This window comes from Falco rusticolus, chromosome 3 (genome assembly GCF_015220075.1).
Source record: "Falco rusticolus isolate bFalRus1 chromosome 3, bFalRus1.pri, whole genome shotgun sequence".
Taxonomy (NCBI): domain Eukaryota; kingdom Metazoa; phylum Chordata; class Aves; order Falconiformes; family Falconidae; genus Falco; species Falco rusticolus.
The window spans coordinates 589,506-733,684 of record NC_051189.1 but is presented as its reverse complement, the minus strand read 5'-3'; the positions used below and the strand labels follow the sequence as shown (position 1 = coordinate 733,684).

Sequence of the window (144,179 nt, the reverse complement as noted above, 5' to 3'; positions counted from 1 at the left end):
GCACCTCAAATAGTCTATGAATTAAACAAACTCATCTTATTAGAAGAGTCTCCAGGGTGCCCTCAGTACTTGAGCTTCTAACTTCAGACCCTGGACACAATCAATGAATGAATCAATAATAATCGATGTACAGAGCATTTCAGCAGAATTAATGGCTGGCTGGGAGGCGCTGATGGGCAGAAATTAAGTCAAGGACCATTAATCCCAGCTGGTCATTTGTCTCTAGGCAGTGCTTTGTGCCAAGGTCATTACTGCTATTCTAAGAAAAAAATAAAAGAAAGCTGACGTCGGCACATGGATATTTTTAACCTGGCTGGTGCGGTCAGTTGTTTTGTATGACTCTTTCTATGAAATGTGAGCCACCTTCCATCAGGCACTTCCGTTCCACAAAGTGTCATGGCACCGTTTTCTCCATCTAATGAATCAATAGGTGTTTTCAACCGCCTACAGGTTACTTGGGGTTGTTCTAGGATTCATGGAGCCTGGCAGACCATGGTCTTCTGCAGTGAGGATTTACTTACACCCTCTCCCCACAGACACTCAGTTGTGGCTGGGATGATGAAGGGGAAATGTGCATTTCTACCAAGGTGCAATGAATTGTGGCAGCCACATCTTGTGTCTACTGGGTCCTCAGAAAATCCTAGCAGTTAAGGCGGAAAGGGATCACAGAAGTGAAAGGACTTATAAAAATCTTCTTGGATAAGGTCCAGCATGTTCATCTAACCACACACCTACACACACACAGAGCTGGGTTCACATTAGAATTATAAACTTTCTCAAAGCATCCTACAAATTACTAACCCATAAGCTATGGCAACTGTTCTGCATCTTCAAAGTATTTTAAGAGCCAACACTGAGGTGGAGCCAGGTCCATATTGGTTGATCAGCTGTGTTAGCTACTAGAAAGCTCTCAGAGCCAGCTTGGTAAACCCAACTGCTGCACCCCAGAACACGTTGTTCTTCCAAGCACAGAGTATTCCTGTGTACCTGATGTATCCTGATATTCTGAGCCTGTTCCTTCTCCCTCTGTGCTTGCAGATTGTGTCAACGGTGATAAAACATCACCAACAATGAACGGACAATCCAAGTAAGGTTCCTTCACATCAGGATCCAGCTGATTCTTTTTTTGCAAGACACATATAGTATGGATGGTAATACACTGCTTTTGGTAGTCTGCTATGAAGAAGGAGCTAGACAGTCCTAATAGTGCTGGAGAAAATATAATGTAGCAGAGGCCTGGAGGGTGCCTTGTGTTACTATAAATGCACTTAAGTGCAACTCACAACTCGGCTTGAAATTTCTCCCCATTTTCAGTGATTTTGGGGATTTTATATAATTCAAACAGGAAACATCAAATTGGAGTGCCTCTCCATTCTATGCAAAAAACATTCAGCTAATAATGATGAAGTCTGAGCCTCCTCATGTGCAGCATAATGCCCTAATTGGACTAATTTTCCTGTCTAAATGCAAACATGAAAGCTCTAAAAATGTTTTGAGTGGAGATGGAGTTTTGAAGAGGAAGATACCAGAAGAAAATAGTGAGATTCTTCTGAGACAGCAGGTGAAAAGAGCTTCAGTTCTGCTTTCTGAAAATTGGGTAAAAGTTTACCAGATGTGTTACTGGTTTTCTGGAGATTTTGGAAAACTTGTATCCCAGGGGACACAGTCCAGGCTTGTAACAAAAGGAAGAGCAGACGGCATTTGGATCAAGAGACAATATGAACATTCCCATAAGGGGGAGGAATTTCCCTTGGTCTCATTTGGCCAGAAGAAGAAAAAAGCACATGAAGCTTGCATTCAGCGCAAACATAATGTCAATAACAAGACAGATTCTTTTGAGTGCAAACACTACAACAATAATTGCCTGGGTTGTGTCAGTCACAAAATTCATCTACAGAATGGAGCTCCTCAGCATAGATGTATGCTGTGTGAAGTAGTGGTCACTTTTTTGCATGCTTTTACTCTGCCTCTCTATGGTGTTATCGGATGTAATCCAGTTTTTGCTTAAAAAAAACCCCAACAACACAAACAACACCATCTGAACAAACCAGTTCCTGTTCCCTTTCTGCAGGTCTTTTATGATTTATAGATATTGCCTATATCCCTCTTCGGGACTGTCGTAGGACAGGTGGGAGACTATATACATGGATATTTTTGCACGTATCATCTCAAACAATTTTTTTGTTGAAACATTAACAAGGCAAGTTAACTGTGTGTTGCAAGAGAAACTGATCAGGTGCTATTTTAATGCTTGAAAGAATTAATGGTTAGCAAATGAAGCGGTTTTCTGTGCACAGTTTGTGTCATATTGTTTAATGAAACTAAGGGAAAAAATGAATGACTTAATGACTCAAAATCCTGAAGAAATCATGCAGAAGTAGTTGGAAATCTCCTGGAGACTATGGGCTGGAAAATGTAGCCTCTACCTTGTGCTACAGAAAAGAAGAAAAACTCAAGAAGAGCAATGACAAGCTTGTGCTGTCCTAATTATCTTCACTAATAACGGAATCGTTCTAGCCTACAGCTACAGCCTTGCTATAAGATGCTCCTGGTGTGATTTCAGAGTTGGTGTTGACACCACTGAATGAGCAGATTGCTACCTCACCCAGTACAGGCGCATATTAAAGTACAAAAGTGTGTCTCTGCAATGTTCCCCTGGGTTTTCTCACAGCTTCACTTCTAGTGTTTAAGCCCAAGGTCTATGTATAGACAGGCATATTCAATTAGATGTGGTCTTTTCTGGGGGCTTTCTGGAGTGCAAGCTGCACTGCAGGTCCCTTTCTTGTTAGTCCCATCAGCTCGCACAAACCCAGCAGATATTGCAAGCGGTGTGCTGTTTCAGAGGAAAATCAGCGTGTTTTCCAGAGATACGTATCTGAAGTCAAAGCCGGAGAGTGCGGAGAAGCTAAATGAGAAAGGAGTACCCAAGAAAGAGGCAGGAGGGTGACTCTGCGGCTGCCATTCGAGTCTCAATGGAGAAGACTGTGACAGTGCAGTTATTAACCCCAGGCTGTACCTGCATGGCTGGGCTGTGTGCTGCGACGCAGACTGACTTTTCTTTCATACCAATTAAAATGGCAGGCTGCTCCGCTGCCGTCTCTTGTCACTGTACTTTAACCCAGTGCTCAGATAAGCCTGTGGCCCGTGATGGGAGCAACGCCCATGCCCCAGCCTCCCCCTCACCACTGCGCTGGCTCCTGGGAGCGGGGTGGTCCTCACCAGGCGGTGGAGGGTGGGAGAAGCAGTGGCAAAGGTTCAAGCTAGAGCAGATGAGATGGGAGCAGGGCTTGCTAGCGAGGAACGGAAAGCTGAAACCGCCAGTCCAGTGGTCCAAAACTCATTGAAAACATTACCCCACAACAATCTCTTACCTCACAAATATTTGAGATTGCTTCCCATGCAGGCAGATCAGAGACCTTTCATGTTCTTTCTGATGAGAGAGGAACTCTGTACCTGGTTGAATAAACTGTGTTTGCTCAGAGAGAAAGAAAAGAGACTTTAAAATCCAAAGCAGTAATTAAATATGCAGCTATTCTGAGAATATTCATACTGATAAATTTTATTGACATTTCCTTTCTGCTTTTTCCAGCAGCAACAAATTATTAATATCCTATTGTTTCAATAATGAGCTCTTGACAGACACAGCATATCTCTTTTTCCTGTGCTGGTTTAGCCCTGAATCAGTTTTCACCAGTAACAAACAGATCATTTTGCTTTAGCATCACTGACGATGACAGAAAGAGCAGCACAACACGAGAAGATCATTAAATGCACGGCAAGGCTCTTCTGAAATCAAGAAATAGAAGGCATCAGTGCCCGTTTGCCACCTACAGCCTCAGTCACTGGAAAGTGCTGATCTGGGTAAACTGCAGAAGCAGTAACTGAAATCCTGACCAAAACCACAAATGAGATAAAAAGCAGCTTCCTAAATCCTTCCACTGCTGCTCCAGGTACTTGGGAACATGCAAACAAGAACTTCCTGGGTCTACTGCCTGCACAGAACTTTGGTACTTGAGCTGTTCTGCAAATACCTATTTACCTTGTCTCACGAATAATTACAGGCTTGCTTACTCCTTTGCTTTAGTGGCTTTTGTTGTTTGTTTGTTTGTTTAATTTTTCTAGAAACAGATCCTGTTGAACATTTAGTAAAGGGCTCTAGAAATCTGGACAACTACTATATCATATTGCTCAGCCTCCCTCCAGTTTACCACTGATTCAATGTCCTTAGGATGCACTAGGTCAATTGATGGGGTTTTAGGAAAAACCGAGTAAAAAATACTTTTGTTCTGGAAAATGCCTCATTGCTGAGCTAGAAAATGAAAGGAAATGATTTCATAATGTTTTTTAATACAAAAAGATAGAAAATAAAAACGTTCCAAAGAAAAATACAAAATTCAGTTATTTGGTTTTACAAAAAAGCATAAAAGGGTTGAAATGGCTTTTTTGTTTGTTTGTTTTGAAACATTTCATTTTATAGTGAAGCATGATTTGCAGGGAGAAGTAATATCTTTTATTAGATAGGATGATGGAAAAAATAGAGTGTCATAGGCATGAAGTCCTCCCTTTTCTTTAGAAATGATAATATAAAGTGAAAGAAACATTATGCCAAAATCTGAACACATTGTTTCTATTTTTTGTAAACAAGACGTTCAAATCAACTGAATACTCCTTTTTAACCCCAAATTGTACCTTGCTGGGTCCTTTGGAATGGAAAATAGTTTTACCTGGAAAAAGCATTTCCAATTCAGCCATCCAAGCCCATTAAGGGTGAAAAAATTTCTTTTCTGACGGACACCAGATCTGGATCTCAATGGAGCCCTCTGCCCAACCACCAACCCATCTGCCAGCAGAGCAGCCTCTTTGTGCTTCATTAAGATGTTGGTCTTATCACACTCAAATGATCCAACTGTAGCAGAAAAGTGCAGCCCAATGAGAGTATTAACAGAGTGGCTGTGCCCTTCTGGAGGTGGGTGGCCGGTGTGATATACATATCTTGGCACAACCTGCACAGCAACACCTGATGAGGTTGGCCACATTACTGCTTCCTCCACTCTGCCCTGGGGCAGTGCTCCCCTCAGCTGCTTGGGGATGTTTACACTGTCCTTCAACCAGTCCCTAAATAATTACCTACACAAGTGAAAAAGAAGACAAGCAAATAAAATAGGAGGCTGTGAAGGTTTCCATCTGCCTCTGCCCCAGGCCACCGGGCATGCTGCACACAGGGCAGCTGAGACCTGCTCCTCCTGTTGCTGTCTGCTGGGAACAGCTCGTCTTGCAAGGGCTTGGAGCTATCTGGGAGGTGGCACCCATACCACACAGAAATACAACGTCCTTTGTGCTTAATCCATCATTGTGCCTGGCCTTGAAGAGAAGTGGGATGTTGAGCTGGTTTGCACAAGGCAATACAGTGTTTTCTTGGACAAATGTCTGTATTGTGTGCATTGTTTTGGGGGTTTTTTTTGGACATAAAAATCCCAAGGAGGAACTTATTGCTCATTTGCACTATATCTAAATGACAACCTCCTTCGAGAAAAAAGCAAATAAAGGAAGGCTATCTCTCTGTGTACTGGAGATTTGCAACTAGACATCAGTACTCAGCTACTTCAAAGCTGCGTTCATTGATGCTTATTTCCTCTCTAGTCCAGGTTTTTTAGGGCACCCTGGGAACAGCTGAGGCACTAGAATGTCAGGAGCTACGCTAGTGCTAAGTGGCTTGCTGGCCATGCTGTCCTCCATGCCCACTCTCCAGAGGGGAGACATTTTTGCTCTTCTCTGTATCTTTACTTTGTCCCATGCTCTTCTGGTGCCACGGGAGCCAAAAAGTGTAACAGCACAAACTTGTCCTGACATGAGACCCTGTGGTCTGGAGGCAAATCGAAACTGTCTTTGCTCCATAACTAATTGGGTCCTGTGAATGGTCCATCTCCTACTTACTGTGTTTCTTCCATGTACTTCAAAAGTTTCCCCAGTGTAGGCCAGCATCAAAAGTATGGCAGAAGTAACTACTAGCTTTAAAGTGATGTACATTTTGGATATCAACAATGCAACATTCAAACTATGTGCAGGCTTTGGATGACACCTGCCTGCCCATACCTTTCCTCCCAGAAGCAGATGACAAAATATTGTATGCAAAATGCACAACGAGGGCACTGCCAAGGATCCTGCTCCCATGGGTGTTGTGGGCCTTCTTATTAGCCAAGAAAGAAAATTGCTGAGAACAAGACTTCAGTAGCTAAGCCTGTTGTAGTGCTAATGGATATATCTGTAAACACAACGGTACAGTATACCCTGTCATGCAAAGATGCCATTATGTTTTTATGTAGTCTGTAATGTTACTTCCATGTAAAAACTTGACTGAAAACGATTTCTGGCTGCCCTTTCTGCTCAGAGGAAGCCATGAATACCCTACCTTGCCCCACAGTATGTAACCATAGCCAGAGAGCAGGCAGCTACAAATGTGTTTGCCCTCATTTTGAGGTCTCTGTGGTTCATGCCATGTAAGGCAACATGACAAACCCACCAGCCATGGAGATAAGCAGCATGTGTTGTTTGACCAACCTAGGGGTTTAGGGAAGGAAAGAATCGTTGAATCACAGAATCATTTAGGTTGGAAAAGACCTTGGAGATCATCAAATCCAACCATTAACCCAGGACAGCCCAGTCCATCACTAAACCATGTCCCTAAACACCACACCTACACATTTTTTAAATACCTCCAGGGATGGGAGTAGCAGTGATGAGGACATGGGAAGAGAAGAGACACAGATGAAGCAAAGACTGTTTCTATGGAGAAGAGATAACAAGTGTGCTTGAAAAAGAAGCAGGCACATAGGAGGAAAGGAAATTGTAGCACAGCTTTGATTAATTGAAGCCTTAATAGTCCATTCATTGATTTACACTTGAGACCCTACTCTTGGCTTTGCCATATGGCAATAATATGAAGGAAGACAGATGCTACAACTTTGGGTGCTAATATTCCTACTGCTGCGTGGAGATCTGTAGCTTCTTGTTCTCTGAGACAACTGGTGAGGGTAAGAGTCAGCAGTTTCTTCTGGACCAGACCCAGCCCACTAAAGGGCACAGCCATAAAATGTCTCTATTCCCCTTCCAAGCTCCAAATCAGGAGACACTAGGGACAACACAGGTGCAAGATACCCTCTCATCCATAACACATCAGTCAATAAGTAACCTAAGGTAGCTGTTACATGATGGAGAGCAAAATATTGTAGAATATGCTTTACTGGAGAAGACCACACTTTTAATATGTTGGTTCTGTTTCTGTTTACTTAAAAGAATAAAACCTCAGGATAATGGGGGCTGCTTGCCTGTAGAGAGTATTTTGTGCCTAATTAATTTTATGTACAGACACGAGCTGCTTTATCCAGTAGATTAAGTATCAGTTCCAATGTAACATTTCTTGCTTGTAGTTCGGGGCACAGGGCACTATTTTATTAGCCATTTTAGATTGCTTGTTGGATTTTTTATACTTCAATAGAACTGGCATATTTGCTGTTTTCCTCTTCTCTCATAGCTGAACTTACAACAAAGTTTTCAAACAAAAACCCTGGAAGTGTCACTGTGCTCCCAAAGACATACAAAAGAGATGAACACAGTCAGACCTGCCAGCAGCAGTTGTTGGGTTTTTTTTCAATGGTCAGTCCCCCAGCTAGAATTCTTGCTGCGTGACAAACTCACAAGCGACATCTCTCAGGACCAAGGCGCAGCCCAGAGAAACATTGCTAAGCCACTGATGTAGGTGTCATTTGACTGGTACCCAGAGACTGGCTCATGTCTCCTCCAAGAAGTACCATAGGAGAGGTGGAACAAGAAATGAATGGTTTGCACCTTGCCCTTGAAGGGGGACTGATGGTTACCTGGGTGGGACCGTACAAGACAGCATCAGACAAAAATGTTTTCCTCCTGTGACCATCCTACCGATTCTGTGCCAATACCTTTGTGATAGACCAAACCCTGCCACACGCTAAAAGGAATGAATAGCTTGATGACAGCTTTTTCTTAAACTCCAATCTATAGAGAAAAAATCTGTATAAGGAAAACCTTATGTCCGACATCACACAGAGCAGGAGCAGAAGAGTCCAAAAGGGCTGAGACCCGTGGGAGACCTTGTATTCAAGCTCAGTAACAACCCCCTCAAAGCCACACTCAAACTGCTCTACAAGCTGATCAAGGAAAGAGCTTTGACATGTAGAGCTTAAGGGCTTGGGCTGAAACTGAGCTTCAACCGCTCATCTCTCAATTGTGGGTGACAGGATAGTTTAAGGAGCAATGTAAGCCTGAATATGCAGATACTTTATGATATAGACATAACCTAAGAAAACCAGAAGAGCAGCAGAACTCCCACTGTGAACAAATTGTCGGCTCTGTATATGCCAGAATATGACTTCCAGCTTGGATATAATAACCAGTTTTCATGAGTAGCACTCATTATATTGTGTCCATTACAGAAATGCAGCTACGTGACAGTGTCATAGGCTATAACATTCTCACTCAGAAGAGTTTCCATTTTCTTCTAAGACACATCTCCCTTTTGCAAGCTTATTTTGTGCATTTACTGCTCATTTTTATTTGATGGGGTGGGATGTGGGTTTTTTTTGTTGTTTTGCTCCTAAAGCAAGAAAGGAAATGTGCACAAAAAAATCTGTACTGGTTTGGGAGGCACAGCAGGGCAGGTACTCAGCTAGTGTAAATCAGTATGATAAAAAACAGCTGAGGACTTTTAACCGGAGTTATAAATTTTCTGGGTCAAAGTTTTGTCAATGACCAAAACTATCTCCCAGAAATGGCCTGGCTGGCCCTCTGTTGACACAACGTAAGATATTGTGAGGTCAGCAAGACCATTTGGTTTGTTGTATGATGACTTAAGTAAGGTTTTCTCAGTTATTCACTCAACTCTTCTTCCTCAATACTAAGTGAGAGATAACTCAAGGAGCACAAGTATCTGACTAAGGAGTAGGAGAAACACCGGTGGTTTTGTGTAGTAATTCCTGAACAGCATAGGCAGATCCAGGCAGAGTCTGGCAGTTTATCAGCTGCGATGGCATTTTATCTGGTCCAACATGTCCAGGAAGCCATAAAGCTACCTACACATGTTGCTAGGCCTGTCCTAAGACAACCTACAGATCTCTATCATATAGAAAGCTACTTCTGAAGAAGTCATCCTCAGCACCCTATATTCAATGGGGGGATGTGTAGTTAGTAGAGACAAGGGGAACAGGATGCAACTCATCTAATCTTGCAGCACCCAAAAACCACTGAGAGGAACAGCCTCCCCCCAGTGCCTAGTTCCTTCATATTAGCCATAAAGGAAGTGGAGAGCAACAGACTCCAATAGTTTTGGTGTCCCCACAAAGATCTGAGACCTGACAGACACTTTTCCTAGGGAGATGCTAGCCTGGGTGAGCTCACAGCCTGCGTTTGTTCACAGAGGTGTGGGGAAAGGCACCAAAGCCACACAAGAATCTGCTCCCAGAGAAACAAGAAGAACAGGTTTCCACTCCAGGTGCAGTAGCTGTTGTCTTTCGGATCCTGCAGATCAAAGTATTTTATCAGACAAGGGGAAAAGGACACAAAAGGTGCCAGGAGAAGTTCCTTCTGAGTATGAGGAAGAACTTCTTTATCTTGAGGGTGGCAGAGCCCTGGCACAGGCTGCCCAGAGAGGCTGTGGGGTCTCCTGCTCTGGAGACATTCAAACCCACCTGGATGTGGCTCTGTGCAGCCTGCTCTGGGAGAGCCTGCTCGAGCAGGGGTTGGGCTAGGTGATCTCCAGAGATCCCTTCCAACCCTGACCATTCTGTGATTCTGTGCTTTTGTGATACATCATACACTGAGCACGAAGTGCACTTTTGAGGACTCTGTTTAGAATATCAATGTTTTCCACGCAGCCAGGAAAGTTTGTCTGAGGTCGTCTTGAGCACGCACTTGTGAAATTTAAGGCAGAGTTTACACCAAGCCGTGTCTTGAACATCACTGGAGGGAACTGGTGTTTCTCGCAGCCTTCATAGGGACAGAAACTGGTTTAAATCAGAAAAAGGCTGATTTCCCCAGGCCAGTTCAGTGTGACGTCACCTGCATTCCCTGCTCAACCTATCTTCTCTGTGTGGCTGTACTGGGTCCGGCTGGGGTGGAGTTAAATTTCCCCATAGCTTTCCCCTTCTTGTGTGCTATGCTTTCCATTTGTACGTAGCATGGTGTTGGTAACACACCAGTGTTTTGGCTGGTGCTAAGCAGTGCTCACACAGCATCCAGGCTTTCTTTCAAATCCCCCCCAAAAGGCCAGTAGGTTGGGCAAGAGATTGAGCAGGGACACAGCCAGAACAGCTGACCCAAGCTGACCAAAAGGATATTGCATATGATATGATGTCATGCTCAGCAATAAAGGCTGGTGGAGGGGGGTACACACACATATGTTATTAAGGCATTTGTCTTTTGAAGTAACCACTACACACATTAAGGTCTACTTCCCCAAAAGTGGCTAGACTTTGCCTGGTGATGGGAAGTAGAGAATAATTATTTTTTATTTCTCTTGACCTGTGAGGTTTTCATCTTATTTTCTCTCCTGCTGGAGAAGGGGGAGTGAGAGAGCCGTTGGGTGGCCACCTGGCAGCCAGCCAAGGTCAACCCACCACAGTGGCTGACACAGGAGATGGTGTCAATTACATGTGAACTCTACACAAAAAAAAAGCATGTAAAACCCAGAGTGAGGTGGCCAGTGGCAAATAAACCCAGCAAAGAATCCAAAAATCACTACAAAGGAAGAAGGGAAGACGAGGGAAAGCAGGATCACTTCTAACTCATTGGAGGTAAAGCCGTTAATGGAGACTTCATGGTCAGGCGTAATTGGGGTGCTGCAAACAGGCACGCTAACAGATGCATCACATTGCTGTCTTCTCTTTGCCAGGAGGAGAGCCCTTCTCTGCCTGCTGGGTGGTCTCAGTGGCCTCCCTCTGCCTGGCTTGAAGGAGTTAGTCCCAGATCAGATTTGTCTGCTCTGCCTCTTGCTAATGACCCTTGCCAAAGGATCCCTGCAACAACTGTACAAAATCTGAGGGGTGAGGCAAAGACAATAGAAACTATCTTACACTGCCAGTTCTCTCTTTCAGTCCCAGTTTCCAGATAAACACTTCTTTGCCTGTCTCTCCCTTCATTTAAAGCCTACTTTCACCAATGCAATTGGGTTTGCCTGATTAAGCTCTGTGTGTGTCTGTGTGATCCATATCAATAATCTCTGAACCTGCTGGCCCAAGGTACTGGCAGATGTCAGAGCTTCGAATTTCTACCACTTTATGAAAACAAATTAACCCTGTCAATCCTTCCAGTGAGAAACAATTGGCATGACGCTAACCTCTAGTGTGCAAATGTTTCACAGTGCTTTGCTAGGGTTTTTATTCCCCTGAAGCCATCTCTCTCTGTTTGCAGCTTGATCAGGTAGGTTGGTTGTTTTGTTGGGGTTTTTTTGCTCAACGAGCTAAGGACTTGCTTGTGCAAATAACCCTGTGAAAACATTGAAAAACTTCCACGATGGCAACTTCCTGGAGGAAGGATACACCAAAGATACCCCATGCTCCTTAAAGGTGATGCCAGGGTGGCAGAGGTTCATATTATCATTTTTGGCTGGTCTAGCCATCTTCCTTCAAACAGAAGCATTTTATTTACAGATTAGGTGAGATCACAGACCTTTAGCATATGCCATTAGATTCATAGTTAGTTGATACAGGACGAAGCTAAAAAACATTGTCAAATTTCCTGGGCTGTATTTACCCTGCCTTTCCCACCATGGTTGCTGCAGCAGTACCTGCCCTAGTAAAAGAGCATCAGTAGGAGATTTGCTAATAAGTTCTAGTGCCCAGGAGAGGTGTGGGAGGATGTGCTTGCTGTAGATATCTCCTGTCTCCAGGGGGAAACATACCAAATATATTTCAGAAAAGGTCTTTCCACGCATTAATTAGAGCAACACTGAGTCACCCATCTCACTACACTGGTGACAGAGATCAGCAAACACTTCCTCCACAAGATTTTACATCTTCCAGGGGCTGCAGGTAACAGCACAAAGAGATCTACGTATCACCTCTTTTAACTGAGAGCTTGTGTGGACTGTTTTCTGATGTCTCTAAATGTTTGCAAGCAGCTTGTGCAGGGTTTAGCTGGGAGTCTGGATCCTCTTCCCTACACCAAGAACAGAGCTTTGGGAGGTGGAAGCTTGATATCCTCCCCATCTGGCTTGATGGCACAAGGGTCCCAGTGTGGTGGGTTGGCTGACTGGTGATGCCCAGTACCTGCAGATTATTTCAAGCCAGTGACACAGGCAAGGACTCCTGCTCTGCTCCCTGGCCATCCTCGTCTAGCACCTTTCTTTGTGTTCCATATAGCATAAAGTAGCAGATGAAGGCTGAATACAGCATTTCTGTGCAGTAGAAACTGTTCTGGACAGAAGGAAAAAATGACAAACAAAGCCCACCAACAATAACAGCAACAACAAGCCATCAGCACTGTTTATGGGACAGTGTTTTTCTAGAACCAAATTCTAGGAGAGGTCAAATGGTAGTTCTGTGGGTCTCAGACCTTCCTTGTGAAAATTGAACCCACCAAATCCTCCACGTTGGGCAGAGGGTGAGAGTACTGCTTCCTCATACCTCCTCTTGCTCCTGGAAAGAGAGCAAAGTAAGTAGATTCACCATCCCTTCTTTAATCCTAGTCTGTGTGCAGTTCCCTTAGCTGAAATGTTCATGACAGTTTTGCTGTCCTCTTGTGACAGCTGTGAGACTGTAAAACAGCTTTTCCTGGTGAAACATCAAAATGGCTTGGAAAAACTGATGTTTTTAAATGGAAAAAAAATCATTTGACCATTTGCATCAGAAGTTTCTTGAATAGCTCTAGCAAACAAGAAGCTAGAGTCAGTGATTTCAATTGCAACAAAACCTGTATTTTTTTAAAACAAGATTTCAAGCCTCTTAACTTACAGAATATGTAATGTCCTACTATGCAGAAACTGAGGACCATGTCATAGTTCATTTGAGATTTGGCTTAAGATTTTAGGAATCATGAAGTGGGGCAGTGTAACAAGAGAGTATTTGCATAATGGGCAATACTGTGCACTAGACTCACAGAGAAATGGCTGCACGTGCGTGTCCCTCCTTTTTTTTTTTTTATATCTTTTTATAAGTCAAAGCACAAGCTAGAGAGCCTAACATACATTTCAGAGCATCACAAAACTCCCTTTGGCAGACAACTTCTTCACACTGAAGAAAAAGCACTTTGCCAGGTTCAAAAATTAATTAAAAATGCCTCATGCGACTCTAGAAATCACACACTGAACCCCTGTGATACATTTATAATGAAAAAAACCCTTCTGAAATTCATTAAAATTTACAGATTTATACCTTCCAAATAATTCAAAGCAACAGCTCCAGAACCAGAAATGATCTAATCTCCCAATCTGATAATTATGTGGAACGACATAAATAAGGCATTTGACATGAAGTAAATACTATTATTTTACACCCCACCACCACCCCCCAAAAAAAAAAAAAAAAGCACTAGTAATTAGGAAGATTGAAAGGGAATATGTCATTTGCTATAAATCAAAAATGACAGTTCACAAATAATTCAGTGTTTCCATTATTATACTTCATGGGTTTTGTAGGGCACACAGTATTGCTTGCTACCAAACAGTTCCACCAAAAAGGCAGTTGTTTGGGAGAGCAGGTATGGAGTTTCTATATCTATATGGTACAGCATGACAGCAGCTATTTAAAAACAATGTGATCCAAATTGACTGTATTTTTTGATGGATGTCTTCAGAGACCTTGGAGGGACCTGGTTGTTAAGGATTCACCATGCTCGGCGCTCTCTCAAGTGCTTCTGATACAAGAAGTTTTATACGCAGAATTACTAATGATGCTTTGAAGATGTGGGATAGAAAAGTGCATATTAATGCTTAAAAGGGCTCTGGTTTTGTCTGCCATTGTTGGTTCCTTCTAGAGAAATATCCATTTCTTACCCAGAAAATCATGTCGTGTTTTTGTCATCATTCATGTTCTTTGAAAAAGTTAAGCACTTGGATCTTAACGTCCTTGAGGGTTAGGGCATCCTTTAAAAATTTAGATCCCGTATTAGTCTGTTCAACCATGGGAGTAATGAACATCAACAGGCATGAAAAGCCCCATTGAGCTGCAGAGGGATTCGTTCCATGAAACCCTGCTGCCCAGCACAAGGAAAAGATACACAAACTAGACCACAGGGGAAGACAAATATTTTTAAAACCTGGCCAAGATGTCAAGATTTGAGAGTTACATACTGGCTGTGAGTGACTTACTGGTATCACAGTCAATACAGTAACGGTCTGGCTTGTCAAACAGAGTTTTGCAGCATCTGTCAAGGTTGAACCTACACATTCCTGGGTGAAGCAGGGGAAAAAAATGGGGTTAAATATTTTATTTCCTCTGTCTGGCTGTTCTGCAACAGGCTGTCTCATTCTTGCTGCCCATGCAGTTTTATCCAGCAATCTTACACTTTAGTTAAATACTGGCAATCCAAGTGGAGAATCACGAATTCTTGGGAATACTTGTCTACATGTGTGGGTTTTCTCTTCCTTTCATGTGTATTCTTCTTTTAAAAAATGTTAATAATATCCAGTCAAAGCCATATCTTAAATATAACTTCATACCTGTCATTGTTATTGCTAAGGAAGTCGAGGTTTTGTAGCAATTTTAGATGTCCTGTGTAGAAGGTGACCCATTTGGCATTTAATCTAAAATAAAAATTATTATGAGTTGTGGGGGTGAGATAGTGGGAAACAGATACATATACACACTGTCTTGTAGCATGTCTATGGGTTGCAGTGGAGGAACATCCTGACCTCACTGATGTCATTGGGGCCAGAGAATTGAAAATGTAAGGGAGAAAAAAAAAAAAAGAAAAAGAAAAAAAGAAAGAAAAAAGAAGAATAAAAAGAAGCACTTCCCTTCTCAGAGGTAGGGGAAATGAAGCTTTTAGGTGAAATTCCACCTTTCCCTGTAGCAGATGCAGCCTCACTGAAGATCGTGCGACTGTGCACAGCATGCATTAGGAGCAAAATGTGCCATTGAGTTGGTGCAGTGGAAACCAAGGCAGCAAGGAGAGGTAACAGCAGAGGTGAGAGAAGGAAACACAGAATCCTCTCCTTAAGTAACAACTTCTAAAGATTCTTTAAAATGGTAACGCCACAAAAAACCACCCTAACCGTTCCAAAACAGGGCAAAAAAGCAAGAGTCAGCTTGTTCCACAAGGAGGCTGCAGAACCGTTTCCGAGAAGGCAAAGCTGTTGGCTTTGGCTGGTCCACGAGTGTGAAGCAGCTGCCCAGCACAGGCAGGGCTGCCAGCCCCCGGGCACAAGCAAAGCCCACGCACCCTACCCAGCCTGCGCAGCTGCCCCCACTCCCACCCAGGGTGCTGGCATTAGGAGGGGGGCTGCAGCCTTCCCTCCAGCCTCACAGTAAGCCCCAAGCAGTGTCCAGCCTTCCCCCACGGCAAGCAGCAGGTATATAAATTTCAGAGATCTCAGCTGGATCTGCTTTGTATTTATGCCAGCTGGAGATCATTTCTCCATATCTCATAAAGAAGCTTCCTGATCCAGAAATATCCAAGTATATAACTGCTTGAAATCCAACTCCCCCAGTTGAAATATAGCATTTTAAAAAACATTTCCTTTATCTGGAGACCTCTGTGGGCTTTGAAAACACACCATGGTTTTAAAATATTTCTTTCGATGGTTAGTATTTTTTACTGAAACAAAAGTCGATTTTCACAAAACCACAAGTGTCTGTGGTCGCTCAAGCTTGCTAATACTTTCCACAAACATCTCAGATAGTAGTTAAAGGAAAGGAATTTGTTTTAAATCCTGGAACCTGGAGGAGCTGCTGGGATTTTTTTTACATTTTTCCATTAATCGCTTGGAAAAAGAAAAAGCTCACGCTCTTTTAGTGTATTTCTGAAAGACTGCATCTGCCTACAAAGTGATAACAGAGTCATAGTTGTGGAAAATTCAGGGCAAACTGACACTTAGACAAAATCTAATCAGCTCAAAAGGTCACATCCTGGAGTCAGATAATAGCCAAATATATTGTTTAGTGTCACCTGATCAAGACAATGGATGAATGCTTGTTGCTTTGCTGATAAACAAATGTTATTTCTGGTATGTAATCATGCTATGATAAAGCCAAAATCTCCACGTAGGATGGGGTGGCCAGTGCAACAAGGGATGCTGACACAGCCCAGCCCTGCTGAGCAGGGGCTGAGAAGCTGGCAGGAGAGTGAGCACCTGGCACTGATGGAGTGGTGTCAGAGGAGACTCCCATGGTGGTTTCACCCAAGAGCTTCTCCTTTGCCCTAAGGTGGGAGCTGGGAAATGCACTTCCCCAAGTAGAAGGGCTTACCACAGGTGACTGACTCCGCACTGCAAATCCTGGGAATCCTGTGATGCTCTGTCACTTCAGCTGGAGCATTAGCCTAGAAATTCAAGCAAATTATGGAAGTTTTCTGCACAAGGCAGGGACCAGAGGTCTGAGAGACATTTCCCTGAAAGAAGCTAGGCTATAGCAAAAGCTGCTGGGGCATGCTGGCTTGCTCAGAGCAGATGTTCATAATGCTCACAGCATTACCAGTCTGCAAGCTTTTCTTGAAGCATCATGTGGGCTTTATGACATTTTTACTTTCTGTTCTTCCTTCCTGGAAAACTGAGCTTTAAAAGCCTCTTTTGTTGAAACCAGCTGCCCTGCCTTGTCACTGCAGGCATTTTTGAGATAGACCAGCATGTGATCTCCGGGCAGATGTGAAGGTCCCACATTGATGCTCATTACTACCACGGCTGAGCTGCATCTGCCTGCACCAAAATCCTGCACTCTGTTGTCTCCAGCACACCAAAAGGCCCACCATAGGTGGGGTAGAGAAGGGCCTGATTATACCTTGTAGCAGCATCTCTGGGCTGGTCGAGAGGTTGTTTTACCTCACAGGCATTTGTGATTCCTGTTGTAGAAAGTTGCTACTGTCTTCACTGTGCATGCCATCAATTTTCGTCTTGTTTCTAGCAGGGAGCTTCACACTGTCAGCCCAGCGCTGCTGAGCAGACTGAGCTGGGCACACTGCAGTGACCGCTGCAAACTGGGTGAATCAGCAAAGAAGCCAAGGTCTGAGTGGTCATGGAAACAGAATTGCTCCATCGTCCCTGAAGCACGGAGGTGTCCCTCAAAGGCATGGACATGAGGAAGACAGTCTCTGTCTCTGGGAATCTCAGGCTGTTACCTTTTTAGAAAGGCACTTTTTTTTAAATTTTATTTTATTTTCCTTTAGTAAAAGAAAAACTACAGAGCAGCACATGCATCTCTACAGTCTGAATCACAGAAGCGCAGAATGGTTGAGGTTGCACAGGACTTCAGGGGTTCATCCTTTTCAACCCCCCAGCTCAGAGAGGGCCACCTAGGGCCAGTTGCCCAGGACCATGTCCAGACGGTTTTGGAATATCTCCAAGGAGGGAAACTCCATTACCTCCCTGGGCAACCTGTGCCAGCACTCAGTCAGCCTCACAGTAAAAAAGTGTTTTCTGATGTTCAGAGGGAACCTCCTGTGTTTCAGTTTGTGCCCATCACCTCTGGTCCTGTCACTGGGCACCACTGAGGAGAGCCTGGCTCCATCCTCATTGCACCCTCCCTTCAGGTATTTATATACATTGATAAGATCTCCCTAAGCCTTCCTTTCTCCAGGATGAACAGTCCCAATGCTCTCACCCTTTCCCCATGTGAGAAATACTCCATTGCCTTAATGATCTTCTCCCCAATACCTCCACATCTCTCTTGCACTTGGAGAACACAGCACTGAACACAGCACTCCAGATGTGTCTCAGCAGTGCTGAGTAGAAAAGAAGGATCAACTCCTTCGACCTGCTGGCAGTGCTCTGCTTAATGCAGCCCAGGATACTGTTAACCCTCTGCTGTAAGCGCACATCTGGCTCATGCCAGACTTGGTGCCGACCAGGACCGCCATGTACTGCAAAAGTGTTTTCCAGCTGTGATTTCCATGGTGATTTCCACCATGCACTGGTGCATGGCATTGTTCTTCACCAGATGCAAGAATCTGTGCTTCCTTTTGTAGAACTGGGGCTGTTCAGTCAGGAAAGGAGGATTATCTGGGAGGACCTTATCGCTCTCTACAGCTACCTGACAGGAGGCTGTAGGCAGGTGTGGGTCAGTCTCTTCTCCCAGATAACAAGCAATAGGACAGGAGGAAACAACCTCAAGTTGCGCCAGGGAAGGTTTAATTTGGATAACTACAAAAAATTTCTTCACTGAAATGGTGGTCAAGCATTGGAATAGGCTGCCCAGGGATGTGGTGATATCACCATCCCTGGAGGTGTTTAAAAAAAGTGTAGATGTGATGCATGGGGACATGGTTTAGTGGTGGACTTGGCAGTCCTGGGTTAACAGTTGGACTTGCTGATCTCAATGTCTTTTCCAACCTAAACGATTCTATGATTCTAATAAGTAATCCCATCTTTTAGCACTAAGCACATTTAAATGCTTTTCAAATAGAGAAGAAACTCAACAGGAAACAAAGTGAATTGCCAAAATACAGGGGCAAGTGGGGCATCCATCACGGGGGACATCCCTACTGCAGAACTGCTTAATGGGAAAGCAAGGAGCTAGAGGAAGAGGGAGGACTATTTCCCTGACCCTATGCTGCCTGGGTCCTATCCTGTCTGCTGGGTCATGGCTGCAGCCAGACCACATGCTCATGATAAATGACATGGGGCTTGCCCAGTGCCCAAAGACTCAAACATAATGCAAGCTGTTGAACAGCCTTCCGCTGTGTGCTGGGGTTTGTAGAGGGGCAGCTGCAGCCAGGCACGCAGCCAGAACCGCAGGGGTGCAGAGCATGTGTGCCTCTGTGTGCGGGAGGTGTGAGCAGTTGGAATAAAACAGGGAGAGCCATGACTTCTGTCATGGCTATTTCTGCTCGGGACAGTCCCCCTTGTAGCTGATCCTGGGTGAGTTGCAATAGTACCGCTTTCCTAACAGAAAATGCATTGCCTTTCCAATTAAAAAATTCCAAAAGCGGTCATCAGTTGAATAAATTCCCAATTTTGAAAGCATTTTTAATAGGAGAAAAATTAAAACATATTTCAGTTTTCTAGCCCTTATTAATTTTGTGTTGATGGATTAGATGAATTTGTATATTATTGTGCTGTGTACACGTTACAGCAATATTACAGTAATCTGGGCTACCAGCCCTTTGCTTTATGTTCTTTAAAGTCCTGCATCTTCTGGGAGTAGAGCTGTCATTTTAGTCCAGTCCAGAACATTTCCAGTTTGTCTCCGTACATCCTCTGGGAATGTTAAGTGGGGTCTAGGGAGAGGGAGGAGAAAGAGCACAGAGCCAGGTCTAAATATAAGACGTTCGGTTTTCTTTAACTGTGAACTTTTACACAGTAAATGATGTCTCCTGAGTCTGGTTTGGTTTATATTGGGCACATACATTGTCAGTAAGAGTAACTCTGAGAGAGTTTTCCACAGGGAACTCCTCTGGCTTTATTAAGACTAAAAGAAATTATTTTATATCTATGCTTAATTGGCTGCAGTCTTGGCATAACCTTTTGAGAAGAGCGGGGGTTGCTCCTGCTTTCCAATAGCAGGGCATCCCCAGCGACGCTGCTGCCACATGTCCCCTACCTGTAGATGTGCATTGGAAAATGAGGAAAAGAGTTTTTCAGTGTCAAGTTAGGCTATGAAACAGTTGAAAGCTGAAGACTGAGGAGGCTTTTGGAGAACATCCTATGTCTTGGTCCATAGGTCTGAAGGGCTAAAAAGGTCTAAAACTCTTGCTGAATAGGCAGATGTGGCTCAGCTGGGAAGGCAGAGGGCCCAGGGATGGTCTGAGAGACACGACACAACTGTAATTTCATCAGTTACTCCCCCAGTCGAATAAATGCATCTCCTCATTGACTTTCCATCTTGGTCTCCTTCAAAGACTTTTCCCCAGAGCCCCTTGCTTCTGCATGCCCACCCAGAAAAGGCCTCACTAAGAAAACACCTATTTCCTAGGACACCCACTGCTCAGGAAGGCTCTTTGCTACACCCATGGCCCAAGACTTCTACTGCAATGTGCCCCTTTAAGCTAAGTGTCTTCCCTGAGAGACGGGTGGACTGAAACTCTCTTCAGATGTCCCCTTTTACTCCTGATGATGGAGGGGTGAAAGGAAGTAGGTTGCTCCCACCCACAATTTACAGGGCAATGGTCCAAGAGCCAACAGGCTAAGGAACTCTGAAGCTATAGATCAGACAAGGAGAACTGCAGTAGTTAAATAGATACCTCTGCTGACAGCTTAAATGACCCAGAGAGTCAAGTCTCTAGAGGCAATTGAAGCGTCTGCTGTCACAAGTGAAAGCATCTAAGTCTTAAGATGTCTCTTACATCAAACTCTGATCTCTGGTCCTGCATGGAGAGGTCAGCCGTGCTTCAAGCCACTAGAGAAGCCACATCAGCAGAAAGTGCTCTGCGCCAGGGGAGTCTGGGAACATTAAACAAGAAAAGAAGCAGCGATGGGGATTGTGCAGGAGACAAAGTTGATAAAGAGTGATGGAAAATCAAAGAATAAGTAAGGCGAGGGAGGGAGTAGGACAGCAAACCAGGGCGACAGACAAAAGGCAGACTGAGAGAAAATGAGAGGAGACTGAGAGAAAAGAGAAACTGGGGCAGGAGAGAGGGGTAAGGAAATGAAATGGGAAAAGAGTTTGAAGAAAGCAGCATGAAACAGTGCTGCGTAAAGAAGAGAGGGAGAAAAGAGCAGAACACGGTGGACCAGAGAGGAAAACAAACAGGACTTTCAGAACAGCAAATGTATCCATAGAAATAAGATGTAAGTGGAAGGGGGCATGGACCCTCCCAGCTGACCAAGCTGAATTTGTGTAAAGATATGCCCTTCCCAGGAACAGTCCATCAGCAAGTAGATAGCTGGGACCAAATCATCAAGTGTGCTTCTCTTGTGCTACAGGAGAGACACTGCCTGTCCCAGGAACAAAGAATCACTGCCTGAGAGCACATTGCCCCTCATATTTCTAACGAAAAACAAGGATGTGAGAGGGAAGGAGAGAAAGAAATTAAAGACCCCTTCTCCCTCAGCAGGAACTTACAGACAGCTTTTCCTCGCAGGCTTGGTTTCCTAGAAGGTCTTATACCCAGCTGGGGTTGTAGTGGCAGCAGAATGAACAAAGCTGGTTGACACCCATTGTTATTCTGTGTCAGGAATGGTTTAAGGTCTTGCAATCATCTTAATCAACACAGCTGGGAGGTGAATTACTTCAGGGTGAACTTCCTTGCTACCTTCAGTAGTTTGAGTGTTAGGAAGACCCTGCCTTCCCTATGACTGATGCTATTCCTGTTCCTTCTTCCTGTGCACACACGTTTGTCATCTTCTTGCCCTTCCCCTTTCTTTGCAGTCCAAGTCAGAAAGCTGAAGTAGAGACCTCTCTGCTTTTGGTGGCACTTCTCCCCATCCTGCGATGCCCATGTAAAAATGTCTTCCCCAAGCCTGTTTCACTCTGCACGGACAAATCTCACACGTCAGCCAAGCATGCCACCCATCCATCTCCACTTCCTGGTGGCTTTATGCCTTTATGGTCCTTCTCCCTTTAAATTTTGCGACCAGGTACAGGAACCAAGTCATGACTGGTACCCTTCAGCTTGGAGTCCAAAGCTTGGCAGATTTCTCTGTCCTCTTCCCTGTGCTGCTCAGCACTGTCGCTTGAGGCAGAGCAGATCGCTGAGGCTGAAGTCAAGAAACATCCTCCACTGTTAATTATTTGGTTAGTACCGTCCAATACCAAGACATAAAGCAGTGATGGCTACTCACTGCTTCACTCAGGAAGAGTCTCCATATCAATTCTTTTTGAGGCAATCTAAAAAAACCTAGTCTTTTCCATCCTGAGTTCATTTCCTTCACTCCAAGGCTGCAGTAGCAGCAAGAGACACACGAGCTAAGCACACAACCAGTACTGCATCTTTTTCCCAGCAAAAGTAATCCCTCAGCTCTATTATCCTCTTTCATACTGCATCACTGTAGCCTAGAAATCCACCTGGCTGACTGTCCATCCACAGATACCACCCAACAGAGTATATTCTATAGAAAATATGTCAGCCTGTCATTTTGGTCTAGTTGAGGAAGCAATTAAAAGTTGGATGACAGCTGTAACGAAGAGCACTGCCCGAACCTCTGCCTGCAAACAAGGCTGAGAAGGAACATGCCCTAGGAGGAACAGGGTTTCTCCCAGGCCTGGTACAGTAAATGTAGGATGCATAAACATTGCAGAGCAATATAGCCTTTGGTCCCAAATGCTTTTATCTAGAAAGACGCCAAAGTAATGCTGCTGTGAAGAAGGAGGTAATTAAAGGAAGAAGAGTGGGACAATAGTGAGCTGCTGCTTTCCAAGTCACTGCCCCAGTCAGTTAAAACAGGAAAGCAGAACTTCCTACCTGCACAAACACCTTGCCCGTTAAGTTTCAGCTCTTTGACCCTCCTCTCTTATTTGCTGAATCTAGTTGCAGACATTGACAATTTCTCAGCCTTTTTTTTTTTTTGTCACCATCTGTAATAATTATCCAGGGTACCAGGTCCATCTGGAAAAAACGTATCTAGTGTAATACTTACTATAATAGTTAAACGCAATTATCTTCACTATTGCTATCTTTCTTTCTTTGAAGGGATTGATGTGTAAAACTTTTCGAGATTTAAGTTTACAATCAGCTTAGATTCAGGTGCTTCAATCTAAAAAGTCTTAAAGAACTGGAAAGGTATGTCTGAATTACATTGCAGATGCTGTCCTGCCATCTCTCTGCAAATACAATTATGAGGAAAGTTTACACATGGAGCGGAATCCGTAGCATCCTTGATGTACAATGGCACTAGAAATTAAATTAAATTAAATCTCAAAAGAAGTAACTCAGGAACTAGCCATTATTTTCTTTGGGAAACAAACAAACAGAACAAACAAAACCAAAAACATCCACACCAAAAATTGACACGCACCCCTGCCCCTCCCCCGTTTTATTGAAAAGACTACAGACCCTAAATAGAATTCTTTGTCAAGCTGCAGGTTCAGACTCATTGGGTAGCAGAAACCAGTGAGTCCAGCTTGCTGCAGCCCACACCACTAGACTCATTTTCTAGGTGAGGACACGGGAGTACATGTCAGTTTTGTAGTGCTTTGGGAATGCACACAGGAGACTTTTCATTACCCAAGCCCCAAAAGGAGATATAATTGGTTTCAGAAGTTACATGCAATAAATCCTTCTGCTTGGTTATTAGTTAACCAGCAGTTTTGTTTCTAATACTTTGCAGTGCCACCTCTGTGTGTTTTTGCAATGGAAGTCCAAGTTCTGTGTGTTGGACTGTTGGGGAACTGGTAGCCCTGCAAATACAGGTATAAAAAGTGTAATGTCTCATCCTGAGGCCAGAAGACAGTGGTCAGGGGAGGTCAGAAAAAGCCCTGCACCTTGCTTCTATACTGTGAACTGTATAGATGGCAAGGCAAAGGTGTTTCTTATTTTGGGAAGGCATGTGAGTAGGCAGTGTTAGAAACATCCAGGTATAGGAGGAATGGCTGGTTGTTCTGTTTTGTTAGCATTTCTATTGATTATCAAAATAGGTCTGTAAAACAATTCACATTTGCGTCTCCCATTCTTTTCCTCTGCCATTCGTTTTTAATCATTTCCATACAGAAAATGTCCATGCATTACTGTAGACTGCAAAGGGTCTCAGTCGTGGGACTTTTAATGGCTTAGGCTGTGAACAGGGGGCTTGCCCGTGGATAGCACATTCAGGAGAGCAATCCGTCCCTCATCATATATTGTACAGACACAGTCTTCTAATCAGCTTCAAACTTTAGTTGCATAACTGTTAGGACATTTAACGTGGGCAGCAGATGGTGGTGCTGGGCACCGCAGTTCAGATGAGCTTCTCAGAGACGTTTTGTTAACATGCTGTGAGGATGGTCCATCTCAATAGGAAAATTGTCGTCCTTGTATACATTTTCAGGACCCGAATAAAAGCACCTGGTTTAATCATGTCTCACACTTGACGTCTTCATCTGCATCCCTGCAACTGCCATCCATCGATCCAACAATGCATTAGTTTCAACCTCATCACAGGGTTAATAGATCACATTGTCTGCGTCTGGATAGAGAGTGAAAACCCATGGAGCTGTGTCAAGTTCCATTCCCTTGAATCTGTCCCAAAGGATATGCCTGTCATATGCATGTCAGCACCAGCTGTTGGAGAGCGGCTGGGCAATGGAAGGAAAGAAGGGAGAAAGAGAGGAGAGAAAGAACAAAAGAAATAAATGGAAGGAGGGAGGGAGGGAGGGAGGGGAGGGGAGGGGAGGGGAGGGGAGGGGAGGGGAGGGGAGGGGAGGGGAGGGGAGGGGAGAGGAGAGGAGAGGAGAGGAGAGGAGAGGAGAGGAGAGGAGAGGAGAGGAGAGGAGAGGAGAGGAGAGGAGAGGAGAGGAGAGGAGAGGAGAGGAGAGGAGAGGAGAGGAGAGGAGAGGAGAGGAGAGGAGAGGAGAGGAGAGGAGAGGAGAGGAGAGGAGAGGAGAGGAGAGGAGAGGAGAGGAGAGGAGAGGAGAGGAGAGGAGAGGAGAGGAGAGGAGAGGAGAGGAGAGGAAGGACAGACCTGTCAGATTTCTGTCAGATTTGTGATTTACGCCATGGAGTCCTAGGGCACCCACAGAGCACTGTGCACCACCTTGGACCATAAATACCATAGTGCCTCACAGACACTGGTTGCATCTCCAAGCCCCAGGTTCATATTATCTTGGCAAGGTTGTACTGTAAAGCCTGAAAGCACACCCAGATCCCTCCTGAGGACATGCTGAACCCCAGATGAACGAACAACAACATTATAGGATATCAGGTTTCCCAAATGGGGTGAGTGAAGAACACACCAGTCATGCTTTCCTGCTCTTTTGGTAAGGGGTAGGCAGAGCCACTCCCACAGAACAAAACCATAGACAGCAATCATGGGCAATCTTCAGGTGAAGAAAGCACGGCTTTTCATGGGCTAAGCATAAGCATTTCCCTGTGATGAACAGTTCTCACCATCATCATTACACCAGTAGGGAATCCCCTTGGGGATCAGCTGTGAGCAGCACACAATTAGTCAACAAGGAAATCCTTCACCCCAACAGTGGTTTAGTGAAAGGTTGTTTGTTTGGTTTTTTTTTTTTAAATGCAATGAAACATGAAGGTTACATTCAAGAATGTTTTCCCAAAAGCTGATTCCACAAAGGTTTTGAGTATTCTGTGTAACTAAATCACTTCTTATTTGTAACCTTCTGCTATGCTTATAGCACACACTTGCCAGATTTCGACTAAAAGGTGGCTTATATTTTATTAGAAGTTATGACAGGGCAGGCAAAAATTGGATTTTGAAACTTACAGTGAGTTACAGCCTTGGATGGTTTAAAAAACACTGGAAGACAAATGGATGATACGTGCCTACCACTGCACACCAACCACGGCAACCCAGCTTTGGGAAAGGGTCTCGCTGCCCTCACTTCCTTCCCTGCAGCCCCCCTTCCCCGAGTGCTGCACAGCCCCTGTGTGTGGTAAGAGCCACCCCCAGGGGTAAGGCAGCAAGAATTTTACTTCCCAGAAACCTAATTTATGGCTGCCAGTGGTGCTTTTTCACTAGCGAATCTTCTGCCTAACTTATGTTGGAAAGGAAAGAAACTGGCAGCTTCCTGTGCTGCTAGACACATCTTTGAAAGAGGGAAGGGCAGGGAAGGGCAGGGAAGGGCAGGGAAGGGAAGGGAAGGGAAGGGAAGGGAAGGGAAGGGAAGGGAAGGGAAGGGAAGGGAAGGGCAGGGAAGGGAAGGGAAGGGAAGGGAAGGGAAGGGCAGGGAAGGGAAGGGAAGGGAAGGGAAGGGAAGGGAAGGGAAGGGAAGGGAAGGGAAGGGAAGGGAAGGGCAGGGAAGGGAAGGGAAGGGAAGGGAAGGGAAGGGAAGGGAAGGGAAGGGAAGGGAAGGGCAGGGAAGGGAAGGGAAGGGAAGGGAAGGGCAGGGAAGGGCAGGGCAGGGAAGGGCAGGGCAGGGAAGGGAAGGGAAGGGAAGGGCAGGGAAGGGAAGGGAAGGGCAGGGAAGGGAAGGGCAGGGAAGGGCAGGGAAGGGAAGGGAAGGGAAGGGAAGGGCAGGGAAGGGAAGGGAAGGGAAGGGAAGGGAAGGGAAGGGAAGGGAAGGGAAGGGAAGGGAAGGGAAGGGAAGGGAAGGGAAGGGAAGGGAAGGGAAGGGAAGGGAAGGGAAGGGAAGGGAAGGGAAGGGAAGGGAAGGGAAGGGAAGGGAAGGGAAGGGAAGGGAAGGGAAGGGAAGGGAAGGGAAGAAAACTCTGAGGAAGTTTTGTCTTCAAGGAAGGTATGTTAGGAAAATAGTCTTTCCAAATAAGAAACGAGAGACCTTATTTGCATAAGGTGAGGGACATGTCTTCTTTCATTGCTCATCTGTGTGTGGTCTCAGTCTCATTTGCTGCCCATTGAGCATTGTGTTCAATTTTAGAAGAGCCATACAGCAGCAGTCACATATCAAATGCTGCTTTTCCTTTGGTCCTTGATGCATATAGTTTGGATTTGCTTGCCGTATGTGACTGAAATCACCTAAATGTCATCTGCTGCTTCACAGTGAAGGGGGGTGGAAAGACAGCCTTCAGGCACACTTATGTCAACAAACAGGCGAAGGCAGAAGAACACGCGGCTTCCATGCAGGGTTCTCACACCACTCCTGGTAGTGCAGCTTTACAATACATTTGGAAGCGAGCTGGAGATGAGACAGAATGATCCTGACAGGATCCACCTTCAGCCCAAAGAGGAGACTCCTGCGGAAGGTCTGATAACCTAGTCTCTGAGCTAGTAACGAGACTTGCTGCAGCCTTGCCTGCAGCATACCGAATGCGCGTTAACAACGGCAAAGGCTCACAACGGCCCAAATGAGACCCAGTGGCTATCTTGTTCAGCTATATCAACTGACTTGTTCAGACCAAACTTAAGCCACCTCAAACATCCGGTGGAAAGAGGGGAGGGGAAGAGGCTAAAATGGATCTTCTTTTGGTAATGGAGTTAAAAAACCAGACCCTAAGGGTTGAGTCAAGCCCCAGGCAGAGGAGTTTTCTATGGACAGCTGTCAAATCCCAGTCCTTTTTTCACATCCACAGCAGTGAAGTGCTACCATCTGCACCCTGCACCACACCGGCAGGCATTGCTGGCAGCATATGCCCCCAGCACCTGAACCAAGCAGATCTGCAGGAAGGCGACTTTTAAGCTTCTGTCTAATGAACCGTAACAGCAGAATGCTCCATTTTCTTCAGCCATAATCCAATTTCCACATAGAGAATAATCCACTCTGCCTTCAGACAGGAACTTTATCCATCAAGGAGGAGAGAGAGAAGCAGATTATCGCCTTATTGAATGAAGCAACCTATTGCTCCCTAAAGAAGCCCTCATCCATGTATTTCTCTAGCTGTTGGCTGCAAGCAGAGAACGGCTCTTTGTCACTGCTGCTGTCCTTTAATGCATGTTTATATTCCCCCTCCACTGTGATGCCATGGTCACTTCTTTCCCCGCCACCTTTCTATCTAATCTTACTGTGAGGAAAGGAGCTTGATCAAAAACCCCTGAAATGGATTCTGGCTCCTCACTCAAGAGAATTCAGGAAGTTACTTCAACTAGTTTTGCTCAAGACAATTAGCAGAATTTTGTTTACGTATTGGCTAAGATCCTCTGAAACTCCCTGGCCACCTGAGGTTCAAGATTAAATGAGTCAGAGCTCACAATTTACAAGTTTATTTTATTTTCTAGGATTGTGTTGAACACCTGCTGTTCTTGTGGTGCAGACAGTGAGAACCCCAGATTGCTGTGTGTCCTGGAGGTTATCTACTGATGTTGTATTGAATTTGTACTGGGCACCACTCCATTACTTGTATTATTACACATGCACTCCTATTTATATACCCTTCCTCCGCATAGCAGGATACATCACTAGGATGTGGAGCTTGATCCAGGATTTTCTCCTTCAAGGAATGACAATGGTTTACATCTGCCAAATCGTCTCCAAGAGGCTTTGCTACAACTGCTATAACAATTAAGACAAGGGGCTGCACTGCAGAAAATTGTCTTCTTGGAAACAAATGCAGACACATTTCTAGGGTCTATTTTAAGGTGTCCAGGGAGAACTACACCCAGGCTAGTTCAGGCGTTGTTTCTAGTGACCTGGATTTATACCATGGGTTTAAAACCTATTATGTTCCTTCCCTTTGTATATAGTGTGAATGCAAGAAACAGGTCGCTGAACTTTGATTCAAACAGATCATAAAACAGCTTAAACTCGGTTTGGGGAGCTTCGGTATAAAAGTCTGTCGCACATTTTTTCAGGTTCTTGCACTAATACTCAACTACATCCCTGGGAACAGAAGTCCACTGTATTATTTTCAGCTAATCTATGTCTTTTGAAAAAAGGGAAGTACTCATAGACTTGGTTTGGGTTCTGTTGGTGCCTAGTATGAAATCTACTAATACTGAAATAAGACAAAACTTATAGACAAGACAGCTGGAGACACACTGAATTATGAAAAGATAGAAAGACATGAGCTATGTGTATATATGCATAAATTTATATATATATATACATATTTCTTTTCCACAATAATAATTATTTTAGTATCAAAACATTAATTTGATTAGCATCAATTCCCTTGTATTATAGGGCAGGCTGAGACAAAGATCTGGGGAAGGAAATGGCGAAGGCGATGCACATGGAAAATAAGGAGGTCATTGGTGAATCCAGCACAGTTTCACTAAAGGCAAATTGCACCTGACAAATTTGGTGGCCTTCTATAACAGGATTACAGCATTGACAGATGAGGAAAGAGTGACTGATGTCATCTGCCTGGACCTGTGCAAAGCTTTTAACACTGTTCTGCATGACTTCCTTGTCTCTAAACTGGAGAGATGTGAATTTGACAGATGGACCACTCAGTGGATAAAGAATTGGCTGGATGGTCACACTCAAAGAGTTGTGGTAAACAGCCTGATGTCCACGTGGAGACCAGTGATGCGTTATATTCCTCAGGGGCCCATATGGGAACCAGTGCTGTTCAACATCTTTGCTGGTGACATGGACACTGGGATCAAGTGCAACCTCAACAAGTCTGCAGAGGACACCAAGTTGAGTTGTACGATCAATACCCTGGAGGGAAGGGATGCCATCCAGAGGGATCTTGACAAGTCTGAGAGGTGGAACCGGCTTGAACATCATGAAGCTCAACAAGGCCAAGTGCAAGGTTCTGCATGCTGGTCAGGTCAACCCCCAGTACCAATACAGACTGGGTGGAGAATGGATTGAGAGCAGCTCTGGGAAGAAGAACTTGGGGGTTTTGGTGGACAAAAAGCTCAATATGGCCTGACAATGTCCACTTGCAGCCCAGAAAGCCAACCACATCCTGGGCTGCATCAAAAGTGTGGCCAGGAGGTCAAAGGTGGTCATTCTCCCCCTCTACTCTGCTTTCATGACACCCCACCTAGAGCACTGCATTTAGCTCTGGACTCTCCATCATAATAAGGAGATGAATATGTGGGAATGAGTCCAGAGAAAGACCATGAAGTTGATCAGTGGGCTGGAGCCCCTCTCCTGTGAAGACAGGCTGAGAGAGCTGGGGTTGTTCAGCCTGGAGAAGGGAAGGCTCCGGGGAGACCTTAGAGCAGCTCCCAGTACCTGAAGGGGGCACATAAGAAAGATGGTGACAGACTTTTCAGTAAGGCCTGCAGCAATAGGAAAAGGGGTAATGATTTTAAACTAAAAAAGGATAGACTGAGACTAGATACTGGGAAGAAATTCTTAACTATGAGGATGGCGAGACACTGGACCAGGTTGCCTGGAGAAGCTGTGGATGCCCCATCCCTGGCAGTGTTCAAGGCCAGGCTGGACAGGGCTTGGAGCAACCTGGTCTGGTGGAAGGTGTCCCTGCCCACAGCAGGGGGGGTGGAATTAGGTGATCTTTAAGGTCCCTTCCAACCCATTCTGTGATTCTATGATTCAAAGAGTAGAGATTTAAGTTACGTGCTGGTGGACATGGAAAGAGTCAGTAGCAATCACCTATTTCATCATGCCAACAGAAAGATCATCTTGACCATGAAGCTAATCTAGTGTGCAGTTTATCTTAGTAAAATTACACTATGGTTGTGGTAACCTAACCCTGTCCTGGTCCAGTGCTGCTAAGTACGAGCAGTGTAGCACACCAACCTAAATAATAAGTAAGAAAGCTCCTCCTCAGTCCATATGCTTTTTTTCACATAGGAACCTGGTCCATGAAGAGTCAGCTGGGCCCAAAGCGGCAGTGGAAGCAACCCTCCAAGAGGTGCAAGCAAAAGATTAGATTTAATTGAACATTTTGCTTTGTAAAGATCACACAGATGGAGAAGCCTGATTTTAAAGATAGTTAAAGGTCATGCACTGCTTAGGAAGAAGTGAAATTTGTCCATTCTGCTAACTCTAAAAATAAACTCTTAAGAATGTAATAAAATTGGACTTAGGACTGGAGGCATTTTGATTATTTTGAAATGCTTAAGCATGATCCATGTGGGACACATGTACATAACCAAGGAAACAGAGATTTTATATAGTGATTAAAATATGGGCAATAAGACTGTAAGTCTGCAAGACAGAAACCACATTACTGTCCCAAGTCCCCCTATAAATGAGGACAATGATTTCATTGCCCCTGATGTAGGAGCTCTCAGCACAGAGCAACAGCAGTGGGTGCATATGATCAAATCACTGAAACTGGTAAGGATTAGGGCCTGGTCTATTGACTTCAGAGGTCTTAAGAAAAACACTCATTAGCTTATATATGATATTGTTTTTTCTAATTAAAAACCCTGGTAGATAAGACTTTGGGCAGTGACAGAACTCAGTCTTCCACCTGTAAAGGAATATACCTCCCCATATGTACATCAGTTTCAATCAGTCTTAACTGGGAACGTGAGCCCTTCTAAAAAACTGACTCAGGAGCACTGGTTTCTCTGAAATGGGTAATGACCATGAAAGAATTCAGAGCTCACAAAATTAAAGTAGCTCTTTTTCTGAAAAAAAAAAAAAAAAAAAAAAAAAAAGAGTACTTACAGAGATGCTGCAACTTGCAAGCATCATTTTAGCCATGTGTGCATGGAGTGACCATATGGATTTCTCCATTTCTCATGCCTACTCATCGTGTTTGCTTCTTTCTGAGCCTGAGGACATTTGCCCGAGGCACCAATGACACAGGACTTGGTGGAAGAGTTGCCTGAGCCACCAGCGCAGGTGTCACATGAATGCCACCTACCTCTTGTAGGTGATGGAAGAATGCCACCTACCTCTTGTAGGTGATGGAAGAGTAGATCTTAAAACAACTCTCCTGTCATGATAAAATACCAAGCAGTCATCATGTGAGGAACAATGCTCCCTTGAAGGTTATGAATTTAATGTGATATTTTGAGAAGACCACCTGCTACAGAGAAGTGTTAGATATATCATCAGAACAAACTTACACCCTAAGGGAGACTCATCGATGCCAGTTGTTTGACGAAAGAATAGCTTAATGCAACAATAAATACTTCAAGGCCTTTTAATACACCAGCATGAAATGATGCCTCATCCTGCAATACTCCAAGCAAATGCCAAACCATTCTGATCCCCTGTGGACTCCAGAGCAAGCTGAGAGTCTCAATTGCCTTGAGGAACTTAATGCACATGAGAAAAGTCATCAGTGTGAGGATGGACATGTGCTCATTGCGGGGGCTTTGGTCATCAAATAACCAAATTTTATTTCTCAGATGCAAAAGAACTTTTCCTACATACACAGGATTTATCCTCATCATGATTTGAAACCCAGGAAGCAAATGCCAGTGAGATAAACTGGGAAGTCATGTCTTTCAGTAGGGCTTGCACACATCACTGTAGGGAGAAGGGTGATATTTGGAGTGTTATATAACTGCCTACAGACCTCAAATATACTTCTTTTTCACCGTATTTTATTTTTACTTGAACTATACAATCCAAGGAGTCACTTCACCATGCATGGAAGTAGAGTGGTATAAATCAGCCTGTTTCAGGAGCAAGCCTGATGTGGAACGATGTTTGAGACTTGGGCAATAGAAAAGTTGGCATCCCAAAGCAATTGCAAATACTTACAAACTATCCAAGGAAGAAATTATACATGGGTAAGTCAAACCATCCCCACAGCTTGCCGTATAGCAGCAAAACTTAATTGGAAGTCTTTCTGTGCAGAGGTTCAGTCCAGAGAGCCCAGGCTGCTTCACTGGAAACATCTGGCATTTGAAAAGAAACCTGCAGTAACCCAAGGCAGGGCTCTGAGCCCAGCGGGTCTTCTCTGTGTCCGTGTGATCCTGAACACACAAAGCTCCCTTTCACTGCAGTTGATCTGTGTTGTGAACCTGACAAGAACTTCAGTCTGGTGGAAAACAAAAGATTGGATGGCTTCCAGGTTTAGAAACCATGGTTTTAATCCAGGATGGAGCCAAGCACACTGAAAGAAAACCCTAAAAAATTATAACCAACAGGAAATTCTGATCATCAGTTGGCTGTATGTATCAGCTCCTCAGGATCATAAGCCAGACCCTTGCATGTAATGTAACAATGCTAGTCATCATCTGCGAAATAATTAGCACAGACAGGATTTATGTGTTTTGCTTGTTTATGGGGACTTGTATTTTGTGACAAGGATTAGGTTCTTTTAAGAGCTCTCAGACTTCTAAAGTAGCAAATTCAGAACTGAATGTGATTTTATTCAAGGCTGGAAGTTCTTTACATGATGGAATTGTTTTAGGGTCTGTGTCTGTCTGGTTTAATACAAATGATTCCCTTTGTTTTGTTCCTTTCAATGCAGTTTTTAAGCCCAGAAGTGCAATTGGTTCCAAGGAAATCAGGGGAACTCCTCAGTTTGTTTGTCAGTTGCCAGAACCCCGGCAAACACACAAAAGAAACCTAGAACAGAGAAGTGAGATGCGTTGCCATCTTCACCACTCATTAGTGCTGCTTTGGGGTGGGAATAACATCTCACTTGTTCTGCTGTTCTCGAGCAAAGTGTGAGCTGGAGCAATTAATTACCTGAAGAAAGATCTTCTTGTAAAGTAGGACCACCTCCTTGCTAACAGTTTCCCACAAATATCTTCTCCTGGGCCCATTGTTCTGGAGTGTAAGTTGCATACCAGCACAATGACTGGCAACCTATTTGCACAGGACTGCTTACTTTTCCCTCTATTTTCCCACATGTGTTCCTTCCTAAACTAGTTAGATCCCTCCCTTTCCCTGACTTTGGTTCCTTCCCTAACCTATCCCATATTAGGTCTTCTGCAATCCCCAGATGCTCTTCCCCTGCATCTCTCAATGTGTCCCATACCAGGCAGTGATTCCCCTCTGACCCCTGAGGTGAGCTGGGGAGATGTTCCTCTTTCCCCTGTTTCCCCTGGGGAAGATGCCACCTCCAGCCCACGAGGCTGAGGGTCTCCTGGGATAGTCCCAACCCAGTGCAGGGGCTTGTGTCTCTGACTGGGATAGTGTGGCTCCCCTGCTTGCACTTGTGCCTCTCAGTTCCCTGTGTGTGTGGAGATGAGCCTTTAATCACACAGCCTCGTACAGTTCTTCTGAAATATTTCACATCAGATGAAGGAAGATTCCAAGAACAAGTCCCTGGAGCTGTCCTACTGCTTGTTGGGGTCTGCATTTTGTGTTGTAACCTTGCTGTACAGCTTTGAGTAAGACACTTACTGGGTGTACACCATCATACACTGGGTGAGTAGAGAAGCGTGGTGACGTTGTGCACTTTTCTTATGGTTGTGAGATATTGCCAAAGACTTGGTTGAGAAAAGGCTTAAAGAAGGGAACAGAGAGTTCTGTGTTCTTCCAGGCTGTGTTAGAAATTAAAAGGAAAGAGAGAGGCAGGACTGTCCTGGGAGGATACTGTCTGGGGGCTTGAGTTCAGTTAGAGAGTACTCGGAAATCTTGGTCATATGGAAATGATCTGTGGTGTCTGCATCATGGAATAAGTCTCCAGGGGGGCATGGAACAGAAGACCAGAATCTTGGACTAGCTACCATGTGCTACCACACACCCTTTATCCCATACTGCACAACTTTCAATACCAGCCCTGGTGCCCTGGAGTACTGTAGTGTGTCTGTCTTCCTCATTTGGGGTGTTAAACACAAATATTGATGTTTCTTTCATCTTCTCCCTTGAGGCCAAGGCACTACTACACTTGCTGAATTCATCACTGTGTACAAACTATATTTGTATGACAGCAAATCTATATAATTTTCCTGTGCCCGTTTACTCTGTTGTTCAGCTAGCAAGAAAAGGAAGCCTGTCAGGTTCTTGCCAAAAGGCACAGTAGTTGCCTCTTTCTCACGGTTCAGCACGGATCCTTTGCCCTATATGAAGCCAGACACCAGAGCAAGAGCTTCCTCAGGATTCTTTTCTCCCCCCCAGCCCCGCACCCCCCCCTCCCCCCCCCCCCCCCCCCCCCCCCCCCAAAGATGCAAAAAAAGATCTGGATTCTAACAAGATGTTGGGGTTTTTTTCTCCTCAAGTACTTCATCTCTAATCTCCAATAATCAACCTGGTCCCCCTCTATATTCCATCTTTTCATAATCCATAAGTATATATAAGCCAGGCAAGTTAAAAGAAAGGAAAAGAAAGATAAAGCCCAAGCACAGCTAGTAACTTATACATAGGGGAGGGAGGATCTTGCTCTATCTGTGCCTTGCAGCTATGAGATGATGGTAGAACAGCGCTGTGAAGGCAGACTTTCAGCAGCCTAATGGAGTGTTTGTAGGGGGCCAGAAATAAAGTAGTGACAGAATAGCAATGTGAGATTGATAGCTCTAGATTGAAAACAGGACTAGGGGATCTCAGATTAGAGACTGAACACACTTCTGTTCCTAGGAAATTCATTAATTCCTAGAAGACTTCCTAATTTTCTTAGGTTTTGGTCACATTGGTCTTTGCATACCATGATTGTAGTCATTGGAGGGATAGGGCTTGGTCTTGTAAATTGAGTACAACCAGGAAGGAATAAAGATAATGCAGTCTATAGAACTGAGTTTGCTAGAAAATGGAATATCCATGGAAATGTATTTGTTGCAGCAATCTTTCATGAAACTGTTAACTTGCACAGTACCTTTGAGTTTGGAAACCACAGGAGGTCCCAGGGCTCTCTACTGTACTGGTAGGTACTAAGATCTTTAATCAAGCATCAGTTCCCAAGCAGTCACAAAACTTTGTCTTGAATTTTAGGATCACTATCAAGTCTGTTGTAAAAGTTTGGGAAACTTGAGAGTTCCAAGCTGACATGGGATTTTCATACCTTCTGTGCTCTCTGAGGTGGATGGAGGAATCTGGAGGTTAAGAGACAAGATTCCAATACTAGGAGCCCTGGGAAAAAAACTTACCCAGTAGGTGTCCTTGTATAAGAGACATTACTTCTTCCCGTGTTGCCTGACATCTTGCTGAGCCCTCCAGAAGCTCAGAAGCCCAATGTCCCCAGGCAACCTGGGAGGATGGACTTCCTAAGGGTCACAAACAAACCTGACTGAAACTCACATGCCGATCAGATCTGACCGGCTGACCACTGAAGAGCCCCGCTTTCCAGCCTGTCCCCTGCCAGAGCTTTTGAATGTAAAATTTGGTAATTCAGTTTCAGCCGGCAGTATTTTTGACTGTCCTTACATCCATTTTACTTTTGTTGAGTCATTCCTGATATCGTGATTGGGGAATAATCAACAGCAAAATCTCATTAGGCTGGAGTTGATTAAACTGAGCATTAGCCTGGTAGTATTTATTATGCAGCATAACATTGCTGAACCCTTATACTGGTTTGCTAAAGCCATCCTGTGCATAGATTGGAGATATCTGAAACAGTTTATTTTCATTAAAATTTAGTATTCATACCTTTACTATTTTTCTAGTACCACTTTGTGGTATGCTGGCAGGACAATAAATGTCTGTTTGTGGAGAGAAAAGCAACAGATGTGACCCAGCAGGCTGCTGATCCCTTTTTCTGCTCCTTGTTATCTTCCCTGTGTTCCACAGCTCAGCAAAGGAGTCCCACACAGACAAGATGGAGCAGAATTTTACTGATGGCCAAATCTCTTCTTACACAAAGATGACGAGTCAGAGAGAGCTTTTAAAAGCCATTTTTTTCAGTGTGAGTTTAGTATCTAAGCATCCTGAAAAATTTTGCCCCAAGTATTATTCAAGCTGGTGTGAAAAATGAGTCTCAGTGAACTCAAGCATTAACTTTGGTTTGTTGCAGCATGTAAGGTGATAGTGTAGTCTTTAAATGCCAAAATAATTTTGAAAGAAACAATACCCCAGTCCCCATGCCTCATCTCTGCTCACAGTGTCCTTATTACTTCTGGGTTTCTGATTCTGCTCATTGTCATGACTTATTTTGTCATGACTTTTTTCTCCATTCACCTCACAGCAGCAACACTTGTAAGAAGGATGGCAGGAAGCATGTTTGCAAGAGAAGCAACGTAATTCTGTAAAGCTGCGCTTGAACGCTGTTGTCAGATAAGACCAAATGAAAGTGTGGAGGCTGAATGGATTATCAGGCTCCTCCCTAAAACTGTAATGATTTGTGTAAAAATTAAAAAAGTGTGCAAGTATGTTTTTGGTTTGTTCCCCTCCCCCCCCCCCCCAGTTCAGGATAAAGTACTTCAGCTTGGTTTTACCATTACAGTGACCAAGCTATGCAGAACCACCATGGAAGGTCACCCCATCCACTCCCTCTTCTACCCTCTCCTTATAACTGTTACATGACAAAAAGCTCATCTCCACACACACAAAGGAGCCCAGAGGCAGGTGGGAAGTGGGGGAGCCCCAACACCCCAGCCAGAGACGTGAGCCCCTGCCCCGGCACCTGCCAGGACTGTCCAAGAGGAGTTTTGGGTCCGTGGGCAATTGCCCTGTGGGGCAATGCCAGCAGCTCTCTGGGTCTCCTCAGTGACCGAGGAGGGTCCCTGACTGGAGTACTGGACACTGGGGTATAGGGGAAAAGCAACTTTGAATTGCCCAAGGCTTATTAAGGGATAGTTAGGGGAGTAACCAAAGTCAGGGAAATGAAAGCATTAGCCAGGACTGAGGAGGAACAAGCATGGGAAAACAGAGAGATGAGGGGATAAAGTGGCTGGTCAAGTGTAAATGAGTTGCTGGACAGTACGCTTGCCTGGCCGTGTCTAGTGCCTCATGGATTCTATCTGTTCTGTTTTCTCATCGAACCCCATTTTAAACCTTATTTAAATGCTCTTTTCCTGGATGAGAGGCTCTCTGTGTGCATGAGGGAGCAGGGGGGCTCGGGGTGCGGCAGCTGCGGTGGGACCAGCAGCTGTTGGGTCCATGTGTCTGTGGTGCAGCAGCCAGAGGGGGTGTGGGTGTAGGAGTGAGCCGGTGGTCACTTCTGAAGATTGAGCTGGACCAGCCAGCAAGTAGGTGACGTGGCCTGGGGGAAGGGGGTGAGTGAGTCTCTGGGGATAAGACCAAAGGAGACTTGGAGAGACCAGGGGAGTCCTAGACAGCTTTCTGTGTGGGTGAGATGGTCTGTAATAGCAATCGAACTGGGGTGGTGACCTCGGGCACTTGTACGTCCAAGTGCCAGTAACTGGGGAGACTGGGAGCCAGGGCAGCTACTGGGCAGATGGAGTGCCTGAGCCCAGCTGCTGGGAGGATCCATCTATATATGTGTGTGTATATACATATTCCCACTAATCGATTGTTGTCCTGCTCAGAGAGGAGCAGGATGAAGCCATCAGTGCTTTCTGTGTCTGAGTTCTCTGTGTAACCCGGGTGGCCAGCCGTTTATGTACGTGTACAGGTGGTGTAGGCGCGCTGTGTGTGTGTGCCTGCCGGGAATACACACTCAGCCTGGCTACTGGTGGGACCTGGGGCATGGAGCTGCCCCAGCCTCACGTCTCTTGGGCTGCTGGATCCAGCCTCCCCTAAAGCAACTGTCACCACCGGCATGACACCACCTCTAGGTACAGGTGGGAGCTGCTTGCCATCTCTAGCAGCCCAGCCCCACTGCCCCAGCAGAAAAGGCCAAGGAAATAAGGGAAGGGAAAACACAGCTGTAAAACCCAGGCTGCAGTAGCAGCTGCATCTCTCAGTCATGACTCTGTCTGATCTGTGGGTTTCATAGCCCAGATCTTCCCTTTCTTCCTCCTCCGTCTGCATCCTAGAAAGTTCCTGTCTTCATAAATGGAAACGTGTAATTACTCTTCAAATCTAGCCAAAGCTTTACTCCCTCCCTCCCTCCTGCCTCCTGAAACCTAATCTGTGATCAAATCCACCCACCAAAGTCAGATGTCTTTCCAGGGATGAACTTTCACACAATATTGGAAGCAATTTTCTAGTTCTGTGGTTGGTGAGAATAAAAAATTAATGTGGCTTGTTCCATGTAGAAGCATCAGTCACACATTGTGTGTGCACTAGATTCACAGGGTCATAGAAATTAGAGATGGGAAAGCCCAGGGGAGAGAACTGCTCCGGCTAAGGAGCCGTGCAAAATTGTTCTCTGCATTGCATTAAAGTGAGGAAGAGCTTTGGGCATTCCTGAACTGTCATGTCATCCTTGTTTTCTTGTCACCTTCTTCCTGAAACATAGGTGCAGGCATTGTCTTTCCCAGAGGAAGCAGCTTATTAATTTTAATGAGCAAGCAAGATGTGTGCTGTTGAGGAACAAGCTCAAATCAAAAAATTGTTAATACATAATCGAACACGGGCCTTCCACAGTGACATCTAAAGAGCCATGTCCTTATTTTTGGTTAAAACCTGCACTGAGCTGTCTTAAGATCCATCAGCATTCCTGTCTGAGGATCTGACCCAGGTTAGATATATTTGATTCAATTCTTAAGCTATTATATACTCTTTCATTACAGATCTAGTCTTAATGCCAATCAAATGATATTGGAAAAGCTCCAAATGGCTTCAGCTGAGAAGGACTGGGCCCCATTCAGACCATGTTCGTAAGGTCAGTGTCCGTTCTTAGGTATAAATCTAGCAAAGTGTCACTGAAATCAATTGAGGTATAGCTGATTTATAATGATGACATTAGGAGCAGCAATCAACTCACTGCAATAATCTGCCTGTGGCCTCAAGTCAGCCTAGAGGTCCTGAGATGCTCACACAGGTGTTGAAATCAATGCACAACAAGACCTGTTGTCTAGTTACCTTCTGACTCATTTGAGTTCTTTTTGATTTAATTTTCAAACAAAACAGCATTGGCTGTACTGATCCTGAGGTGGAACAAGATGATGTGATTGAAGTGTCACGTTTGCTGTAAAATAATTGCCGTATGCTTGCCTAGCCCCATACAAATGGCCAGCAGCAGGAAGAAAGTGTCTTCCTTCACTTTGCCTTCCCACCTGAGGGTCAGCCAAAACACCCCCTACTTCTGCACGAAAATGAAGAGTTTCCCTGTGGCATGGCTGTGCTGTTCCCACCGTCCCACACTTGTATTTGGTCCCTGCAGAGATGCTGGCAGCACTCTCAGATGTTCCCTCAGATGATGCCTCTTCCAGGCTTCCCAGCACAAGGTGTGACTTTGCTGCTCACCTTGTTCCTGTGCTGGATTTACCCCCCTCTTTCGTGGAATTAAAAGTTCAGCAAAGGGGCAGCCCCACGTAAGGATTTAGAGGGTTCCTAAGCTGCTGCTGCAACAAATCTTTCACTCCCACTCCAAGTAGTGGAGTGCTGGACATAAGAATAAGTCCATGAGCAGCCAGAAAAAAAACCATATTCATTAGCAGTGACTTGCTGATGATGCGGTTTCTCTGTCAAAACCTGTGACCTGAATTATCACTGCCTGTGCTGCTGGAGGGCTTGTTGGAAAATGTATAGCTTGGCAGGGAAAAGAAATCAGACTGATGGGCAGAGCATTTATTATAATAAAAGAAAAAAAACAACCTCCCCACTTCCTTGTATTGCACATAAGCAAAGAGGACATGATCCTTAATGACGGATCGGGCTGCAGAGTGCAGCTGCTCCATGGGTACCACAGGCCAGGGATGCTGCAAACTGCCTTCATGCCCTCTTCACCTAAAGCCCCCCAAAATGCATTTCCTGACTTGCTGTTATTCGGATCCAGCTCTAGTTTCCAATCAGCTGGAAAAAAACCCAAACAAACAACCGAAGAAGTGTCATGACTGAGAGTTGTCCTCAGACCATCTCCCATTTTTTGCGATCAGCTTCCAATGAAGTTCTGCAGAGGTTTAAGGCTGCCTGGAGTCCTCACCCAGATGATGTTCCTCAGTCACTGCCAAAATATCAGGGGTTGAGGAACTTCTAGAGCAGCTGTGAGCATGACAGCCTGTGTCCTGCCCCACATCTGCAAGTATGCCTTGCCAGGAGGACAGTTAACAGTCTCAGCCACACAATCCCTTGGGTTGTCTGGAGGACAGACTTGGGTGATCTATCAGTCCCATGGTATAAAAGCCATTAAAATCTGAACCAGAGAGCGTCTTCACAATCAACAGCATGTTTATCACTGATGCCAATTCTTCCATTTATCACCTTCTTCTTTCTTGTTAATGCTTTTCTTCCTTCTGACACCAAACTTCCTAGATTAGTCAGACTCTGCTTTTCATAACACTTCTGCAAACCCCTGACTAAAGGGGAAGTCAACATGCTGCCAGACACCGTTGCATTTTGGCTGTTAGAGTGGACAAGCAGCCACATGCTTGCCTGCTCCCCTCCGAGCAGGGCTACCTTAAAGGGTTCTTGGATGAATCAGAATTTTGTACCTGTGTTTGCCCCTGGTGAGGATGTTAATTTTTTTTTTTTTTTAGAAAGGAGTGTCTTTGGCTTTTGGCAACAGCAACAAAATGAGGATCCCAGCCCATCTTAGTTAGCTTCTTGTTTTCCCCATAATGAACAACTCATCTTCTCCTTTTAACTATGTAAGAGCTGCTAAGCAAACCCCACCAATGAGAAGAGGAATACCAAAACCTGCTAAATTCTTCTAGCACAACCACAGTTTCTGAAAATCTCTCCAGTACTGTAGAGGCTTTTTCATGCGTCTGATGGGTCCTATGCACCTCAATGCAGTGCTGTGCAGATATACCCAGGCCATATCTGAACGTGCCAGCTCATATAGTCAAAGCAGACTAACCATGCTGATGAAGTCTTCCAACCAGGCAATTAGCCCTCCTGAAAAGAAGGATAAACCAGACAGGAAAGCCTGCCTGTCTCATTCAGAACCATTACAGTTTCTTTATGTGCTATTGCACTGCTCTGTGTAGATACCCTTTGATTTACAAGCTTCATTTATTTCACTGAAATTAATGCAACAGCATGCAGTTACTATGGTGATGTGGGCTTCCTAACTGTCTTAAGCAATATCCATACTCGTGTGTGAGCTGGTTCTTGCTGTGCCTGAAGTTTCCTGGCTCCTGCCTACAACCAGACTGCAAGCCAACACGTAAGCATGGCTGGATGATCAGGGAATGTGAACGGAGCTTGAACAGAGACATCTGCTCTCCCGTAGCTACGGAATCCTTTGGGTGTCTACAGACCTGTATGCTCCGTGTACATACAGGGGACAAGCACAAATGACCTGTGACCTTCATGAAGAAAGCAGCGACGCAACCCGTGTCTCCCAGCCTCACTGCTTGTGCACCAGTGTACGCTGCTTTTATTTTGCCAGGCTCCTCTCTTAAACACAGGAGACAAGGGTACTTCTGAGGTATTCTCTTGACTGCAAAAGTCAGGGCTTCCAAGTAGGTGGAATTCACTCAGTGACAAGATCCTCAAAGTTTCTGAAATACCTTGGATGCTGGAACATACTATCTCCAGGGCTTCAGGGGATTTAACAAGCACACAATACTCGCATCGGTCTTCTGCATAAAGGGCTCAACTTGTAATTACCATAAGCAAGTAGAGAACTTCCAAGAGCTTTAACGATTTGTCTGTGGCTAGGAAAAGGGTGAAGTTAATCAAAACCATGATTTGCTGTGCGTTACCCACTCAGCTGTTGATGGTGTCTGGCTTTACCTTGCTGCTTGTGCATAATCTCTCAAGCCTCAGATACCTGAACATTGCCATGGCGATTTTATCTCGCTTAGCCTTTTCCTCAGAAATAAATCTTTGTGTTCACTGATGGCTCAGTCAGCAGATTTGCTTGTGTGGTGCAGCTCACTGTGGCATACAAAGTGGTACTGTAGCATATTATGAAAAAGAATAAAGTTGCCTTGATATACTATACCAAGGACAGTGTCCCTGCCAGGGTAGCACAGAAATGTTGACTCTGTTCAGAGATTAGAGACTATCTGTAGAGCTTTCTGCGGACAGGAATGTGTTTCTTCACATCAGGCTGCCTGTAGAAGCACCCTGTCATTACCCAAACGGCTCTGTCTGCAGCAGCATGATGCCCAGAGAAGAGAGGTGGGGGCTATCACATGGTTGCTGATAAGCGTAGCTCTGGGTAATGGCAGTGGTGATGGGGAGATGTTGAGTCTTCCCAGCAGATCTGCTTCTGACTTACCTGCTGCTTGGAGCACTGATCATTGTCAGACCAATAGAGAAAACTTTCAAAAAGTGTTTGTAGATGCAGAAATTTTGCTAAAATTGAGGGAAAGAAAAGAAAAAAAGAGAAAAAAAAAAAGGGAGACTAGAGGCATAATGGAAGATGGATGTCTAAGCAGTTGGGGATCTTAAAAAACCTACTCTCCTTCTGCATTTGTGGGTATTAAGTAACTTTGAAAACCACAGCTGAGATTTATGGATGTATTTGAGGACTTTATCTATGAAGGGTTATATCTTTGAATGTTCTTCCAATTCCCGATGAGTCTGAAGCTTTTCAGGTGCTCCGTGAAACCTGGCACAGAGAGTGGAGGAGGTTGTGAGCTGCAGAGGGAGTTCTTCATGGAGAACCATGAGGGTGACAAAGAGCTCATCCATGGTTATGGGAAGGAAGAGGAATGAGTGGCTCAAGCTGTTTCAAAGGTGTTTGCAGGAGATGGGACAGGAGTAAGAAAGTGGAAAGCCTCTGAAGAGGGGAGGCTTCAGCACATCAAGTTCTCTAGCAACACCAAGCCAACAACTGTTAGACAAATTCACAGAGTGTTTTAACCACTCTAAAGAAGTGCAGTGATCATGCAACAAGAAGCCTGCTGGGACGTGCTCTGATGTTTCTGAGCTTTCAGGTCTGTCACACCTCTGCATTTTGAAGTGAACTGTCTTCCATGGAACCTCCTCTTGCACAGGACAGAACAGACCCAGCTAGCTAACATGCTGTGCTCCCTCACACAGGCTTTCATCTTACTCGTCTTTTTTTTGTTTTTCTTCCAATGAAAGAATTTATTTTAATACTATTTAAGATGACGGAATCTGGTGGCTGTTACTGTGCACTGTAAACCTGCTGCCCTCCCGGCACAGCACAGCCCTCCCAAACTCGTGGCAGTAAAAGAAACTCAGAAGAAGATGGAAATGAGATCTGAGCTACACTAAGAGGCAGTCATTTTAAGAAAGCTCGTTGGGCAGTACAGGTGTCACCTACCATTAAAACAGGAAAGGCATTTGCTCTTTTCTTTAGCACACAGAAGGGATTTTTGTGTCACTGAAATGTAATACAGGTACCTGCCCAGTACAGGACGTACTTACCTGCTCCCAGCACTGCAGATCAGGAGTTACAGCTGTATTTAACTGCTTAGGCAAAGAAAAAGAAAAAAAAAATGTTCCCCAAAATAAATAAGAAGCAGAAGACTGGACCTCCAGGCAAAAAAACCCCACCCTGTGTAACCACACAATGCCTGTATGTCCACATAGTCTCTGTGAGGTGCACAGTCGGCAGTTCACGTCAGTAATACAGCAAACCAGGTACCTGTGACTCTTCACGTACACTGGCCAATCCAAGCCACCCACATCACAGAAGAAACAAAGTGAGGGCTTGGTTATTCAAAACACTTCATAGTCAAGAAAGCCCGAACTTAAATGGACATGCTCATTTTTGAGGTGCAGGAACTAGGCTACAGCTAGAAGGCAAAGTATTTAAAACCCAGTTCCAAGCAGTCCTGAAGCTTTCTCAAGGCTGATAGGACTGTGACACTTGAGAAACCAAGGAAGTCTGAGGAGCCCTGAGTCATCAAAAGCTTAGGTGGTAGCAACAAGCTTTATGTAAGGCAAAAAGAAGAGCAATAGTGGTAGTAAGGCCAGCAGGAGCCATCACGGTCATCTCTGCTGAAGTCCTGCATAACGCACACCAGTATTTCACCTGTGTTCCCCACATCAAGCCATGAGTCTTTAGGATGCCGCAGAACCAGCCTAAACTTTAAGCCATGCGTAAAGATGTCAAGTGGTGGATAACACCCCACTGCCCTTAAGAAGGAGATATAAGACGGTGGACTTGGCTTTGGACTGGAAAACCTCTCAACCCACTGATGTCATGTCCTAACTAGGACTAACCACCTCTTGGCACAAAAACTGGCCTGGTTCCTGTCTCAAAGGGGAGATGGTAGACCTTGTTCAGAATTATGCTGTTAGTTGATGTCTCTTAACCAAGAGAAAAGACTTCTAGTATGCAATGCACCCCAGCCCCATGAAGTTAGTCCTCCTTGAGGAGGATGTTCTATAGCAGAGGAGGGAGCAGTCTCCAATCATCAGCCTTGGGAAGAGGTGGCAGCTAATGGCATCCTACCACAGCTACTAGTTGCTGAGTGTTTGTGTGAGTCGCTGTCCGTATGACAGGTGGAAAAAAAATGTTCTTGGTGACTACTTTGACCTTTTGGTGAGCCTTTGTTCTCCTTTTTCTGAAGAATTTCCAAGTCTCACCAGGGCAAGATGGACTGCTATAACCAACGCTGAAAGACGTTCAAGTGCTGAGCATGGGTTAGGGTCCAGCCTCCACCCCAAAGGTAGGTCTAGCTAGCAGCATACCTCCCTGATTTGTCCTACTTCCTCATTAGCCTTGTTGTGATAAACTTTCACCTTATTTATGTTGTAAATATGTTTAGAAACACTTTCCAACAGTGGCCCTCACTGAGTATGGTGGAGCTGGGGTTGTACATAGGAAGTATAAGGCACGCTGTGCCTCCAAAGCCTACACCCATACGGAGCGGTGTGAGAAGGATGGGGGTTAAGGTGAATTCAAGAGCTCTGAGGCAAAATCTGGTTTGGCTGGCAGGACGTGTGAGGCGCTCAGAGCTCTTCACTTTGTCTGATGTGGTTTCTGCTTCTCAAGCATCTGAAGTCTCTCCTTAGACTCTTGACGTGCTGCGGTCCGCAGGCACAGAGCACTGCCTGCACCACACCAGCTCTCTGCAGCACTGCGCAGGGCTACCAGTCAGCCCATATGGTATCAAACCAGTAGCAGGGGCTGGGGATCAGCCTTCACTGGGGCTTTGGGATGGGGAGGAAGCTTTGCTGTGTGTTGGTTTTTCTCTTGGGTTTAATGTAGCGGAATGCACTCAAGAGATTCTTGCTGGTTTTCACAATAATGCCAAATTCAAAATGTGTGAACAAGGTCATTCCAAAATTTCCAAATCAATGTTAAAATAAGTCTGCATTCAGTACTGTAATAAATGTTGGAAAGTTTTGATTTGTCTTCTGCTTTCTGAACCTCCAGGGCACATTCGATACATGTTCTTATCAAAATTAGAAACAGCATATATGAATAAAAATACAATTAATGAACATTTACATTATATATAAATGTTACTATATAAATACAAAAAATGAAATACATAAATATTAATATAAGCCATCAAAGATAGAAATACGGTTTCTCAAAATTATGATATATTCCCCTGTACCGTTTTTTGCTGGGGTAGTGTTGATGTTCTTCATAGTGGCTCATAGTGTGCTGTGTTTTGGATTTATGACCAAACCAGTGCTGATAACACAGGGATGTTTTTGCTATTGCCACGCAGTGTCATAGAGGCAGGACCTTTTCTGCTCCTCACCAGCGACTAGGCTGGGGGTGCACAAGCAGTTGGGAGGGGGCACAGCCAGGGCAGTTGATCCCAGCTGACCAAAGGGATATTCCATACCATACAGTGTCGTGCTCAGTATATAAAGCTGGAGGAAAAAGGAGGAAGGGCAGGACGTTCAGAGTTACGGCCTTTGTCTTGCCAAGTAAAGAGTGATGGAGTCGTGTCTTCCTGGGGATGGCTGAGCACCTGCCTGCTGATGGAAGTAGTGACTGAGCGCCTTATTTTGCTTTGCTTGTGAGCGCATCTTTTGCTTTACCTATTAAACTGTCTTTACCTCAACCCACGAGTTTTCTCACTTTCACCCTTCTGATTCTCTCCCCGATCCCGCTGTGAGGGGCTGAGCTGCCTACTGAGGTTAAACCACAACACCCCCAAATCAGCTATTTCCAGAAATGGAGGATTTCAGTGAAACATAGATGAGAAGCCCAAGACAGACAGCAGTCCTATGCACCGTTTGCTCAAATAGCGGCAGTGATTTTTCTCCCCTTCCAATTTTGTTATAGCTGAAGAGGTAGCACAGAGCAGTTCTAAAATTGCCACACAAATATTGCATGTTACATCAGTAGTTTCTGTGCTGGTTATTCAGAAACAACAGTTCAGCATCTAGAGCTGAGCATTAAAAAGTAAAAGCTATTTCCACAAGTCCAGGCATACCTTGTGTATGCAATGACATCCGCAAATGCAGTGTCAGAGTTAAAATTTGAACTCCATAGTCTTTAATTTGCAGCATCACACTCAGCCTCTGCATATGCTACCTTGGGAGATGAAGATCCATCTGAAAAAGTCTATAAATTTGAAAAATAACTCTCATAAAAACTAATGTGATTTATGTAAGCACATTAAGGGGAAGATACCCTGAACAGTTGGTTTAAGTGCTTAGACTTCCTAAACTTAATATTTCCATATGGTTACATTGTAATTTTAGATTTTTAGTAGCTTTGTATCCTTCTTTCTTAAATTTGAGAAACAAATCAAGGTATGGGCACAAAGAAATTAAGGAACAAAGATGCCTGCAATGAGTGTTTGATTGTTCCCACATGAAGCAATGACTCTTTCTACATATTCCTCTAATCCTCTAGGAAACATTATTTCAATTGTCACAGGGTTGTTTGTGTGATGTTGTGAACAGATGATTATAAAAATCTTCTGATATAAGTAGCAGAAAAATAAGGGCAGAAATGAACACCCTACATGCTTTGTTTAAAATGCAGGATTATATTAGCTAAGTAAAGATTAGTTTCAAAATACCAGACAGGGTTTGAATTCCTACTGAATTATTTCATGCCTCGAACACTTTCACGTTTATCCCACAAGATTTTTACTTTTTCCTAGTCTTTACTACCCCTGTGACGAACCACTACTAAAAATACTTGTTTTATCTGTGGCTCTCAAACTGGCTTATGTGCCAGTTTTTAACTAAAGGTACCAAACGTTTTCAAAATTATTATTTAAACCAGCACAACCCATTGTGTGAACCTTCTCAAATCAATGGAAGCCCACATCATATTGATTTACCACAAACTGATTCCTACCAACTAAAACTAAATGGATACAAATCACTTCCAGAGCAATGCGGAAGGAGCTGCGGGGTGGGGGGGGTGGGGGGGGTGGGGGTGGGGGTTGTGGTCTCACCTGTATTCTTGGGTCGCTGACCACAACAACATGCAGCAAAATTTAACAAGAAAAATCAATTCTTTGGAGGAATCTCTTTGCCATGATTCATTCTTGCTATCCCAAAAAGAAAGCTATGGTATGAGCACATGAGAAGGCAACGCCATCAACAGCCAGTACAATCTGCCTTCATTATCTCTGTTGGACCAGTTTATAGTTAAACATGAGGTTGATGTGAGATGATACAGCATGCGTAGGCTGACACTTAGCTCTCTAACATGGCTATACCTCTGTGGGAACACAGCCACAGGTAAGAAAAAATGGCAACGCTTGTCCAAGTGCTGTCCATTTTCCTTGAAGTGTCTGCAATCAGGGCAAGTAACCGTGGCCGAGTGAAGAAGACAGGGATGGAGAGAGAGTGGGCAAGACAGAGGGCAGAGAGGGACAGCTGAGGACAGGGCACGCCTGAGCTGTTCCTGCAGTTTGTGGTAGAAGATGCCCAAAGGGAACAGCAGGACTCTGATGGGAAAACCCCTCATTTCTCCCAGTCAGAAAGACATGCAAGTTCCTACTCAGCAACGCCTACCGCCCGGGCGAGTAAGCAATATATAAATATATTATAGTGATCATATTTATAATATAAGAGCATTACAACCATCCATTCTTAAAACAGAGATGAGGTTTTGGGCAAAAGAGAGGATTTTCATTACACCTCTTTCCTTCAGATCTAATAAACCACTCTGGAGTGATGGTTTACACACTTACACTTAAACACGCTTTTGTATAAATTAAAAGGTACCTGCCCAGATACAGGACTCCTTTGTCTTATGTTATAGAGACTGTGTAATTCTTAGCTTCTCTTCTACAAGTGTCAGAGGGGGGAAAAAAAAGAAAAAAAAAAAGCCATCAAGAATGGATTCATTGCTCTCTGCTTTATAACTCAACAGATGTAAGTATTTATTTAAAAATAAAACATCTGGCAGCTGTCCGGCTGGGCTAGTGGCTGAGCCTGGTATGATTAGATACAGCTGAATAGATAAGGCTGGAAACCAAGCTGGGTGGAAGGAGCTGAAGTCTGTGATGCTTCAGGGATTGTTAGTATCAGAAAAATGGAAAACAGATACGTTACAAAAATATCAAGATTAATAGTTACATAGTCTGGTCTTTTTCCAGGGAGATCATAATTATTAAGGTGTTTCTCATCGGTGCCACATGCATCTCATTAAAGTACGTTCAGTAGACATATGGACAACATAAATAACTGAAAGCCAGCTGTATCTCCCTAACCAGTTCTCCAGTGAACTGTCCCACTCTGCACTCCCAGAACTTACCAGTGAGGCCTCCTTGTACGTGGGCACGAATGCCATGCGTCTGCTGGAGATGCTGCAAGGTCCTATCAGTGTGATGCACAGAGGAGAAAGCCAAGAAAATGATTCAAAACTGTGAAAATGACTTAATTGAAGAGTCAGATTCATCTTGCCTAAATACAGAGGTCTATAATACAGGCAGTGACATGAGAGGTAGTCAGCACAGGCTTCCTTGATTGTTGCTAGAGAGAAATAGGAATGCTGTGAGGGACATTTATCTGGTCTGGTTTAAACATCCACTTTAGAATGAAATGAACTTCACCCTGGAAGGGCTCATTTTTCTGTGCTGACTCCAAAGGGATGGTGACTTGTGCTATATAGCCATCTGTAGGGTAGAAGTTCACATCTGGCCAGATATATCCCACGTGAGAGACTGAAAAAGCTCAATCTAGTTAATTCACCAGAAGCAGACCACAAGGCTAACTTGATTGTAGCATGGAGGACCTTCAAATGAAGACAATTCTGTTTCCAGTGGACATTGTTATCCAGCAGAGAGAAACAAGGATTAGCAGCTGTAGACTGAAGCCAGACACATGCAAAGAAAATACAAAGTGAGGTTTTATGTACAATGAGTGAGACAAATCATTGTCAAACAGTAGCAAGAGAAGAGGTGGCTTTTTGGTCTCAAAAAGCCTCTGATGTCTTTCTGAAATACCTGTCCAGACCAACGCTCCTTGTTGCACTTAATAAGGGTTAACAGAATAAACCCCTGTGGACTGTGTTGCTTGAAATCAGATCAGATGACTTGTCCAGAACTTTTGGCTAATCCCTGTCTTAAATTTATTTTAAAGCTTGCATACTTTTCTATACCTAAAATTCCACCGACTCCTCTGTATGTTCTGCAGGGGGAACATTCAGCACGTTATTTTGTTTGCTAAAGAAAAGCTAATTATTTTTTTTTTTAAAATTACTATATTCTACACAGTCATGGAAATGATCAGAAGGATTTGATCTGCAAAGGTAGGAAAAATAGGACAAGTCTTCAGAGCTGCTGCCCCTAGAAGCAACAGTTCTTCAGTCTTGTACCTCTTTCAAGTGGCAAACGGAGATTGGAGGGATTGAGACTGTTCCACCCCTTTCAAGTGGTACCAGTGTCCAAAACCTAGTTTCTGAGATAAAAATAAATATTTTCCCTGAGCCCTGCATTTCAGGCTCAATTCAGATCTTAGAGAATTCACTAGAATATGTTCTACTGCCTCATGGGAACTGCTGCCAACCAGCTCTTCTGACTCCTTTGTGGAGCAGAGTTAATGCATCATGGGGGCAGCTGGAGGTGATGCACACACTGTGCCCTGTCCTCATGTTTTCATATGTATAGTTTCCTGCTTTGCTTATTTCCCTTGGTATAAAACAAGAAATAGTTTTGCAGGAAGCTGCATCTCTCTTCTTAGTGTTCAGAGAGAGAAGAGCATCCCATAAGGATGGTATCTCAGCTCCTGATGCAACTGATTTTCAGGGAGGAGTGGCTGGAGTATAGGCCAGCTGCAGTAGGAAATGTGTGTTTGTACTAAATAGGTCCTTGACTTGATGGCGACTGTGCTAGGAATGATGACAGCGTAAATGATACAGATATCATCCAAGGAAGACAACACATAGGCTTCAATATAGTACAAAGAAGGGAAGTAGAACAACAGAGAAACGGTATATTATGTGCATTAGGATGGGTGTATTTCCAAAGTAAAGAGAGGCAACGTATATCACACAGGGTATACCATGGGAAAAAAGGGAATGTAACAGCCCAGTGTTTTATTTCTTAGACAACTGTATATTTTCAGCTCCTATTCTTCAACCTATGTTCCTATGATGTATACTTTGCATAGGGTTAATACTTGGATAGAACTTTTAATGATGTGAGTGGCAGAAGAAAGGAAAGACATAATGAGTGTCTTACAAAATAAAAGGTGAAGGTAGATCCCTGGATGATACAAATCATCATAGATCTATGGAAGGTACCAAAAAGCTGATTTATACTAGCTGAGGATGGAGCCCTCATGTCTGAAGTTATTGATAGATCAAGTTTCAATGCTCAGGCACACCACGTGGGAGACTTCTTAACCAGAGAAAAATGTCCTCTTGAAGAAACAGTAGAAGACTGGGGTAACTGCAAAGGCATCGCAACCTTGTAAGTATTCATGAAACTTACTTTGAAATGCATTCTATTTAATTAACAGTGATGCAACTAGAATGTCAGCCTGTATCACAGCCATTTTTTTCCCCTCCCGTATCTTGATCAAAACTTATTTTGACTTCTCAAACTGCTCAAAGTACAATGTAAGGAAAAAGATAAAAGTATATTTGATGACACAAACTAGCAGTAACAGAGGAAATAGAACACTAGCTTATGTTACACTGTGGAAACACTACTGTGCTGTACCAGCTAGCTTCTTGGTTTGGGTGGGTTTTTTGGTTTTTTTTGTGGTTTTTTTCCAATGAAAAATCCTTCCTCTGCCCAAAAGTAAACCTTTAGAAACTGCATATTGGAACAATTTATCTGTGGGAAACTTCAACACTGCATAACATGTGACTGTTTGTGTGAACATATTAATAATACCAGATCTCAACAGCACTTCCCATGACAAGCAGGTCCCTATTTTCAGCCTTCTTTGGGCTGATCATAACCTCAGTGCTCTTGCAAGGGCAAACCAGGCATCCCTTTGCCCATCAGAGACGTTAGGAATGGGTCATGGAGGGATGGCCTTTGCTAGAGCCAGCAGAACCTCTGTCAGGCTGTTTAATGTCTTTGTTTCTTACTCCTTTAAGCACAATATGAGCGGTGCCACTTGCCAGTGATGTATAGCTTTGAGCATATGCAACATCAAGATGCATTTCCTTACATAAGGAGGTGTAGGTCTCATTCATTAAGGTAGGTTGTTTTCTCATACAGGAAGCCATATAAAATGTTCCCCGGGAATATATCAAAGCCCATACGTAAACTTCAGAGAATTTGTTATCCCTTCTCCACTGGAGGTTGGTTTTCTTGCATCTCTTTGGGTTTTTGTATGATAGTTAGCAACATTATTTTAATTTACAGCCTGAATACATCCACCTGCAGCTGATACTCATTTCTCCTTTGGCTGCTATACATTCCCCTCTTCCCTTACATTCGCTTCCAAATCAATTGGCAGCAATTGGATTCCCCCTCAGCTTTCATTTTGCAAAGCTGAGCAAATCTTATTTGCCCATTTCATGGCCTCATCCTGCTGGCAGCTGGGAGTCATCTTGTACACCACAGTTGTTCCACCCTTTCATTGGAAGCAAGTAAAAAGCTCTTATCTCAAGGCAGATGGTTTTATTGATTGCTAAGGGTGAGGTTCACCTCACTTACCTTGGTCTAAAACACACCTTGACAATTTCCTCAAATTTGCTGACTGCTTTTGAGCTCTGAAGCAGGTAACGCTGCAGCCCAGGTAACTCTTCCCCTCCTCATCCTCAGTGGTGGGCTTATCTTTTGGCTTGACTTGGATGACAAGATACCCTTCTGCCTGTGTGATAGCACAGATAAAAGCTATGCAGCATTTTAAAATACACTGGATGTGCACCCTGCTCCATGGCTAGGAGAGAAACTCATTTCTGCACCCTGGCTCACGCAGAGACTTACAGATCCATTGAGCAGCTGCAGTGGTGAGGATGAGTACCTCAACACCAGGCAAAACCAGTACGTCCAACAAGATGGCAGGAGATAGGGAAAAGTGCAAGGTTCCCGTATCTTCTTAAGAAGATATTTTGAATCCACACTTGCATAAAGCACCAAAAGCTCTATCTGTAACTCCTAATAGTTCATGCACAGCACACATGGACTTTGGACCACCAGACTTGTTCTACCCTTAGTTTGCCGATTGTCTGTGCAGAATCGTTTCACCTGATTCATCAAAGACCAGGTAAATACAATCTACTACATTAATCTTTTCCTGATAATTACTTCTTGTCTCATATAAACTTACAGAATCACAGAATGGTCAGGACTGGAAGGGACCTCTGGAGATCATCTAGTCCAACCCCTGCTAACCCTCTTAGAACAGGTTGCAAAGAATAACCTCCAGGTGGGTTTAAACGTCTCCAGAGCAGGAGACCCCACAGCCTCTCTGGGCAGCCTGTCCCAGTGCTCTGCCACCCTCAAGATAAAGAAGTTCTTCCTCATAGTCAGATGGAACTTCTTATGTTGCAGCTTGTGCTCACTGCCCTTTGTCCTGTCACTGGGCACCACTGGAAGGATCCTGGCCCCGTCCTCTTCACACTCACCCTCAAGATACTTGTAGACATTGATAAGATCCCCCCTCAGTCTCCTCCAGGCTAAACAGGCCCAGCTCTCTCAGCCTTTCCTCAGAAGGGAGATGCTCCAGCCCCCTCACCATCTTTGCAGCCCACTGCTGGACCCTCCCCAGCAGCTCCCTGTCTCTCTTGAACTGGGGAGCCCAGCACTGGGCACAGCACTCCAGATGCGGCCTCACCAGGGCAGAGCAGAGGGGCAGAATCACCTCCCTCAGCCTGCTGGCCATGTTCATCCCCATGCACCCCAGGGTCCCACTGGCCTTCTTGGCCCCACGGGCACACTGCTGGCCCATGGGCAACCTGCTGCCCCCCAGCACTCCCAGGTCCCTCTCTGCAGAGGTGCCCCCCAGCAGGTCACCCCAGGCTGTACTGGTGCGTGGGGCTGTCCCTCCCCAGGGGCAGGACCCTACACTGGCCTGTGTTGAACTGCACTGGGTTCCTCTCTGCCCAACTGTCCAGCCTGGCCAGGTCTCGCAGAATGGCGGCGCAGCCTCCTGGGGTACCGACCGCTCCTCCCAGTTTTGTATCACCAGCAAACCTGCTGAGGGTGCCTCTGTCCCTTCCTCCAGGTCACTGGTGAGTAAGCTGGGCAGGACTGGAGCCAGCACTGACCCCTGGGGAACGCCGCTGGCTACAGGCCTCTAACTAGACCGCACCGCTGATCACAACCCTCTGAGCTCCCTCATTCAGCCAGTTCTCAACCCACCTCACTGTCCCCTCATCTAGTCCATGCTCCCTGAGCTTACCTGTGAGGATGTTATGGGAGACAGTGTCACAAGCCTTGCTGAGGTCAAACAGACGACACCCATCCCTTTCCCCTCGTCCAGCCAGCCAGTCATTCCATCATAAAAGGCTGTCAGGTTGGTCAGGCATGGTTTCCCCTTGGTGAATCTATGTTGACTACTCCTGATAATCTTTCCCTGCACATGCTTACAGACGACCTCCAGCTGTTCCACCACCTTTCCAGGGATGCAGGTTGTGGCTGACTGGCCTGTACTTTCCTGGGTCCTCCTTCTTGCCCTTTTGAAGACTGGAGTGACAGTGGCTTTCCTCCAGTCCTCAGGCACCTCTCCTGTCCTCCATGAACTTTCAAAGATGATGGAGAATGGCTTAGAAATAACATCTACCAGCTCTTTCAGCAACTGGGGGTGCATCCCATTGGGACCTATGGATTTGTGGGTGTCAAGTCTGTTTAAATGATCTCTAATGAGATCCTCCTCAACAAATTAATCTTGTTTGATCTCTTTCTGGTAAACAGAGGTTTGCCTTTTATTCCATTTTGTATTTATCTCCAGATGTTAAATTAATTTTTCTTTCTACATTTACTCTAAGAAATCACACTGTATAAAGCTTAGATCAATTGTTCTCTGGTTTTCTAAATAATTTTTCCCCAATTTCGTAGATGTAGGTTATGTTCTGAATGTCGCACCTATCTGGTTTACAGAAAGACCATTTTCAAGTCTTTGAAATCTTTTCTCTAGCTCTTGTCTCTAATCGTTAAAGAAACTCAACTTTGCTCTTCTGCAACCAGGTAACCGTATTTGTAGTTCTGCTTTTGTTTAACTTACCATGCAACTTCAGTGGAAAAAAATCATGATCAGTTACTCCAAAGCTATCTTTGATGACAAACTCTAACTACTGATTTGCTAATACCACATCTAAAACAGCGTTACAGCTGCCTTAGTGCTGCTTTAGTGAAGAACTCTGCTAGCTTTTGCACACTGAAATAATGTGATCTAAGTATTTTCCAGTCTACATCTGGGACATTTATTTCTAGACTTTTTTTTTTTTTTTTTTTTTAGTAACATTTCAGATATTCTGTCCTACACAAAGCTCCAAGCTGTGGGCTAACAGCAGATCATCAGCACTACCCCAGCAAACCGCTCAGTGTCCCTCCCTGGAATGGTTTTGCTCACACTATATATCCCTGCCCAGCCCGTCCCACCAGCTTGATGTGACTGCTAAATGTTATTTTAACCTACACGTCCAGCAAGAAAAAAACTTTTCTGCCTTTTCTACCCTGTCTAGCATGTTATGTTATGTTATGTTATGTTATGTTATGTTATGTTATGTTATGTTATGTTATGTTATGTTATGTTATGTTATGTTATGTTATGTTATGTTATGTTATGTTGTGTTATGTTATGTTATGTTATGTTATGTTATGTTATGGAAATGCCTTTCCGTAGTAAATTAAGCTATGTGACTAACAGCTGCCAGGTGTCGGTCATTGTTGTACTCATAATTTTCCCAGGGGATGACTTCCACATGCAATCAGTGTTTGGTTGTGTTAGTGTGTTTGACTTAATGCAGCATGTACAGCCCTTGGTATGTGTGCCTTGTCCTTTGAGAAAAAACATTTATCTTGAAAACTGCACGGTTGCACAGCTTGTGCGCTTCTGTGACATTCAAGAGAGATGAAACGGTTAGCTGGTGCTGATCAGACAAGCACATAAGCCTGACTTTGAAAAGGTTCTTCTGCGTTACTATATTTATTTTGTTTGAGCCACAGAAAAATGCATACTTGTCAAAATGTTTCTTTAGCAGGCTTTACTTGCCATTCTTCTTGTGGGCTAGAAACTCAAACACAAGCCTAGTAGACATTTCAACCTAATCAATGTTTATTTTCTTAGTCTAAGTCTAATTTCACCTTCCAGTTTATTTCTGCCTATCCTGGGCTATAGCTGAAATGAAATAAAATGAAATGATGCTAAAAAATTAATGTTAATACACATGTTTTCAAGCCTTTGGTCCGGAAAAGCTGAGGATTTTCAGCTGAAGCAGCTGGGGATAAATGGAACCTAAGACACCATGGGATCAAAATGCATGAAGGTAAATCAGATTAATTTTTCCACAGTTGATGCCTAAACTGACAAGAAGGGTCGTTTATGTTGGGGAGATTAAACATGCTACATGTGTATGAAACACCTAAAAAGTGCACCAGACCTGTCTCTCTTTACCATATAGTCACTTACCTTTATCCTTTTTTTTTATGTTTTATGTGTTTATGCCATTCACTCGTTCTGCAGTAATTTATTGATGGCCAATGAATGTTCCTACATGAATTTAACTTCCTGAGAGACATACTGTGTTTTTTTCTATTTTAATATCCTCACAGTGTTTTATTCTTATTTAACGTTTATTATTTCTCTCAGGCTTTATATTGTCCTTATAGCAAAACCTGCATTTATCTAAGAGCATAAAAGCAAAGAAGTATTTCATAGCTCGGATTATTTTTTATGTGAGTTTGCTTGAGCTCCAGATTTGCTGAATATATCTGCAAATCAAGGTTTTGGTGTTTACTGTGTGGTTTTATGTGCTGCAATACTGAAAGGTTTTTCTGACTTTCTCAGGTATTTATTGAGAGCAGGTTGTGCCATATCACAACCTTCACCCACAGCTGGTGCTCCCATATACAGCACTAATGAGTTCTAGAAGGTAAAAGCATGTCTCTGTGTAATAATTTGGCCTCAGAAGAAATCCTGCTCTGATGTCAAAGCTCTCTCAGATGCAGTCCTGCACTTAGGTGCTGCAAAGCAGGTGCTGAGAGCACCGGCCATATGGCAGTGCCACTGAGATCTTGCAGCTCTTCATCATTTGAACTCCAAGAGCAAGCAGGGAAGGATGTTGGATGCTTTTTTGTTTCTTTTCTCTTTGCTTTTAAAGCATGTCAATGCTGGAGTCTGATTCTGTGAAGTATGGAGGCTAAGGAAATGATCTAAAAGCCCGTTTTAAAACTGAGCTCTTACCAGTTGCCTTTGGTAGACTTTGGACCAGGGGAGACTATCACAGTTCTGCGACACCTGTCAGCAGTGCAGGGTGTTGTTTGCAAAAAAAAAAAAACAAACAAACCAAAAAAACCCAAAAATACAAACAAAAAAAAGCAAGCCAAGACAACCAAACCAGACAAGAACTATCTATTAATTACAGCAAAGTCCATTACCATCAGATAGAATTATAAAGTTTGTTCTCACTCTGTTTAATGTGCTGCTGCAGCAAGTTATAATATAATAATGGCAGCGCCTCTTACATGTTCAAATAGAGACCTTCTCTTACCTCTTCAGTGGAGACAAAATACATGTAGATGAGCTGTCTCTCTTCTTACCAGTGAGAATAAACAGAGTCCATTTGTGGCCAATGTTCTTAATTTCACCTTTATAAAGTTTCCTTGGAAGTGTCTAATCTCACAACTAACCATGCCAATCAATAGGTGTGTCTCTGTATAACACGTAATAAACAAGAATGTCTAGCTGCAGAAAAATAAATAGGTTTACTGGTAGATCACTTTGCCTGATAAAGGGATCCACCTACATGGAACTTGGTCCTCGACGGGGGACATAGCTGCAAAGGTCAGTAATCACTCCCACTATGTTAATTGGGACAGAAATTATCCAGTGACATTTTGGCTTGTGCAAAAAGCGATCCCCTTTGACAGAACTAGTGGGGGAAGCTGGGGCTGGGGCATTAGCTGGCCACCCTCCTGGATGCTTTCCTCCTTTCTCCCATTGGGAGCACGGTGGGGTGGTAGCACTTAGCACATCTTTTAGAGCAAGACAACCATTTCTCAATGACAATTTATTTACACAGGCAAGGAGAAATAGCTTCTTGGCAACCGTGTACACACCAAATGCTGATTTTCTATTTTAACTTGTTCTTCTTGGCCTTGACACAATGGCAATTGGCTTGTTTGAAAGATGACAGATTACCTACTAAAGGGAGAGCAAATGAGGGGAGAGCAAATGCAAGCTGTAATCTGCACTCTCCCAGTGTGGTGCCTAACCTGACATCTTGCTGAAATACTTGAAATTGGTTTTGGGCCCAAAGAGCTTTTAACATAATCAAAACAATGTATTTTTAATTGCAAATCTGGAATAACTATAAAATAGAAATGAAAAGCTGGACAATCTAGAATAGCAAGGAAGAGTGTGGAAACCAGTCTCTAAGGCTGAAACTCAGGCTGATTTTGAGCCCCTGCAGAGAAGGTGCCTCCTCCCTTTGCTGTCACAAGGACTTAGGAAGGGGCAAGAAATTAAATCCCTGTAAGGTGAATCACTGGGTTTTTACCAGCAGTTAGCATCGCCTATTAAAACTGGCAAGAGTAACTGAGCTGGGCGTTTCTAGCACTACATTGTTCAGGAAGTTAAAAGGAAGTTTGCAAAAAACCACTCCAGTCAACCTTCAAAAAGTAGCCCATAGGCAACATGTCTCACACCTCCTCCAGCCTGGGTACAGCTATTTTGCAGCTTTAGGTTAAACAGATTACAGCCCCTTTCTCTGTACCTTGGGATGAGGCTTTCTGAGATGGCAGAGCCTTAGTTCTGCCCGCATCTGGTTTAGAGGGAGAGGTGGTGAAATTGCTTCATTTCTCCTCTTTTCTGATCAGTTCTGGTGATAATGATTTCCTTGTTATGGCTTGTAGACACCAGCACACCCCTGTGTTGATGCATAAATGGGCTTGAATCTGAGTCTTAAATAAAAAAGTGTTTTGGTTCCAGCACAGCATGTTTGTAATACCTACCGAGAAGATTAAAAAAAAAATAAAAATCACTCTACATGGCCTGTAAAACATATGTTAAAGATTCTGCATCATAGACCAGGTTTAAATTATTAATTTTTAATTCTTTCAGCCTTGAAGGGCCTTTAAACATTGACTACTGAGAAACAATCCTGTCACTGAGGGAACAGCTGTAAAGTAAAACACTGGCTACTTAAAAATATAGAGAAAAATGCTTTATGTAGACATAGTTTCTGAATTGTAAAATACTGATAAAGGGCTGGATCCCCACTTGGTGAAAGCTCATACGGCTCCTTTGATGTCTGCATAGCTAACCGCTATCATCAGTTGAAAGTCCTGGCCCAGAGTTTAGAAAAGATGTCGTTTCTCTACATAAGACAAGTGAGATTTGCATGGTTAGTTCAAACTACTTCATATTTGCTGAGCTGTTGAGGAAATGCCGTCTGTGAAACAAATCCTGGATTCTTTCCCAAAAACAGCTAAATGACACTTGCTAGGGAAATACTACTGTAGAAAGGGGAGGGGATCCACCCCCCAGGTCGGACCCTGCTGTAACTGCTATGGCATTATTGGAGAGCACTTGCTGCCTGCATACTCACTGGGGGGCACTGGTGAAGCTGGGAGCATCCAAAGTAGTTAGCTGAGTGTAGCACTGATATAAAAAAGAGAAATAGCTTCCACACTTGCTGTTTGAGGAGGATTTGGTCTTGTTCTCTGCTGTTGGCTAGCAGACACCTGAGGAACTTCTCCATGCTCTACCCATACCACTGTGTCCTGCCTCCTCGAGGCACCCCAGGGGCAAGCACCCTCCTTGTCTTGTCCTCCTTGCAACTGGTAACCGAGGCTGGTGTGGCACCGTATTTTACCCCTTGTGTACTCCAGAGAAACGGTGCAGAAATAGGACTGAAAATGCAGATAAAACTTCATATTATCCCCTGCTCCCTTTCTTCATTCATAAAATCATAGATTGATTTGGGTTGGAAGGGATCATCCAGTTCCCACCCCCCTGCCATGGGCAGGCACACCTTCCACCAGACCAGGTTGCTCCCAGCCCCGTCCAACCTGGCCTTGAGCACTGCCAGGGATGGGGCACCCACAGCTTCCATGGGCAGCCTGGGCCAGTGTCATTCAATTAACTATCCTTAATACGGACATTCTTGACTGCAGGGTGCTTTCCTTGATACAACCTGTAGCCACACCAGTAAAACTTCATCTACCGTATGATGAGAAATCGCCTGTTTTACTGGAATCATTCTTTTTCTCTGTTAAACTCATGGACAGACCAGGTGTGGTACAGCAGGTAGTGAAATGCAGAGTGCTCAGGCTCTTCCTTCCCCAGACCCTGTTGCTTTCATAGGATATTCTTCAGAGCCCTTATCCCCCTCTCTCTCCCTCCATCACCTCAAAAATGCTTGGGAGAGGTCTCCAAATCTGATGCACAGCCTTTTGGCTGGTGAGCTGCGCCCCAGCGATTTTTTCATAAACAGACCCACTCACCTACCCTCATCAGGAAGAAAATAAAGCAGCAAATTCAACTAATTTGCCTGAAGGTATGAGAGTTACCAAGTCAAGAGGGTTACAGAAAGTGTCACAGGTGAAAAGGTTGGAACTCCTCCAGGGCCCTATCCCACCTGTAGCAAAGTAGCAAGCAGCTCTTGGGGGAAAAAGCAGTGAAGAGCTATTTAATACACTGTTTCCCCCACACAGCAATTCCTTCGTTGATACATTCCTGGTAAAAGAACACTAGTTTTAGTCTTCTGTCATTCCTTTAGATTAAATCCCTTCCAAGCCCTGTTTATGAGGCAGATCATACTATGTTGCTCTGCAGTAACCAGGGCCAGGATTCAGTGGTGGGGTGAGCCCCTGGAAGGTTTTGTACCGCCTTATGCTCCCAAGCAGAAAGCTCAGCCTGTCACAGGTACTCACACCCGACCGCAAATATCTGCGCAGCGCAGTACACGATGTGACACCGGTCTAAATTCACACTTAAGCTTTTACTAATATAACTCTATGGAAACAAGCTCCGTGATGATTGATGACTTGCAGCTCCTACGTAGCATATTACAGCTTCCAGTGGAAGTTATGTTGTGCTGGATGTAATAAAGCAACAACGTGGGCAGTTTCAGTAAGTAGATTAATAACCTATAAACTCATCCTCTTCACAAAGGGAATTATGCACCGGCTATCCAGCACTAAGGAACACTTTTTCAGAGCTCAGGAATACATCCTCCCTGCTGACATGTGCTGCGGTTGTTCGCTGTGCATTTTATGCTGCCTACAAGGGGTGTGTGGGGGTGGGAGGGTGTGGGGTGGAGGGCGTTGGGGTGGCCGGAGAGGAGACCAGAGAGATCATTTGGTTCTTTGGAGGTGCTGTAACCTCCCCACTTGTCTTGGCTCCAGTCTTTACACAGGGACACTAAAAAAGCCAACATTTTGTTGTTAAATAGTTTTAGCAGCCACTTTTTCAGTTGAATGTCTCTGTCTGGGGGATTCTTTAATGATGCTGTATTCTTTTTAATTCTACAGTGTTTTACAGTCACCTTAAAAACGTCTGGTGCTGAACCGAGAGAAGGCATTATTTACTCTGTGCTATTTTATTTTACTGTTATTAATGATACAGCGTGCGTTTTCTCCTCCGAGAAGCACGGGATTCCTTTCCACCTCCCCTGCTGTGACCACCGTCGGGCTCCACGCAGCCCATTTCAGACAGCGGCGTTTCAGGGAGGGGGGACAACACCGGTTCCCGGGGCGGTGGCCCTCCGGGCCGGCCGCGGTGCCCGCAGGGGTTTCCCCCGGGGCCGCTCGGGGGGCAGCCTGCCCCCTGCACCCCCCCCCCGGCCGCGGGCGGCCGCAGCCCCGACGGGCGCAGCCCCGCTCAGTGGCCTAGAGGGGGCGGGGCGGGGGCGCCCCGGTACCGCCCGCCCCGGTACCGCCCGCCCCGGTACCGCCCGCCCCGGTACCGCCCGCCCCGGTACCGCCCGCCCCGGTACCGCCCTGCCCGGCTCCGAGGAGGAGCCGGCGGGAGCCCCCGGCGCCGTCCACGTGGCTGGGGGCGCGCTATATGAGCGGGCAGGAAGCCCTGCCGGGGAGGGAAGGGGAGGGACGGGGCGCCTGGAGAGGCTCCGCGGGCAGCGCCGCCACACAGCGAGGCAGCGGCAGCGGCGGCGGCGGCAGCAGCAGCAGCAGCAGCGATCGCCCTTCCCCGGCCATGGGGCTCGCCGGCCCGCCGGCCCCCCGCGTCCCACCGTGAGTACCGCGCCCCCCCCCCGCCGCCCTCCTCCCCGCTTACCTGCGAGCTCTCCCGCTCCCTCCCGCTGCAAAAGGCGCGGCGGGAGCCTCCCCCTCCCTTCCAGCTCCTCGTTCGTCTCTGAAGTTGTTATTTTTCTAATTAGTCTTGTTTAGAAGCTGGGGGCGGCCCCGGCGGACCTGGCAGCATCCTCCGGCGGATGCCCCGACAGTCTGGCCCGGGGCGGCTTCGCCCCACGCAGCCGGGATTTCCCCGGCGGGGGCGGGCGGCGGAGGGGAGGCTGCGGGTGCCGAGGCGGCTCCGGGGCCAGGCGCACCTCCGGGCGCTGCCCCTGCCGCCTCCCGCTCGGGGGGACCCCCTCGGGCTGCCCCCGGCATCCCCCAGACCTGCCGGCAGGGCCGCTCGGCTACAGGGTGGGCAGCAGCCCGGGGGTCCAGCCTGGCGGAGTCCCGCACCCTGGTGGTTTTTCATTTTTATTTTTATTACCCTCCCACCCCCGGGTAGGCTGTGCGGCGAGAGGGGAGAGCCGGTGTCGCTCCGTTAGAAGAGGGGAAAAAAGGCAAACAGCTGCCTTCGGTATCCACTCACACCTATCTGCTTGCACAATTAATTTCCAGTGGAGTATAAATGACTCATCTGAGGTCAGCAGTTTGGTTGTTAGGTGTGTTTTTATTGCACTTGATATATTCGTCTTCATAGGAAACATACATCCGAGGTCCTTCCTGTAATTGTATTTAGTCTGGCGTAAATGAAAACAAACCCTTAAAAACATGCCTTGATGCCTATCTTTTCCTCTGAAACACACGAGATTTTTGAACTCTTTTTTTTGTAATGGTTGGGCTTGTATGTATCCAATACATTGAAATAGCTCGTTCATGTAATTGTAAGCCTGAATTATATATTTGCCTGCTGGGCACACATGTTAAAGGAAAAACCTCCCTAATTATGGATCTTTCAGAGAGATTGGAAGGGTGACAAAGCCCTTGTAATCTTTTGGGTCAATTTTCATAAGCTCCAAAAGCTCCCTTTGAAAAGGAAATTAAATTTCAGTGTGGAAAAGGGACAGGAAATTCAAGGATATAAGAAAAGAAACTTCCTATTGTAGTTTGAGCCTGTCCTCAGGACTTCATTTAAGTTAAAGTGCGGAGTTGCCTTTAACCGGAGTCTTCCTGCCTCTTGGCCGTTGGGAAGACGTTCAATTAGCAGCACACTCCTGTATATTGTTTAGGGGCTTTAGCTGGAGGGGCGGCTCTGTGTGAAGCATCTGCTTGGAAATATTTGGATTGCTGTGCCCGTCAGTGTCCCGCGACACCCGTGCCAGCCAGTGCCTTCTGCAGCTGCTGTGTTCACCCCTCCTCAATTTTTCCAGCCTGCCCCGGGGCTGGCGGGGCTTTGCCCCCTGGAATGCCTTGGGAGAGCTGCTCCCAGGGTGGAAGCTGCACTTGAGGCCCTTTCTGGGCGTATCTGAGAATTTGACAGTTTTTCATCTGTTTGAACACCTATTCGGGTGGGGATTGGGGTGGGGGTGGGGGTAGGAGGGAAAGGTTGGATGTGAATAAAAAAGCTGGCTTTGTGTATTAGTTAAAGGCACTTGTTTTTCTTTGATTATCTTGGAAATAACAAAACCCCACCGCAGGTCCATGGTGAACTCTGTTTCACTCTGTTCCTCTGCCAGTTTCTCACTTCATTTACTCAATTTTTGTGCTGCTGTAGGGTAACGTTGCAGCAGCAGCAGCAGGTTTAAACCCTTTACCTCAACAAAGTCCCGGTCTATGGTCTTTAAAGCTACCTCTGGATTTTTAAAGTACACTTCTGCCTAAGATAAGTTTATTTTACCTTTCTGCTAGTAGCATGTGAGAGCATAGTCTCTGAATGAGAGAAAGATAACAATCCAATTCGTTATTTTTTGGCTTGCTCACCTGGTGCACAGCCTGATCGTGCAGTGGAGACGGCAAGTTGCCCTGTTTCTACAAATTTTTCACACATCCCAGCCAGAAAGGAACTTGTGGCCTTGTTTGCAGTTTTTCTCCCAAACTTGACAATATTAATAATGGTGATGGCATCTCAGTTGTGGAAGGTAGCTTTTAAAACTAAACATAATTTGATATAAGACTTTGTATCTGCTAATCAATTTGCTTTTCTGTTTATGTAAACGGAGCAATTTGAGGGGAAATTGGGGACGTACAGAAGGCAGTTCCATCTTCTAGGTTATAACAGCATCTTTTATGCCAAGTGCATTGCAAATGCTGTTGTTAAATGAAATTCGTAATATGTTTTTATTAGGAGCTTTTTAGAAGTATTTTCAAAAGCATGGTGAAGCAGAAATGTGCTTTTAAAAGCAAAGGAAGTAAGAGCGAGTCCAGCTCCATAGCGTTTCTAGTTCAGTTAATCCCACCACTTGGTGGAGCTTTTCATGGCACTGGCTGAGGGAACTGAACAACGATGTATTTTTTGTCTTGTTTCAATACTGTCAGACGCTACAAGTAGAGTTTCTTTAACTTTTTTCTTATACCAGGCTTAATTAATTTTCTATATCTTCTATGTATTCTATACTTTGCTGAAGTAGGCATAGGGTTATTGGTGCTTTATCTGAAACAGCGCGCCCCTGTAGCTAGATGGACTTGAACTGGTGAAGTAGGAGAAAAAATTTCTTCCTGTCCTTGTCTTTCCCTTGCAGACCACTTTTTTCTTTTTCTTCCCGCCCTGCCCCCCCCCCCCCCCTCGGCCCCAAAGGCAATGTGATGCTGGCATAGAACATGACTGTAGTCTGGGCACATCCGGAAGCTATTTGATTTCACCTAGGAACGTTTAAGTGGAAGAATTATTTTTAATAGCCAGCCTCTCTTCCAAGATACTCTGATGAAACCTTTCAGTGCTAGCCAGCTTAGCTTTGTACTAATAACTTTGATATAAATATCACTATAGAATATTTGCCAAACAGCCTGTGTACAGTCAGGCTTGCAAGAGGAAGAGAAGCAACTGCATTTTTAACTAATCTGAGATTACTGATATAGGTTAAAACATGACTGTAAATTCCACTGAATAAAGCAAAGTGTGGCAGGGGTTCCTTTTCCCCTCTCAGGTATGTAGTCCTGCCTAACTGCATCAAAGCCTGTCTGTCAAGTTTATGCTATGCCTAAGAATTGCTAAGTGAAAATCTGTGTTATGTCAGAGGTATGCAAGTTAAAAATAACTTAAGGGCTATCTGTCAGCTTACAACTCGTTGTAATTCCACTCCAGCGAGAAAGTTCCTCATCCCATACAGATGTGTTTTCTGAGCACTGCAACTAATGCAACAGTTGCAGACTGGCAAATTGCTTTTGTAAATGTTGATATTACTCTTAATTGCTGTATTGCCTGTGTCTGCAGACAGACAGAGGCTTTGGCCAGCCTAGGAATGTGGTAGTTCCCGTCTGCCTCTTGAGTTCTGGCAGGTATGGTGCACCTGGTCCCACTGGTGAGATGGATAAATGCCTTTGTGGCCCATCCAGAGCATGTCTGCATCCCCCTCTGGGCTAGCATGGTGTTTGAAGGTTCATTCAGCTCATCGCCCAGTAGGTATCTGCTCTGTATCGCCCAACAGGTACCTGCTCCAGGGAGCTGTGAATCACGCACCAGGCTTCAGGCATCTTTGCTTCTTAGCCATAGTCACTTAGTGCCATTTGAATTGCTCTGAACTATCTGTCCTGGCCTTCTGGAGCTGTTCCAGAAAGATGTGACTCTTGGATGGTTTGTGTCATATTTGAGACCTCAGGAAGGTGGCTTTGATGTCCAGTGCATCTCCAGTAACATCTGAAACCTGTTTGGCAACTGAATTGATCCTGTGGGAGCTGGATTTGGTTTCTGGGCATTAACCTTTAAGTTATGAAATAGATGTTCAATGTAAGTGGCCTCTATTTAGGAATTAAGTTTGCCAGAGAAGAGTTGTCTCCTACCTCACATCACTTCTTGTTCTGGTAAGGGCTCTGGCCCACCCTAGCACTCATTAACAGCAATCACAGAAGAATTACCATCACCCTCCTGGTGGCGTTTCCCACTCTTACCCCAGCCTCCTCTTTCCACTGGTGCCGGGTGTCCCATGCTCTATTTTGTAAGTAGCAAACTCAAGTCACTTTGTGGAAAATGTCCTATAAGGCTTTGAAAAGCCCCTGTTAAGCTGGGCTGCGCAACACCCACAGCTGTGGAATGGCTGTGGATTGTGGCAGATGGGGGGGTCTGGGGTGACAGGGAGCTCTTTTAAAAATAAAACTCCCAATAACACTGGTAGAAGCTTGCTCTGAAGTGTGAGTTAAGATTAGGGATGTCATCAGTTGTAAAGGCTGTAGCAATTGTTAAAGTGCAATTCTGGGAGGGGAAGGAGGGTAGGTAGCAATTCGTTCCTGGCTCTGCTGTGCTTTGAAGTGCTCTTGATTAAGTTGCTTCATCTGGACTGCCGTGTGCATCCTTCCTCCGGGAGAAGACGACTTGTGTCCTGCATATGAGACACCAAAGCCTTTGGGCAGAGAAGGGGTGTACAATTTCAGGAAAGCTGTAAACCTCATAAAACCACAGCTGTTTGTCGGACAATGGCGAGGTATCACGGAGTGCAAAAGAGGCACAGCGTAAATGGTTGTGCCCTGTGTCTGTGTTGCTTGCTCTGAGGACATCATTTCCATAGAGCCTTTGGGTTTTGTACTAGCTTTTCCATTTCTTTGGAAGTCCTTTCTCCCAGCAGGAGTTTCTGATGCAGGCTCAGCCCTCTGTAGCTTTCTGCCCCCAAGGGTTTCAGTGAAGGAGGACTGAGTGGCTGTGGTCGGAGCCCCAGGGTCCAAACATGACCTTCCCCACCTTGCTGGTGCCTGACACGGGACTGCTGCTGGCATGGAGGTGACCACGCATACTCTGGGAATGCCCAAACTCTGAGCCAGATCAGTCCTTGTTCGACCCTTTGGAAGATCATTCTGCAGAGCAAAAACTGGCACAGTGAAGCTGAGGTACTAAATTGATGCAGTTTTAAAATGTCTCTGGACTAGATAATTGCTGCTGACATTTTCCAAGGATCGGTGGACTTCTTTTTTTTTTTTTGGCTGTGGTACACCAACACAAAACAAAGGTTGTTCCTTTTAAAGGACACTACAATATTTCTGGAGGCTGGATCTTCAATCAATGACTTAATCTTACTTATCTGAAATGCTGTGTGTGCTGACACATCACAGTGCTGTACCAGCTCGACAAAGAAATCTAATTCTATCAAATCTGCCAGCTCAGTTAATATGACCCTGCCGGGGAAGCATAAGGCATCACTTCCATTTTTTTTTTTGTTAGGTAGGAATTGGGTTCCCTATCTCCAGCTGAAATCCAGTGTACCTACATGTGGACAGATTTGGATATATTTTATTTTTTTTATTAAGGTACCTGCTTACACCCTGGCACGCAAAACTGTAGATTAAATCAGAAGATATCATCTGAATATTTGGGTTGAAACATACCAGTTTGAGTCCTACAAGCAGTCCTTTGGGATTAATCTTGAAGCAGAGACCTGTGTTACTTCCTCCTGAGACTTCTACAAAGTCATATGTAAAGAATATGATATATGGCTACCTGCAATTTGAATCGGAGCTGACCTTACAATATTTGTCTCTTTTATGACATCTTACAGTGCATACGAAGCTTTCAGGGTGTGATAAGGGCATCCATGCATAGATCTTAAATTCCTTCAGTCTGATGGGATATAGCGATGCCTTTTACATGACCTGCCCTTGGGTAGGTATACAGGCTGCAGCCTGCATTAGTGCAAGACTTTAGCGGCTAACACTATTGCTTCATGCATCTAATGCTTTCTCTTACTAGAACTTGATTTAAATCAGTTTGTGCAGATGATCTGACTTAGATTTTCCAGTGACAAAACTCAGAAAAATATTGGTTTACATTGAGTCAAAGCAAGCCTCAAATAAACAAGGCAGGTCAAGATAACTATGGTTTTGATCAAGTGAAACATTCTTGCTTTTTACTTTACTTAATCTTAATTCCAGGTCCATTTCAAATTCTCAGGTAGCCAAAGTTAATCATTTTGAAAGGGCCAAGAAGAAAGATTGCCTTCAGAAATGTCAGAATGATTCCTCTGAATTTGATGTGACCTGCAGCGACACAGTGCTGGCCAATAGCAATACTGATATTACACCTGAATTTGGTTTTTGTTTCTTGCTTCTTTGAAACTATTTTTGCATAAATGCAAAATGACTTAAAAGTCATTATTCTTCAGAAGGTTCACCCAGCTTTTCAAGGGCAATTCTGTGCATTTCAAGTAAAGAAAGGATCTCTCCTGCTTCTTGGTCTAGCGCTTATTGGAAGAACTAGGAATCTTCCTTCTTGATCCCTCTCTTCTCATCCCCCACTCCCACATCCTCTGCTTTTCCCCTTCAGTTAAAATTTGTTCTTGTTGAGAAGTGATGACTGTACGATCAGGTCTCCTGTGGCTTCACTGCATCTTACAAACAGATCTGCTGCTCTTCTCAAACAGCTGCCTTAATTTTTACATTTCAGGGTGAATTTTTAGGCTAGAATTAACTTTTGCTTGCCCTGTATCCCTTTAACAAAAGTTCAGCATCAAACTTCAAATGCTAATGCTGAGGGCTACCTAATATCTTGAGGCGTTCGAGCAATAGCAGTGGTGGAAACACAAAGCAGGTAGATCCTAAGTTTGCAGACAGGACATGGAGGCACAGCTGCCGAACTGTATGAGAATGCCATAACCTTTGCAATGAAGTTATGCAAGTTATGATGAAGTTACCTCTCATGATCTGGAGATTGTGCTCTAATGGCAACACAGAAATGCAAGGAAAAATTGCATTGGTCTTTCTAAAAGGTCAGTAGTTAAGCAGACTCTTGCAAAAACTTCTCTTGTCTAGGAAGGCAATATTCAAATGTAAACTGGCTCTTATAAAATATCATATGGAAATCAAAGTCCTCTTTTATGGCACTAAGAGGAGGAAAACAGTTTGGAAGGGTAGAGTGGAGATGCTTTATAAATTTGGCGAAGGGCAGCTCCTTTCTTTTGGGCTGCCAGAAATGCCTAGGGTGTGGCTTACCCACCTAATGGGGACTCTAATGGATCCATGGGGAGGAGGTGCAGCTGTGGGGCCAGAGGATGCAGCTTTGCTTCAGGATCTCACTGCCAGGTGAAAAACTTCCCTCTGCTGACGTTATTCTGATGGCTGCAGCATGGCGATGTGAGGTGCTCATAGAAATACAAACTGTGTGTGAGACACTGAGAGTTTCTTCAGAGCTTCAGGATGAGTTTTCCAAGTTGCATCTTCATTTCTGACCTTCCTGAGTAGACACCAAAATGTCCTTCAGTCCTGCTGTTCTGGTACCCTTCTGTGGGTTTTGTCCCTCCTTTGCATGTGTTTTTCCTCTCATTAGTCTGTTTCCACATCTGCTCCTGGGTACAGAACAGACTATTTCCACAGCTCCCACCACCCCCATTCCTCTGCTGTGCTTCATCATCTGTGTGCCAAGGTTGGAGTGAACCAAGGCTGGAGAGCTGGTGAGATGCAAACTTTACATCTGAGGACAAGCACAGTGGTGGTGGGAGGACAGACTTGTGGCTAAGAACCTGCGGTGGTCTTGGAGGGCTAAGCCCCCTCCCATCTCAGCTCCTCTGCTCCAGTCTCACCAGCTGTAAATGGCAGTGTTTCAGTTTCCTGGAGGTGTTCAGCCTGGAAAATGCATAGAGACTCCAGTAAAGGTATATAAACATTATCCTTTTGATCAACAGCTTGATTTTGAGTTGGGACTCTAACAGGAAATCTTCAACCACATAAACAGAAGAGCTTTAGAGATGGGATGCTGGCTTTAGCAATTTACTGTCTGCCACTCCGAGTAGTGCAGTCATCAGAGATGTGCAAAAGCACTGCCAATGCGACAAAAATCACCTAAACTTCTTCTTTGTCTGCTACAACGAGGTTATCACCATAGTGCTGAAAGATCATGCAGTTTGGTCCTTTTTCCATGTGGCTGTTGGTGTGCTGCTTTTGCTTGCCTGGTTCCTGAGACCTTATAGAGGAACATAAAGTGTCATTGACTCACTGTGGCTGTCAGAGCAGATTTTCTGTGAATATCGCAAAAATATGCAAAAATAGATATGCAGAATTAAAAACTGCTTCAGACCAGAAATGATAGAGCAAAAGCCTGTATCATGGCAGCAGAATGTGTGAAACGGCAGCAGCTACCCAGCTCTGTGATAAAACTGGGAATGATGGAGCATTGCCATCCTGCCATCTCAAATGGCCACTGCATTAGCCTGCTAGGGCAGCAAGATGTATGTGCAGTCTGGGAGACAACCTAATAAAGAAAACGCATTAAAAAGCATACTGATTACAGAAAAGCTTTGCTCTAGACCACCAGGTTGGGTTTGACAGGACCTGTTTAACTATACGCATAGTTGTGCGCAATATTCAGGTGTTTCTTGGCCACTTTTGAGAAACTGGAAATGTTTCATTCACCTGTACAATACGTGCACTGTACAGTACTTGAGGATGTTGGAGAACTGTGATGCATATTCCAGACTAAGGAAAAATAGTGACTTAGGTCACTTACAAGTGGGAATTTCACTCAAATTACAGGAAATAACTGAGACACCTACTTCTATTTTTCCCAATGGTCCTTTAAAATCATGGAAATTTTCAGAAAAACCCCACTATATGTATGCATATATATATAGGTCCTTGAACAGTTGCTGTGATTTCACAGAATCATAGAATGGTTTGGGTTGGAAAAGGGACCTTAAAGACCATCTAGTTCCAACCCCCTGCCATGGGCAGGGACACCTTCCACCAGCCCAGGCTGCTCCAAGCCCCGTCCAGCCTGGCCTTGAACACTGCCAGGGATGGGGCACCCACAGCTGCTCTGGGCAGCCTGGTGCAGTGTCTTACCACCTTCACAGTAAAGAATTTCTTGCTAATATCTAATCTAAATCTACCTTCTTTCAGTTTAAAACCATTTCCCTTGTCCTATCACTACAGGCCTTATTAAAAAGTCTGTCCCCATCTTTCTTATAAGACCTCTTTAAGTACTGAAAGGCAATATGTTCTCCCCAGAGCCTTCTATTCTCCAGGCTGAACAACCCCAACTCTCTCAGCCTAGGAGAGGTGCTCCAGCCCTCTTGATCATCTTTGTGGCCCTCCTGTGGACTCATTCCCACAGATTAATTTCCTTTTTATGCTGGGGGCTCCAGAGCTGAACGCAGTGCTCCAGGTGGGGTCTCATGAGAGCAGAAGAGAGGGGGAGTATCGCCTCCCTTCTTCTGATGCAGCCTAGGATACAGTTGGCTTTCTGGGCTGCACATACACATTGCCAGGTCATGTTGAGCTTCTCGTCAACCAACACCTCCAAGTCCTGCTTAGGGCTGCTCTCAATCCCTTCTCTGTGCAGCCTGTTTGGGATTCTGCTTGAGATTGCCCTGACCAAGGTGTGGTACTTTGCACTTGGCCTTGTTGAACTTCAGGAGGTTCACGTGGGTTCTACCTCTCAGACCTGTCAAAGTTCCTCTGGATGGCATCACTTCCTTCCAGGGTGTCAACTGCACCATACAGCTTGGTGTCCTCTGTGAACTTGCAGAGGGTGCACTCGATCCCATCTTGCCAACACTGACGTTAAACAGCACCAGTCCCAACAGCAGCCCCTGGGGAGTGCCCCTCAGCACCGGTCTCCACTTGGACATCAAGCTGCTGGCTGCAACTCCTTGAGTGCAACCATATAGCCAATTCCTTATCCACCGAGTGGTCAGTCTGTCAAATCCATGCCTCTCCAGTTTAGAGCCAAGGCTGTCACTTGAGGCAGTGCCAAATGCGTTGCACAACTCCAGGCAGATGATGTCAGTTGCCCTTCCCTCACCCATCAGCGCCGTAATCCTGTTGTAGAAGGCCATCGGATTTGTTAGGTGTTGTTTGACATAAGGCTCACAATTCATACAGTTAAATTACACCAAAAAGATTTGGGTGTAAACGCCCAGTTAAGACACTGATTTTGTGTTCTACCTGGGCTTCTCCAAAAGCACTGTAACTCTGCTGCGTAAAACGGCCAATGCTTCAAACAGAAATAAGCCTCAAGCAGCTGCGTAAGTGGTTGTAAGGCCAAAGAGCAAGGAGGCAGGAGATGGATGCTGGCTGTTAAAAAAATACAAGATTGTTGAAAAACACAAGGTGATACAGTAACTGCTGCAGTGGCTACAACGTTTGGGAGTAGTAATGAAACAGAAGAGTTTAGATTAAGTTGCCTCCCTGCAAGGCGGGACTCTCGTGTCAATACTAACTTGAGTGTAAGCATTGGCAGAGGATGTTGCTGTGTAATTGCAATTAATTTGGGGATTTTTTACAGTAGGGGAAAAACTGGAGGTTTGGATGGAGAAGAATTGATAGGTTAGAATGAGCATCCCTGCTTATTCAGAGGGGGATGTCTCTGTTTCACAGAGCATGAGGGAAGGGGCTGTTTGTTTCTCCCTCTGCTGCATTCTGACCCACTGCGGGCATAGGAGAGGGGCTCAGTTGTTGTGCTTCATTTCTGCTGGCTTAAAAGGAGGACACATTTTCTTTACCTGTAAAAGCTCTGGACAAAGAATGCTAGATAAAGCTAAAATTTTACCAGATTAAGCCAGAAGCGCTCAGGTCGGTTGCTGCTTCTATTGTTTCTTGGAGAAGAGCTTTCCCCACCCCAGTTTAGACAGTAGCCCTTTTCCCCTGTGACTTAAACTACCCAAGTTCTGTCTGTGGGGACTGTCACCGCAGTAACTGACAAATAATCCTAAGATATCCTCCCCATTTAAAGTTATTCTTTTTGAAAAAGGTCAGTTGTCCTATGGGAACAAGTCTGGCCAAGAGTTAGATGTTAGCGCAGCAGAAAGCGATCCTTAGATCCTCCTCAGGCAAGCTGTCGGGGACCCACACATCCAACTTCTCCTCTTTTGTGCGTGTGTGAATTCTTAAAGAAGCTTTGCTGAAGATGTCATTTCCCTGATTTATTTTACCACATAGGAACTTAGAGGCTCTTTGTATTTTATGGAAAACAAACAAACAAACAACCCAGCACAGCTTCATTTTGGAAAATGGTATTTCGTCAAAGTGTAACACTCCTCTGAGGTTGTTCTCAGAGCTGCTAACCATACTTTTCAGTTTGGAAAATAATGAGTCTGCCTGTTGTCTGCCAGTAAAAATTGTACACTTTCACTGTCTTGCTTGGAAATTTACTGGCTGTGATGCACAGATGCAGAAGATATTGGGGTGCGTCCTCGGTGAGGAGCTTCTCATGGAACAGACTGGAGGTAGAACAAGAAGACCCCAAGGCAACCTGCTGCACTTCCTATGGGACTTTCAGGCTTGCTTGGCAGAGGTGCACACACTGAGGGTGGGATTACTAGGGTGGTGTGTAACCTTTCCCACTCTTGGAAGAAATTGACTGACTTTGCAAGATAGCTTTTCCACAGGGTGAAACTGGGTGCCATTGAAACAGGTGCCGCCTGCTCCTGCACTGCTGGCATCCTCCTCACTTAAATAGTGAAACGTGGCATTCTGCCATCGTGCCTGAGGGTCAAGCTGAGGGTAAAACCAGGCAATACTTGCTCATTTTGAAGAGTATCTCCTTCACAGATCCCTCACCTCTACAAAGGGAACTGTTTCAAATTTGTTAAAGCCTGGGTGCCTTTTTTACTTTTGTATCTAATCAGGTTTCATTTGATAAGTGTAGCTTGTAGAGATGGAAATTCTGTTATTAGGGCACTGACACTTTTCTGAATATTAAAAGCCTTCTTGCTTTTATAGCTGTCAAAATCAATCTTTCAGCTCTCCCCTTCCAGCTGCCATGCTCTCTTGGGAGCTGATTGCTGCTCCTGAGCAGGTATGTGGCAGCCTCACTTCGGCTGGCACGAACACTGTTGACTTTCAAGCACGTTAAGGTGTTTCCATATCTCAGACCAAGTGCTGTGTTTTCTTTTTAATCCTGTATTCCATCAGCAACAAATGCTGCACGACGGTTTCACCTTTCTCCGAAAGAGAATACAGTTGTGCGCAGTAACCTTGAGTATAGACTTATCATATCTAATGAGCTCATTAGGGCTTCATCTGCTCATTACCTGGGGACCGTTGAAGGCAAGACCAAAATATCTTACAGAGACAGAGTGGGTAGCATGCTTCCTTTTGAGTCAGCACAGGGATGTTGCTCAGCATGTGTGTGTGAATTGATTGCTGAAGGTGTCATCTGCTTAATGAGACTTACAAAGCTTGTGACTTCCCATAATCTTTAAAGCACTTGTACGAACCGGCTTGTCAGTGGTAGTTTCCTTACCCAAAGCCAACAGGACTCTTCACTCTGGATCTCAGAGTACTTAGAGCCATCAGTCATTACTGCCCAAGGGTGCAGCTGAAGGTAAAGAAAGTTTTCTTTCTTACCAAGTTACCCTCCGCTTCTCAAAGGACATAGGTGTGGCAACCCCATTTATAGCTCCTATTGAATTTCAACGTCCTGTCCAAATTCACTGGGCTGTGAGATTGTCCCAAGACTTGTTTTCTTCCTCAAAGGCCATGAGATAAGGGATCATGGTCAACAGTACATGGTAAAACATTTCAAAGCTGATGAGTGTTCTCTAAGGCATGCAGCAGGAACCTGCACAGTGACTTGAGTGCGGGGAGAGTTAAATTTTTAATTTTTTTCAGGAGGTGCGAACAAAGCAACACAACTGGCATCTAGAATTAAAGGTGGCTTTCAGGCTGCTTGGTAGGGTGTTTTGGGAGACATAAATGATACAAACATCATGACAGAGAGACTGAACTACTCCGCATCAATGAGAATAGTATTTATGCAGGCTTATGCTATCCTTCTCAGTGGGTAGCTTCCTGGTTCCCCATCACTTTTGAAATTTGTATCTTAATCTAAATAGGATGGAGACTTACACCTTAGCCTCTTTCACTAGGATTCTCTACATGCACACTCAGTGTGGTATGTGAACAGGGATGTACCACAAGGACGATGAATGGCAGAAGTTATATCTTTTTGATATAGTTGTACGGTGATGCACAGTTTCATCAAGGTGGTGACTTGGCTTTTGATCTTATCTAAAAATAAGCAAGGTACTCACTGCCATGTTTGACTTTTTGCTGCTTGACCTTTCAAAGGAGATGGTGGCAGGGGAAGGACACAAATGACTTTCAGATGATGTTGCATTTGTTCATAACAATGCTGGAATTCTTGTTAAGATGCTTCCTAAGGATGTTACATGCATCTGGCAAAAGCTCTGTGTATGTTTTCCTTTGATATAGACCCAGAACCAGATGCTGGAAATCAAAGTAATGAAATGTGCTAGTTACTTGTAAAAGATGGTTATTGTGGTTCATTTCATGGTTCGGGGGTCAGGAGGGCTCTTTATACACAACTTTGCTCTGCCTGTGTAATTTGAAGTTTTGGGGGTTTTATTGTTTGGTTTTTTAAATTTTTTAATTGCAAGGCCTATTTAATAACTCCGTAGGCAAAACTCTTTTGCAATGACAAATGTCTTCTGTTGGGTGTTATCAGCAGCACTTGCTTTGCTCCTCAGCTCAGAGTGCTTTAGATAGAATGGGAGAGGGGCAGACTGAAGGAGAACCGCTTTGTACTTAGCAGAATTAGAATAAGCCCAGCAAGCACATGGTTTGTGCTTAATTCCAAAAGCCTGAATCTGATCTTGCTCCTATAATCTCTAAAGGGATTATTCCTGATTTACATCATGCTGAATGAAATCAGAATCTGGCCCAGAAAGCCTATTTGTACTTCAGACATTGTCTCAAGGCAGCTGACCTGCAAATATGAAAAAGCAGCTTGGCTTCCCGCAAGTTAATTGTTTAAATTTGTCAAGCTAAGTGGACTATAGGTTGTTTAGCAGGGTTTATTTTAAACTAAAGACTCTTTATCCAGGAAACTGTATTGCAAAATCTCAGGCTAGAATCCGTTTACCTCTATTGGACTAATAAGAGATGGTAATCAGAGAACCCTCTTTGGTACAACACAGTACTCTATATTTGCATAGTACCTTTAGTCTGGGGATATTAAATAACTTCTTCATTGCGATTCTGGAAGTTATTCAGCCAGACAAGTCTCTTTAATGACTTACAGTGTCTCTGGTTGCTAGCCATGAAGTAAAAATAAGCTACTACACTAGGTCTCTGGTCATGAATGGCATGAAGAGGTCTGCAACCTAGAATGGGGTGAAGCTGTTAACTGAAAAAATTGGGTTTCTGGAATAAAGGCTATGGAATACTTATCTGCTGTGAAGAAAATTGATCTTTATTTTAGTACAAGTTCAGTTGGTGTTTGCTGAGACAAGTACCAAAGAAGGCAAATGTATGGTTTTGGGGTGGGCAAGCAAAGGTTGTCTTTAGATCATCATGGCAAACTCCTTTACAGCCCCAAACCGATACACTTTTTGTTTACATTTTGGTTGTCTACATGCTCATTTTTAAAGCTGTGTTTATTGTTGTTGTCTGTACTGTGATAAAAGAAAAGCTGAATACACCTTTTCATAGGGCTGCTCTAAAGGAAACTGTTACATTATTATACACCCATGCATATTCTTAAATGAACAAGTCACATTTGTCATTGCTGCAAAACACAGTTCTGGTGTAGTGACACACTTGCACAGTGTTTGAATTACCTGAATGCAGCCGTATGTCAGGGAGCGAGATGGGTGGCCTCACATGATGGCCTGCCTTATTCTCTTTGAAAATTTTATCCTTGAATTCTGTCATCAGCTTTGATTTCCCAGTAACTGCCTCTTTGCCATGACTATTTGAGATGCTCCAAGCTTTAAACTACAGTAGTGCTATATAGCAATCGGGGTTGTTAATATTTATAAATGCTAAAAGCGTGGGGGACGTGAGTGACTGAATCAAATGTTTTAATTGCTTTTTTGGGGAAGAGATGGTAAATGGCTGGCTCAGCAGACTAGCAAGGTGTATTCACAAAGGGAAATGACAAGGCACGTACAACAAATGATGAACATACGAGGGAGGTTATTTAGATGACTGTGGAGGGTCCTGTTTTTCTGGACCATAGGATACCTACAGCCCATAATTCACCCAGTGTAGTGAAAAATCACTGAATTCTGGGACACTTGTCAAAAAGGAAGATTTTGCTCACACTGGTTCAGTTATCTCATACGAACATCTGCTCCTGCCACCTTTTCCTGGCTGAAAGTATGGCTATGACGTTAAATATATTGAATGAAATTTGAGATGCACAGCTGTTTGAATGGAGAATACCTTTATTTTTCTTTACAATGAGTAAGGAAGTCTGCTGCTTCATCGAAGGCATACTTTAGCTTTATTGCTAGTTGCTCCAAGTTGTTAGCCATGACTAATGTGGGCCCTGCCTGTCTATCAGCAGAGACTGGAGGAGCGAATGACTGTATTCCTGGAGAAAAGACTTCATTGATTTAAACTGAAATAGCTGGAGAGTGATGCTCTGAGGAGTCTGCATTAAAAACAAAAAACCCACTTGGCTTGGTGTCTATAGTTTGTATAAAGAAGCCAGAAAACTGTGTAGCGAGCTCTCTGTATTTTTCTGTTTTCCACAAAAATACATCATCATCATCATCTTCGCAGGTCTTCACCTCTCTGCTTTTCCACATTCACCTGACATAAACCAGCAGTAGAGCCACCTAAGTAAATGTGCGATTTAGTGGGGGTATGAAACATCCTGGTTAACCCTGCACCACTCAGCAAAGCTCTCCCCTCCGGTGTCCTCTCCCCTGCAGCAATATGTGCATCAACCTGGGTTCGCTTCAGCAAAAAGGAGTGATGCTGGAGCTTCCTTTGCAGCTTTTGCCGTTTGATTGAATCAAACTGCTCTAAAAATTCTCTCCATCTGTATCCCCAGTGTAGGGTGAGCGTATTTTTTCCCCTATTCATCTCTGTTCTCATCTGGTCCCACTAAGGCGATTGCCACAGCAGATGTAGAGGTAGAGAAATGTCCAAATACACCACATGCCAGATATAAACTATCCTGCCTTACGGAACTGGTTAATGCTGTTTAGCTGACATTTCTGTTATGCAGGAAAAAAGCTGCATATTATTGGCCAAGCACTTCATAATCTTCTGGTATTTCTAAAATGGATGCCAGCACTTGGAAATATTGAGTAATTTTTAATTGAAGGGATATGATCAGTAGGTGATTAGTTTATGAAGTGCCTTGAATGTATGCTGTGTTGTAGAGACAAGCCATCTGGAGCAAGCCTGTGGTTTAGCTTCTGTAATGAGTACCCACGGACTGCAATGCCAGAATGACCAGCTTTATTACGTCAATGAAGATCTTGAGTAATTCAGTTCATTTTCACAGACCTAAATGAACTAACACGGCAACACAATTTGGCCCAAACTTTTAGTTTAATGCACTTAATTATTATACCAGGATCATCAATGCATTTTCTGGTATCCTTAATATAACCAGCCACTGCAAATCAAACTATTGCCTTCCTTCCTATGCAGCTTTTACCAAATTTGCCAGGTTTTTACCCCATTCTGCCTGGATGAGCAGTGTTGTTTCCTTACGTGTTTCTTGTATTTGCTGCTCCTCTAATCTGCAAGCATAGTCCTTTGCCTCTGATCGTGGGTGGGCTGGCAGGATCGAAGAATCAGAATCATAGAATGGTCTGCCATAGAAGGGACCTTTAAAGGTCCATAGAATGGTCTGCCATAGAAGGGACCTTTAAAGGTCATCTGGTCCAAGCCCCCTGCAGTTAGCAGGGACATCTTCAACTAGATCAGCTTGCTCAAAGCCCCATCCAGCCTGATCCTGGATGTTTTAAGAGGTGGGGAATCTATCACCTCTCTGGGCAATCTGTTGAAGTAATACTGTCTCACTGCTGGGGGTTACTGGGCAGAAGAGTCACATCATAAATCTGTCTCGGTTACAAAGCCCATAGCTTGCATTGCTGCAGGGTACCTGGGTGGCACTTTCACTGGGTACCTGCAGCAGTGGTGTCTGTGTTGCCAGTCTTGTAGCTGCTGGAATTAATTACTCTAAAATGAAGATTGATTTGCAGTATCAGACCAAAATTAATCCTCCCTCTTCCTGAAATTATCATTACACAGTCTTTTTGCTGAAGTCCAATCCATCATGGTGATGTACAGTGTTAAAACTTGAATCCAAAGTGCTGCCTTGTATCCGGTGTATCGAGGGGTGTAGGCAGGAGTGAGGAAGTGACTAAAAGTGGCTGAAAGATTAAAAAAAAATCCTTGAGAATGCTTTGATCTGAAGTTGAATATCTGTGCTTTTAGGAGGGCACAGTCTCTGCATGTTACTAGATGTATTCTATTTGATGTGCTAAGATCAAGGTGTCCCAGCCTTTAACTGCTCATCGGGGCATCTTATCTATATTTTCCCTCTTAATTTTTCCCTTGTGCTTAAGAATTGTTTTTCCCTCTTGTTCTGGGAAACATTCTTATGCAAAGCCAAATCTCCTGCAACTCAAGCAAGCTGTTTGTAGTACAACAAGAGCAAAGAGGTGCAGGAGTTTTGGCTTTGCATAAAAACACATCAGCTATTTTCTTTTCCTTCCCCCCCCCCCCCCCCTTCTCCAAACTTGTTATAAAGCGAGTGGTACTTCAATGAAGCATTTCATGGAGGGGAAAAAAAATGGCAACTGCTATGTCCTGTAGATTGTTCCCAGAGCCCTGTCAGAAAGATTATTTACAGATTAAAACCCTTACTGTTTCCTGTGTCATTGCAAAGCAAATAATGAGCAGGACTTGAAAAACTGGTATCTCCCAGTTTGGAGTACCAGCGCCTCTCAGAACATCAAGCAACTGTGCCAGCACTTTTTCATGGTACCAGATGACTAAATTTCATAGCAGATTCTCCCCCAATTTAATGCTGCTAATGACTTGTATGTGAACAAGGCAAAATGGAAGCAGAAGTTTAAAATCTCAGCTTTCGTATTTGAACTTAAACAAGTCTGTACAGGAAGAGTCTGTTGGGAAGGGAAGCATCAATTTAAAATTGCCAAGTTTTTCAGGTTTTATTGTGATTTCCCCAAAGCCATGCAATCCACGGCAGACCCAGGAATAAATTGCAGGAATCAGGTTCTTGCTGTAAGCACGGACAGACAGCACGCTCTGAACGCTGGCACGTGAAGAGCAAGCTAGCAGTATGTCTCTTGCAGCAATAGGTGAGTCACTTGGGTAATTCTTTTTTAAACAGCAGAATTGGATTCATGCTTTGAGCAGCCTCACACAGTCAGAGAGGAATAAACGTCTGGTTAAAACCTTGTGTTTCATGTCATTACCACCTTCTTCCTTCTTCCCCTGCAGTAACAATGTGTCAGTCGATAACAATGGGAAGGGGAGCTGTGCTACATGGAGGAATAATAAACGCTAGCAAGGTCTACATTGCGAAGTCCCAAACTACAACAAGAAAAATGGGAGTACCTCTCTTGCCTTCTGATACACAAGAAAGAAAAATAGAGGCAGGTTTAGATGAAGCATTCGGGCAAGCTGAGCACAGCTTGTCCCTACACAAGGTACCTCTTGGAGCAGGTGAGGAGAGAGAGAGAGAGAGAGATACACAACTATCTATCAACCCATCCGTGATCAAGGGAAAACACTCCTGGCTGACTGAAATCTGTATTTTTGAAATGTCCAGAACATGTCTGTAACACATCCTTCTGACAGAAGTCTGAATCACCAGCCCCCAACTGCACTTTCCAACAACAGCTGGTAACACTTGTCCCCTCTACCTGCAGCACTGCTATAGCCACTACTTTGAAAAGATGGCTTTCAGTGACAATACTGATCTGAGATTATTCTTAACTAGTGTATAATCACAGGCTGAGCACTGGTCACTTAGAGTTTCAGGGAAACAAGATAAACATTTATCTTTGTTCCAACAAAAGTCCATGATACGGTCTGTGATTCCAGCCTTTGAAAGGGTCCTGTTCATAGAGATTAGGTAAACAGAGAGACTGCTCATTTTTATCATGAGCAAAAGGGGATAGACTTTGTATAGAACAGTGCATTGAAGGCAGGATTTCATTTCCATCTCTGCTGTAGAAGAGCTGGGAACTCTACTTCGGTGTGGTTTTGCCGGCTATAAACCATAGCTGATACTTTGCACCTCCTTCACATCTTGTCTAGTTTTAATTAATATTTCTTCTCTCCTTTTTTAAAAAGTGCTGTCACACTAAACGTTTTTGGAACGCAGCTGGATGGGTCTGCACAGTATACTGGAGTACTGGCATTCCTTAGGCATCTGCCCTTGGAGAGCTGAAATGCAGATGGCTTATTCCATGGGGATGTCACAGATGCTCTAAGTAATGAAGATTTACATGAAACCTTTGAATGTTTGGTATAAGGAGACTCTGGTAGGATAAATAACATTATGGGCTCTTTTTTCTCTCTCTTTAAGCATTCTCTGTGTCCCATGTTGTACAAATATGGTTGTTGAGATCTTAAAATGTGCCAAAGTAATATTCCTAGAGTACTGGTTTGGATGGGGAAAGGGTAGTTTGATGCTTACTTGATCCTAAATATACTTATAAAATAAAGGTATCTTCCTTTTGCTGGACAGGTCGTTTATGATGCCTGAGCTCTCAGTATATGAGAATCTTAACTAAACGGTTTTGGTTTTGTAAGCTACAACCTCGTAACCCTTACTATACTAGACGAGAAGATTGACTGTGCCTCATTTTCTGTGAGGCTGCCCAGAGCAGCTGTGGGTGCCCCATCCCTGGCAGGGCTGAAGGCCAGGCTGGACGGGGCTGGGAGCAGCCTGGGCTGGTGGAAGGTGTCCCTGCCCATGGCAGCGGGGTGGGAACTAGATGGTCTTTAAGGTCCCTTCCAACGCAAACCATTCTGTGATTCTGTGATTAATAGCTCTTGATAGGTAGTAGACATGGTTGCAAATGACGGGATGTGGTTGGCAGTGTGTTGAGAGTAGGTGTCCCCCAGCAGGATTTGGTGGCCTTGCTTGTCAAAGAGGTGTAATATCCTTGCAGTAGGTATCAAAGTGGGATTCTGCTGGCTGCCTGCCTGTAAAAGCAGAGGTGAAATCCAGCCATGATGACCCTTGAGTGGTGAAGGGTGCATGGGTACGGGAATGAATCCGTTCAGATGCACATTAGCGCCCCACAGACCACATTTTGGAGGGCTGCCAGGCACAGAGCAGCTGCAAAGGTGTCAGCCTTTCAAACAGAAAACTTTGGTGGGTGGAGGAATTACTGCTGCCCAGGCAACTCTGTAGTCTCAGGTGCTGTACGGACTGCAACTACTCTGGTACCTACTCAGAGATGTTATACTCTCATGCTTCACTTGACATGCAGTGGTGGAGAGTGGAGGGAGACGCTACTACAACAGCTGTATCTTCTTCTCTAGCAAGATGAAATGTGGAACAGTGTTACTTCTGTCTCCTCTTGGTCACAGCACTGGGAAGGCAGATGGAGATGTGGCAATTGTACCCGTGCTGGGGAGGGTGGGTTCAGGTTTGCAGGGCTTCCCAGTGGTGGTCGCTCCAGTACCTTTTGTTCTGAGGCACGTCTGTATTCTTCACTTCTGTGGCTTTTCAAGCAAGGAAGCGCTGAGAGTGCTGACCTTCTGGGTGTCCTGGGCTGGCGGTGAGGGCAGAAAGGCTAAGGGAAAGCCATCGGAGTCAGTGCTCAGAGCAGCCAAGAAAACAGCAAAAAAGCCTGGCTTTTGGGGTTCATTTCTTTAGGAAGTACACTGCGAAGCAAAACCATGTGGGATGGCTAAGATATGAAAAAAAAAACATGCTGGTGTTTGGTGACAAGCCCTGCCTGTCAGTGCTGGGGGTAGGGCTTGGTTTCTACATCTCTCTCCAGGACTTGCACACATGTGGCTTTCATAGGCAAGACTCCCACTCCCTCTGTCCCCTCTCACTGCTGCTGGCTGCCAGAGCAGAATTGATACTGGGAATAACATGCTGCTGCGACTCCATAATTTAAAAATGACCTTGTAAAGGGGAGTATGTTCTCCAGCATTGCCAAGGGAATTGGAGCTTCATTTTCTTCTAAGAATACTCCAGTTTCTTTTAATTGGAAGAAAACTGTTCCCCTTGTGAAATGAAAGGGAATACATGGAGGACAGGCATGGGGAGGCGGGAGTGTTTTTCTGTGCTGGGAATTTGCTTAGGGTGCAGGAGATCACTGTGGGATGCATCCAGCCGAGTGCAAGCATCTACAAGGCATGCACTGCTGTCAGAGCTGGTTATCTATTCTCCTTGTATAGGCTGGTAAGAGAAATAGGTACTTTAGCATGTGATAAGTCTCATTTTAGAAAAAGCATTAGAAAAAATAGGCTCTGGAGGTCGGACTTCATCCTTGTTGACAATTAAAGAAGCCCTGATGGCTTTCTCAGGTCTTGAGGTGTAATGTTAGATCAGATGGGTCCTGTCCCAGCATGGCTAGGAGTGAGATCCCATTAATCTCCGGGGAGGTTACCTTTACTAGGGATGCAAGTGCCAGAGAGCAGAGGCTGGGACGTCTAAACCAAGGCAGCTAATACTGGCTTTGTGATTTTTCTTCCGCTGTGGAGAGTTGAAACCCTAAGGCTGTGTCCATCAGGTAAAGCTGGTGGGAGGCTTTCAGAGGCCAAACACTACTGAGTTGTCTGCATCCTACTGAATGTAAGTGAGAGCTGTTCCCATGTGCTTCTTTTATACCATTAAAAATAATATTTGTTTCATTTGTTTCTATTGAAAAAACATGCAGCACATAAGTGTTGTCCATTGTAGATGAGTGTGAAAGAAATTAAGAAGCTTATTTATGGTCCAAAATTGACAGGATCTGTTCCTCTTTCTGTAGGAAGGAAAAAAAATATTACTGGTCTGATTGACTCGGAGCTGCCCTGCAGACCCCTGGACCCAGGTTCTTTTTCATAAAAGCTTACTACATATAAACAAAGAGTCAAAACCCAAATAATCAACCATTCTAAGATGCACGGCTTAGCTGAAAACTAACCCAGCTGGTGTCTTCCCTTTGCATATACCCCCTGTACCTTCTCGTAGATGAGAGGTCCAGACTGACCTGATCCCAGGCACCTGCACGTGCAGTAAGTGGATCCCTTTCACAAAGTGTCTGTTTTCCACATGAGAAAACAACTTCCTCAAGTATTCAGTACTTGGCCTTGTCCCCCTTGAAAGGATGCTGTGAGCCCTCTGCCACAGGGCAAATGTTAGATTTTTTTTTTTTTCTGAAATAAAAGAATAGCAACATTTAAGTTCCAGTGAGGCACTGCTGCTTTGTCAAAGTCTAGTTGACCCTGAAACGCCACTGTGCTACAGTTTTGAGTAAGCCAGAAAAGCAGGATTTCTGGTACGCCAGATGTTGTATCTTGTGCTTTGAGCTGTGTGGCTATCTCCAAAAGGCTGAGGAGGAAGTGGCTTTTGCTGTCTTAAAGAGCCTTTCACGACTTTCTGGTGGTCTTTTGAAGCACCAATTGCTGGCGATAACCTGGGGATTGGAGTTTCTCCTGCACAAATCTCCTGCAACTAATCAGTTGTCATTTCTGTGGCAATTTCCCTTTGTCCACACTGTTTAGATGCTTCTGTCAGATGTAGGAAAGGATTCATGAGTTCTTTTTTTCAGTAGGATAGCTGTGCTGTGTATGCAAGACACAGCTGATACTGTAACACATTTGCCTTTAATTTGATAGCCCATTGCTCTTACATGTGTCCACTGTCATTGCAAAAAAAAGTGCTTTTGTTGGTTTTTCCCAGGAAGGCATGAGGGCACACAGAAGTGAAATTTCTTTAGTACAGAAACTTAATTTCTTTCCTCTGCTAATAACTAAATAAGTAAAAGAATAAAGCTAAAAATATTGGTCATTCTCTAGAGAAGTAAAAGGACTACTGCCTTGCAAATGCCACTGTGGGATGTGAAAATATGATTCTCGTTCAGAAGATTTTGGATTGTAATTCTGCATCGCACCTCTGCTGCTCGGTGCACCGCTCTGTGTCTCTCTGTGTGTTCAACTCATAATGTTTTGGGTGTTTGTGACTAGTTGGACGGCTATAGCCTTAGATGTGATCTAAAATCCTCTGAGACAGTGACATACTTGGAGGCAAGGAAAGATGTTGCTAAAGAGCACATGATGTAACTGGAAAGACTGACCACAGAAAGCCCAATTGTCTGTTAGAGGCACTATTTTCTTAATTACCCAATTTTGGACATTCACGGAACTATGTAAAAAAACCTAAACAAATAGCTACTAAGTTGCAGACAGTTCTTTTGAGGTCTAAAATGACTTTCAAAATACAGATGCTTCCAGAAAAGCAAACCAACCAACATTTACTATATGACATTTTAGCAGGCTGGGTTGTTTTGTTGTTTGGTTTGTTTGTTTGGGTTTTTTAATTTTAATTTTGATAGCTTTTAAATCAAATATTGCCTTTCAGGTTACTGTGAATGCTAAGTCTACTTCACAGTGATGCTTTGCTTATTTGCAAGGTTTGTGCTGAACCGCTCATGAATATCTGGTGTCGTACAGTCCCCCAAATTGCTATCTGCCTGCGTGCAGCTTTGCATTGGGGTGCCTCTCTGGTGCTCTGGCTGCTGCTGTTTCTCAATGCCAGACCTCAGGGAGTGACAACCTCTCAGCACAAAGCTGCTGCCCTGTAGTTCTGCTTTTGCATTGTCATATTCCACATTTTCTTAACCTTTTTTTTCCCTTTTGACTGGCTGCTGCTGGCCATGCTGAACCTGTGTTCCTGATACGTATCTTTCACTACCCTGAAATGTCATGCACAGGAAGCATCTGGCTGTTCCCCTGCTGCACGGGGCATTCTTTCAGTGGATTATCTCGGTTACGTTCTGCTTCATTCTGGCACAAAGCCCTGAAAAAGTCATTTGACTAACTCAAGCTCTCTGCAGATACAGATCACCCATCTCTTGCTGCTTTTGAGCCGCAAGTGATTCCTGCTGTGTCCACTTGCTCGGAGCTGTCTGTCTTGGTGACGTGGGCATTTGTCAGGTTTGCTTTTCCCCCTTGTCATAGCTTTATCATGCATATCCCCTAGAAAAGGAACCACAGGTTGCTACGAGAAGGTGAATCAAGAAATGCTCAACTTCAGAAGGTGAAGTATGGGATGGGATTTTTTTTTAATATCTACTGTAAGTATTCATGGGGTGTGTGTGGCTCTGTGTGTGTGGCTCTCAAGGCTCTGCATTTGCAGGTTTTCCACTGAGAGAAAAGGGAAGTTAGCTTTGGGTTTGCAGGTGTGAGATAGAACAAGTGTCTGTGGCTTCCTTCCTATTTTACACTGCCGTTTTGGTTTGGGTTTTTTTTTTCTCCGTTTGATGCAACTGCTCTGCACAGGCTTGGCAGGTGCTCAGCACTCTGCACTTTCTTTTGTTGAGTCAACAATAAATCCAGCCAGAGGACAACAGCTTGATGGTCTATAGTAATCATCTAGCCAAGCTCCTGCTAAAATATCCTAATTCCTCCAACCTGTGTAGCTCCTGGGTTTGCCTCCTTTCATCCCAAATGTGACATTTGTGTGTGTGTGGTGGGCTGTTGGAGGGTCCTTGTTATGTGTTCAGGGCCAGGTTGGACGGGGTTTTGATCAACCTGGTCTAGTGGAAGGTGTCCCTGCCCATGGCAGGTGGGTTGGAACTAGATGATCTGTAAGGTCCCTTCCAACCCAAACTGTTCTGGAATTCTATGATTCTATGCCATGAGTAGGACAGGTGATGTTGGTGCAGCAAGAAGTGGCTGGGACCCCTGGGATTCCCACATCCCTGGTAAAGTGCCTATCTAACATGGCCCCTTCAGGAAAATCAGGAGAACCTTCAACTGGAATGTAGTACCTTTTCCCAGGGTGAAAAATAATCTAATCAGTTCCAGACAAATGGGTTTCACTTCCACATTTGAGCTGCAGGTTTTACGCTTGTGGATTATTGCTGTGTTGATAAGATTAATGATGTGTCATGGTTATTGTAATGGTGTTTCACCAAAACACCTCCTTTTCAGGTTGGGTTGAAATGTGGGAATGTCTCACTTCACATTTTGAATTGTTTTCTAATTTTCCTATTAGCAGGAGAGCTTTGAGGTGTGATTCCCAGTGCTAAGACCAGAAGGTCTATTCAAAGAATTCAAATCTTCATGATTTCTGAGGCCCAGCCGGAGTGTATTTAATGGTTGGGACTGCTGATGTGCGCCAAACCCCTCACAGTATGCCTCCAAGGAACAAAAGCCTGAGAGACATACTCATTCTTTACTCTGTACGCTCATACATTATAAAGCTTAATGCTTGGTTGAAGCCTGGGTGATAGGGACTCCATTAATGCTGTGTTTGGCTCTTAATCATTATGATAATTTATTATCTATAATCTCTAAAAGGTAGATTAAGTCCAAGCATGACAAAACCTCCTACTGGGTTGCTGCTGAGATCTTCCCAATAAAACCAGTGTTGGGTTTATTTATTTTTTTTTTAAGCAAAGCTCTTATTTACCTATTACCAAACCATGCAATTACTTAAGGACATTATTTTTCTGTTCAGTGATTAAATAACCTCGAAGTCGTATCGGTGAGGTCACCTGGATACCCGCAAATGAGGTCTCCTAGCTTAGCAGAGTTTACTAATTACTGCTGATGTGGTGCCCTGTGAGCAGCAATCATTAGCAAGATGCTGTTTGGCTGCTGGCAGGTTCCAGCCCGGATGCACAGCACGCTGGTGGCTGTGCTGTTCTCAGCATCACAGAAATTCTGAAGTGATAACCCTGCCATCAGCACGGGTGAGCATAAGCAGAGCGGACATTCTGACGGAGGCCAGGCAGTGCTGTTTAGTTCACGGCACGGTCTTTTCAAACTGCAAGAATTTTATTTTCCCATTTGGGGCCCCTAGGCTTGACTTTCAAAATGAGAACCATATTCTCCGCTTTTTGGTCCAGCAGAAAACCAGCTTGTTTTTTCCTGCTGAAGCTCTCCTAGTGCTGCAAAGGTGTAAAAAAGAAATCTGGTTCTGGCTCAAGCCTGAAATTTAATGTTTTGCATTTGCCAGATCGGCTCTTTTGGTCACAGGCTGTGGCTCTACTGGGAAGATGCCACTGTATTAGCACGTGCTGCCAAATGCAGATCTGCTCCTCGTGTGCGGCTGCTCTTGCTGCCTACAACTGTTTCAACTCCCTTTGTGTGAGATGTCTGTCTTCCAAGTGAGTAAACCACAGATGTGACTTCCCGCATGATTACCAACTTTTATGGAAAGCTTATGGCTCCCTGCGAGGGCTCCTCCTCTGCTCCCACTGTGCTGCTGCTTTTCTGAAGGCAAATTGAACAGACCTATTCCTATCTGACTGAAGCAACTGAGTTACTTAAACAGATTCACCTGACTTAGGCTTATCAATTTCTTTAACGAGGTATCCTCTGCAACTTCTGCTTGGCTTTCCGCCATCCTTCTCATTAAAAAAGTTATTCTGGAATCTCTTTGTTCCAGATGGAGTCATTGCCAGCTAGTTGGCTGGGTATATGCCTGACCCTTAGCCCCTAATAATGCTTTAATTTTCATTTTTAAATCTAGCAAAAGCACTGAGAAATTACCTTGCTTATAAACGTATCATTTGGAGAGCATTTTAACTCTACCCGAGGAGCAGCAGTGGAGAGGGTGCTTCTTACCTCTGGCTCCATGGAAATAATCTTGCAGAAAAGACTTTCAAGATTAAGATGCTGCTTCTTGCAGCCTGGGTGAGATGCCTTCTCATGATCACGTCTTAAAATGACAACAGTGACAGATTCTGCCCAGGCTGGATTATAACCACCTCCCACTGCAACTTCTTTATGAAGTCAAACTTTCAGGATCAAACAGTGGGTGTCTGTGAAGGGCTTACCCAAAGTGTAGGGAAAAAATCATTACAGATGCATAGAGAAACTGGTGGGTTTCTCTGGGATGAATATGCACCAAAAACGGCTGAATTAATCCAGATTTACTGGGATAGAACTGCACTTTGCCCTGGAGCATCTCTTCATGGCCCTGTCTTTCTTGATGCTGATGTCCATCGCCTAAAGTTACATTGGCTAATGTTAGAGGGTTGGTTTGTTGTTTTTTTTCCTTCAGCCACTAAGTATCATTTATATATCGTACGTCAGTCACAGCCAGGTCCTCCACAGGACTTTCTGTGCATGAAGTCATGTCTTTTTGAAGGCCTTATTTAAGGTCACAAGAACTTTCACCCCAAAGTATCTCCCAAGCTCTCGCTCCCCCTGCAATAAAAGAAACCCAACAAGCATACTAGCTATCTTCCTTCAGGGCAGAGATTATTAATCCTGCAGGTGAGATCCTGAGCAGAGCACTCAGCAGGGGGAATGGAGGATGTCCCTCAGTCTCCTTCTCAACAAAACTGATGCTTGTGGGTGACTTTTCTGCAAAAACCTGTCTTGTTCATGTGTCTTAGGCACACTACATACGATGTGGAAATCCCAAGAAAGCGCAGGCCTGATGTTTGGGTGCCTGTTGTGCACAGACAAGAGATGGATGGCAAATACTCCTGCCAAGATGCAAGGTGCAGGGACATCACCCCAGGTGTACCTGTGGGCACATTACTACTACTAATACTACTACTAGGTACCTCTGGCCACATTACTACTACTACTACTGCTATTTTTTAAGACCCTACAGAGTTTAGATGCCAGTGTGGGAAGCGGGCTGCTAACCAGAAGGGGTTAGATGTGCAAGTTTGCACTTTGGCATCCTTTTTAGTCTCTTGTTGTCTTTCTGACCCTTTCCTGGAGCAGAGTCTTATCAGAGCTGACCAGGTTTAGCAGGGACTGATCTCCCCTTTGGCTTGGGGGTGCTTCTCACATACCATTAGTGGGGTCAGGTTCCCAACTCCAGTGAGGTGTTGGTTTGCTCTTTTATCCTGGCTGAAATAAAAACAATTTAATACAAAGTTGCTGCAGAAGAAAAACCTTCTGCTCGGGCAAATAAAGCACCTCTGCTTCTGCCCCTCCTGCTTCACACATCCAGCCCAGGCGCTGACAGTATTTTCATCTCAAATGCATGGTTAGAAGAGCAGGGCAGGGAAACCCAAGGTAAATCTTCCATAATAGATATCTTCTATATAGACACACATCTTAATCCCGGGCAGAGAGAGGAGGAGGAGGAGTGTGTGTGGCTCTGGGCCCGGGGAATAGGGCGGGATGCAGGGAAGCAGAGGCAATCCTGCTGCACTCGTGAGGACTCAGCATTACAGATCCCAGCAGCGTGTTCCAGCCTCCTGGCTGCGGAGCAGAGATTGCTTTTGTATGTCACCATATTTATTACTGACCGCTGTTGGATTTTTATAAACCTGATTCAGCAGAGCATTTACATCTGCGTTATTTGAGTGAGTGGGAAACCCACTATGTCTTTATAAAGTTAGATGTGTGCTTAAGTGTCTTGCTGAGCTGGGATTAATTTAGAGAAAATAAACCACTGCTTCCTGGCTTGGATAGCAAGCAGTCTGGGCCCAGCATTTGCAACCTGATTAGATTTAGGCTGTTTCAGTTCCGACTGTCTAACTTGAGATACCTCAGCACACAAGTTTATCAAAAAATATAAACACCCGTGAGAAAAGTAGATCTTTAAATACACTGAATCACATTCAACAGCCCAAACACTGATGTACAGAGTGTTCTCCAATGTGTGTGGTCCAAACAGCTGGATAATGGATGTAAAGCTGTCCAAAGGGCCGTGTATATTGGATTTGCAGACAGTATTATTGAATTGTGGTCAAACTGACCACAGATAGACCCGTTCTGACTCAAATAATCAGGTAGCAGTCTGTGTGGGAGCCACAAGAGTTGGAGAAGGTGTTTCTTGTGTCTTTGTGTGTGCCTGGTGGGCCTAACCCTGCGTTCCTGTGCTAGGCTCTGAGAAATTGCCCATTAAAATCAAAGAGGTTTTTGAGTGAATAAGGAGTTCAGACTGTATCGCTGTGGATTTTAGTTCCTTCCATTCATTCTCCTTTGATTATCAGTACAACGCTTTATTTTTGCACAGTGTAATATTTTATTAAAGGCGCATTTGTAGCTAATAACATTTATGAAGAGGCAGCTTTGACTGAAACTGCATCTGAATGTCACTTAAATAATGAATGGGAATGCCATATATTCATTAAAATTTGAACAATGATAACTGTATGTCTGTTAGAGTCCCCTTTTTGATGGATATGGCCAGCAGCCATTAAAGTACAGTGGGAATTCTTGTTTGCAGGCTCACAATGGCTGATAATAACACTCTTGATAAGTATTTGCAGCCCAAGACACTGAATTTACGAAAGGGATGTATCACAGCTAGCAGAGGCTCTGAAAACTGAAATGTTACAATCATTCAGCTCTACTTTTTTTTCTTTTTTTTTTTTTCCTCATGTATGTAAAGAAAGGATTTTACTTCCCCATTAGTCTGTAGAGTTGGTTGTCTGCTGAGTCCTATGAGAAGCTACTCACTTTTTGAATTTAAAACATTAGCCAGTATCCCCACTGGTTTAAAGAAAAAAAATAAATCTACTTTTCATCCTATTTTTAACCCAGAGGGTTTGTAGAATTTAGAAATGGAAGTGATCTGCTGGGTCATCTAGTCCATTTTCTACACCCCTCCACTCTTTCTTCAAAGCCTTCATGTTTCTGGGCTTTTTAATGTTTACAGATGCATTGCTGCTGCTGCTGTTTCTCCAGCTCAGTGATGTGTGGATGTTATTGAATTCTAACACGGAGACTCACACGGCACTTTGAAGTTGGAGGAAAATATGGAAAAATCCTCTTAATAGCATCTATCCCAGAAAGTGACTCTGCTTAGCTTACAGTAAATATGAGGTACTTAAAAAAATTTATTAACTACAGAGTCATGTAACACTTTGCTTAGACCTACAAAGGTGACTCAACAGAGGCAGTGTAGTGCAATGTCTTAAGATGACTGGCAGATTTATAGTCTTCATTTTGACCTGGAAAAATTCATTTAATAGAGCTTTTCATTTCTACCCTTGTTCATTCTGCAGGGCAAGGTTTATCTGAGCAAAAAATGCTTACTAAACATCAGTAGAAAACCTCCCGTGGCAGGACCCCGAGCTTTATCACTCAAGCCTGGTCAAATAAAAAATAATAACTTGGTCTTCTGAAGAGCTAGATCTTTGAAAGAATCTTGTAGGGTTGGGTTTTTGACTGGCACAAAGTGCTGGAGTTCTTCTGAAGGATTTGGCAAGCTCTTTGAGTTTAGTTTTTCTTCTGTCATCAAGGATATAGTCTGTTGACTTCAGTGATTCTTTTCGCCATTCCTGTGTTCAGTTCCGATCTGGCAGCGGGAGCTGGAAGGCTCACATCCTTGTGCATTAAACAGGATGCAGTGCCTACTGGAAGGCTCACATCCTTGTGCATTAAACAGGATGCAGTGCCTAATTATTATCTTGATTAAATTTTGTGATTAAGTGGTCTGTAATTGTCTGTAGGCTCAGAGTTTCCAAGGTATTACTCAGAGCTGCATTGACTGATCATCTGGTCAGGGTTGAGGTGGCACTGCGTTGATTAAATCTTACTTTAAGGGGAAATGGCACACATGTCTGCATGCGCTTAAGCTCTGTGGAATTTCATTAGATTTCTCGTTGCTGAGCACTATGTGAAGGTCTATCAAGTGCTAGATAGGTAATAAATGTCGAGAAAGTGTCTATAGAGGGATATATGTGTGAAATATATTAATGACTCCTTGTTTAATTTCAGAAGACAGAAAAATACCAGATTCCTGATAAATTTCCAAAGTATGTACAAAAAAGAGAGAAAACTAATATATGATAGCATCATAACTTCCCCTTGATGCCTAAAGCTACGGCATTTTTAAAGCTTGGGAAGAAGCAATTTTAGGGGTGATTAAATGGAAATGTCTGTCTTTGTCCTCTCAGAATGAACCATCCATGCATTTCAAAGTTTACTCCTTTAATATGCTGTGGCATAGTGATAAATAATAACAATACCAAAGCAATGCTCCTTTTAACAAAGAAAAGGCAGTCTGGTAGTCAAATGTTGTTTCTCAGGCTCAGTGCAACTTGGCCTTACAGACTTGCATATCACCCAGCAATAACTGTGGAGATGAAATCCACTTGGATAAAAGGTACAGAGCAATGCAACTTGACAGGCTGAGTCCTAAAGGGCAGCAGTCTTGGATCCAATAGTCTCTCTCATTTTGAATAATTGCTGTGCAACACGGAATCAAACATTTATTGCTGAGTACAGGCGCATTTGCTCTCCCTGGTGACCCTCTATAAGCAAATGTGCAATACAATTTTATTACCAGGAATGCATTTCACGCAAACTGTTTGCTTTACAGAATTAAATAAACCCGGACAAAGGACAGTCAATAGTATTGTTTTGCCTTCTTGCATTTAAATGCTGTCTCCTAGACAGTTCAATAAAAAGCCAGAAGAGAGGACAGTTCTGTCTAAATGATTAACATAGAGAAATTCACCATTGAGGAAAAGCTTACAAGAGCATCAAAATCAAGGCGTTACTTCTCTGCAGACAAAGCATTCAGACAATTGCTTTCATCTGAGTAGACCATTGCGATTGATGGCTAGTGGGAATTAGGTTGGCTGGAGAAATCTTAGCCAAAAAAAATTTTGTTTCCAAACTGGAACAGCTGAGCAGTGGCAAAGCTTTGATTTTGCTGCCAATGCAGCATTTGAAGAGTGAAACCATATTTGTGGCTGTGGCTGAAAGAGCTTCTGAGAGACATTTGAACCCATGCCATGAATTTATGAAATAGAAACATTTTTCAGTGTGCAGGAAAAGGACATCTTGGAGCAGCACTTGCCTGGGGAGGGGCTGTGACCAGTTTTGCCCTTGGGCAGAGCCTGGGATGAGACCTGTATCTTTTCAGTGCAATTAAAAATAAAGGCATCTGGTGCCTGGCTTGTCATGATTGACAGCACTTTGCACTGTTGTGGAGGGACATTAAGAGCCACTTAATTTGCCAACTAGTGCCTTATTTGTTGGGCTAATGTCTTTGTGCAGGACAAAACTAGACTAAGCAGAGTCAGAAAGGTTAATGTGTTTGGTCTTTTTATTTCTATCAATCAGCTTTATGAGCACAAGAGGGCTAAGGTGTCCCAAGGCACAGAGCAGGGGCTTTGTTGTCTTCATAAAAACTTGAGAACTCCACTCAGAGATACAGATACAGCACAACACCTTAAACTCTAAAATCTTGTACTTGTTCGTATTCAGATGCACGCTGGTGGTGTTCTTTCCCACTCACACACACACCCACACACCCCCCCCGCCCGATGATACGCTTTGTACAATGACGAGGTTAAGGCGAAGGGAGGCACTATAGAATATATATTGGATGTGATTGATAGCACTGCATGGAAGCCAAAGTAAATTCTGAAATGCTGATTGAACATTCCAAAACCAGCAAATGGGCTCTTCAAGAGACTTGAACTAGGGAATATAAACACTGGATGACAGGCACATCGGGACAGGCTATCCAGACTATACCACCAGTCTATCCAGTTACTGAGAGCCAGCACAGAACAGCAGAGAGAACCCATCAAAGCACTGCAGGAAGTCCTCAGCTGTCAATGGTGCAGGGGTGAGATGTCCTGGGGCCCAAACCTAGTCAGGGTATTCTGGGGTGTTCATCCTCCGCATAGCCCAGGATCAAGTCTCCAGCTCCACAGAGCAGAGCCTGCACAAAGTGCAGGATGTTGTGGACCATTTTCTGAGAGTCTAGCCCTAGCTTTGGAGCAACAAGTTTTGTCATGAGCAAAGAAAGGTGGGAGGAGATGTGTCATCTCAGCACTCCTGAGAGTGTGATCTGGCAGAGGAGCCCTCTCTACCAAAATTTCCTTTGTAATCATTTGTGACATAAATAAACTGCAAGCATCACACACAGCCAAATTAAATGGAAGCTACGGCAAAGCTGTTCAGGGGTACTATAACAAGGGGACTTCTAAGTCAAGGGGACTTTCTCCTTCAAAAAGTTCTGTAATTGTGACCCAGTTGTGATCCAGACTTTTGAGATGAAATTTTTGGCAAGTGAATTTGATCTAAAAAAATCCTCTTATTTGCTCAAAAGCTCCTGCTTCTTGCCAACTCAGTAATGTGCTGTTGGGACAGGTAGAAAGGGCTGCTTTCCAAAAATAACCAGATATTATGCAATAAGCTTAGTTATGTTAATAACTGAAAGATGGATATACTATTTATTATCTGCTTTCTAATCCAAGTAGGCTGTCATATTGATGATTACTGATTTTTTTTATTTTTCCTCTTAAAAAGGAAAATGTGTGGGGAAGGGCAGAGCTAGGTATTTACTGTTCTACTTTTGATTCTACATTGCAGCTTGGTAATTGATAAAAGATCCTGGCACACGTTGCTAGAAGTTTTTCTGTTGGCTTTGTGCTTTGAACCAGGTCTGACAAGTCACATCAGGAGTCCGTCACAGGACCCATGCTCTAAGATCCTTCTTGCAGGATCTGCTTCTGGAGTTCTTATTGCAGTGACTGGAGAAGATCTGGATAGAAAGCTTTTTGTCCTGATTCTGTTTAATATTGGAGCTGTCCTGCATCTCATGTCCAATGTTTGTAAATAGGAGCAATCTTAATATTACTCCTGGATTTTTGAGAAAGGGACTTTGGATAAAACAGCTGGTGGAGATAATTTCTAAGACTCAGCTGCCTTTGTGTGAACTTAGTGCAGGCTGAAAATACACCGGTAAGTCCAACCATTAAAAAAAAATATCTCTGTTTGTTGTCAGCCAATGTATCTTTCCCTTGCACTCTGGGTTATTCACACTGCATCTCCTTAGGCACTTAATTTTGATGTCGAAATTAGGAGCCCAGTAAATGAGAAGGCAAGTGTAGTGGGTTTGTGTAGCAAGGTTTTGGGAGCGGGGGGGGCTACACGGGTGGCTTCTGTGAGAAGATGTCCCCATGTCCGATAGAGCCAGTTCCAGCCAGCTCTTAGGTGGACCCACTGGGGACCATGCTCCATCACACCTAATTGACTTACATTATCCTCAGCAGGAGCACCACTGTCTGCATAAGAACTGGTGAGTAATATCGCACTAAGCACCAGATTCATGTCTCTGCAACCCCAGTGATCTAAAGGAGGATTGCGCAAATGTGAGTAGGTGCACAGGGCTTCTCTGCCCCAGAGAAAGGCAGTACGTGACATTTGAGCTTGTATGCCTACATAGGGATACATAGTTAGAATACAAAAAAAATAAAAACCTGGAGTTGATAATATGTACCCCTGTCACACTCAGAAATGCTCTTGAATAAGGTGGGTGACAATTGCACAGTGTCTCCTAGATGCAGGTGGAGGTAGCAGATACTGGTGGTGGCTGCTGCCAGGCAAAACGGCTCCTGCTGCCAGGACCCTGCCTGGGAGCCTGCAGCTCCTTTGCAGGCATCGCTGCGGGTCACTGAATCGCAGCCAGCAAGCCAGCTGGTAGCACTCTCTCTGTCTGCAGTTTACTTTATCCCATAAAGAGGTTCAAAAGCTCCACCCCCATACCCCACCCCCCCAGCCCCTTGCTTTTTAACAGATGGCATTGAAGGACTTTTGCCTTTTCTTCCCCAGTCTTTTTTAGGCTCTCCCTGCCTCTCCTCATGTCACGGGTGATGCCCCAGACAGCTGAGTTCTGTACCAGCAAGCTTTTTTCCTTCCCATCTATTACATGGCTTGCTTAATAACCCTTTCCTGCCGCAGGCACGAAGCCCTTACCCCACCTCGAGTGGCTGCTGGAGACATCAGGGGTGGGGTACGTAAAGACCCTGGGAGCAGCAATCCCTGCATCCCCGCTCGGTTGCTGTGATGCTGCCTTTGCCAAGCAGCACGGCAATTCGGACTAAATTACCGAAGCAAAAACCAGCTGAAGTGGCACAGTGTTACCCTCTTCAGAGACTGCCTGCTCTCACCTGGTATCTCACAGCTAATCATATTGACAGAAGCCATTGTTTATTTTCCTCCATCCTTGTCTCCTTGTTTTATGGTAAATTAGAGCAGGCAGGCAAGCCATCCATCAGCCTATAAATGCTGCCGAGTATTTTGGCTTTGTGCTAAATGATTGTGCATTTTATTGCTATTTACACATTCATTTTCCTAGACAATAAAACACAAGCTGCAGTCCGCAATACTTTTTATATTTCATATCTGTATCATGGCAGCCACACAGGCTTCAGCAGCAGCAAGCAGCCTACTGCTGTAAATTCACTCTCTTATTTCAGTAGGTCTAACATTTATTTATAATTAATGCCAGGGACCTTGCACAGTAATACCAATTATTGATTATTTTTTATTTATTTATTTTTAAGAAAAAGAAATTACTTTTATTCTTATTACTGCCATAGCAACACAATGAAGTTGCAGTGAGTAATCTTGTCCAGAACAGTGGAAGAAAAGGCTCTCAAAAGCTGAGTTGGTGGTAAAGTTATAAAAAGCAGCATGTGACCCCTTAACAGTAGGGTTCATATAGATGGGGATTATCGTGGGGGGGGCAGGGGGCAACAACTCACATTAGCTGCTCGGTTGGTGTGAGTGAAGGCGGGTGGGAATAGGAAAGCTCTGCAGCAGGAGCCATTGTAGCCACTGCAAAATGAGCGCCTTTGGAAGAGGCAATAAGGCTTAATGTCCCAACACAGCTGGAGACAGGGGTGCAGAGGGTGTCCGGTGAATCCCCAAACTCCCATCATCGAAGATGGAGGAGTGACCGCTGTGACTGCAGGTTGTGCGCTGCCAGCAGTGCCAATGGGATGCAGCACTCCCGTACCATGAACGTCAGCGCAACTCTGCTTGAGTGGCCACAAACACATGTACAAGGATGTGAATCAGACAAAAGAAGCCTCTAACAATACATTTTTGTACTTTGAATCTCCTGTTACCTGCTTGGTGTTAAGATAGCTACCCATGCATTTGCAAACTAAATTGCCCTTATCAGTAGCTCTTGTATAGCTTGTGCTTCTTTTTCAGTCTGACTGTGGCCCATTATGCCAGGAAATTTGCAGAAGGCGGCATCAGACTTGGCAAAGAGTGATGGGAACAGCAGCCAACTCAATCTTAAACTAATTTTTACCCCTGCCAGGGACGGCTGCCTAACAAGTGCTCAGAGGACCCAGGCTGAAACACAGCCCTAAAAAAGCTACAGGTCGGAGGCGTGAAGGGGGCTGCAGAGGGTGAAGTAACATTTCTGTTACTGTTCCAGCTTCCTGCTCCTAATGATTTACCTTCAAAATGTTGAGCAGCAGTGGGCAAGAGAAGGAGTGGAGTCAGGAGCAGAGATGAGAGCCAGGGGTGGATATTACATTTCTGCCTCAAGCTCTGGAAGAATGAGAATAAGATGGATGTCTGCAGGCTCATTCACCCCTTGCCCACCTGTAAAGTAGAGCTGGCAGCAGCATGTGTTGTGTATGGTGGTATTTGGAGGGATTACAGAAAAAAGGCTTGTGGTGAAGAGTTGTCACGGGAGTTGAATAAGCAACTTGTTTTGTGCCACCTTCCCCTCCGAGGGTTTGGCCCCAGGTTAATCCTCCCAGAACAAATCAGCCTCAGTGGGTTGGGAAACGAAAACAGAGATAAGAAGCCCTTTTCTGTGACACCTTTCTAATGTGCTGCAAAAGCGGTAGCGAAGCCGCCTCAGCTTCGTGCAATGTCTGTGGATGAGTGTGGGAAGAGATGCTGTTGGACCAAAGCTGGACGTTGTTGAAAACAGGGGTGTATTGGGGCCTTCTCAGTTTAGGAAAGACCAATCCTGAGGGATTCTACTTTGGCTTCTTGGGGGTGTTGAGTGGCTAAAATTGTGGAAACCAGTTAGGGGTAGATGATCAGCATATCTGGAAATTCAGCCCCCATACGTCTCAAGTGAGTACCCCAAATGAAAGCAGTGAATGCTTTGGCCATCCATTACTTGTTTGTCATCACGCAGCCACAAACGCCGCCTGGATTTCGTCACTTCAAATCTGGCATTGCCAGGAGGGTTTTTTATTGTTGTTTTTGTCTAGGGCTAGTAGGGGGTTTCTTTTTCTTTCTTTTTCCCCCCTTGCTTATCAGGAAGCAGCTCTGTTTTCATTTCTTAATTACCTCGGTATTTCCACAGTCATTTAAAGATGTATGGCCAACTTGAAGTAAGGTGAAACACCTGTCAAACCAAGGGCTTTATGCATCAAGGCTAGATAGCCTGAAGACAGGAGAGCATGCACATGCCACGTGTGCTCTCATAAAGCCATATTGTCTGGGCTTGGGGCAGGTATCGCCTGCAGGAATCTCACCTGCATGCAGGGGAACATTGTTGATGGGCATCTGGGCAGCAAAGGGGCTTTATTCCTCCCCAATAGCACTGGTGGGACTGCAAAAACTTCATTCCCGCTGTGTGCTGTGATGCCATGAAGCCTGGTCACCAAACATGCAGCTCACCTCCATGGTTTTTGCAAAGCTGTTTTTGAAAGCAAATCCCATTTTTATCCTGCCTGTGTTAAGTTGAGCTGTAAATCATGTTTCATCCCATGGATGCTACGCAGCCCCAGCCCTGCCTTGCAGAAGATGAGTTGGGGAGCATACCGGTAACACCCTAGGGTCTGTAGCAATAGGACAAGGCATAATGGTTTTATTAGGGCTGGACGGGGCTTGGAGCAACCTGGTCTAGTGGAAGATGACCCTGTCCATGGCAGGGGGTTGGACCTAGATGATCTTTAAGTCCTTTCCAACCCAAACCATTCTGTTATTCTAATACAAGCCATGGGGCAGAAGATGGGCAATGCCTCTTTTGTTTCAGTCCTGACTGTAGAGGAGTGTTTTTATCACCCTGGGAGGCTGGTTTGGTTCAGACCAGCAGAAATTTGGACAGCAGATACATCCTTGCCTGCCCCCCACCCGCTTTGCACACAGCAGTGTGACCCATATAAGTGTTAATTCCAGGTGTAAATCCTGTCAGCAGGGCAGTAAACCTGCTCCCAGCTAATCCGGGCAAATCCTCTTTTCTTGTACCTTCTCCTCTTTCCACCACTCACTTGAGGTAAAAAGGTGAGGATGAAGGAAAGTTACAGAGCACGCTTTAATCATTTTGGTATGTGTCTGAGAGCAAAACCAGTTTCCCCCAGGTACAGCGTAGTCCTTGCTGTCCCTATAGGCTATGTGCGTATGGCTGTGTGCAGTCTGCTCCTCCCCGCTGGGCCACCTAGCCAGCAGCATCCCAGGACTTTTCCGACCATTCACAGCATAGTGTCACGTCCTGTAAGTGAGGGATGGGGTCACAGGCTGAAGCTGTTTCCCAGGCCTCCTATATCTGGAAGCAGGGGGACATTCTTCCTGGGGTCATTTAGTCTGCAGAAAAGGAGGTTCAGGGGAGACCTTATCACTCTCTACAGCTACCTGACAGGGGGTTGCAGGCAGGTGGGGATTGGTATCTTCTCCCAGATAACAAGCAATAGGACAAGAGGAAACGGCCTTGTGTTGCCCCAGGGGATGTTTAGATTGGATATTAGGAAAAATTTCTTCACTGAAAGGGTGGTCAAGCACTGGAACAGGCCGCCTGGGGAGGTGGTGGAGTCACCATCCCTGGAGGTATTTAAAATTAGACATCTAGACATGGCTCAGGGACATGGTTTACTGGTGAACTTCTCAGTGTTAAGTTTACGTTTGGACTTCATGATATTAAAGGTCTTTTCCAACTTAAATGATTCTGTCATTCCATGAATCTATAATTCTTGCTCCCCTGCATCACTGTGCAAGCCAGGGTGCAGGTGGATGCTTGCAGATGCTACAGGGTGATGCTCTGAGGTGTTCCTAAAGAGTCTGTGTTTGATTCGGGGCTGAAAGGTTGGCAGTGTAGTGCTTCATCTGGAGGCTGGGCTTGTTTCAAATTCTTTCCTTAAGACTGTTAATCAGATGGGAGGTTGGGGAAGGGCATTTTTGCCATTGGCTGAGCCAGGGGTGCTCTTCTACTGCTAAGAAATTGCTCAGAGAGGCAGGAGAATTTTGTCTGTTGGCTGTTTTCAGAAGGAGTTACACAAACCTCTATTAAAATAGCTATGTGTAACTGCTTGGTGCTGCCTTTGCACCGGACGAAACCTCTCAGCACCTCACCCAACTGAGCCGCCCACGAGTCTATGAATGAATGTCCAGAATTAAAGCCAAACTGTTTCAGTTTCAAGTGTCAGCCAGGAGCTGCACTTCACTGAGTGGCTGCAAGGGGTAAGCAGTCCTCTCCTCGGCTGCCGTTCTGGCTGTTAGCTCCGTGAGCAGGAATGACTACGTATATTTGTAAAATTCAGGCAAGATCTTTTTGCCGCCATATGCCATGTGCTGTCACTGTGAGCCCCGTTGCCATCTGTCTCCCACACTTTCCTCACTGATTCTCCTACAAATCAGCAATGCACCAAATCTGCCGTGCACATAAATCAGAGCAGGGTCAATGAAATTCAGAAGTAAGAAATACAGGAGGCTGTATAATGAGAACCGTTTCCATCAGCTGCAGGTTTGGAAACATCTCTGCAGCAGCAATGATGGTCCCAGGAAACATTGTCTTTTAAACAAAGATCTAGGAGCGATCCAGCTATCTGTTGAGGCACAGGATCCCCTGGCAGCCACTGTCTTTTCCTGAGGATGGGAATACCCCAGCAACAACCACCACCACAAACTGGATCCCTTGTATCGGAGTGTGGCAGTTCTTCTGGGGCTGGGGACTCTTGTCCCCTCTTAGAGCAACTTAAAAACAAGGATGCCCTTCCTCTGATGCTGCATCTCCTCCATAGAAGTCATAGGTCAGTTCTTCTCTGGGAACATTTAAGCTCTATTTGTAATGACTTCCCTTTGAATGCAGTCATTATTTTTCAGCATTCACTTTTTTTTTGTTTTGAGCAAGAGACACGTAATAAAACAGATTAAAAACTCATCTTACTCTGTTGAAAACCAAGCCAAGCAGAACAGTGTATTTTCTAGAGTTTCCTGATATACAGTTCCCAGCAAATCCCTGAGAGGTTTTAATTAAAGGTGAAATAACTTTTCTTTTTCTTTTGCTTAATAAAAGCAAACCACATAAAAATCCTGTAGCTCCCACTTGCAAAGCAAGTTTTTTGACACAAATTGGTGGCTCATTTTAAAAAAAAACTCAAAGCCCTAGGGCTCTGCTGCCTGTGGTCCTTGGGGACCATTAGTTTTTAACACTGTGCCCATTAAAACTTGCCAGGAGCTTTATGACATTTTTGTAAGCCCTTTTTGAAAAGTTACTGTGAAACTTTTCATCAGAGTGAGAACGGGATCCCACATTCATTGCAATACTAACAGGCATAAAAGCTTGCAAAAAAATGAAAAAGCTTCCCTGTCCCATCGAAAACGAGGGGACGTTTTAGATGGGGAAAGGATATTGCAACGAATGTGGGATCCTGTTCTCAGTGTTTGAACGGGATATGTGATCTTAAACCTGAAGACAGGATTTAGCTTTAGATGTTGCTTCTTTGTGGAGTTTGTGCCGAGATAGCGCTGATATAGTTATGGTCACTTAACAAGAGTGACCCCGGGGCTGAAGCTGGGGTTTCTGACCAGCACCAAACCAGCCCATGTAGGACTGATGTTTATCTTTCGTTGATGCAGGTGAAAAAGTTCTTGGTTTTCTAATGTACCACCAGCTGGGCAGATGTTGGAAATTATTGTTGGGGAAAAGTAAGCAGCAGGGGCTTCCCTGTCCTGGTTTGATAATCGGACCCCAAGGACAGAGATATTCCCTCTTTCACTCTTTGTTATAGGTAAAAGAGTAAATCCAGGCTGGTGTTTCCGGTCTTCCAAGCTGGCCTGCTACAGCTTGGTTTCTAGGTAGGATGTGGTTGGAAGCACTGCAGAGGGCAAGACCAAAGCAATATTGAATTGATTACCACTTTCTTGTGTGTTAAAATTTCTGCTTTTACAAAATCAATGGATGATAGTATGATGTTATTTTAGAACGGAAAATTTTAATGCTAAATAAATTAAATCTTCCTTTGCTAATTATTTCTGTGTGGAGAAGTGATACTTTGAATTTCTCTGTGAACGAGAAAGCCCTTAAAAATTCAAGGATGCCTGGCTACCTTAGCAGTCTCCCTTTTTATGTTTTAACCATCTAAGTGAGACAAGTGGAAAAGATGCCATAGTTTTATACACGTCTCTGTGCGTTTCTCCAGTATTCAATTATCAGCATCCACACAATTCAGTATTAACATTTTTAATGCACTTCAGGATGCCCAGTCGAGCAGCTGTATGTGCAGCTCTGATGTATGCAAATCCATTTTGCATGCAGCTCTTGACACTTTTTCATATTCGGGATTATGGGAAGCCTTTTCTGTGCCACTCTGATGTATGCTAATCTTTGTTTCTCTAAAAACACTTCAAAAGTCCGGGCAAAAAGAGAGAATTTCTTCTTCACTGAAATCCTGTGGTTTTTCTGTACTCAGTCTACCACATAGTCCAAAGCAAAGTTTCCACCGATGGAGCACCAAAGATGCTCCGTATTGCCTGCTCTGGGCAGCTACTTCTACCCATCAAGTATTAGAGACAGCCTAAGATGTGGCAGTCCTCTGCATAAAAGGCAGTCTGAATCATTCATTTCTTTCTTGAATGTCAGCACTGTTGTAGATGTAGGGCAAAAGCTGTATCAGGAACGTCACCATATGCACAGAGGCTGGATGTTGCCTGAGCTGGGAGCAAGAGCACACAGTGCATTTAACATATAAATGATCAATCAATTAAAGTAGCTGCCTAATGGCTTTGTAATTCTGGCTTGTAATGCAGTGTATTAATTATCAAATGTGTTACTTGTATCTGTGATATATTTTTAACGTATTATTTATTGACTCCTTATAAACTTACTGTGGCTGCCAAACTCTCAGAAGTGTGCACAGTAAATGGCAAACTCAGAGTATTATTTTGTACTTGCCATAGCTTGCACTGACTGCCAGGTCCAAACTATGCACTGATGCTAAAACACCTCTGAATTTAATTGTGGACAGTTTGACATCTTCGTAGCACCATAAAGACTAAATGTAAATCCCAGGTTAATGAAGGAGAAAATCCCTGCAGTGTCATTGAACCTTCTCCAGAGTGAATTCAGTCTGTCTGATGAATAACTGTTTAACGCAAAGCCATATCAGTTGGTGTCATAGATTGTAAGAGCAATGCTGTTGGTTTAGCAAGAAGCCCATCCGTGTGAACATGAGTTAACAACTCCACAGTGCCAACAACTGCTTGGTGTTGCTTCAGGGCAGGAATCCCAGTGAACATAGTCAGAGATGCTCATATGGGCACAGAAACATGTTTCCTAGATTTTAGGGATTATCGACAATACCATCATTATTCACATTATCATCTCATCTTTCTCTGCATTCAGAATTATATGCCATGAGGGTCCCTGCAGTGTGATAATCACTCTCTTAATATCAGAAATCAGGGTTCCTCACAACTTGAAATTCTTTCAAGTCTGTTACACACAAACAACTGTATTTATAGTCACATTTCCCTACAGTTTTAAGCAAGAAATAGATCGGTGAATATTTTTGAGCTGGATACTTGTGGACAGTCTAGCAAAACACTTGCTGTCAATGTGATCGAGTTCCACCTTGTATTGGGTTTGTGTGGCAACAGTTTGGTAGTGGGGGGCTACAAGGGTGGCTTCTGTGAGAAGCTGCCAGAAGCTTCCCTCATGTCCAATGGAGCCAATGCCAGCTGGCTCCAAGGTGGACCCACCACTGGCCAAGAACTGTGGTTTAACCCAGCAGGCAGCCACTTGCTTACTTCTCCCCAGTGGGATGGTGGCGAGAACTGGAAAAAACATGAAACTTGTGGGCTGAGATAAAGACATTTTAATGGGACAGCAAAGGAAGGGAAAATGATAATAAAGATAAAAGAATATACGAAACAAGTGATGCACAATGTAATTGCTCGCCGCCCATTGACCAATGCCCAGACAGTCCCCGAGCAGTGGGCTGCCACCCCCCAGCCCAGAGACGGGCAGGAGCCGAGCTGCGCCCGGGGAGAAGGGAGCGCTGCGGAAGGTGCTTTGAGGGTCGGGTTTATTTCTCACTGGCCCGCTCTGACTTTCCCCGGGGCAGACCTGGGTTGTGCCTGTGACGGTCACTGGGGAGCGATCTCTCCCTGCCCCCACCCCGACCCACGGGCCTGTCGTTACATTCTCTGCCCCCTGCCCGGCTGAGGAGGGCAGGGACAGAGCGGGCAGGGGGGCACCTGCCCTCCGGCATGGCCAGCCCGCCACACAACTTTAGTTCAGAGTATCTAATAATCTGAAATAATCCTATATCCTCACCTGTAATCCTATAAATCTGAAACTAACGTGTGTACAGAATTTGATTCTACAATGCTTTTAGCTTGCCCTTGTTTCTACTACTACTGTTGCCATCATTAATTTGTCTTTCTGTATTTGGATTACCTACAAGTAGCTCTCTGTACTGCCTCTGGGGAATTAGCAAGACTTTAAAAAAATACAGTCTAATGTAAAAGTAAAACCAAAAAGAAGAGGTGTTTTTTCTTTGGGGTTTTTTTTTCACTTCTCCTAGCAGGAGGGAAATACATTTATTATTTTTATTATATTTATTATTTTTATTATTTTGAACTTCTAAAGGTTTTGCTTTCCTTTAATTACCATAAGTTACACATTTTCTAGAAGTTATTTTGCAAAAGAGAAACTAGAATTTTTCATTTAAAATGTCAAAGATCCATCTTTTTTGAAAGTCTCTTGAAACAGAAAATCAAGATGGAAAATAATTTTATCCACAGAAAGATTCAATGTTGACAAACTGATAAGAAAAAAAAAAAAAGAGAGAGAGAAAAGAAAGGAATATAAACTGCGTGAAGAACTCCTTGCCATCTCCAGCTCTAGGGTTGTCCTATAGTGAACTATTTAAAGATTCTGCCAGGTGCAAACACACGTAGGTGTCCTGGAAATCCCTTTGGTAGCTCCATTTTCCCAAGGAGAGCTTTGATCCCAGCCTACAAATCACCTAATGGCATGGGAAGGATGTGAGTGTACAAGGACACTCCGTCCACCATTGACTCTCTGCCATCAAAGATTGTCAATAGGAATGAAACAGCAATTTTTGTCCGGTTGTGTCTGCTCGGATGTTTTAAAGAACTTTTTGAAGCAGAGCAAATCACAGAGATAGAGTGAATACATTTTAGTGAGTGAGTGAATTTTGGTTTAGGATTTTCACTGTAGAATTATTGTTTCCATTGCCCCAACTTTGAGCACTCGGTGTGCCAGCATATATAAAGACAATACAAGAAGTCCCATCCCAACCCATCAGTGCATATTGGCCCACCACAGAAAAGCTCTCATAGTCCAGCAGGTTAAACCTGTGTGTCTATCCAGCTTTGCAAACCACAGGATGAGGAATGAAAATAATATTTTTTAACAGCTTGTAGCGATATATTTGCTATTTAAAACATCGTTGGGTCTGTGGGGAAGGAAGTAGATATATGAAAGAAAATGAACTACCACCAGGGAAGCAGAGGTGCCATCTCTTGATTAGCATGTATGCAAAGAGGTAGGGATCCTCCAAAAGTACTTTCTAGTAAAAGAGGGGCTGTGGAAGACATTACTACTAGTAGCTTGCTTTTCCACTGTTGGTTTACAGCACATTGCTGGTGAGACCTGGCAGCCTCCAGCTTCCCAGCCCTGGTCACTACTGTTCACACCTTTTTTCTGGAAATGCTCTCATTCTGGTGCTCCTATTTTGTCCTGAAAATACGTGATCTCGGGGTTGAGCCAAAGGAATGGGCCATAAACAGGTCAGCAGCGGAGCTGCCCATTACGTTTGAATTAATTTCCCTTTTCACTGGCCTCTCCCAGTTTACCCCATGAAGAAGACACTGAGGGGCCAGTTTGCAAGGGCTGGTTGCTTCATGGTCTGCAGATGTGGCTGAGCAGTCCCTTGGCACTGTATTAACCTGGAAAAGTTAAGTCTAAGCTTAGTTTCGGTATATTATCAGTGCGCTTTTTCAGCAAACCTGTCATGATATTAAGCCTGACCGCAGTAACAAAGGGCTATTATAAAAACAGTGACTTATTTACATTACAGCTCCCTTTGGAAATAAATTGACCATGAGTTTATATACAATCACAATTATCCACGTGTTTCCCAGTGATAAGGGGTACCCAGGTAAATGTCATACCTGCCTAGCTGGTGCCACCAAGGGAGGGAACCGGGCTTCCCACAGCCTTGCCCTTCACCCCAAACCCAATATCACTTCTCCTTCAAGGCTGAAGATCAAGTGCTATGTGAAGAGATGGCAGTAGAGGACACAGCTTTTATAAAAAATATGTCTATTTGATTGGGATCCTGGAATGAATTTGCAGCATCAGCATTTTTTATTCAGAGAATCACAGAATAGTTTGGGTTGGAAGGGACCTTTAAAGGTCATCTAGTTCAACCCCCTTCAATGAGCAAGGGCATCTTCAACTAGATCAGGTTGCTCAGAGCCCCATCCAACCTGACCTTGAATGTTTCCAGGGATGGGACGTCTACCATATCTCCAGGCAACCTATTCCAGTGTTTCACCACCCTTATCATAACAAATTTCTTCCTAGTCTAAATCTACCCTCTTTTGGTCTCAAGCTGTTACCTCTTGTCTTATTGCAATAGGCCCTGCTAAAAAGTTTGTCCTCATCTTTCTTATAAGCCCCCTTTAAGTACTGAAATTCACAATAAAGTCTCCCTGAAGCCTTCTCTTCTCCACGCTGAACAACTCCAACTCTCTCAGCCTGTCCTCATGGTGGGAGTGTTCCATCCCTCTGATCATCTTCATGGCCTCCTCTGGACTCACTCCAACAGGTCCATGTCTTTCCTGTGCTGAGGACCCCAGAGCTGGAAGCAGTACTCAAGGGGGGGTCTCACAAGAGCAATGTAGAGGTGGAAGAATCACCTCCCTTGACCTGCTGCCCATGCTTCTTTTGGTGCAGCCCAGGACACAGTTGGCTTTCTGGGCTGCCAGTGCACATTGTTGGGCCATGTCAAGCTTCTTGTTAACCAGCACCCCCAAGTCCTTCTCAGCAGGGCTGCTCTCAATCCCTTCATCCTCCAGACTGTATTGATACTGGGGGTTGCCCCAACCCAGGTCCAGAATCTTGCACTTGGCCTCGTTGAACCTCATGAGGTTTGCACAGGCCCACTTCTCAAGCTTGTCCAGGTCCCTCTGGAAGGCATCCCATCCCTCAGGCATGTCGATCTCACCACTCAGCTTGGTGCCATCTGAAAATTTGCTGAGGGTACATTCGATCCCATTTGAAGATACTAAACAGTGCTGGTCCCAGTACAGACCCCTGAGGGACACCACTTGTCATTGATCTCCATCTGGATGATTCATCCAGGAGAGCTTTGGGATCAACCAGGAAAGCAAAGACTTAGGCTCAGGTTGTCAGTTTTTCCTGGGCAGTTCTTCATTTAGAGCGTGATGCAAGCTTCACTGGTTAGAGCAAACTTTGTTTCAGACCCATTTCTGGCTGCACTGGCTCCCCAGGAATGGAGAGAAGTCATTCTGTAGACCCAGAGGAGAGGTTGTCCATGCTCAGTTCCTAAGACGGCTTCTGCCATAGACATGGTGGGTAGGCAAAGGCAGAGATTTTGGAGCTAGATCATCTTTCATGGCATTTCCAGCTCCATTCAAAGCAAAATGTCCCACTTGACTTGAAGACATGAGTAGGAACTGTAGCCTGTTGAGGACAGCACAATTAACCCTGGATATTAACACTGCAATTTCTACAGGCAAAACACGCCTCGCAGGAATTCACTCTTGGTATGCAAGGGAGAAGGTGGTGAAGGACAAAATGTCCTCACCCTGGTGGGAGGATGCAGAGATGGCAGCTCTCCACACCCAAAGGTACCGGCAGACTTTCCCTTTCCGAGCCAGAGCCCCCAGCCCTTTCCTCAAGCATTGCAAGAGAGTTTTCATTTCCAGACCGCTCAGCAACATGCCTGATAAAGCCTGCCAAGATAAAGATTTATTTTGAGGCAACAGAATGCAAATTCCCCACCCAAGTTTCCTGTTAGTCTTATACACATCTTGCACAAAAAGCTGTTTGCTTACCCTGGCTGCGCAGACCTGTTATGCACGTAGGCAGGGCAGGCTGTGTTAGAGTACCAAGGAGATCTCCTATCTAACTGTCCAGCCTGAGCCTGCCAGCAAACCTGCTTACTGATAAGACACAAGCAGGTAATGATTTCTTTTCAGATCACTGACACCTAAAATGCCATGCAGTTACACTCCATAAACCACCTCCAATTTTTCTTCTATTTACTGTGATGGATGAAACACTGCCCGGTAGCTGGCTCCAAATTCAACAAGCATGGAGGAGCTGCTACTCTTTCTCATGGCTTAAATGGTCCTGAATGGATTTGTTTTCTAGGCACTGTTGATATGATTAGTTGGAGTTGCTTGGGGTGAACATTTTAATAAATCCAAGAGTTATATACCAACTGGCTCACCCAACTTCGATGCTGCGACCCTGTTTGACAGTGGCAATCAAACAGATTTATGCCTTCCAGCATGGTCAGGGATGGGGCAGAAGAGTTACAGATCATTTTCTCTCTGACTAAATGGCAGGTGAGACTTGGCTGCTTTTCCATGGCTGTGGGCACATGGGACAGTAGCACCTCTGTCATCCCTGTGAGGGTGTAATGATGGACAGAAAGGAGCCAGTTAGCTGTGAGAAACAAAGCACAGGCTGATTTTAATCATTTATGGATGAAAAGGGAAATTCATACAGCAGCTCATGCTTTTCCAGAATTGCATCCTGTATTGGCTTTTGGTGTCTGAGAAGGACAGGGCTCACCTTGGCCTGCCAGTGCCACGTTGCTAGCGGCATGTGAGAAGTCACACCACGAACGAGCTGAAGTCACAGAGGCTGTGCTGGGGCACAGGCAATGCCCCCCTCATGTCTTCAGCCCTCATCTGGCCTTTGATGTTTGGTGACACAGGTCTCCCAGTCTCTGGTTAAGGGAGATTCACATTTCTGCCCCATGTTTAACTGTTAGGCTGCCAGGCTGCACAGTCTATCTCATCCAGCAAAAGCCTCACGCTAAGGGGTCTCTGGCAAGGGGTCTCTGGCAAGGGGTCAGACCAATGGAGTGTTTCTTCTAAATGTCAGCCAGCTCCAGGCGATGCAAGGCAGCCAGCGATGAGCCGGGGCGGGGCAGACAAGCCTGTGGTTTGGAGTGAAACAGTCCCCTCCGTTGTTCCTCTCCAGGCCTAAGCACAGACCTGGGGTGGAATTTTATGTGTATTTTTCCAGGGACAGGCTTTTTGCTGCCCCAGGATGACATCTTCCAAGACTGCTCTGGACCTTTGTGGGTACAGTAAAGCAAGATTTAACCTTCTGTCATCTCCCAGGCCAGGGCTTTGAGACCAAGGGCTGCTCGAGTAGTTACTCATGACGAGTGCAGATGGGAAGGAAGTCCCAAAACAGCAGGAAGGATGCTTGAGGACATACTGTTCGTGTTGCCAAAAGATGTTATAACAATATAGCTGTCAGTGGCTTAGCTGGGAAACAAATTCATCTTTGGAGGTTTTACAGAGCGGGGATCTGAGCTGTGCTTCTGAAAATGGGCACTTGCAGTTCTGCTGCCGAGAGCTTTCTAGCACAGCAGTGTCTTGAAGTTGAATTGCAGCAAATCACTACTCCTTGAAATGTAGTTTCCAGCTGGAAAATACTGTGGGTCATAGAAGAGTTGTATGATGGCCACCATCAGTTATAAGAGAGCTGCAGCAGGTCACATTGTCCTTTCCCAGCTTCTGTTGGGGCAGGTGTGTAGGTTTTGAGTCTAAAGGACTTTGGGAGCTTTGAACTGTTCAAGCAATGAAGGGGAAGCTGGAAATACCTCTGTACAGGGATGCTGTTCCCTGTTACCTTTGTGCTGTTCTGCCTGACATGCTGTGTCTGGAAAATGCTGGCAACTTCAAACTAGAGAAGTGTGTTTCACACCAGGGTTTTAATGTCAGTTACAGACCAGAAGGCAAAAGCTGGATCCTGAACCATCAGCATCTAACATGAGCTACCAAAGATCTCCTCAATGTGGTGCTGGCACTAAGTACTTCTTCGCTAAGTAAAGTAGGCACCAAAAAGGGGTCAAACACTACCTTAGTGTAGTGGGACATTTACAACTTGGGGATGATGAGAAGTGGTGCAGTAATTTTTTTCTCAATGTTTTTTCGTTATTATTTTCTACATGCTTTTTGTTTAAGATGCATCTTTTAAAGAAAATCAAGAAATGAAGCATTCTGCTAATATTGTGAGGCCAACCACATGGATCTAGTGCAACCCCCAAACACTCTTGCCCTGCACTCCATAACTTGTCTCATGCCTCCAGGCAGCAAGTCCCCTCCGTCCCAAAGTCCCAAAGGTGTTCTGGTGTTGACTCGTCTTGGGTGGGTTTCATGCCTGGGGCTGAGGTTGTCCTGGACCAGCCCTGGGAGGGATGCAGATACAGTGGCCCCTCTTCTGAGTCCTTATTTCAGGTTCCCACCTGCCTTTGTGCCCCTGTGCTCCTCTGGGCTGGTGCTCCTTTCATGGGCTGATGGCTCATGGGATGGGCCTGGCAGCCTTCGGGGGCAGGGTGTTATCTGGGATCTCCTCCTACCTTTGTCTCTCTGTGCTCCTTTGTGGGTGTGCAGATGAGCTTCTATCACATAACCTAACAAGTGCACTGGGAATACATTACATTTGTAGGTGGATTTGTAAAAAAAAAATTTCCTGAAGGTGTTAAGAATTTTATCCATGTCTGTTAATTGCCAAACTGGCAAGGGACCAGGGACATTCTTCAGATTGTGAGTTTACAATACAAAAAAAGATCTACACTGGGGAAAAAAAATTAAAGCAAAGGAAAAATAAACCCCCTCTTTATGTGCCTTCTTTCTAAAACGTGAGAAGACAATGAAGAAAAACAATTGCAATGGATTGATTCCAGTTTATTTTATGATGTAAAACGTAGACAAAGGATTAAGCTTTGCTCTCCTTTATGACCGTTTAATCTCACTAGACTCACCGCTATGCCAAGGAGAGAGCTTGGAGGAGCCTGCCCCTTCTTCTGAACCTGCCCCTCTGTGCTCTTGCCTGGGACACATCATTTCACGTTTTCCCTGCATTGCATGTCACTGCGTGTTGGCAACATAAATGTTATCCCAGGGTGTACAGGGGTGTCTTACATGAGAACAAGGGTATACGTAGGAAGGGGGAGGAGGTGGGAAGGTAGTAGGAGAAATCCAGACTGCAAATAAGACCTTAAGCACCCAATCACTTAAGGTAGCTTAACCTGCAGTTTGCACGAGCTGAGCTGGGATAGCTGCCCACAGGCACAGCCCCGCTGTACTTAAACTCTGTTTAACTCTCAGGGACAAGAGCTGGGCACAGAATTTAAATGCCAGTACCTGAAGTCCCCAGAAATTGTTTCTGTGTCTGAGGCCAAAATAGCCTGTTCACGGATGTACTCATACCAAGGTCACACCAAGGTGTGTTGATAAGGACCGTGGCTGGTACTACGCTACTTACTTGTAATGGCTTAAATTAACTATCACAAATATTGTCAGGAGGTAAAACATTCCCAACAGCTGAGGTTGGCAGCCCTGTGTGGGTTCCCATACCAGCTGCTGCTTCAGCATCACCCCGGCCCTTCCTGCTTCCTGGCACCTTGGCAAATCCTATGGAAACCCTTTTGTGAAGATTTATGAATGTATATGAGCAGAGAGAGACACAGGGACGATCTAAGATGGGGTGCAAGATGCTGGGAAGGGTGAAAGTACTGATGTCTGGGTTGGATCTAATGTGTTATGCTTTAACCGCAGCCAGCAACTATGCCCCATACAGCCGCTTGCTTACTCCCTCAGTATCAGGATGGGTGAGAGAACTGGGGGGAAAGAAAGTAAAATTCATGGCTTGAGATAAAGACAGTTTAGTAGGTAAAGCAAAAGCCATGCACACAAGCAAAGCAAAGCAAGGAATTCATTCACCGCTTCCCAGGTGGCCAGGTGCTCAGCCATCCCGGGGAAAGCAGGGCTCCATCACACGCAATGGTTGCTTGGGAAGGCAAATGCCATTTTACTCTGAACGTCCCCACCTTCCTTCTTCTCCCCCCAGCTTTACGTGCTGAGCATGATGTTATATGGTCTGGGATATCCCTTGGGACAGTTGGGGTCACCTGTCCCAGCTGTGTCCCCTCCCAGCTTCTTGTGCCCCCACACTGGCTTGCTGTCAGGGTGGGGTGAGGAGCAGAGAAGGTCTCGCTGCTGCGTAAGCTACTCAGTGGTAGTGAAAACATCCCTGTGTTATCAACACTGTTTCCAGCATAAATCCAAAATATTGCCCCTTACCAGCTACTATGAAGAAAATTAACTCTATCTCAGCCAAAACCAGCACACAAGTGTTTTAAGAAAGGGAAAAAATGGTCCTGGGCCAAGTCACAGTGAACTCAAAAGCATTTTCCATTCATTTCAGCCTTCCTTTTCCTCAGGCCCTAAATCACATTTATAGTCCCCAGAGCCTTTCTGCCATGGGTTGGTGGGTTGGTTGGTTGGTTGGTTTGTTTGTTTGTCGCCGCCGCCCCCCCCCCCCCCCCCCCCCCCCCCCCCGAGTATCCATAGGAAACATGAGCATTCATAGGAAACTATAAGGAGCGAGAATTAAAATAGGGTAGCCAGTGTTTACTTTCACACTGGAAAAGGGCCTTGGGAGTTCCTCTGCTTTCTTACCTTACCATCACATGCTATAAAAGACAGGATGATTAGGAGTTTGGATACAGTGCAGCCCATAAACACTGGTTTGGTTTTTCTTTTTCAGATTCTAAATATAAGTTTAACCTTAGCTCAGTTACAAAACAACAGCAAAACAAACAAACAAAAAAAAGTAGAGGGAAAAAAACCCTGGTGAAATGGATGTTTGTTTTGGAGTCCAGAACTGTTTCTTTTATGATCAATACTCCATTTTATAGGCTTTTCCAAGAAAGGCTGGATAATGCCCGTCCCTCCTCCACTTAAAAAAAATAACAGAAGAGCAGGATCTGTATATACAAATACTGAATTGGGCCAGCATTAACAGCAGTAGGGGTTCGACCCACCAGCATCACAGCTCTTGAATTATCCGCTCCATAAATGGACAATCAATCTGCCTGTGGGATTTGGCATATTTTGGGGGGCTTAGAGGCTGTGGTTTTGTTTAGACAAACAACTACATCCAGGCTAGTAAAGCAAATGCACTTGGGGCCGCTCTCTGGCACAGAAGCCAGCTGGATGGACCGAGCATGGGGGCTGCGCTCTTAAGCTCCATTTCTAAGTCTCCAAGGCACAGCGGCAGCATCCCCACTGCCTTTTGGGTTGTGATTCCTAAATTATACCCAGGAACAGTTTGAAGGATTTCTAGTTAGTCCCAAAAACTTTTCTCTAAAAAATTCAAGGTAGTGAAGGATTGTTCCCTGGTGCTGTTTAATTGACTGGTGCAGGCATGCCTGAGCAGCTAGGGTTAATAAAGCCTTTTGTTATCCAGCCTGACCCACTTGTCAGCCCTTGAGCTCTTGTAAATGCATTTGTAGGGGCCAGACTTAAAATAAATCTCGAGGCATTTGGCAAACAGCAGCTAACTGAAGGGCACACACTGCCTTTCACGTGCTGCAGATGAGAAACCTGAAGCAGAGCAAAAGGTTAAGAGCACGGCCTGAAGCTCCGGCCTGTGGGTTTGGTTTTGTGGGACACGGTAAATATTTATGTGCCGCCTCTAAAAACCAGGCCTGTGCTGTCTCCCAGACACCATGTCAACCCTCTTGGAAAAGCGGCTTGGCCTCGGGCAGCTCCTTGTGGATCCCCCGGAGAAAAGCCAGAAGCAAAGCTGGGGATGCTGTTCCCAGCCCAGAGCTGTGGCCAGCAGATGCGCTTCCCCCATGTCTCAATAAACATTGGGTTGGGGTGATGAAATGAGGGGGATCCTGCATCAGTGTGATGCACAGAATGGGTTAAAATTATGGGGTTTACTTTAAAGTTTTATTTAAAAGTTTATTTATTTAAAAGTTGCAGTTTTGCTCTATGTTTGCTGGCCTGAATCCTGTAGCTGAGTGGTGAATGAGACTTCTCTTCTTGGAAATTTGCTTATTCGTAAATTGCGCATATTCTGACACAGTTCCTTCTCTGACTTTTTTTTTCTTTTTTTATCCCTTTTTTTCAAATCAAAAGAGTGTTTAACCTATGGCACTTTTGGGGCACTTTGCAAATATCCAAAATTTTAAAACCCACACATGTTTTTCTTCCCACAAAACAACAGCATTGTGGGAGGAAGGGATCAATTTTTTTGACTTTTAAAAACTCGTTTAAATCACTGCTGCCAAGCAGGGGACACCAGGAGGGGAACGGAGAGCAGCTCTGGGTCCCTCTGTATCCCCTGACTCACTGAGGCAAAGCGGCTCCCTGCCTCTGCCTGGCTGGGGGTCTCATGGGAACCCTCGGAGATCACAGGCTGCCCTCACCTACCCTTCCTTGGCAGGAAAAATAGCAATGGTCCACGTGAAACAATGGTCATTTATACTTTGATTTCCCCTGTTTGTCCCAGGACGTGTAAGCTGTTCTTGCTTGGCTTTTTCTGAATCATGAGTCCAGCCCCAATCCTTAAGAAATTAAGCTGGCTGGGGGGAGGAAGAGAAAGGATCTGATTCCTTTTCCTCCCTGTCCTGCTCCTCTCTCCTTTGCCGACTGCTTTTTGTTCAGCTGCTCTGAGTTATGAATACTTCACTGTGTATCTTGTGTCTACCAAGGTCATCCTAAGGGAAGGAGGTGAGTAATTGCCATTCAAATGGCTACAAACTGTAATTCAAATAATGCCAGAGCACAGAGGCTGATTCAAGACAAAGGGTCTCATGTCCACAGGTTGATGCTCTGCCCTTTTGGAAATTTCACCCTGAAACTTCTCAGTATGCAAATACCACAGCAGAAATTGTAGCTGTTGCTGATGTGTCGAGGGTTCTGAGCTGGTCAGAAGTTTCGTGATGGGCAGAGAAAAGTAGAGAAATGAGGCAGGGAGGAATGCAAAAGAAATTTCTGACAATAATTTTTCTTTTTTTGTGTGTGTGTATGTCTCCAGGTTGCAAACTGCTCTCCATGGCTTAAATGGACATCAAAGCATATCTCTTTGCTGGAATGTACACCCCTGGATGATCTGATCCTTCAAGAACTAACTTCCAAGAAAAAAAAAAAAAACAGCACTCCCCTCTTCTTTCTACAGTTTGCTTACTTTAATTTACACACAGAAAACCTACATTTCAAAGCTGATATTGCTCCCCTGTAAATCATCTAGTACGTGGAAGGACAAAGGTCTGTCTTCGTTGAACCCCCATTGGGAGAAGTTAGCAGCAGGTCACAAAGAGCTGGAAGAGACTTTGGAAGCACTGTGAGAAGGTGAAATACCCAGCTTTGCTTTTTTTAAGCCCATTTGGGGGAAATGAAGATTATTCCTTTGTGGATGGGGGTAGTGCAGTCGGTATGTTCAGCCTAAGCCCGGGTTGGTAACTGGCAGGCACCTGCAGCACCCTTCGCTTTTTGCCTTACACTGAATCCTACATCATACTTGGTCAGCTGCACCGGCAGAAACCGAGTGAGAAAGATGGTTGTTGTACGGAGGAGGAACGTGAAAATGTTTACCTTTGCCTTTTTGCTCATCACACTAACGTCATTTCTGCTGAACTACACAAACCAGGTGACCACAACCACCTGGGATCTCAGACATGTCATCATGCAGTTTTCAGAGCAAGTCCAAAAACTCTTCAAATACCCCAGGAGACCATGCAGCTGTCACACGTGTGTTTCTGAGCTGGGATGCTCCCTCTGGTTTGATCAGAGATTTAATTCAACTATGCAACCTTTCCTGACCTCACAAAATGCCTTGATCCCAGAAGACAGCTACAGGTGGTGGCTGGTAAGTGGGATGTGTGGATACGGCCCAGCATTCGTGCGAGGGTTGCAGTGTCAGGCTTCGAGTCATGCCAAGCAGATAGCGAGAGACAGTTCCTGCCAAAAGCACTTGCCATCTCAGTTGACAGAGCAGGCAGAGGTGGAAGAAAGCGGGTGTTTGTGCTGCTGTTTAGCTTGCAGGCACTTCGGGTGCACGTTCACTTGCTCCAAGCTAGAAAAGTCCCTGGCAGAGTTAGGCAGTGAATCCAGGATTTGGACATGTGAATGTTGCCTTTTTCTCCCTTCTCTTCAAAATATTAGACTTTGTAAACCAGCTTGTTTTGCTTCAGATGGTTAAAAACGGCTTTTGCCATCCATCAAGGCAGCAGAGCAAACTCGCAGCAGAGCAAACTCGTTGGGAAGTGTGTAATTCCCCTGGGGCTCTTCCTATCACAAGACATGTAAATAATTAGCAGGATTCAATGGAAAATGATTAATTCCATGTGTATGAATACAGTCTCTGTAGTGACTGATGTTGTTTAATGGTAAAGTGCATGGGTGGCCGCGGGTCACTGGGGAGGAGCAGTCCCCGCGTATCCTCAAGCAGGGTGGTCCAATGAGCCCTATCCAAGCATCATGAAAGCTAGTAGATACCTTGCTTGGAAAGCATAGGAAGGAAGGTGTATCCTGATGTTTTGTGTAATCAAAGCCCCTTTTATGTTCTGTTGAAACAAGACATTGATTAAATGAGTTGCTCATGGTTTGTCCAGCCGAGCTGCTAAAGCGCAGCTTCTGGCTGCAGCAACACTAGTCAAATTGCAGTTTCATTGTGGCTTGCTTTTCCCTCTTCAGAAAAAATAGTCTCCCTGTGCCTTTCTTGGAACGCACAACAGCCTGCAACTTGGTGTCCTGCTGTGAGCACAACCTCTGATGTTGAATTTGGGGCTTTCAGCCCTTCCCTGGTGCCCTGGCAGGCCCCTCTGGCAGGCACCCACTTTCACAGTGGGGGCATTTATGTTTTGGAGGAGGTGTCAAGTGCTGTGGAAATGAGACTGTATCTGATTTATCACTTCTGCTGGCTGTTGCATTTACTGGTGAAAAAGAGATGCCACTGAACTCCAGTTCTTTAACTGTTGCATAAATTATATCCTCACCTTACAGCGAAACCTTCCTTTTTGCTATGTGCCCCACAGACTCCAGGCATTGGATCCTTTCACCTGCCCCTTGACCGTGACTCAGATTTCCCATCCATTGCTTGTGGGTTTTTTTGCAGCCCCCAGACACTTTTCCTTCTGGTCCATACATTTCCTAGCTGGGCTTTGCTGGAGCCATGAGAAGGGAAGACAGCAAGCTCAGGTTGTAGTTCCCCTTGCCCTGGGGTGAGGTTTCACCAGGGAGCTGATCAAACAACCAGCAGTTTTCAGAGGGGGGGGTACCCCAAATTGAACTCAGTAGTTGAGAGGATGAGGTTGTTCATGGACACCAGGAGCATTAAGGCTGGTTGTAAAGTACCTCCTGAGTGCCTCTGAATACAGAAACCAGGAGCACTCAGCACCTCAAGAAGGTGATGGGGAGAAGGTGGGATGATCAATCCTAAATCCTGCCGTCGGTGCTGGGGCTGTGCTCCTGCAGCACCCAGGCTGAGGAGGAGTCCTGCAAGACACAGCTGGGTGGACTGCGTGCCTCTGCTAAGGGGGCTGTGCCCCCAAGGCCTTGCACATCACCCTGAGCAAAGCTGTACTGCGTTCTGTGCTCTGACCCCAGTCTGATTTCAACATCAGGTTTGAATGCATTCTCCCTTAAAAAAAAAATAAATAAAAAGGAAGCAAAAGCTTGAGACTCTCAGTACAAAAGTTTGAACTTCTGATTCTCCTTGGCCCCCCCCTTCCCCAAATAAAAGCTGTCCATTAATTTTCAGGGCTGTCTAACCCTATTGTTAGGTTTTCATTCATTTTTTGGAATTCAGGTCAAGTTCAAAGGGAATACACCACTTCAGAACATATAATGAAAGCAGGTTTTTTTCTGGGATGGTAAAAATAAATCTTCTAAGATTTCAATACTCTTTTTTTCTGCCAGAAGTTATCTTCAACCAGAATATGTGAAATATTTTGGTGTCCTCCAAAACTGCACTGTGTATTGGAAATCAGTTACTTACTGAAAATACTTGCCCTAAGCTATGGTAGATGGAGAAGGTGTCCTGACTCTTCTGAAAGATGCTTTTGGGTAAACCCAAGCGTGACATGGCCTCGGCTCCTCATTGCAACCTATTTCCTATATACATGTTGCTTTCTGAGGCAGTCGGTGTAATTGCTGTGCATCCTGACCACACTGCCTTTTCACTGTTCATTTTTAGGCTCGCCTTCAAAGTGGTTCTGAGATTTCAGCCAGTCTTAAAGAAAGCATGGTTCATGGCCATGTTTTACCATAGCTTGCTTTGCCAACTCAACAATTTGTGACTTTTTACTATATTTGTACTTAAAAAGATGAGGTATGAGGAGACATGAGATCACTTGAAATTTGTTTCAGGGGAGAAATGACTGTGCATTTCTCTCAGGAACTGACAGAAGCGTGGTGGTTTCGTTATGCTGTAACTGATACGATGGTGGCTGCACTGGAGCTATTTATTATGAGGCTGATTTTCGTGTCACGGGGAGACCCATGTGATGGGCTTAGACTAAACGCAGGCAGAGCCCTTGCCAGAAAACTGTCTGCCTACCAGGCTGTCTGCCCTCCCTTCCCATGAACTCTGTATATGTGTACATGTATTTGTCATGTACATATGTGTATATGTATTTGCTGTGTATGTGAATAAGTATTATTCATGCAAATAGTCCTTTAGCATTAGTATCCCTCCGCTTCTAGGAAAGCAAGGACTGGTTTCAGAGCCTAATGACCAGTATTTGAGATGCAGTGATCTTTGGGGCCAAAGGCTGGGGTGGTTTCGCTTGCTTACAGCTCTTCACATGGCTACCAGGTCACTTTGTGGTTCATTTGGAGAATATATGGCTTAAGCTCTTCCAGCTTGGTAGGATGTGCTTTTTTGGAAGGAAATATTCCTGGCTGCTGTGAATAAAATCGTGGTGTCTGTACTGGAGTTAGCAGTACTACCTGTACAGGTGGGAAAGAGCAGGGAAGAGCAGGTCAGTGCCACCGTCCCTGCAGCAGCTCATCTTGCTGCACAAGGCAGGGCTGCTTCTGGAGGAGGCACCTGAACATCTACGTGGCTGTTTCTGTGTTCACAGAAACAAGGGGGCTGTTGTCAGGGCTGTTAATTTGCTTTTCATTTGCTTAAATCTACCCAGCTGATAGACTGTCCCTTGGTTACTTTAGTTGGGTAACAAAGAATGGCCTAAATTATGCTCCTGGGTACACCCCTGCAACTGCTTGGTGCATTTTGTGACTGGAAGTTGGAGTCCTCCTCTCTCAGAGGTGATGTGGGCATTGACAATACTCCAGACTGTACTGTAACCAGCTCGTTAGAAATTTCTTCCTTTCCTCCTCCCTCCCTCTCTTCTACTCTCCCTGTCTCTGTCTGTTCATCTGCCTTCCCACATCTTGCACTCAGGGGCTGTGAAGAGTCTTAGTGTTTTGGAACTTGGGACCTTATGTTACATGATGCATTTCCTTCTGTTTATATTTTCTTTCCCACCTCCATCAGCTGGCTCACCTGCAAGTTTTTCATTGTTGTTCCATGACTCAAATGCTGTGGGCATTTCCACTAAATTTAGTAACTTATCTATAAGGAAACAGAGCAAGAATTCTATGCTGTAACACAGCATAGTATTTATTTATAGTTTTCTTGGTTTATTCTCGGGGGGGGGGGGGCAGGGTGGGGTAGTATTGTTTTTGGTGGTCAGAAAGTATTAAAAATATGAGATCAGAAGCTGCTATTCTAGATCTAAATTAAGGTTGTTGAGGTTGATGGACTAAAGCTGTGATAAGTAACATCAGGCTCAGAGTTCCCAGGCAAACTTATCTGTAGCACATTGTTCATAAACTACCACATTAGAACAATTTTTATCTTGAGTCTTATGATGGTGTTGAGGGGTTTGCTTTCTTTTTCTTTTTTGGAAGAAAGCTCAGCTCTTGGGGCCATGTGATTAGCCTATCTAAACAAAAATGTTAGCTTTTAGCTGTTATGTTTGTAGGAAAAAATGTAATATGTGGCTGAAAGATTTGTTAACCAGACAGCGCACAAAAGGGCATCCCCAACACATGCACTAAGGAAGCTGTGGAAGCTGCACTTATTTTTAAGACAGCAGCAGAGCTACTTGGCACCCGAGTCATGCATTTTGAATGCTCTTTGTAGAAAATATGCCCAAATACTTTGATCATCAGAAATATTTTTTTTATAACTGGGATGCTGCCTGTGATGCTTTGAAAGCAATACGAAGGGCTGAGCTCACTGAAGGTAGCGTGTAGCTACCAGATAGATGCAGAAGTTGGTACTAGACTCAGTCCAGGTCCCAGTCCCCAGTCCCACTGCCTGCTACATGCCCAGTCCCACCTGGTGTTCTACTGCTTGGGTGCAAGCATGACATTTAGATCAGCCTTGGACACACTGGGAGAACTTGACCCTGGGCTGCTTCATCCCCCTGGCAGCCCCTGTCTACGTCCAGCTGGGCTGCAGCTCCAGGGTCTCCAACAGTGAGGACAGATGGATCTGAAGGTGGTCCAAGATCATGGGTCCCTCTAAGCACTGCAATGTGCTCTGCCAAGCTGCAAGCATCCTGCAGCCAGAAGCAAATGCACACAGAGCTGGTGGAGCAGGGTCTTTGCTCCTTAGAGCAGCATGGAGGTGACCCATACCAGCCATGGAAGTCAGAAATCATACAATTTGGCATACACCTATTATTGTGGTTTTTTACATAATATAGGCACACTACATTCATATTTGTGAATGCAAATTTTTTGACAGACACAAATCGCTAAACAAAGCCCAAACTCTTGAAAGCCCCTATATTCTTCCCCTTATTCCCTTTGAAGCGTAGTAATTGCAGGACATTAAATATAACAATAATAATGCCATATTTTCCAGACTGAGGAGGCATTTTTTAAATTGATGATTTCCTTTTAACCTCTCCTTCAGCCTGCAAAATGAAGATTACCTGGATTTGCCCCACCAGAGTGTTGCTAGGATTAATCTCTGTACAATGTCTTATAGCTGGGAAGCACTGTGTGAGTATTAATGCCTCCGAACTGCTGCAGCGAGACAATTAGCTGTGCAAAAGAGATTCTCATGGGGCTTTATTCCCTCTTTATCTTTTAAAAACAGTTAAAAAAAAATTAGAAAACCCACAAAACCAGTATGGCTACACCAGCTTCCCCAGGCTGCCTGTCTGTGTGCTCGCAGGGTTGCCCCAGCAATGTTGGCTGCTGCCAGACCCACAGCTATACCTGCCTTTCTACACTATTTCCATCCGTGCTCCATCTGCATCCACATCACACCAATGATTACAGGTTAAGCAGAATATTTTCTACCTGCTAATAAGTTGGGATTTTGAAGGTGTATTTAAGACACTGCCATGGATGCAGGATGCACAGGCATCAGGACAGCTTTCCTTTGAGGCTCTCCTGGTTGTAGCTGTGTCCTCACCGCTCCAAGCTACTAGCCTTGAGCAGCCTTGGCTGAATTCACATCCTCCGTTTGCATCCCCTTAGCTAAATTTTGGGTATCGCTTCTTGGTCATCGTTGACAATGTGATGGTACCAGAGAGCCCAGGGAAGCCTTCCAAGAAGTGTACAGAAGCAGCAAAGAATGGAGGTATGCACAGAGTGATGAAGGAAGCAGCAACAGACTCCAAGAAAGTCATTCATGGGTAAAGAAAGGGTGTGCATAAACTTTGAGGTTTGGTGGGGTATTTTTTTCCTTGCCTTTTTTTAAATAAGAGATGCAAAACCAGCTAGCAAGCTTATATATGTGAAGTGGGGCGTTTCTAAGGCTAGAGGAACAGGGTAGTTGGTCTTCCCTGTGAAGATGGGTAGGAAACTTCTCAATCTGGACTCCCAATTACAGGTTTTAACAACCTCCGGTGAAAATATGACTCTCAAGTGCCAGCCAAATATTTTATGGAAAGGAGCTGGAGTGTTAAGCAATCTAGTGATATTTTGGATGTAGACACAAGGTGGGTTAGGATTCTTTTGGGGTTTGGCGAAGAGGTTAAACTGCATCTTTAGAGATAGCTGTTGCTTGCACAGACTTCTGATAAAAGCAGCCACTTCACTCAGGACACAGAGGTCAGGTATTTTAGTGTATTTAAGCCCACTTCTAGCAGCTATTTCCATACAGATATCGCTGGCACACATCTACAGCACCTGGAGGGAGGATGCTGTCCCCGCAGAGCCACGTGGTACTGCTACGGCTCTGCCTTGCACAGCACGGACAGACTTTCACCCAGAGCTTTTGATGATTTATAAGAAAGGCCAGACTGCTGGGCTCGTTAAAAAAAAACAACAAAACAAACAACAAAAACAAAAAAACCAAAACCGAACACATTACTCAAAAAAAAGGACAAAAATTTGGTGTGGGAAAGGAACTATAATCGCTTGTAATTGCAACGCTATTAAAACGGTCTTTTTCAAGAAGTCAAGTAAACATTGTGCAATAAGAAACTGGCTGCACATTGAGTCTGAACTTTTAAAAGCTGTATCTGCCTTGGAGTTAACCAGCTTCATTGCCTACTCTCTTTTGCTGAAATGTCAGACTAACCACTGCTGGTTGAAGATTAGGCCTGAAAAGTGTGGCTGGATCAGATAATCACTGAGGAAAATAAAACAAGAGCACTTTTAATGAGTTAAGGATAGATGTCTTAATGTATGGATGTTCAGCACACAGTCCCCTAAGGTCATCATCTTATCTGAGGTCACTGAGGGGTTCTCTAACTGCTGCGGAAGTTTCGTACAGCCGAGGGATCGCAGCGTGATGGTGTCCTGCCTTCAGGCTGGTGCTGGTGCCCATGTTTTGGCCTTGTTGCAGTAGTTACTCTAGAGGAACAGCAGCGTAACAGAAGGAAAAGGCAGATCCCTGCCTGGGTAAACGGAGGTGCCTATCCACAATAATGTTTCTTACCATTTTAATGCATCAAACAGAAGTCGGCACTCCAGGTCCTTTCCTTTCCTGATGCTATCATTCTGGCTGAAAAGGCAATTTAACTCTAAAGGGGGCTAAGGTACTTAGAATTTTTCTGAAAATATCCTTCTTCATCTGAATTTTCTCAGGCAAAATCAGTTCAAGAATTGGGGCTTTGCTTTTTTCCACCAGAATAAATGTTCTTAAATATGTTTTGCTGCATGTTTGGTGGTTTTCCCTTTCATTTCTTAAAGACAGTTAAAGTCAGCTCACCTTTACAGAAAGAGATCATATATATAGGTTGGATTCATAAAGAATACATGAGAATTTAGATATGTGAACATGTGTTTGTAGCATCACATGCAAATTTAGAAGAAAACCTTTTTCACTTAAGTAATTGAGCCATCCACTGAATACTGACATACGTGGTAATAATGACAGTGCTTGTCTGGGCATCCTAATCACCTGGCATCCTGATCACCTTGTGCAGTCCATCTATAAGTGTATAGGCTAGCAACGATTAGCAGGCAGATCAAGTCTATGTATGCAACATTTCTTTGTCTGCTCTGTTTCAAGTTCTTGGCCCCAATGTTGTCGCTCTGAGCTCGACAGACCTGTTCAGTTTAGTTCAAATAAGGTTGCTTTACATAGTTCTGCAAAGAGACAGCATGAAATTTAAACAAAAATTACGGTGATACATCTGTTTGTGTATGTGTGTGACAGAGAGAGAGAAGGATTAACAGGTCCTGGTGCAGTCAAGGGGAATGCACCAGAAACTGAAGTCAAATTACCCCAGGGCATTGCTGGGAGTGGTGTGAAACGTGTTTCTCCTCTCTCCCTCCCTGTCTTCCCTTGCCCTGGGCTGGCAGAACAAGGGCAGAGCCTTTTGGCAGATTTTAGGAGACATTCTCCCTTTGTGAGCTTGCAAGCCAGTGGCACCACAAGGGTGGGCAATGGTTTTTGTGAGCCTGCCAACACTCCCAGCCTCTTTAGTAGCCCTCAGAGACAAGAGTTCCAGAAAGGGAGTGTCTGACTGTCACCTGCCCTGCACCTTGCTTGTACCTTCCCAATTCCAGCCATTGTTTCCACCATGCACCACAGAGTTGCTACAAAAGAGTTTCCCTCCATGGCAACAGACACAATGACCAAGGTCCGGGTGGTTTTCTTCATCCTGGAGACTTTTTTAGATGATCCAACCCTCAGGGCTAATTCTACTTTACTGTATTTTCCTATTGCTGTAGAAGCTGATTCTTCCACAGTCCAAAACTGCAGCAATAAGATCTCCCACTTCTGGCATATGCAAAAATTTGTGGAAAGGATGTCAGCCACTTCTGTGCTCCATCAGGTTCCCTGAGACTCTTCTCTCCTTCCTAGGAGGGTTAAAATAAATGTTATGCATGTTCTAACAGTAGATACTTACCATGAGGGTGGTGAGGCGCTGGCCCAGGCTGCCCAGAGCAGCTGTGGGTGCCCCATCCCTGGCAGTGCTCAAGGCCAGGCTGGACGGGGCTGGGAGCAGCCTGGGCTGGGGGGAGGGGGCCCTGCCCATGGCAGGGGGGTGGGAACTAGGTGTTCTTTAAGGTCCCTTCCAACCCAAACCATTCTATGAATCTATGATGTCTGGCCCACGGTGGGATTAGGTTTATAGACACCAGAGGAATATTTATTCTGCTAAGGTCAGCCTTGGGGAAAACTCATGATCTGTTCCATCATGGCTAGAGAGAGACTGGAGGGGTGTGGGAATCCAAGGAGAAGGAGAGGAACCAAATTAAGAAAATTAATGGGAAGAGATTTTCCACTTTTTTTTTTAAGTTCACATTTCTGCTCCCAATGTGTAACACATACTGCAGGAGACAGTGTCTGCAGGTAGATGCAAGAATGGTTTTTGAGAAGACATTTGAAGCTACATCTTGCTCATGGAAAATCTAACTATATTGGTAACTTGGCGTGATTACTCTCCCTAACAGAAATTGCAAGGAGAGAAAACTCCGAAGAATATTAATGAAACGCTCAAGGAATTGTTTGAGATCATTCCGGGGGATGGGGATCCACTGCAGGAGCAAGGCACTTACACATGCAGACGATGTGCTGTCGTGGGCAACTCTGGCAACCTTCTGCAATCTCAGTATGGCCAAGATATTGATTCCCATGACTTTGTGCTCAGGTGAGTAGCCATCACCTTGGCTCCAGATGTCTCTGTTGTTTGAGATTCACTGGTATTATTGGGGACAAGTAAGCAAACAAGATTGCAGGGGCTATCTTGTGAAATCTGGTACTTAGTTCAAATCTAAGTGCTAGGGCTGTAAGCTATGTGTGTTGGAGATACGAACTTATGTTTTAGCTTGGAAAAAAGCATTAATAGGTTTTGATACCATAGCTTGTTTTGCACTATCCATACTTGCCTGTGTTAAAAAATATACCTGAAAAAACCTGCGGTTTCGAGTAAAAGTTATTTCTGCAGCTAGTACTACAAGTGTTCTTTTACTTAATTGACTGTATCAGATTTTACGTTATGGCACTGGTTCATTCTTAAGCAATGGTAGGATGGGAAAGCCAAAGTCACTTTGCAATAGACAGGATGCAATTGGTGGGCTACAACTACTTTGTTAAGGGTCCCATTACCTCTTCCTTTCAAGACAATGAAGGCTGGCTCTTTTGTCCCACTGAAACGCAATCAGGAACTAGGTAAGCAGAGCTAATCACCCAGAGGGCAGCCAAGATACCTGGGCTGACTAAATTCATCTCCAATGCATTGTCCAGCTTTCACACCGCAGGCGCCAGTACAGCATAATCTGGGGAGCAACTCAGTGCAGGTCAGGCAGCCTGGAAGGGAGGGTTTGCTTTTGAAAACGCCACGTGTGGGATTATACTCTCAGAATTAACATAACCTTTAGTAGGAAGCTGTGCACTGAAGTCAAGAGTGAATCAGACGATCAACGCTATCTGAACTGTTAAGTCACCTTAGGCCACTTGGCTTCCTATGTGGGTTGGACATGCTGTAGAGTCTTCAGATGGCATCTAAATGCTCATGATGAATCACTTCAGGAGTTGCTTCCTTCAGCTGTGTGCCTTGCTTTCTTCCAAAAGTACCTCCCCAAAGGCAGAGGCAGCCAGCTTGGTCTTCAGACCCATGAAGGAAAGGGAAGAGCCCTTGACGTTAGTCCTGCAAGTTGCAAATGTGAGGCAGCTGAGGTGCATTCACGCTTAACTCCGTGCCCCTCACTATGGAGATAGCCCCATTGCCGAGTGGACTTTATTATCTTGCCTGGCTTATGTTTCCAGATTCATGCAGAAAAGGCTTTGCTAGACTCACAAGCTATTTTATGGAGTACTAACTGAAGAGTAATGCACTCAGACGTGTGCTTCTGCTCTGAGACCTTGCCCTTCCCATAGCTGCGCATCCCTGGCAAGGGAAAATCTCTCTCTGACTTGGAACTCCACCTTCCATTCTTGGATTTATATTTTAGCAATATCAAGCCAGATTTGAAGGGGTGGCACAAGGTTTTAGGATTCACTGTGGAAATTTGTGCGCAGAAGGTGACCCCTCTGTGCATTAATCCAACAAACAAAATCTCTGGTGACCTAATATTCACTTCCACATGCTCTGGCAATACAGCCATTTCTTCTAAATACCATGTTTCAGCCCACTTTCATTTGTTTAACTGTCTACTTTCATGACAGAAGGAAATTTCTGCTCAGTCCTTCCTGCTGAGACTGGGTGTGAACTCTGCCTTCTGCCATGTCATGCAGCCAGCCCTGCCGTGGATTGTGGGGAAGGTACATAGACCTGGCGGCAGGTTGTGAGTAAGATAACTAAGATACCATCCTTGGCTTTATCCTGAAGGAAAGAAAAACCCATAGTTTATACCTTAGACTGACTCATCTCAAAATAAAACATAGCAAGTTTCTAGTATTTCTACTAGCTTTACTAGTATTTCTACACAGTACAGCGTGGGCCACTGGCAGGGAAGAGGATAACTCAGTAACAAGTCCACCAGGCTTGTGAGTAACAACTGTTCTACTGACACTAATAACTCCCTTTGAGGGAGTTAGAAGCAACTTAATTAATTCACCTGGGGGAGCACTGCAATACCACAGCCTGGCATAGACTTGATAAACAGATTTTATCTCCCCCCATTATCAGTGACCAGGGCAGCAAGTTGTCTGGCAATGTATGATGCTCCTCATCACCTTGTCAGCTACATCCTTTCTTGTCCTCCCTTGCGCTGCTGCCAGAAGCTGAGCTAATGTGTCTGCAGAAGACTCCATTGGGCTGCAGAGAAACCTCATTCTGCCTAGAGCCTGCTTGGGGGTTTCTCCATGGTGTTGCACAGCATCATGGATTCATGCAAGGTCAGCCAGAGCCACTTTGTAGATCTCTAACCTGCAATACACTGTACCACAGAAACATGCAAATCTCTCCCAGCAGGGAGCTAATGCACCAGGGAAGGAGCTGCTGATGTGTCCCCAGATCTGCTTTCAGAAGTGAACACAAGTGCAGAGGCATTTCTGCAGTCCTGAGTTCAAAAACCCCCACCCTGCTCCCCGGTATGCCCAACAGAAGGTAGCCCTGTTTGGCCAATATATTTTGACCGAGCCCTGGTGGGCCCTGGGCAGCTCTTCATGCACTGACCCCAGGGTTACCTAAAGCACACTATGCATGCGTGCAGTCACCCTAAGCAGGCGTACCGAAGTTGGAGGACATACTTCAAAGTAAGGTTTGAGTAAGTGTCAGCAGCAGGTCCTGGATTTGTCTCTGTGGCTTTGGTGACTTTTCATGGGAGGACCGTACGAAATATTTGCTGCTTCTCATCACGCATAACATGGTTTGTTACCTTGATCCGCAATGTCCAAATATACTTGTACACACAGGGGAGAATGAAACTGCAAGAAGTCAAGCTGATGGACTTCAGAGCAATGTTTTTCTTACCTACTGGAGGCTGCAGCATTAGGATGAAGGGAGATGTGTCCTCAAGGACCCACCACTCTTTTGACCAGCTCTCCATTGACTATAAAGGGAACACAGGGATGTGCTCAGAGATGCACCTGCTTGGTAGATATTCCCATTCAGTCCAAGGAATCCCACGCTATCTCAGCTTTCATTTAGTGTTAATTTATCCGTATGGGTGATGGTTATTTCAGCCTACTTAAGGACCCCTGCACCCTGTCCAGGCTGTCTGAAGAGCCTGCATAGAGCAATCTCCTCAGACATAGCAGCATTTTCCTGTCACCTTAAGCAAAAGATCTGGGGAAGACTCACATGCGTTTGTGCCTACCTAATTCCTTTCCTGCTTCACTCTCTCACGTCTTACTTTTGGGCTGCAGAATGAACCGTGCTCCCACCGCTGGCTATGAATCAGATGTCGGGAGCAAGACCACTCACCACTTCGTTTACCCCGAGAGCTACAAAGAGCTGGCAGAAAATGTGAGCATGATCTTGATCCCCTTCAAAACACTGGACCTACGCTGGGTTGTCACCGCTCTCACCACAGGCACCATCAACTTGTGAGTAAGGACCCGCTGAAGGGTCGGGAGCTCCTGCATCTCATGTTGCTGTAGGAGATAAAAGCCTTCGCTGGGCAAATTCCTGCTGCTGATAAGGCCTAGGGGAGCTTCATAGACCCTTTCAGGTCAGAGTTCAGCCCTGAACACTTGCTTTCCAGGAAAAGTTTGATGATATAGTGAAGTCTTTGAGGTGAAGATTGAGATCCAGCTCTTCACAGGTCTCAGAGAAATGAAAAAGGGAGGTTTTGCTGCTGAAGGCAGCCAGTTTGAGCAGCAGCTTCCTGGGCTTTGGGGTTCAGTGTGTCATTTTGGGCTTCTGCTCATCCTTCTTCTCTCTAGTCCCTTGGGAGTACAGTGAGTGCAGCCAGCATGTCCATACCTAGATGCACCCCTCAGAAAGCCATCTGCTCAATCAGGCATTTGGTGGGTTATTCATATATCATGGTCCTAGACACATGGATTATTCCACCTGAGACACTTGGGTGGCCGAGTGGTCCTCCAACATACATTACACAGCTTGCAGAAGAGGACAAGGAGGCAGAGAGGGATGTGCAGGTTGCTCATGCAATGCAGTGAGAGCAGAAGCACATCACAGCACTTAGTCCCCCATCCACAGCAACATCCCCTGGACACATTGATCAGGAATTTGGTCTGTCTTCCCTGGTGGAATGTGATCGAGATCTGTGCAGAGGAGATGCTATTGTTTTATGTGTCACCTGTGTGCCTTAGCCTTAAATTCATGTCTTCTACCTGGCAATAATGTGCCATGCTGGTATTTAGTCTCCATTCCTTCTTTATGAGTGTTTCAGAAGTAAATGTTGCCCTGCTTAATGCATCTATAGCAGCACTAGGATTAGAAATGTGGACAAAACGCATGTTCCTGCTTGATGCCTGCTAGCAAATTCTCTCCCTTCCTGTAAGCTGGCTTTTCCTAATCCAGAAGAATGAAATACGTGACATTTGTACTGTGTGTGAGGTTATCTGCTGGATGTAAATCCACAGCCTTGTGGGATTGCTTGGGGACACCCTGCCACACATAGACAGCGAGAGCAGATCACATGACTTTATTCCAGAGAGAACTATTTCAAGACATTCAACTTTTTTCCCAATTTCAGAGTCTCAAAAAATTAAAATCTTGGAGAAGTATGACCCTGTTGACTGGGTGTAAGACCCACTCTGCATTTTTAGGGAATATTTTTTGACAGGATAACAAATGGCGTTTTATTTCTTTTTTCTTTTCTCTCTTTGCAAATGCATTTTAGAGTCTTTTCATTTCTTATTAAGATTCTCCTAACTTGTAACAAATGTGGTTTAGTCTTTTTTTAACTTTTTTTGCCACCAGCACTTAATATATACAGTTATAAGTTGTCTTTAAAAAAAATCATCTTCAGGACACTCTTGTACCTGGAAAAAATCAGCCCACTTAGAAAACTGGCTAAAAATAATCACCTTTTTCGCAAGGCTTTTTTTTTTTTCTTTTAGAAGTTGTTTTGATAAAAAAGGTTGAGAACCTCTGCCCTTCAGCTTGGATTCAAGTCCTATGAGAAGCAATGGAAAGCTCCCAGCTGCCTTCAATGGACTTTGAATGAAGCCCCTTGCGGCATCTTTGTTATATCTGTGCCTGTGCTCGGAAAAGGAGCCCACAAAGGACCAGTTACTGCCACCATCACCCATCTGTGTTTGTATCGCTGTCACTGCTCTGCATCCAGATTGCAAAGCGGTTCACTATTTTTTGGCGAGTATTTACCTTCAGAAGTGCCAGCAAGTGGGCTGCAGTGGTAAAGTTCATAGAATCATAGAACAGTTTGGATTGGAAGGGACCTTAAAGATCATCTCATTCCAACCCTCCTGCCATGGGCAGGGACATCTTCCACCAGACCAGGTTGCTCCAAGCCCCGTCCAACCTGGCCTTGAACACTTCCAGGGATGGGGCACCCACAGCTGCTCTGGGCAGCCTGGGCCAGTGTCTCACCACCCTCATAGTGAAGAATTTCTTCCTTATATCTAATCTAAATCTGTCCTCTTTCCATTTAAAGCCTTTCCCCCTTGTCCTACCACCATGTGCCCTTGTAAAGTCCCCCTGCAGCTTTCTTGTAGCCCCCTTTAGGTACTGGGAGCTGCTCTAAGGTCTCCCTGGAGCCTGCTCTTCTCCAGGCTGAACAACCCCAGCTCTCTCAGCCTGTCTTCACAGGAGAGGGGCTCCAGCCCTCTGATCACCTTCGTGGCCCTTCTCTGGACTCATTCCAACAGGTCCATCTCCTCCTTATGCTGTGGACCCCAGAGCTGAGCACAGTGTTCCAGGTGGGGTCTCATGAGAGCAGAGGGGGAGTTATCCTTCTAACCTGCTGGTCACACTTTTGATGCAGCCCAGGACATGGTTGGCTTTCTGGGCCACAGGGGCACATTGCCAGGCCATGTTGAGCTTCTTGTCAACCAATACGCCCAAGTCCTTCTCCTCAGGGCTGCTCTCAACCCATTCTCTGCCAGTTGGACATCAAGCCATTGACTGCAATAATTTCAGAGTGACCATCCAGCCAATTTCTTATCCACAAAGTGGTCCACCTGTCAAATCCATGTCTCTCCAATGTAGACACAAGTGTGGGTGAAAAAAAAGCCAAACTATTGCAAATTAGTATTAACTAGTTTTCTTGGGCCCCTCTTCCCTCCAGGGCTTTATCCCATGATACTCTACCAAGTAGATCCCTGAAGAAGCCGAAGTCTGATCTCCCGAAGTCCAGGGTAGCGAGCTTGCTGTGCGCCCTCCTCACTTCCCTAAGGATCTTGAACTCCACCATTTCACAGTGACTGCAGCCAAGGCTGTCCTGGAGTTTCACATTCCCCACCAACCCTTCCTTGTTGGTGAGAACAAGATCCAGCATGGCACCTCTCCTCGTTGGCTCCTCTATTACTTGGAGAAGGAAGTTACCATCAATGCATTCCAGAAACTTCCTGGATTGCTTATGCCCTTCTGTGTTGTCCCTTCAACAAATACCAGGCTGGTTGAAATTTGGGGAAAGTGTCTTCCTCCTGCAGGTCCTTGCCATTGCAAGCTTCCATTCTTCTGCATTACTGCCCCCTCTCCCTTCTGTGCCGTGGGGGAGGTTTGGGCTGTTTGGGTCCACTGCACTCGGAACCAGCTATCTAGCTCCTTCTCAGCCTTCCCTGATGTTACTCAGCCTTCTCACCACCTCCTGCAGCTCAGCTACCTGCTGCAGGACATCCTCCATGTAGGCACACCTTTTTCAGGTAGGTCTGCCCCAGGAGAAAGGTCCAGGCACTTCCTGTGGTCTGAGGTCTGCACTGCAAGTTGGGTGAGCCCTCAGCCTATCAGGAACATGTAACCGGTTGATTACAAGGCAATCACAGCACATGAAAAGAAAAATATCTTCACTTAATAAAGTACAGGATATATTATCTATTTATGATTAGTTTGTATACACGGGCTTGGTAAACATCTGGTATAAATTAGTGTGTAAGTATTTAACCACATGGAAGAAATACCAATATTTTAAGATTTTTGCCATACTGAAAGCAGGGAAATTACATAATTGATAAGCTGGTACCTGCTGGAATAATAAAACTGGAACATCATAAGCACAGAAATCACAACAATATATGTAATATGATAGTGGAATAAACCTATAAGCACACATTAAACACTCACTGTCAGATACAGTGTTTAAGGAAATTGTTGACTGTGTATTTGTAAAGGGGAGAAGACATGAAATAAAAATAAAACCCATCAGAAATATGGTATTTTAGAAGAGAAGAAATACTTACCTGCTTACCCTGACCTGCATGGCCACCGTGCCCTGTGCACAGGCTGCACAGTACCAATTGAGGTTAGATTAAGAAGAATCTAAGTGCACTCATAGTTAAAAAGATAAGCAGCCTGTATTGTTTAGATTTTTACACAGGACTCAAAACTTGTGAATTATTCATGTTCTTCTCCCAGAAGTATTGTAATTCAAACCATTTTAATGGTTTAAAACAAAAGCCACACTGCAGATGTCCTTAATATTAGATTGAATTGATAAGTGAATGATTGTCTCAAACATCCAGTTTGACTGATGGATGTCCCATTTCAAAGTGGCTCTCTAAGACTGAGCATTATCCCAGAAAAGCCAAGAAAAGCCTTCTGGGATAGAAAACCTTCAGGCCCTTGTCAGTCATATATTTAGCCTAGTTGCCTTAACTTGCCTTCTGCAAGTGTTTTAGGAATCTCCATAATGAAAAAAGCTCTATGTACCTCTGCTTGGTTTGGGAAAAAGCAATTTTTGTTTTTCTTAAAATGTTTCATATCTTCCACCTTGCTCAAGGCTACAGTAAATACACCGTACGAGGTGGCCAGTAATGATGACAGGCTTCACTAGAGCCCTGCAAAGTGGCTCATAGAAGATGTTTTCCAAATTACATGTATTCCACCTGTAGCCACCTTCATCATAGGCTTCACTCTGTCCCGCTCCTGTGTGGTACTTACTGGCTCCCTTGCTGCTATGCAGCCCAGGTTTTACATGACTATAACAGCATAGGTCTCCATTTGGTCTTAATCAGCGTGCCAATACTTTCCATGTGGTTATATGAAATTCTGCAGCCAAGTGGCAGCAGGGCTTGGATATTGCTTCCGAAAAAATGAGATGTCCCATGATTAAAATGACTAACGTGTCATCTGACAAGAACTACAGTAGACTCCTGGTTGGATCAGAGCTGTCTGCAAATACTGTCTTGAACATTGCATACTGTTGTCTTTGGTCTTCTACTGTACCTAGCTATCCTGTCTTGTTTCCTCCACATCACCTTTTTGGAAAGTGTTGGCTATTTCTTATATAATAATGAGGAAATTTTACTAGCAAAGAAGCCCTTTTTTGTCTTCATAACCACAAAAAGGACATGGGATCACATGGGATCACAAAGCCTACTTCTGCTGACTTAGCTGATCAAGGTCAGGTGTGGGAAGCAGATCCAAGTGCAGATTTGCTGACAGCAGATTAAGAAGTCTGCATGGGTGCCCTTTTCCCCATTAACACCTTGTCTCACCTCTCAGGAGGTCTGGAGCCCACCAGACACCTCTCCCACTGCATCCAGCCCAGAGCAGGTATCACAGGTCAGGGATGCCCAGAAGTACATACGGAGATGAGGACATTGCCAGGTCATCACTGGTTTGGGAAGACTGAGACTAATGTTTCAAAGTGCTGATGATCCATGGTTCAAAAAGAAACAAAGCCTTAATGACAGGAACCTTATTGTTAACAAAAATCAAGTGCAAACATTTAGATTGAGGTAATGGAAGGCTTTGGCGATTTACCACAACCATCTAAAAGTTTGCAGGGTATATTTTGGGATATGTTCCAATTATGAGGCCAGTTCACCAGAATTTTTTCACTTGAAACAAACCCAGGGAGATATTTTTTTTACAGCACTCATGATGATCTGTGCAATGCCAGCAATCACTATGCATGAGACATGGGGAAGAAAAGATTTTTTTGTTTTCAAGACATGACTCGTGATTTTGACCCAGTCATAAGGTATGACATGGAAGTTTTATGCTGGGAACTGTAGGAAGCCTTCAGCATCCCCCTGGGGAGGAGGGGAATGGCTTGCTGCTGAGGAGCTGTGTATTGGGAATGCCCAAGTTACACACAAGCACAGAACTTATGAACTCTGCTACCACCTACCCTGAAAATCATGCAGTAGCTACGAGTATTAGGAGGGGAAAAGTCTCACCCTGTTGGGAGAAGGTTTTTCTGCCATGAAGTTAAACAGAAAGCCCTTCCTGCCGTCAAAGTGCAAAGACTGCAACAGTCATGATCCAAGGATTAGAAGTCATAGGCTCCACGTAATATTGACTCTGCTGTCAATATTGTCAACTACATCTGTTGTGTCCTATTGTCAGTAATTAACTTGTAAAATTTTAGAATCTCACGGCTTCCTATGAACTTGCTTCAATGACAGCTAGGTTTTCATGCTGTATTACTTAATTGCAGCCTCATTTTCCAAAAACTACTTGCATTTATTACTTTCCAATAATTTGAATTTATTACTGTAGATGAAAAATATTATTTCTTTCTTTGGAAATACGTGAAAATGTTAATATCTTGGGCTTTTATTAATTTTCGTGGTTTTTGTTTAGTTGTTGGTTTTGTGGTGTTTTTTTTCCTTTTAACAGCACGTATGTTCCAGTTCCACGGAAAATCAAAGTCAAAAAAGAAAAGGTGAGTAATGCTGGTTTCTGAATTTGTTCTGCTAATCCACTTCTAGGTCTTTTGCGTTCTTTGTGAGACTGCAAGTATCCAAGGAACCCCTTGACATTCATAAAAACTGCAACCAAAATACACATACTGTACAAGGCTCAGCTAAGCTGAAGGTTTAGCTCCTGTGTGCCATTCAGGCCATAGATCAACCACTAGATAACTGAGGTTAGAAAGAGCCTGCTCCTGTGACCATGCCATTGCATTACCGCTGTTCTGAAGGTTGCGTTTCTTCCTCTGGTACTGCTCAGGGAGATTTAAGGGTGCACTGTTGGCCAGGTGCTCTCCCTCCACAGCAATTGCTCTCTTCCCACCCACTGCAGTCATTGGTATGTAATAACACCTTGAGCTGTGGAGAGCCTCTGGAGTTTTTTTTTTTTCAAATCATTTGACTATTTGAACACCAAAGGTGTTTCTCACTCCTGCATCAGTTCCTTGTAATAAGGAGCTAAGTGAACTCTGAACAAATAAAGCTGTGTGTTTTCAAGTCAGTGAAGAATTCACGATGGTGTCAGTGGCTCGTGGGGAAGGCTGTTAGCCCACAGCTGTAATAAATATCTGTACCCAATTAAACATGCTTGGAGACTGGGCTCAGGCCAAGTTCATGCTGGTTTTGTCCCAGGTGTATTAATGCTCTCCTAGGCAATGTTCAAGCAAGGTTTGGGGGATAGCACAGTCCAGGGAACAGACCCTGTGTTGCACAGGGACAGAACTGAGCAATGCGGACAGGATCTGTGCCATGCCACTTGCCTCAAGTCTAACGAGACACGTCTGACACATTTTATTTCATAGTGTGGATGTGTAGAAAGCAATAGTCAGGGGACTTCACTTCTCTGAAAACACTGAGGAAGCATGGACAAACCTGGTGCCCACCCTAGAGTGATCAGAAGAGAGTCCATCCCACGCACACAGACTCATTGCCCAAGCCTGCTGCAGTTTAATAGATTCCCTACTGCTGGAGGCAGGATTTTCCACGGGGCAGAAGGGTCATTCCCGTGTTGGACCTGTAGCCACCATGCAAAAACTTTTGTTGCTGTAGCTGCATGGTTTGAGGACTTAACCAAGGCAGGCTACGTAGGGAGAGGAAAATTATTTCCTCTTCCACAGATCTACCAGCAAAATAAAAGTCTCATTCTCTCAGCCTTTCGAGAGGCTCATTTTCAAAGGAGCTGAGGCTCCTAATGTCTCAAGGGCCGGTAAAAAATGGCCTTAGCCCCAGAGTATTAAAATTACAGATTCAAGCACATGCCTTCATCCCGGAGGCCAGGTTTTGCCTAAGGCTTCAGGTGAGACCTTTAACCAGCGTCGGTTTATATCCCTGTGCTTCAAACCATGGAACTCTAGGGAGCATGAAATAATCACTTGGCTCATCCCTGCCTGTGGTGAGGAACACAATAACCTCTGCAAACCCTTGTGAGAAGCACTAGGGCAGGTTGTTAAAAAACTTATGTCACAGTTGAGTAGCACCAGCCCAGGGTACGACCGGCATGATGCAGCAGCTTCCCCAGCAGGTCAATGAGAAGCTTGTATTGCTTCCCACACCATGCAATGCCCAACACCCTGTGAGACGTGATTACACGCCGATACAATAGCAGCAATTAACCTCTGGCTTTGTAAAAAGGAAAATCCCTGCAGCTAACCAGATAGCACTGGAACACTGTCACTCTAATTACAAACGCAGCATGGAGGGAAAAGCCTCTCTTTGCTTCATTCAGGGGAGGGGGCTGAAACCAAGGGCTCCTACCACTCTGGATTTACTGTACACTCAGGCCTGATCTTAAGTGCTCTGACTCCATTAGATTGCCTCTTAATTTCCCCTGGAGATAACCAAGTGAAATTTATGTCTTGTAAAAAAAGCACAGAAAAACAGCATGTTTGAGAAACAGGAGAAATGCAGCTGATGAAACCTGATGGGCTTCCTGACAGCGTACACCTGACCCCTGGTCTCCTTAGACCTGTACCTATAGGCATACCAAACACGGCTGGCGTATTTTGCAGAAGATGCGGTTGCTCCTATGTTCCCATCCAAATTACAGTCGACCTCAATGATCTTAAGGGTCTTTTCCAACCTAAATGATTCTATGATGCTATGAAATCTGGCATGGCATCTTACGCTTGCCTTGCCCAGGCCTCCAGCTCCCCACAGCCTGCTCTCTTAGCAGGACGCCACAGGAAGAGCTGAATGCCTAATTTTCTTCTCACTTGTGCCATTTCATACCCACTGGTTCCAGTAGGAGTCACCTAGGTTTTACGTTGGTGTGAGCAGGTAGGGTATCAAGAGCAATGGAGGATTATGCATGTGTAATTACACATGGGTAACATTCCTGAATGCACTTTAGGTATGGGACTTCATTTTTCCCTTTCACCTGCCCTCAGGGAATAGCTGTTATTCCTTTCTCCCCCCTGCCCCATGCCAGTGTTCTTTAGCGATAACACGCTACCATTGTTTTTTTCCAGGGTATTTCACTAATGAGTCTTTCTCTGATTCTGCTTAGATCCTGGTTTATAATCCAGCTTTTATGAAATATGTCTATGAAAACTGGCTCCAGCATCATGGGAGATACCCCTCCACAGGCCTTCTGTCTTTGGTGTTTGCACTCCACGTATGCGACGAGGTAAAGTCTGGCTGTGGTTACATATATGGATAAAAAATCAGGACATTTCACACAGAAGTGCCAGGAATATGCCCTGGCCTCTCACTCGCCCTTTATTTCCCCCTCTCCACTGTCTCTGCCGTTTGCTTTTCAAATAGGTACAGGCTCCTCAGTCATGCAGATATGCTCAGCTGGCAGTGATGGACTTTTTTCATGTCAGCAAGTGGTAGGGTTTAAGATGCATTCCAGAGGAATACAATTAAACATAAATAGTGGCATTCCACTTGATATCAAAAGACATCTGAATATGGATGGTGTCTGTGCCCGTCTTGTTAGTGGAAGTCCCAGTTAGATTTTGTCTCGCTGTTATGGCACCAAGAGCCCCCTGAGCCTGCCCCCTGCCTCCAGCTGCCAGGTCAGAAAAACATGAATCTCTTGGCCTTGTGTGACACCTGCCTGTACTGAGTACTCAAGGACACTGAAAATGACACTTACATTTGGGCAACTGCATTGAGGTCTTATCTGTCTCATCAGTGGAGCCAAGAGGCCGATTCAGACAGCAAACCTCCTGGCAGGACATCAGGGGAGCTGTTTTCCAGTGTCTGTGCTGCCTGAATTGCCACTGACTGTAATGGATGCTCAGGTACCTCCACTTGGATATCTAAATCTTAAACATAATCCCACCTGAAGAACTTTGATCACCAGCTCTTACATAAGCCGAATTGGGAAATGCAGTATTTTCCAACCCAAGATTGTGGGTTTATACAGTAAATTATGGTAAATGTCTCTGCTCCTGTACTTGAGGAAATTCCCTGGCTTGGGTGATATGAGGGGCACCTAGGTGACTGGGGACTTAGCTAGTTAGTGTAAGGCCAAGTCACTCTACAGAATCCTGCAACCGTGGGACTGTCAGCGTGGGGGATAAAAATCATTATGCTGACAAAAGCCCTGGCCTGGACACAGATCTGCTGATGAAAGAGAGCTTTTGTCACCTAGGCCTGTGTTGCTTGGAAAGCTGATGGAAATATTCCTAATTATGCTGGCAGAAACTGTTCCATAGTCAAGGCAGATAGGACGGGCAGGTCTGCTAAGCAGGCAATAAGCAAGGCTCTGACATTGCCAAAAATAATTTTAAACAACTCATATTTCGGTGAGTCCAGGTTTGGGTGACTTAGGGTGCTTGTTTTGTGGGCAATGACCCATTCAAACTCAGCCATATTGCCACTCAGTTTAAATAAATCAACTGTGATGTTTGGGCTTCTACCATCAGGGAAGATAGGCATTGGCATCGATGAACGAGCCTTTGGGAGAGGAAAGGCTGTAGGCATGCACACACGAAGAACATGATATCCATCTGTCTCTGAAAGGACTGCAAATGTCATATATGTGGGGATTGATACGGGTTATCATTTGGAAGACTAGGAGCAAAACCAAATTTTTCCCACTCTCTGTGGCCTTGATCAGCTGAAGAGAGATACTCATCCCAAGCCACTGACCTTCTGAGGTCAAACATCATGCTTAGGGGACAGGAATGTGGTTTTCATATTGCTGAACAAGAATTCACGGATAGAAATTTCTTTTTCAGGTCTGGTGGTGCTCTCAGCATAGCTTAGGATGCAATGTTTCTTGAGCAGGCCTTGGGCTGTTATTCTGCGGTTGCATTATCTCGTGCAGAACAGCTTGGCACACCACCAAGGTCCTCAAGTGCCACTGCTTATAGATAAACTGAGAATCAAGAGAGTTTCTTCAGCATTTTAGATTAAGACCAATTGCTTTCTGGGCCGTAACACTAGTTCACTCTCACTTCCTAGGTGAACGTGTACGGGTTTGGAGCAGACAGCAAAGGACACTGGCATCATTACTGGGAAAACAACGCTTCAGCTGGGGCTTTCCGGAAGACAGGTGTCCACGATGGAGATTTTGAATTCAATGTAACGTTGACTCTTGCCTCCATTGAAAAAATAAATTTTTTCAAGGGCAGATGACCCTGGCCACAGCGAGAAGCGGGGGCTGCAATTTCCAACATGCAGCAGAACAAAGCTCAGTGAGGATGATCTGGGCACCAGCCAGGTTTGAATGCGTGGGTTCGGAGTGTCTCACTGCTGGGAGCTTGGCTGAGGACTGGCTTCCACGCTGCACGTGATTTCCTATCTACCGATAGCTGGGAACTACCAAACAGCTGTGGGAATAAATGAATCTCTTCTTAGGCTCTATGGCTTGATTCTTGAATTACTGATGAAGGACCTGCCTGTTGCAATTAGGGGAAACCTGGGCACAGGAGCTGCTGTTTGTGTCTCCATTCTTTCCTCAAGTAAGGCAGGAGGTCCTTGAAGAAGAGTGAAAACAACTTCTGGTACTTGAGACCCACTAGGGCAGCTGTGAACATCATAGTAAGGATTACCTCAAAGAAATGTATTCACTTCTGCAGTTCTTTTTGAACTGTCTCTTCTGTTTCCTCTATTACTTCTAGTTTCATGCTGTATTAAGGAAAAACAGGATGAAGTTGCCTGGAGTAGTAAATATTTCAAACATCGCCTCATTCTGCATTGATAGTATCTAGAAAATACAGATGAAATCATCTCTGATCATATATTATTTAATATTGCTTCCTATGCAGCCATAATGAGAGAGAAAACAATACTGAAAACTCCAGCAAAAAAATGGCCTTTTCAGCCACTTGTTTGTTTGTCTTGTTTGGTTATATATAATTCTTACTTCTTTCTTTTTTTTTTTTTTTTTGAAAATACTCTGGAATGCTCATTTTTATTTAATCTGTTTAAGGATGGAAAGTGGACTTTTTGCTTTCAGCCGTTTATATGTGCCTTTTATAATTGTGCAACACGTGATTTTTTTTTAAGATGACAAACCCTAAATTAAACTTTTTTATAAAAGGGGGGAAAATTAACCAAAGTTTAGCCTCCGTGTGGTATACTTTTATAGTCAAAACCAATAATAACAGCTCCTATATTGCTTTTGAGCAGACACAAATGAGACTAATTTTTAAAGGTAGCTTTTACCTTTTTTTTTTTTTTTTTTTTTTAATGGGAAAATATCCGAAAGATCCAAGGAAACTTTTCTTCTTATTTTTTTACAGATTTAGAAAGTGGTATCTCTTTACAAGGTCCCTATTTGAAATGGAAGAAATATCATGGGTTGGGATATCAGCTAGTAATACAGTAGGAATCTTTTGCCCTGTATCAGCACCTACAAGGAGCCAATCTACGCAAGCTGATCCTACAGTGTAAGCCAGACTTCAAAATTATGTGCCTCTCTGGAGGAATGAGTGAATTAATGTCTGTACTGCTAGGCAGCAAGAGGAGGGAAGTGACAGTGGAAGTTTTATATCCACAGATTTTTTTTCTGGAATCAACATATTTAATCCTCAAGGACAGATAAAGTATGAATCCAAGAAAAAAGTTCAAGTAGTGAAGAATGGAGAACGGTGTTTTTTTCTTCCCGATGTCATGAGAACAGGATTAATGGAATATTGACCTGTTTTCAGCTCTGGTAAAGCCAATGGAGTTCTTGCCACAGACTTCAACGGACTTTAGATCAGGCTAGGAAAAAATGGCTCATTTCATTTTTAATTGACCTGAGCTCCCTTTGCTCTGCATGCATGACCCCTCAGTTCAGCTGTATGGACAGGGCAGGATTTTCAAATCATCGTGCTGAGACCTGTTCATGATCCTCATGCCAAGAAGCCCTGCCTGGCGTGGTGGCCAGCAGAACTCACCTGCATGTCACACATTCAATGGGCTTACTGTCTTCAACGTGCCCTTTGTAAAGAATGAAACATTTCTACCTGGACCATATCTGTTTGTTTGTTTGTTTGTTTGTTTGTTTTAAGCATTCCCACCGTTTAAATTGTTGTTAATCGATATGCTTCTGGTGAGATATCACAGTAATACAAGCAAAGCAACTTTAAGAGGAAAAAGACTCCATGGAAGACCCTGATGGTATCTTCGCCCTGTGGCTCGATTTCAGAGATACTTTTTTCATCGTGAGCTTCAAATATTTTAATTTTTTTTTTCTCATAGACAGAAGTCAGTAATTCAGACATACTTCATTGCTGTTCCAGTCATTTTTAGAAAGACTTGGAAGAAAAATCATGGTGGTTTGGTACCCAAATCCCATTGATATTTTTTTTTTAACAACAGGTGGCAGTTTGGGAACACAGAAAGTGGTAAAAAAAAAATCAGCTATCTTCTAGCCTGTGTTGTTCTGAAAGTTTCCTTTAGCTGTCCAAATCTGTCCAAATTAAATTTCCAGTTTTCCCCTGAATATTCTGCCTCTGCCAGCACATATGAAACATCATGGTGCGTACTATTGTGGATAGACTTAGTGTCCTCAGCATGGAAGAAGCTGCAATTCCCATTTAATTTTCTTGCCGACAGCAAGCAGTAACTGTGCCCCACTGACATCTATTTTTCAGAGTATGAGGAGAGCAGAGAGTGGACATCTCCACCTGCAGAATAAGGGATAGTCTGTACCATCACATTTCTATTCCAGAGGAACTTTTTCTAAAGCCCTTTAGGCAACTGACTGTTGTGTTAGATCTTGGTCTCAGTTTCTCTGCAATTTTGCTGCTCTTTCAAATGCCTTCAGAATAAGGAGAAACCAACAGATGATACTGAGAGAAGAATTAATTCCCACTGCCAATGTTGAAGACTGTCTGTGTTCCTGCTAGAAACTTTGTGGGTTTATTTTGTTAAGAAGAACAACAAAGCAAAACATTTAGCAACATGTCAAGGCTTCAAACTCTTGGACTGTATTTGCCACCACTGCAAAGTCTCTGAAGGACTCCTTGGGTGTGTTATGTTTTTTACCAAAGCCAAATCTCCTGAGCACTTTTTTCCTCCTATGACCAGATTTTCTTCCTATTTTGCTTTGACTAAGTGATCAATTATAAATTTAAATTTTTTTCTCTGATGGTGGGGAGTCTCACTCAATCATTCTTTGACATTTTATTTATTAATTTTTCAGTATGATATGAATCAAAATAAATTTTTTATTGCAATCAAATCAAAGGTGTTCCTCTCTGTGCACACTTCTTCTTATCACAATATTTCCATTGTCTCCTAGAACCTCATCTGTCACATAACAGTGTAGTAACACATAATAACACATAAGAGCCTTATTCCAGTTTCCTCCCACCCATCCCTCAGGCTCCAGGCTGCTGGAAAGTTTGTGGGCATCACACTGCTCAGCTTAAGGCAGCTCTAGGCCTCTCTGGAGAAAAGACTTAACCCTTATATGCCTGTGGTCTCCTGACGGATCTATGCTCAATCTAGGTGACACATAAGGGAAATTAAGGCAGACCCAGAAATCAGTGACTTGGGAAGAGATTCAGCTCACCTGTTCTCTGGGACTGTCAGACCTGGCTGCCTTCATAGGAGAGATGCTGAGGATCCACGCCAGGTCCCTATTTTAAGGGCCTAATTCAGCTGCTGTGATCACACAACCACTTCAGCCATGAATTGGCTGAGGCTGTCCCTTAGAAGAACCCCATCTAGGAAATGGACATCTTTGATCAGGTATCACTTCGGCATGCCACAGCATTTCATCTGCATGACCATGGCTTTGCACAGGAAGAAGACTCCTGTGGACCTCATAAGCTGCTCAGTTTCCTTGTGCACCATTTCAGTTCATTGCGTAAGGGAGTGAGTAGGGTAGACGGCCTAGCAGCGATGCAAGCTGCCCGTTGAAATGCAACCACCCTGGCTGCTTAGGGGTAGAAACTCAAGAAGTCATCACTGGGCACCTCAGGAAGCTCCCTCCCATTCAGATATAGGCAATGGTCTGATGGTCATAGTAAGAGCTGCTTACTAGTGGCATCTTCAGAGCACCAA

The 144,179-nt window shown here is 44.6% G+C and overlaps 1 protein-coding gene across 1 annotated transcript; it reads left to right on the top strand.

Annotated features, from left to right (window-relative positions):
• Positions 1 to 61,836: 61,836 nt before the first annotated feature.
• On the top strand, positions 61,837 to 142,257 carry ST3GAL1 (ST3 beta-galactoside alpha-2,3-sialyltransferase 1). Its single transcript, XM_037379401.1, has 7 exons — positions 61,837 to 62,062; positions 116,109 to 116,939; positions 125,951 to 126,147; positions 129,309 to 129,488; positions 135,655 to 135,700; positions 138,232 to 138,351; positions 140,142 to 142,257. The coding sequence occupies exons 2-7, from the start codon at positions 116,628 to 116,630 to the stop codon at positions 140,313 to 140,315; spliced, it is 1,029 nt and encodes a 342-aa protein (XP_037235298.1). The 5' UTR covers positions 61,837 to 62,062; positions 116,109 to 116,627; the 3' UTR covers positions 140,316 to 142,257.
• Positions 142,258 to 144,179: the final 1,922 nt, after the last annotated feature.

Coding starts and splice junctions, on each gene's coding strand:
- ST3GAL1 (XM_037379401.1), top strand. CDS start 116,628: ATGGTTGTTGTACGGAGGAGGAACGTGAAAATGTTTACCTTTGCCTTT. Junction 135,701..138,231: donor TCAAAGTCAAAAAAGAAAAG/GTGAGTAATGCT, acceptor GATTCTGCTTAG/ATCCTGGTTTATAATCCAGC. Junction 138,352..140,141: donor CACTCCACGTATGCGACGAG/GTAAAGTCTGGC, acceptor CTCACTTCCTAG/GTGAACGTGTACGGGTTTGG.